General features: G+C 41.2%; 1 protein-coding gene across 1 annotated transcript; it reads right to left on the bottom strand.

Annotated features, from left to right (window-relative positions):
- Positions 1-17,656: 17,656 nt before the first annotated feature.
- LOC136852242 (uncharacterized) lies at positions 17,657-109,653 on the bottom strand. The gene is made up of 8 exons (XM_067126692.1): positions 109,314-109,653; positions 101,424-101,642; positions 65,039-65,119; positions 62,523-62,645; positions 61,504-61,671; positions 60,640-60,785; positions 49,583-49,721; positions 17,657-17,866 (listed from the first exon to the last, which is right to left on the bottom strand). Exons 2-8 carry the CDS (start codon positions 101,640-101,642, stop codon positions 17,657-17,659), a joined length of 1,086 nt encoding a protein of 361 aa, XP_066982793.1. The 5' UTR covers positions 109,314-109,653.
- Positions 109,654-138,865: the final 29,212 nt, after the last annotated feature.

Raw genomic sequence — 138,865 nt, 5'->3', positions numbered from 1 at the left:
TCTTCCGGTCTATGTTGAAGAGCTTCCGGGCTGCTAACTAGTCTCATATCTCAGGCGGGGGATAAATGGGGTCAAAACAAAAAGAAATTGATTGTTTACCATTGAATGTGAAGTGTAGTGGAAAGCGAGATGTAGATGTTTAATGTCTTTCCTTCACAAAAAAAGTTGCCATTTACCCCTAATTTAGCACATAATGTTACCAAATGATGTTCCTACAATTTGCGTAAGAGTAAAGTGTATTTAGTGTATTTTTGCCTACCAGTACCTTATTTCTATAACAAAGACTAAAATGGTTACTGTATATGGTGCTCTTAACACCATACAGCATATAAATATTTTGAAAGGAATCTTGTATTTAATAAACCTTGTGTAATACACAGTGCATGTAAGGGTGATGTATCTACTAACCTCCCTCTATTTTGCATAAAATCAATTCAATTGGTGTTAAGGCATAGAAGTTACTTTGCTATTTTGCGGCTCACTCAAACCAAATCCTAGTGCAGATTCATGAAATTGTTGAGGATACCAACCCTGATTTAAGTATGCATCTTAAATACATACAAATATGATTCCAGCTTTTAAAATTATCTATGCAGGTATTAAAAAACCAACAAAACTATAAAACAAGCAAAAACTGTACTGCATGCATACAGCTAAAACAAAATAAACGGTGTCCAACTCTTACACTTTCCTGCATGATTCACTTATATCCTTGATATCTTCACATACTGTACTGCATTTCTTAACTGTACAATGCATTTATTATTCTAATTCATCTGTATTGAATTTTTCTTCTGTCTTAGCTTTGTTTTCCTTTGTCTTTTCATCTTATACTGTAGAGTATATTCAGCATTTAACACAAAGTGTGCATTAAAAAGTTACATATTATACGGTCTACTGTAATGTCAGTTCTACTGGATAGTAAGTGTTATGTACAATAAAATTTACATTCGCCTATGAATACAACATTTGAGAGTAACGGTTTGTGGTTACATTTAAAAAATCATACATTTGTCTGAAAAATTAACAGTTATTGAGTGAAAAAACACAACATGAACTACTTTAAGCAATGAACATTACTATTTCCTAGATGAACATTTCTAAGAAATATCACAAATTTTTAATCAATTTGTATTTTTCCCAACATACAAACCTAAGGCCTTTACATTGGGAAAATTTTCCTGCACAGCTGGAACAGTGGTCATGAAAAAATTCTTCATAATACGATCAAGGTATGGCAGAGTAATACATAGCGTCATCCAACGGGGCCAATGAGTGGGAGGAGTCTCACCTTGCTTGCCCAAGGGGTGGCTGAGTTGGGCTATTAATGTAAGGCCTCAGGTTTGTATGTTAGAAAAAATACAAATTGATTACAAATTTGTGATTTGTTTCCACATGAATACAAACCTTTGGCCTTTACGTTGGGAGACTTCCTTATTGGTGGGAGGAAAAGTACGTAATGACCGATTGTAGGTCCGGCTCACCTGGGCTCACTTCCTGACCATTGTTGGAGTATAGGAAGGGGTTGAAAGCCTCTGACTAAGAGGAGAAAACATTTTCCTAGTAGCCAGACTTCTGGGCTTTTGCCATGAGGAGAATAAGATTCCACAAATGCCAAGAAGAACGGGAGGATCTGTATCTACTGTAAAACCCACAATAGGTTAACTACTTTGATCAATGAAGAGAATACAGTACTGTACTCTGTTTAAAGAGGGCAGAATGGTGTCGTTTCTATTTATGAGATCAGCTCATTGTATGAAAAGTAATGAAAGAAAGATGTCCACCTCACCTGTACCTAGAGAGATCCATGCTGAAGATTGTCCTCTTCGCTGCTTGCTGGGAGCAGAGAAGGAAAAGGAGAAGGGAATAAAACCATTCACCATAATCACCATTTCTTCCACACCAACATCCAGACTAGATATAAAATGCTCACAAAGGAGCACTGGCAAGTTAGACAGCTTGCTGGGGAGCCACCACCGGACCCAAGGAAAAAGTGTCCAAGAACCTATGAGTGGCGTCCTTCAGGTAAAAAGAGGTAGGGGTAGTCTGATGATTCCACATACCAGCCCTCAAATTGCTTTGAAACAATAAATTCTTCTTAAAAGCAATAAAGAGCCAAGATCCCTGACATCATGCGCCCTAGGTCGTAACAGGCTGTCAACTGCATTAGAAGAAGCAGCTTATGCACTTCTGATAACCTCCAGTAGCCAAAAGATGGTATTCTTGGACACTTCCTTCTTGTTCTGGCCAGTACTAACAAAAAGCCTTTGACACCCAGGTCTGAGGTACCGAGTCCTTTTTAGATAGTAGCATAGTGCCCGAACTGGACATGAGAGCATTTCACTAGGATCATCACCAACAAAATCTGCAAGGGACAGAATCGAGAAGGACTCAGATCTGTCATCAGGGACCGATGGATTCTGAGTCTTAGCCACAAATTCCAGGGCAAATTCAAAAACACTTAAACCCAGGCCCCTTGAGTGTTTTACCTCAGAAGCAGCCTTGAAGCTAGAACTGTTAATCAGTTCAGTGGTCTGGTTAAACTAAGGTATACTTAACTTTTCCCCAACTCACTTGGCAAATGCTAAGCCAGTAAAAAATACCATCTTGAGGGTTAAAGCCCTATCCGAAGAACCCCGTAAAGGCTCAAACTGGGCGTGAGTAAGGTTGCTAAGAACTAGCGTCAAATCCCAGTTAGGAGGTTTGAGTTCCCTAGAGGGACAAGATTGCTCAAAACTTCGTAAGAGCATAGAGATCTCCCATGAGGAAGAAAGATCCACTCCTTTCAGACGAAGAACCTGTCTTAAATCAGTTTTTCCCTACATAGGAAAATAAGAAAGTCAGCTATATGCTGAATAGAAGTTATGACTGGAGAGAAATCCTGTTGACAACACCAATCACAATATACTGCCCACTTCCCCTGGTGCACAGCTGTTGACGATTTACAAGTAGGTCCTCGACTTACGGTGGGGGATCTGTTCCAGTGCTGCACTGTAAGTTGATTTCTTCACTAAGTCGTGTTTTGCCGTCTTCGGCACTTTAACGGCGCCATAACTTGATGTTGCATCAAGTTACAGCGGTGTAAGCACCATTAACTTGAAGCCTATTCTTGCCAGCGCTAAAAAGCGCTGTAAGATCAAATCCGTCATAAGTCGGTGTAGTCATACATCAGTGACGCATGTATCCAGACATCTCTGACGCTGCCCTGTGAGAAAAGCCCCTCGCTTGCAGGAGATACTGGATAGCCTCCAACTGTGAGGAGAAAGGGACTTGATGGACTGACGATATCTTTCAACGTAAGGCTGGCAGAGTAGAATGTGCCATGGGGGAATCTCTCTTAGAGCCTCTATCAGCAGAGTTAGAAGGTCCAGGTATCACTCAGCGTGTGGCCAAAAGGGAGCTACCAAAGTCATCCTAAGGTTCTGGGAAGATACTACCCTACTGATTACCTAGCAAATACATATGTCCAGGTTGTCCCATAGATGCTGAAGGGCGTCTTCCGCTGCTACCCAAGGATCCGGAACTACTGACAAGAATATTTCCAGTTTCCTGTTGAAACAGGTAGTGAACAGATCCACCATTGGTGTTCCTCAAAAGGAGAAACAGCCTTTCCGCCACTTCCTGGTGCCAATGACCGCTCTGTCCCCAAGACTTGACTTTGACAACTCAATTTGTCTGCCACTATATTGAGCCCAAGACTTGACTCTGACAACTCAATTTGTCTGCCACTATATTGAGCCCAAGACTTGAATCTGACAACTCAATTTGTCTGCCACTACATTCCTTTTGCCTGGAATGTACCTAGCTGACAGAACTACCGAGTGGTTTATAGTCCACTAATGTAACTGGACTGTCAATTTGTGAAAATGGTGAGAGACTAGCCCCACCTGCTTGTTTATGTAAGCCACTACTGTGGTGCTGTCGGACATCACGACCATGGAATGACCTGCCACCTGATCCTGAAACTCCTGAAGGGCTAAAAAGGCCGCTTTCAGCTCCAGGACGCTGATGTGAAGGTGTTTTTCTTTCGGGTTCCAAACTCCAGGAGTCAAAAGATTCTCTATATGAGCCCTGAGGTAGTCTAAGCTTAGTTTGTATGAATTAGTTTTTCCTTTTTTTATTATGTTTTTGTTTGTAAATGCTTGAAGGGTTTAAGTTCATGTTGTTTTTTCTTTTTTTACTTGCAGTTTGCTTGAGTGAGATACGATTGAGTGAGTGGGCTTTGCTCCCCTCCACCTCTTATAGTAAAATCTTCTCACACTGGCTTCGACAGTGAAGACTCATGGGTGAGTACGCAATCAGGTAGGTGGTGAGACTGAACCATTTTCAAGTTGTACTCGTATGTGGGTGAAGTTTTTACTTAAGACAGTGACTGTCCCAAATGGGATCAGGATTAGAAAAGTGCTTAATTATCTTATGTTGATTTTGTCATGAGTATGATCTCAGATTCTCGTTTGGATGAGAGAAGGGCTTTTGTGTAGAAAACGACTGCATGAAGAAATTCCAAAATAATTTCCGCCCTCAACTTGGATGTCATAGATAAAATAAACTCCATGGTGATCCCCAAATTGTGTGTTGATTTTTGTGATTGTCTTAGATTATTCCGAGATGAAGTGCTGAGACGATAAGGAACTATTTTTGGGACATATGCCAGAGTTGAGGTTTTGTTGATAATATTTTGACTGTCGGTAGTATTAACTTAGGCTAAGTTAGGTATACTTTTGTTTGAAGGTCTCAGGCCACTGTAATATATTAAAGTAATAAATTAGGTTAAGGAAAGTCAGTGTTTCATTTAATAACCTTCAAATTTGTTCTTAATATCCTGCTCCAATGGTGTAAGAGAAGAAAAGCCCCAACATAATTTTTTGTGCCCAATATGGGGCCTTTGATAGTAAAGTAAAAGTGGGACACATAATTGGAGATGGCAGAGGGAGCAGGTTTGGAAGGTGCTGGGTCAAGTGAAGGGGAGCAAAGTTGGAAGGAAAGGTGGGATAGGCTGATATGCATGATGCACAACATACAGGATAGGCTAGAGGAAGTCCAGGTAAGGGAAAGTAAATTGGTTGCAACCCTGGTAAGGGAAAGTAAATTGGTGGCAGAATAGAGGTGATAGATGAGAAAGCCCAGGTAAGATGCTGAGGCAAGAGATGCAAAGGAGAAACTTCCTACGAATGGAAAGGAGTTGTCAAGTAAGAGTAGGGGAGTGCCCGACATGGATGATGGCAGTATGAGTAAGGTGAATGAAAGTGATGAAGAAGAGAAAAGTAAGAGAAAAGAGGGAAAGACGAAGAGAACATGAAAGGGAAGAGGTGTGAGGAAAGAGGAGTTGAGTTCCCAGATTTGAAAGGGAAGCTTGGACTTGGAAGTCGAGAATGACTGGAAAAGTAGTAGTAGTAGAAGGAGTAGTAGCAGCAGTAGTAGTAGTAGTAGTGAAGGTCTGAGTGAGGCAGAGGAGGCAGAGGAGAAAGAGGCCAAAATGGTGTTCCTGAGGGAGGTTCCCCGGATTGAGAAATTTAACATCGGGAAGGGAAGAGACATGTGAGCTTTTTAATGAGTATGAGAAGTATTGTAGGCAAAAATATGGGGAGAATGATAGTGTGCGGATGAAGCAGCTGGCAGAGTTCTTGGATGGGCGGTTAAAGATGTGCTATAGCAGTATGTGTGAAGGTGAGCTAGGGTATGAGTCCGTGAGGGCTAGAGTAATTGTGCAAATGAAGAGAATAAAAGGAAGTGTTGTATACAAGAAGGTTGATGGGTTCGAGGGGACAAAGATGAAAGCTGGAGAGGAAGTCGGTTTGTATGCCCATAGGTTAGAAGCTTTGGCCAGAAGGAAGTATGGAGATGAAGGAACTGAGGAAAATAAACACGTCATGCAGAAGTTCTTGGCCACCATTCTAGAAAAGATTTGGGTAATTTTGAATGAGAAGAAAGAAGACTGAAAGTGGTGGTCAGGGAAGAGCTTAAATTGGGAGGATGTTTTAGAGATCCTAGAAGACCTGAGAGTAGATGATGATGAACCAAAGGAGATGTATGTTGGGTCTGAGGTGGTAAATGGAAGGACATATAAGGATGCTTTGGTGAGTGAGGAGATAAGTGTGATGCAAGCCTGGTTGGAGGAGTGTGGGAGAGACCGGGTGGAAAGAGGAAGAAAGAATGTGTAAGTGAATGTGGGGAATAACGGGAAAAGGAGCTGGAGCAGAAGCTGAGGGAGGTTTGGGAGTGGAAGTGTGGGTAGAGCAAATGGGAATATGAGGGGAAGGCAGGTGGGAATGAGTAGTAGTGATAAGAAGTGTTACAGGTGTAGAAGGACTGGGCATGTGAAAGAGGATTGCAGATGGGCCAATGGCAAGTGTTTTGGCTGTGTAAAGATACGGCATATGTTGAAGGACTGCCTGCAAGTGAAAGAGTTGAAGTGTTTCGGCGGCGGAAAGGTAGGACATCGAGTAAGAGCTTGCCAGAGTGGAAGGAGAATAGGAGTAAGTGAAAGTTGTTGTGGAAACTGTGGAATGAGTGGGCATTTTGCTAGGACATGTAAGAACCCTCTGAGTACGCGTGAAGGATATGGAATGGAGGGTCACGTGAAGGAATTCTGCCATACCAAACCCCAATTCCAGGGAAACTAAGTGTGAAGGGGGTTTACCGTGGTGAGCCCTCTGGTATGGAAGGGATAGATGTGTTGTGTGTGAGAGAAGGGTCTGTAAGTGGGAATGTCTGTTTTGGGGAAGGAGTAAAGCATTGTTTATGTGTTGGAGCAGGATGTGGCAGAGTGTTGTTGAAGGCGTTGAGTGATACTGGTTGTAGCGGAATGTGGCTTTCAGAAAGGCGTATGAAAAAATAAAAGAAAATGTAGCACGGAGGGAGGAATGTGCTGATATGTAACAAGGATAGGAGGATTGGAAGTAAAGGTGCGCACGAGGTTTGTCAAGTTGGTTACGGTTACCGGAATAAGGTTGGAGGAGGGCGATTTTTACGTTGTGGATAGAGTTAATGAGAGGTATGATATGTTGCTGGGGTATGCATTTTTGAAGAAAAACAAGATAAAAGTGTACCCGGAACAAGAAACGATAGAGAAATGAATGGGGAGTGAAACGAGTGTGAAGTTGTATGTGGAGGAGGACGGACAAGTAAGTTTGAAGATGGTTTCTGGAGTGGAGGTGTATGCAATGGAGGATGTGCAATTGCCAAGAGATGTGGGGAGTGTGTGGAGTGTGAAAGTAAGGTGGAGAACCAATGTTGGAGTTGGTGCAGAAAGGGTGGGTGAAATGTTCTTGTTGGATGGAAGCTCTGTGTGTTGAGAGATAAGGTAGGTCGCACATGTGTTTGGTGAAATTGTGGATGTAAAGGACACAAAGGTGTGTATACAGGTGTGTGGTGATGTGAAAAAGAGGTGGAGAGGCATACATCTGGGTGACAGATTGGAAAGCTTAAGAAGTGTGGTCGATGTGAGTAATGATAAACATGTTAGCAGATATGATGTGATGGCTGAAGGGGAAAAGTCAGAAGAGCAGAGTAAAGAAAATCTTACAGAAAAGGTGAGATTGAATGAGAAGTTGAGTGAGAAATAGAAAGAGCAGGTGTATGAGCTGTTGTGGGAAAGAAAGGGTGTACTGAGTCAAGGTGATGAGGACTCTGGGATGGCTGGATTGCCGAGTTCTGTATTTGGCTGACAGATGACACACTGATTTATCAGACACCCCGACATTTCCTGGCTCCATTAACGTGAGAGAATGAAGAGCAGTGTGAAGAATTAAAAAAGATAGGTGTGATTGAAGCCAGTAAGAGTGCTTGGAATAGTCCAATTGTGCTGGTAAGAAAGCCTGATGGGAGACTGCGAATGTGCATTGATTATCTGAGAATAAATGAAGTGACAGAGAAAGAAAGATTCCCTATGCGTACAGTATGCATGGGATGAACTTGTTTAGCAAGATGAATCTAGTAAGGGGTTATTATCAGATGCCAGTGGCAGAGGACTGTAGGCCGATAGCTGCTTTCTTGACAATGAAAAAAACAGTATCAGTTCTGCAATCTCAGTTTTGGATTGGCTAATGTCCCGGCTGCATTTCAGAGAGAGAAGAATGTGGTGCCAAACGGTTTTCCCCACGAGAATGTGTTGGTGTTTCTTGACAACATTTTGGTGATGAGTAAGACTGTAGAAGAGCACAAGAGATTGGTGCAAGCAGTTTTGAAGAAGTTAAGAGGAAGTGGGGGTATAAGTCAAAATGACTAAGTGTGAATAGTTCATGGAAGAGGGGGGAGGGGTTTGGGCCATAAGGTGAGTGAGTCTGGTGTACAAAAGGTGGAGAAGTTTGTGGAGAAAGTGAAAATTTCCCTCGATCCAGGACCGTGCAAGAGTTGCATGGATTTTTGGGATTGATCAAGTTTGGAAGAAAGTTTGTGGAAGATTGTTTAAGGATTGCAAAGCCATTGTCAGAATGGACAGGCTGTAAGAAGAGTACAGTTGTGACATGGGATGAAAGGATGGTGAAAGCGTTTGAGATTGAAAGAGGAAATGGTGAAGGATGTGGAGTTGGCTTACCCTGACTATACTACAGATGCCAGTAAGTTAGAAGTGTATACAGATGCAAGTGGAGTGTTGATGGGTGGATGTTTGATGCCGAAGCAAGTGGTGAATGGAACTGAAAGGGATAGAGTGATAGCGTATGTAAGTAAGGCGTTTAGTTCAGCAGTGCGAAAGCGTTCGACTGTTCAGAGAGAGATGGCTACGCTGCAATTTTGTGTGAAAGCATTACGACCATTTCTGTATGGTGTGAGGTTTGTGGTGCGTACAGACCATCAACCTCTAGTGTATCTGCAGAGAATGAAAGGAGTGGATGCTAGAGTTGCGCAAACGGTACAGGATTTGAGTGACTGATTTTGTAGTGGAATATATCCCAGGTAAAAGAAATATTGTTGCAGACATGATGTTTAAACTACCTGGGGAAGGAAAAGAAGAGAAAATGAAAGACATAAGACCAGAGCAACTGCTGAGAGGATTGATAGTAGCATGTGCGAGTAAGGAGGGTGGTGACTCGATGTTTGAAAGTATGTGGTATGGACTGAATGATTTGGTAGATGAAGGTCTGAAGGCGCAGGTGCCTGGAAGTGTGAATGAACTGAGGGTGGAGGTGATTGATGAAATTTGCAAGAGGCCTGGAAGTTTGGGGGTACCAAATGTGGAATGGTTCGGAAGAGTCTGAGAGGTATGATGTGTCCTGGAGTAGCCCCATTTCAGGAGGTTTAGATGGCAAGGAATAAGAAGTATAAGGCAATTGTGTCCATACAAAAAGTGGGGTGAGAAACCTATAGTATATCGACATAGGGAGTCAGAGAGAGTGAGCATGAGTTGCATCTGCTGTGTCTGAGTGGGGTACACTATAAATGGGTTGTAGAAAAAAAGAGCTATGAAAGGAAATATGAGAAGGAGGAAAATGCTGAAGAGAAAACGTCAGACTTGCTGGAAGTGGAAAATGATAGTAAGGAGGCGAGTGAAGGATGTTTGGTTGGTGGTAGAGAAAAAGGACAGTGTACGCACAAGAGGGGGAATGCAATGATTGTGGGAGTAGATATCAGTGGAGGACAGTACAGTGCTGTGGTTTGATTGACAGGGGAGTTCAAATATCGTTGGTGAACGTGCCTGATTAGGGATGTTGAGAGAGCGAACTGGAACGTTTAAAGGAGAGCGGTGAATATGTCAATAAGAGGTATAGCAGGAAGGTCGGTTGGATGGGAGGAAGTAAGGCTGAAGGTAAAGTTGGGAGAGTTTGAGGTGGAAGCTTGTTTTGTAGTAATGGGAGATGAGCAGAAGCCATATTGTTTCCTGTTTAGGATAGATGTCTTGAGGAAGGATGGATTGGTAGTGGATGTTGGGAAAGGAGTTCTGTTGAAAGATGAGGTTGTAATAGGGAAAGTTCAAAGTGAGGCAGTAAATATGGCCAGGTTTGTGGGAATGACTGATAAGAGTCTGAGTGAGGAGGAGGAATAGTGGAGTTGGACAAGAGTGAGAATGAACCGCTAACAACAGAAGATGCTGACAAGATACAGCAGAAGTGTTTGATATTGAGTGAGTTTAAGAGGTGTATTAGAGAGGAAGTACCTGGAAGAAGATGGCCTTTGTTGTTGAGTAAATGGATAAGGTTTGCTGAGAGATTTGTTTTGTGTGAATGAGTGGTGTATTTTTCAAGATAGGGGGATGGGAGAGTTGATGTACGTTCCAGTGTTCTTGATGAGTGGAGCAGTACGGATGTGCATGTTAGTCCATGAGAAGTATGGATATATGGGGAAGTTTAAGTTGATTGAGTGTATGAAAGAGTGGATGTTTTCCCCATATCTGAGAAAGATTTGTATGGATGTGGCAGTTACATGTAAAGAATGTCAGAAGGGAAAGTATCAGAGAGTGTATGCCAGCCCACCTGTGTTGAAGTTGAGCATGAAAGAACCGTCTGAGTTAGTGGCAATTGATTGTGTACCTTTGCCGGTAACTGCGAGAGGAAACGTAGGAGTGGTTTTTATGGTAGATCATAAGAGTAAGTTTGTAAGTTGTGCAGCTGTGAAGAATGACAAGTGAGAACACTGCATGAGTGGTCAGTATGGTCTTGTTGCCCGCTTGTGTGAAGAAGCCAGTAAGAATGTTGAGTGATAATGGGCCGGATTTTGTTGGTAGACCATATGAACAAATGTTGAGAGAGTGGGGTATCAAGCATGTATTAACAACTCCATACATACTGAGTGCGAATGGGTTGTCAGAACGAATCATAAGGACTCTGAGTTTGATGTTACAAATGCTGACTAATAGAGAGAATGAATGAGACTTGTTGTTTGGAAGAGTGGAAGCGATGTATAATGGGTCAGTACATAAAAGTACTGGTATGCCTTCAAGCGAATATGTGATGAATTGTGAAAGGTATGTGAGAGCGAGGTTGGATTTGAATGAAGAAGAGCGGGATGTGTGGAGACAGGCAAATGAGAGGTTTGAGAGCTTCCGAGTAGGTGATAAGGTGTTAAAGGAAGTGGTTGAGAAAGGAAGATTGACAGCGAATAAGATGCATGAGAAATATGAAGGTCCATATGCAGTGAAAACAGTGTGGTCAAATGGATCGAGTTATGTGTTAGAGGATAAGAATGAAGAAGGAAATGTGAAGGTAATAAGAGCACACTATAATCAGTTGAGATGGAGAGAACCACCAAAATACATAGTGGCGCATCCCATTAGGAAGTTGTTAAGGGACAAAAAAGAAAAAGGAGAGCGAAGAAATAGACGATATAAATTGGGGAGATAAACAGCTAGTGTTGGTGGAACATAAGAGAAGGTCTAAAAGGAGGAGTAGAAAGAGTAAGGGAATGATCACTAGGTTATCTGGAGAGAGTAAACATGATGGGTGGTTTGATTTTGAGGGGTTTGAGAAGCCAGTAAGCATGAGTGAAAATACCCTTGTGGTGTTGTTTGGTGGTAGTGAGAATGAGGGTGTAATTGATTTTGAAGGATCTGAGTGGGATGTGGAAGGAGTGAACTTGGTGAGTACAAGGAATATGGATGAGGATACACAAGAGTTGGGTGGATTGGAAGCAACTCTGAGTTGTGAGGAAGACGGTACATATAGGGTGTGCAAGCTCCCTTTGAGTGAAAGTGTTGAAAGAGTGAGTTTGGGGGTGAGTGTGAATGAGAAGGAGTTAGGAGTATTGGGTAATGTATGCGGGGAAGTTTTGGATGGCTTGAAACGGAGCGTGGAAAAATAAATGAGAGTATGGAAGAGATGATAGCAGCCATGTCAGGTGTAAGTGTAAGTCTCCAGAGTCTGAATGAGCTTGGTGTAAGTAGTTCGGAACCAAGGCTAGGTGAGTCTAGTGTGGTTGGAGTAGATGTGAGTGAAGAAGTGGTGGTGAATGAGAGGATAGACCCAAAGTCAAGGTTCTGTTCTGGAATATGAATGGGCAGTGAGAAAGGGATTTAAAAAAAAACAGGAAATAAGACTTCCTTTATTTTAGTAAGGGGAAATGTAGTAGTCCAAGCTTAGTTTGTATGAATTAATTTTTTTTTTATTATGATTTTATTTGTAAATGCTTGAAGGGTTTAAGTTCACGTTTCTTCTTTTTTTTACTTGGTTTGTTTGAGTGAGATATGATTGAGTGGGTGGGATTTGCTCCCCTTAACCTCCTACAGTAAAATCTTCTCACACTGGCTTCGACAGTGAAGACTTGTGGGTGAATAAGCAATTGAGCAGTTGGTGAGACCGAACCATTTTCAAGTTGTATGTGGGTGAAGTTTTTACTTAAGACAGTGACTGTCCCAAATGGGATCGGGGTTAGAGAAGTGCCTAATTATCTTATGTTGATTTTATCATGAGTAAGATCTCAGACTCTCGTTTGGATGAGAGAAGGGCTTTTGTGTAGTAAAAGACTGCATGAAGAAATTCCACAGCAATTTCTGCCTTCAACTTGGACGTCACAGCTAAAATAAACTCTGTGGTGATCCCCAAATTGTGTGTTGACTTTTGTAATTGTCTTAGATTATTCTGAGATGAAGTGCTGAGAAAGATAAGGAACTAATTTTGGGACATATGCCAGAGTTGGAGATTTATTGATAATATTTTGACTATTGGTAGTATTAAGTTAGGCTACGTTAGGTATAGGCTAAGTTAAGTATAGTTTTGTTTGAAGGTCTCAGACCACTGTAATACTTCAAATTTGTTCCCAATATTATGGAGGAATGAGGTTATTGCATTTGACGACGTCTTGTGAGAGAGAGAGAGAGAGAGAGAGAGAGAGAGAGAGAGAGAGAGAGAGAGAGAGAGAGAGAGAACAACGGCGTACGTAATTGTTGAATGATGTCGTTAGAGAGTGTGGTTTTCTTTTGTTTACGTTTTGATTGTCTGTGTGGTTTCGTGTTTCGTTCTTTTGGGAGTCTTGACAGAGATATTGTGCGGCAAGGACGGTTTTTTTCCGGTAGTTGATCGGAGTTCTGGTTGCGTTTTTTTTTCAGTTTGTGTGATTTGGTATTTGGAGGCTTTGTGGTTGGAGTGTTTGTACTTGGGCGTGTTTTGGGTTTTGTGCTGTGTTGGTTGCGTGATAGGTGTCGTGTGATAGCCTGGTTGTTTTTTTTTTCTGCCGTGTTCCGAGTGAGTTGAGTTTGAGTCTTCGTGGTTGAGTCTTTTTGAGTCTTGTTTTGGGTCGTGTTTGTGTACTGGTTGGGTTGTTGTTTTCTTGGTTGTGGACTGTTGTTGTGTGGTGAGCGTTGGCGTTATCGGCGGTTGTGGTGACTCCGTGACCTTCTGCTTGGCAAAACTTCCCGTCCAGAATTCGTAGGCCTAGCCTAGTACGAGGTGAGTGTATGTGTTGTTTTTTGTTAGTGTGAGTGTGTGGTTGTGAAATCCCGCCACATTATTTGGCGCCCAACGTGGGGCTGTTGTGTAATTACTGTTAGGATTGTTTTGTGGTGGGTAGAGTGAGAGTAAGAGGTCAGGATGAGTGAGACAGAGAAACTGAGAGAGGAACTCCGGGTGGCTAGGGAACTCCAGGGTAGGCTGGAGGAGGAGAATGGGAGGCTGAGGAGTGAGAATGAGGAGTTGAGGAGTCAGTTGGAGGAGATGGGGGGAATGCTAAGGAGTGCAAAAGAAGAAATGAAAGAGGAGATGAAAGAGGGGGTGAAAGAGTCTGAAGATAGAATGGATAAGAAGTTAGAGTCTGCAGTAAGCAGGATGCAGGAAACGATGAAGGGAATGCTTAAGGAGTTCTTTGGAGAAGGAGCTGTAGGAGGAGGTTCCCTGGGTCTTGGGATGGGCTAGAAGGGTTGCAGAAGGTAGAGAAGAGTGGAGATGAGAGTGATGGAAGTGATTTAGGTGCAGTAAAGAAGGAAAAGAAGGAGAGATGCTGGCTAAAAGGTAAACGGGAGGACAAGGTTAAGAAAGGGGGTGAGGAAAAGAGGAAAAAGGAAAGGGGCTTAGGAAGGATGAGAAGAAAGTTGATATTGGGAAATTGGAAAAGAGTAAGGAACAAGATGAAAGTGAGTTGGATAGTGAAGATTGGATAAGGGTAGTTGAGAAGAAGGGTAAGAAAAGCGCAGTTGGGAGGATGGATGTTAGTGTGGAAGTGGATTCACTGTATTCGGAAGAGTGTAAGAAAGGTCAGAGTGAAACTAACGGCAGCGACAGTGAGAGTGAGAAAGAAGTACGGAAGGCTATGTATGTGAGAGAAGTGCCACGGTGTGAGAAGTATGAAGAGTATGGAAGTAGGGATATAAGGGATTTTTTCAGGGAGTATGAAGGTTATTGCATGGCTAAATATGGAGAGAATAAGAGGGTATGGGCACGAGAGTTGGGGGGTTTCTTAACAGGGTTTTTGCTGAGTATGTATGGGGTGGTAATGAGTGTAGGTCATGTGTCCTATGAAAGTATTAAAAGTAGGATTATAGAACAGGCAAGGACAAAAAATAGTGTTAAGTATAAGAGGAAACATGATTTCGATGAGGCAAGAATGAATGATGGTGAATCTTTGGATATGTACGTCTGTCAGTTGGAAACATTAGCCAGAAGGAAATTTGGTGATGAGGGAATAAATGAGTGCAAAGAGTTAGTACGAAAGTTGTTGGCGACGGTACCCGAGGGTGTGTATGTTCATAAATAAGAAGCGCAAGGAAAAGATGAAGTGGACGAATGAAAGGTTGAGGTGGAATGAAATTTTGGGTCTGGTTGAAGACCATGAGGTGACAGATGTGCGAAAGAGAGTAGGAGTGTTAGCGTTAGGGCAGAGGGACCAGAATTTAAAAGCTATAGGGAAGCAGTTTTGGCAGGACCGAGGTGGATGGCAGAGCAAGTAGTTGATAGAAGTGTAAATGTAAATAATGCAAATATCAAGGGGCCACAGAGAGATAGAAGTAGTAATATTGGAAGGGTAGGGTTAGTTAGTTATGATCTAGGGCAGAAATGTTATAGGTGTGGGAAGGTGGGGCATAAGAAAAATGAATGTCGGTGGGCATTGGGAGCTTGTTTTGGGTGTCGAGAAACGGGGCATTTGGTGAGTGAATGTAAGAAGGTTAGAGGTATCAAGTGTTATAGGTGTGGGCAGATAGGACATATAGCCAGTGGCTGTCGGGGTACCCATGGGGGCATAATTTGTGGTAACTGTGGGCAAAATGGGCATTATGCCAGGATGTGTAAGGAAGTGAGAGCAAAGTGTACCGAATGTGGGGTGGAAGGTCATGTGGCGAGTGTGTGTAGGCGAATGAGAGTGGGGCAGAGTACCAGTTCGGGAAACTAATTAGTGAGGGGGTTCAGTTGGGTGGATCCTCCAGAATGCAGACGGTGAGGGTAATGCTTGTACGTGAAGGGTTAATGCATGAGAAAGGGTTTGGGGGTAAAACGCACGAGTGTATGAGCGTGCATGTGATTTGTAAGGGTGTGTGTTCGGGAGAATGCAATGAGTGATTGGTTGAGGACGAATAAATGCGAGCTGAGTTTCGGTGAGCAAATGGGTCTGGAGGACCGCCAGTTGGTGTTGGTTGAGTATGGAAGAAAGTGGAGGAAGTGAGTGAACGGAAGAAGCATAAGTTGTGTGATAAGGGTGTGCTTGCGGGGGTGAGAATGATTGATAGGGCATGCAATACTGAGGATAGCATGAATGATACATACAGTGTGTGTGGGTTTGAGTTGACTGGGGTGAGTGAAATTTCGATGGGAAAGGAACCTACTAGTAGGCAGGTGATTGGTAGTATGGATGAGTCTTTGCAAGAGCTGGACAGAACTATGAATGAGTTGAATGGGTTAGTGGCAGAATTGGAGGGTGTGGATGAAGTGGTGGGTGAGACAGGTCAGGATAGTGATGAGGAGGGTGGTGTGCGTCTGGAATGGGGTGGACTGGAGGGGTTGAGTGAAAATGGTGCTGAGAAGGGAGTAGAGACAGAGAGAATGCATGAGGGCCCTCGAACAAGATCCAGGGGGTCTGTTCCGGAGCATCCGTGGGTCCTGCCTAAGGCTATATAAAATCTGGGTAGTGTGTGTGTGAGAAGACGTCGTCAAATCTAGTGGGGGAGTAATATGGAGGAATGAGGTTATTGCATTTGACGACGTCTTGTGTGTGAGAGAGAGAGAGAGAGAGAGAGAGAGAGAGAGAGAGAGAGAGAGAGAGAGAGAGAGAGAGAGAGAGAGAGAGAGGTCATGATGTTTCATCTTACAGACAGCTATGGAGAGCGAGCCTGTAGCCACCTTGGACGGAATACGGCCGTGCTAAGACAAACTAAGACTCCCCTCCACTGCAACAGGAGGAGGACAGTGGGAAACCACACACAGACCACAAATCTCCTTAGGAGGGAAAAGTGCAGTCCCTCTTCCTCCAACGTCTTTTCGGGACAACACAAATCGAGGAAGACAATGAGTCTTCAAAATTTGGAGAGGGAGATCTAAGGGACTTCCTTTTAGGTACTGTAGAAATGGAGTGGTCAATCCTTTCAAGGACTGCAACCCTCTCCAGTAAGGCCTGAAGAGCAGAAGCAGTAGACAACGAAGGACCGGTCGCATGAGGTGGGACAGAGTGGCCATACCCAGAGCATCATATGAAGAGGGGAAACAATGATTTAGACATACAGCCAGAAACCACGGCTGATACACAGGAAGATGTCACAGAAATAGCTGCGGAAGTCACTCGTGAAGACGACATCGATACAACAGATGAAACGTTCCCAGAAGTAGAAGAGGCGAGGTGGGACAACTTCAGATGAGAAAGAAGTCCCCCCCAACCTTGGTTCTCTGGGGAGGCCGAAGGTCGACCAATAATCATAGAGAGTGGCGCCATCAATGTCTGAACCTGGAAATAAATCACAAACTGAATCTCGTCCCCCAACCAAGGGGGGAGCGGCATCCTCACCCACAGGGAGAGAAATGACTATAGGATCTCCTGAACCCTCTTCAGAAACAGTAGACGAACGTTAAGGGGTAAATTCTTCCAAAGAAGAATTAGCAGGAAGACAGCTTGGGGAGGGAGAACAGGAAGAAGAAGGAATGGCGTCATCTTCCGCCTTCAAAGGACCGAAACCCTCCCATGGCTGAGCATCGCCCTTCCTCTTGTACCTCTTCTTCGATTTGAAGCGTTTCCATTGCTCAGGAGACCAATCACTTTCAGAACAGGGGCTTACACTGTAAACTTGAAGTCTACACATGTTACAAGTCACATGAGGATCAGTTTCAGAAGCAGCAAGGTAGCAAAAGCAAGGGTTGTTAGCAATACCTGGGCACTTCCTTTGCTTCTTAGGATGATGATATAGCAAACATACACAAAAAAGCACCAAACACACCATTCAAACAAACAAAATGGCAGCAAGTGAAAAAACGGGCTTTGATGAGAGTTTAGCAGCGCACAACCGCTCAAGAAAGTGGTTAAGAGAAGATTGGCTACATCACGAGATTCTTAGGGGCAAGTGAGATGAGACTCCACCCACTTGTTGGCCCCATTGGATGACGCTATGTATTGCTCTGCCATACCTTAATTTTTATTACGCAGAATTTTTCATAACCGGTATTTCAGCTGCGAAGAATTTTCCCAATGTAAAGGCTGAAGGTTTGTATTTGTATGGGAAAAAATTACACATTTACAGCTGATCAAAATCTTTCATAATTAGCAATAAAACAATACAAAAATGCATATACATACAATAAAACTCAAGCACACAAGACTAAAAAACAACTACACACCTTGTAAGTTTAAAACGGCTGGCATATCTGCGAATCCGGCTCACAAAGCTAGTCCGAAGGCTTTTGTTACCAACCAGGACCTCTATTGCCTCTGTTACAGAGGTACAATCACCCAGCGAGCGGAGTACTGGCAGGTGTTTCAGAAGAAAAGCAACCCCATACTGAGTTATGCCAGTTCCAAGGATATCGACCTGGGAGAATATAAACTCATTAAAAACTAATACTTTGAAATGCTAATACAGCAGAATTCTTAATACTAAAAAACAAATTATACTTTGTTTCAATTCATCTGTCCCAAAAAAATGAACATTCACTGTCATATGGTCATGGCAACACTGAGGGATGCACAGTCATACCCCGAACTTTTGCGAGGTTAGGTTCCAGAGCCCCTCACACAAGGCGAATTTTCACGTAAGTTTGGCACAGTCTCTAAAAATGCTAATAAATGCTTATTTCTAAAGTTTAAACACTAAATATGACCCTAATCATGCTCCCAAAATTATTAAGCTAACTTTTAAATGAAATTAAAGTTACTGTAATTTCATTTAAAAGTTAGCTTAATGCATTACCCTTAAAAAAAGAAAGAAATTGTTGACATAAAAATAGAGTTGGAAGAGAATTTGTCTCTCTCTTCCCTTCTGACCGATCTATTTTTAGAAGTCTTCTCAACCTCTTTTTAATAACTTCTTTATTCTACGTCTCTCTCTCTTTGTTCTGAAATGCTTTTTCATGAACAAACAGTGTTTTTTTGTTTGGACTAATACAACTCTTAATTATTATGTTTCTATGTTTTAGAACATATTTACCACTCTAGCGCATTTACACTTCGCAGACAGTACAGGTAAAATTAGACCAATTTAAAATATCTACTGTACAGGCAAAGACGTACAGAGAAATAATAAGTTGTAAAAATGTGTGAGGGCTAACTATGAACGAGAGAGAGAGAGAGAGAGAGAGAGAGAGAGAGAGAGAGAGAGAGAGAGAGAGAGAGAGAGAGAGAGAGAGATAAGGGTTGTCCTTACTTAAGAGAGTGAAATTATTTATCAACTATTACCGAGATAGAGAGAATAACACGAGAGAGAGAGAGAGAGAGAGAGAGAGAGAGAGAGAGAGAGAGAGAAATAAGGGTTGTCCTTACTTAAGAGAGTGAAATTATTTATCAACTATTACCAAGACAGAGAGAGAGAGAGAGAGAGAGAGAGAGAGAGAGAGAGAGAGAGAGAGAGAGAGAGAGAGAGAGAGAGAGAGAGAGAGAGAGAGAGAGATTGTCCTTACTTCAAATATCAAGTTAAATTATTTATGAATTATTATGGAGACAGAGAATCCTCTCCTCATTACACCAATCTATTTTTAGAAGTCTTTCAACCTAGTTTTTAAAAACTTCTTTATTCTGTCTCTTTCTCTTTCTCTTTGTTCTGAAATGCTCTGTCTCTCTGTTTTAGAACAGTGCATTTACAGTTTGTAGACGGTACAGGTAAATAAGTTAAGTATACCTTAGTTTTACCAGACCACTGAGCTGATTAACAGCTCTCCTAGGGCTGGCCCGAAGGATTAGACTTATTTTACGTGGCTAAGAACCAATTGGTTACTTAGCAACGGGACCTATAGCTTATTGTGGAATCCGAACCACATTATAGTGAGAAATGAATTTCTATCACCAGAAATAAATTCCTCTAACTCTTCATCAGCTGGCCGAGGGAATTGAACTCCGGCCCATCGAGTGACAGTCTGAAGCCCAACTGACTCAGCCAACAAAGGGCTGACAGTACAGGTAAAATTAGATCAATTTAAAATTATCTACTGTACAGTTAGACATACAGAGAAACAGTAATACATAGGCTGCGCTAACTATGAACGAGAGAGAGAGAGAGAGAGAGAGAAACGCAAGAAACCTCTGACTTGACCTGGTAATCGGCAACACTCCCCCTTCTTGTCATGTTAAATCGACATGTCTGACAGCTTTGCCTTCGAGCTTCTTACAAAAGATGAGGGAAAGATATTTATTTGCTTAAAGTGTGTATCACATACAAATTTTGTAATTACAGTTATATTATTATTATTATCATTATTATCATTATTAATATTTGAAAATTAGTACTGATTATTGGGTAAAAATTTATTTATCATACAAAACAAACTTATACATGTACCATAAAAATTCTCTCATCTCAGTAAAAGAGAGAGAGAGAGAGAGAGAGAGAGAAATTATTACTCTTATTATCTAATGTTATTTAATTTATATATACATAAAAGCTGGAAAACTTATAAATTACATAAAAAATTAAACATAAACACTTTTGCAGGGCTGCTCAGTATTTGCAAATGCTCATGTGTCTGTGAAAAACTCGTGTATGACAATCAGTTAGGTTCCAATGAAAAGTTTGCGTGTCAGTGAATTCACGCAACTCGAATCGTGCAAGTTCGGGGTATTATTGTACTGCCCCAAGACAGAGGAAGAAAGAAAAATGGTAGAGGAAGGACAAAAGAGAGAGAATAACAAATGAATGCTTTTGAGAGAGAGAGAGAGAGAGAGAGAGAGAGAGAGAGAGAGAGAGAGAGAGAGAGAGAGAGAGAGAGAGAGAGAGAGATAACAGTGATCCCACTGTCTTACAGCATCATATTACAGGACTAAGCCTAAACTATTTTTCAAAAAAATTGATTAATTGACAAAATTCAGTACTTTTAATACAAAAATTTTAACATTAAATAATATATTGTACCCTTTCATAAATTAGGGTGAGCTTTTCCTTATCACTTATTATCTATCCTTTGTTACTGTTACCCAGTTCGAGGTAAAATCAGCACAAGATAAGACAACACATCTCTAAATGTGCCTCGAATAATTATTTTTTAAATTTTCCTTCTTTGGATTAACAAATACTTTTCAATGATGTTAAGCTTTTGCTGTATTTAGTAACAGGGACGGGGAGTGTATTCTTGTATGTAGGCCTATGCTGATTTTACCTCACACCAGCTTTGCCCACTCATAATGTCTACATGTTAACAAAATAATACTGTAGACTGATACTCAAAGTCAAGAGTAACAATGTTTATAAAGTTTTCTGGGTTTGTAGCCAATAAATTGCTGAATGCATGAAAAGGTACGAATGTACTTAAAAAAATTGCTGAATGCATGAAAAGGTACGAATGTACTTAAAAAAATTGTTAAAAATAAGGTGCTTCTTTCAGCATCACTGGGAAAACATTTTGAAAGGTTCACTTCATAAGGTTTATATAGGATAATTGCATTAATAATATATCCTTTTTCCTTTTAAATCAATCTTTTTACAGTATTATATATAGTGCTCCCCCATTTTTATGCAGGAATAGGTTCCAGAACCTACAATAGAAATGCAAAATCTGCAGAAATTCAAAAATGCTTATAACTGGCTTATAACTGCCAAATACCTTGTATCCCTTAAACTAAAATGCTTGTAACTGCCTATTTTAACATTTCACTGCTTAATTTGATAGTTCAAACAAAAATATACCTTAAATTATCATACTAAACCAATTTAATATTATTTCAAACATAAATACACCCCAAATCATCATCCCAAAACACCCAAGTAACCTCACATTACAGTACTCTCCTACTACTGTTACTCTTAAGTAGGCTATATACACCCCTAAAACACTTATAACTGCCTATTTTAACAGTTCATTGCCAAACTTGACAGTTCAAACAAAAGTATACCTCAGACTATCATTCCAGACCACCCTAATATCATTTCAAAGTCATGCTGGAAAATTAAGTTTAAGCCTACAACTGTTACTCTTACGTATCTCCCATCATTCAGACACTCATGTTTTCTTTGGCCTACGTAACTTTGCGCATCGGCCTGCTCATATTGCATGAAATGCACTGGGCGTATATTTTATATATTTTCCTGTGTTGTAAGATGATTTTGAAATTATATTTACTGTATAGGTATGATTTTAGGATAGCACTACTGTATAGAGCATATCTAAAATAAGTGGGTAGTTTAGATCGACTGGACACGCACAAACCCTCAAACAGAATGCTAAGTCTGTTAATCATGTCATGTTAGTGTTTTCATGATTACATACAAATACATTTATGATAAAAAAAATGGTTTACTACAGTAAGTTGTTATTAATCTTTGAAAGGATATTATTAATATCAAAGTCATTTTAAACATTTTACCGAGAGAATTTTTCAGTATCACTCATAGCAATTTTATTTAACCACCATATGGGCAACATATAATAATAATAATAATAATAATAATAATAATAATATTAATAATAATAATAATAATAATAATAATAATAATAATAATAAAAGGATTTTGACAAAGGAAAAATCTATTTCTGGAGAGGGGCCCGTGTCACCCGGTGAAATAGTCCATTCAGCACTTATTTCTAGGTAATTCCGTTGTTAGATACCAGATAAAGCTAAATGAAATGCTGGAGTTACTACCCCCAGAGCGAGCTCCACTAGATGGAGTGTGTATGGAAAAGGGTGAACTACAAAAACACGGAACCTTATCCTATAGAGATTCCCAATGTCAAAAGTCCCAACAGAGAGAGGTGCCGATACAAGCCCATGCACTACTCGCGGACTGTATACAAGGCAACACTAGCCGCATTCCATGTTAGCACCCACCTCACTAGAATGAAGTTTATCAAGGGAGGGAGAGAATGAAAAACAGGGGTGGGTCACACGGGTGACACGGGCCCTCTCCAGAAATAGATTTTTCCTTTGTCAAAATCCTTTTCTGGATCGAGTCCCGTGTCATCCGGTGAAATAGTAACAGAGAAATAAACATCATTCTTATGCTATTAAAGACTTAAATAGAAACGTTGAAAACTAAAGACTTAAATAGAAACGTTGAAAACTAGGAGAATGCTACCCTGAACATTAGTAAGGTCCTCTAAGTTCATGTAATGAAAATAATGTAAGTGGTCACCGTCTAAGATCATGAGCTTAGAATAGCACCTGAATAGGCTTGTATTAAGAAAATACTTCCTGCCTAATAGCAGACCCAATGACAGTGCCCCATCTTTTTTTAAAGGAGAGGACCTGACAAAATTGCGAGGTCCTGTCTAAAAAAGCCTGCAAGGAGAAAACTGGACACAGAAACAGACCTTGTAAAAGGGGAGTACTTTCCAAGGTGACCACCCAAAATGAGGACCTTCAATTGTAGATAGAAAGTTAGGGTGAGGAATTCACAACACTACCCCTGATGAGGGGAAACCAAACTGATTGGTTCCGCCAGACAGGGCAGACAGTACAGGAAAACTAACACTAGAAGCTAAGCTGATTAAAAATTTTTGGGACTTCCTTAACAAGGAAAGGTAAGAACAAGATGATTGTTGGTTACGAAGCTAACTCCGATACATTACTCAAAGACCAGGAAACCGAATGTGGACGGAGTACTGTTCTTAGACGAACACAGACCTTAGGGATGAAAGTTAAGGGCCTGTGAGTCTGGTTCCAACAAAACACTTTCCTCGAGGCCAATGCGGCCGCATCAGTACTGTAGCTTCGAAAACTATGTGAAGAGTGCTAGTTACTTAACTGCAGAACCATACTGCAGTAGAGTAGGATCCCTTAACTGATTTCAGGAAAACAGTAATAACAGGACCAATATCAGTTTCCTCCTAAACTGTAAGATTCACAAAGACCACAAAGCCAGGACATCAGAGTTTGGGGGCTGACGAGGCTGAGTTTATACCAGACGGGACAGCTTGATAGTTTGTGGCTGAATTGGGTTGCAAACAGACCTACTTCCAGGCCCAGGAAAAGGTCACAAGACTACCTGAATGACGCTCCGTCTAAGGACTATTCAGACACCAGGGGGGAGGCCCTGGATAGGGAAAAAGCAGTGACCTTTTGGACCCCTACGAGAAGGGTGGTAGACAGAGGCACCTGCGTCTGTTGGTTATGGAAAAGAATGAACCATAACCTGAACAAAGCAATTCGAGTCCAAAACCACTTGTTTATGCAGCGCACTATTGCTGTTTTGTTCAGAACCAGCCTAAAAGGAAACCTCTTGGGGGGAAGAAGTTTCCCAAGGACAGGAAGACTGTCACCGCCCTCCAAAGCGTTGATATGGAACTGCCAGAACGTGACCGACTAAGTACCATGTACTTCATTGGGCCAAAAAATATCCACCTCACCCGCCCAGAGAGGTGACGGTGTGGAATACTGAGGCCGGAGGGGAAAGCTGGAGAGGAACTGACTTCGGTAAGCACTTGACAGTTGTGCAAGGGCGGAGGCCACTATTCAAGCAGGAGGAATCAGGAGACACGTCCCTGACTCCACCATACCCAGTCATAAACTCCAGCTTTGACTTCAGAAGGAGAACCGTCACTGAAGCAAACTGGAGAAAACCCAGGACCTTTTCTAGGGCACGGGAGAGGTATGCTTGAGATGATGAAATGATAGGATGTCCTTGCTATCTCTTTCCACTTCCACTGGATTCATAACTACGGAAGGCTACCCTCCTGAATCAGGTGGGATTCCTTCCTGGTTACTTAGAAGCCCAAAGACTCTAGAAACCGATTAAAATGACCGGCGCCCTCAGGCAATTCCCGACGCTGGGTGCCCAAATGAGCCAGGCAACTAGATATGCAGCTAGCATAGCCTCCTAATACCGGAGCTGTTGAACTACGGTATTGTTCAAACTGGCAAAGACTCTGGAGCCGCATTGAGGAGGGCATGAACCTGAAGGGGCACGCCTGCTCCCGAGTCTGAATCCCAAGAAGGGATAGGACCTTTCTGCAACCAAGATGTGAAAGGAAGCGTCGGAAAGGTCTATAGAGGTGGTTACGGCTCCACGGCGCAGTAGGATCCGAACCCACAAGACTGTAAGCAACCGAGACTTGCCGCATGAATAAGGAAAACAAACGGGACACGCCCGGAAAAATTTTCCAGTGGAAGGGAACTTCCTTGGCAGACTGAAAAAGCCTGACAGGCCATTCACAAAGACCCCAGAACTCTGGCCGGAGGCTGATTGAACCTGATTGGGGACAACAGTCCAGCTCCACCCCGGGCCCTGATAACTATACTCTGGGCCCAGGAACTGAAGTTCCAGTGGCCCCGAAAATGATACAGCCTCCCACCCATATGAGAAATACTACAGGGAGGAGGCTTGATTGCCTCCCGTGAAGCGAATGCCTTCCCAATTTCTCAGAGAGGAGTAGGATGCTTCCCTGCTCCTATGATAACCCCGAGGGTCAGAGCCTCTGGCCAAATGTCTAGTGAAAATTCTTTCCTTAGGTTTTTGTATGAAGCAAAGAAAACTCCGGCGGAGGCACGTGGGGGAGGCAGAGACACACGGGGGTGTTACAAGGGGCTGATGTGTTGACTGAACCCGCACACATCGAGGTGGAGGCTGGGAGTGAGAGCTGACGGCTGTCTAGGGGCAGAGACCTGAAGAGCCTGCACCACCGCCTGAGCAGGGGGGCTCTTGAACTACATGAACTTCTTGTCGGACTTGGGACAGGTCCCGGCAAGATCAGACCGTTTCTGCTCGTAGGGTAGACACCCATGAGAACGGAGGCTCTGGGTAACAATAGTAGCCCCACACGGGCCGTAACAACGCCCACCTGGGGAAAAGATTAATTCTCCAGGTGAAACTGTTCATAAGATTTTCAGCTCAAGGCAGAACGGGCAAGCCTGACTTACACCCTGTTTCAGCTTCCAAAATTGACTCCGGAAGCTTAGGGAGCTGTACGCTGAATAAATTAGAAGCGTAGTCCGGGGTTAGAAGATTCACTGTGAATGTATCTGTGATATCTGTCTCCCGGAAATGCCTCAGCGATACATTTTCAAAACAAGCCTGTTGATAAGAGGGGCTACATTCGGAGCACAAGGGGTAAGAAACAGGGCTCTCAAAGAGAGCACAGTAAGACCCCACAGCTGGCGTGAACTTGGAATTCTCTGCCTGCCACTCCGTTAGAGTTCTCAGGAGACGATGTGTCCAGCCCTAGCTGAGGGCTCACTTATGGATCCTGCCAGACATATGCCATGCCTCGTTCTGACAGTCTGGTAAAACCCGGATAAGAGGATACCAGACCGGAAGGGAAGAAATGCCCTTCCACCAACCTCCGTGTGCCCACACCCCCGACAGGAGGGTGCCTTCATGCTGGGAAGCATAAAGGAAGGCACCAAGATTCCCCAGACTGGAGGAAAAGAGGTGGAGATGTCGGAACGATAGAATTCGGAACGGAGCAGGACTTAACAGGTGATCCATTGACAATGAGTCTTGAGATTAATCTCTTGGGATTTAAGCTCCTGGGAAAGGGAAGGCATGGACCATGAGGTAGATAGTTAGTTTAATAGGTTGACAATGACCCTCAAATCAAGCTCCTTATAAGGAGACCCGTAAAAGAGTTTTCAACAAAGGAAGGAGGGGGTAACCGCCTTGCTTTGCTTGGGCCGTGTCCCTTTCCAGAAGATGAGGCCAAACTCGTAGATGGCACCGGATTAGAGATCCGAGACGTCCTTGAGGGGGCCCCGGAGCGGGTCTTCTTGGTTTAAAAAAGGGTCTTTTTTTTTTTTTTTTTTTTTACTGACTTCACCTTAGGGACGGTAGACCAGGAACTGTCGAAAAGGGATGAGAAGGTAATGAATCCCCTAAAGGAAAAGTTTGCCTCACCTAATTCCGAGCTAAGCGGAAAAGGTTTGCCTCAATTATTCCCGCACCTACTTATCGCTCCGGGACGATGTTCACAGGTCCGAGAACGAGACAGAAGGCCGTAACGTCTTCAGAAAACTCTCCGTAAACAATTAACTTGAGGCGAAGAGTTACGAGACTTGCTTGGCCGGCCTCCAGGAGGGGGAAAAATTAGGACCCCAGACACCAGAGGAACAACTATTAATAAGTTATATAAGACGGAGTTTGGCGAAGGAAAAACCGATAGGTGTATATGAAACCTACCAATTTACCGAGAATCTCGCCCGGGAACGGAGTTTGGCGGAGGAAATCGATAGGCGTATATGAAACCTACCGACCCACCGAGAATCTCGCCGGAGAGAGCCCAAACACCGAAAGATTAACTATTAATAAGCCACAAGAGGCGGAGAACCGATAGGTTTATATGAAACCTACCGAATTAACGAGAATCCCGCCCGGAGACGGAGTTTGGCGGAGTGAAATCGATAGGCGCCCGTGAAACCTACCGATTTATCGAAAGAGCGACTATTAATAAGCCACATGAGGCGGAGCTTGACGGAGGTAAAACCGACAGGTATATATGAAACCTACGGATTCATCAGGTAGCCTGCTCAGGAGAGCATAGCGTACAACGCAACCTGCCGGGTGCCAAACGACTAATAATAAGCCAAAGGAGGCGGCGTTTTTGGCGATAAAACCGACTGGTGTAAATAAAACCCACGGATTCATCAAGTAGCCTGCTCGGAGAGAGCATAGCGTACTTTACAACCTTCCGAGTCAAGAATAAGTCACATGAGGCGGAGTTTGGCGGAGACGAAACCGACAGGTATATATAAAACCTACGGGTTCATCAAGAAGTCTGCTCGAGGAGAGCATAGCGTACTTCATAACCTTCCGTGCCAAACTATAAATCTAAAACAGATTGCGCACCGGAATGGGAGCTATAGACTCCGTGACCGCTGGTTTGTTGCAGGATAGCGGAGCATTCCTGCACTTGACAAAACCAGCCGAAAACGTATGAGAAAAGGGCATGCTGGAACGGATGCCGGAGCAGAGTACCGTAGCAGCCATAGCCTAGTCAGACCAGGAAAACCCCCGGAGAAAACCGGAGAGAAAACCGGGCTAACAGGACAAAACTCACAGACATAAAAACAGAGTCAACGGAACATTCCGAAGCGATCATGTTTGAACAAAATGTGGGAAGGTTATGAACTGTTCGGAAGTGGGCGCACTCCGAGCCAAGAGAGGAAAACCCCCGGAGGAGGATATCCTGAACGAAGTGATAGCGGTGGGGGGGGAATAAACGCTGACCGCTAAACACTAAAACCGCCGTAGCAGTAAGCAAGGAGAGCGCCCAACAAGATAACGAAACACCGAACAGGTAGTAGCAAAAAGGAGGGGAAACACCGAAAGTAAATAAAGCAGAAGACAGTTAGGTGGAGAACGCTAACTGGCCTCGTATGAGATCCCAACAGTGAGGTGCGAACATGTAGGAAGCACCACGAAGGGAAATAGTCGACGTAAAAGGAAGGGGGAAGGATAGGCCAGGAGGTTGGTAACCCAAAGCAGCGACCAGGGGTGGGACAGCACTCCCCGGGCGCCCAGAGATTCTCATAGATCCCCTCGCTATGTAAGCTGTGTTGCACGACAAGAGCGAGAGAAAAAGAGAGGAAGGGCAAAACCTCTACGGCCAGGAGAGCAATGAAAGATAAAAGGAGTGTGAACAGGAGTGGGGAGAGCACTCCTGGTCACCTCCAGGTCCAGGTGGAGTGCCAACTCAGACACACCGAGGGACAATCAATCAATGCAGAGGGAGGGGATGTAGGCTACAACATAAAATAAGGATAATTGCTCTCAAGCCTTGGAAAATTAACAAACTTGAAAACAAACCAAGGGGAGAGAGAGAGCAAAGGATAAAAGGGAGAGAAGGGGACTCTCGAAACCACAAAATAACATATATATAGGCTAGTCGGTAAAAGAAGTGTGAACAGGAGTGGGGAGAGCACTCCCGGTCACCATTGGTAAGCAACCCAAAGAAGGATTGAACTAGGATAGGCTATGCAGGTAAACCCTCGCTATTCCAGCTTAACTTATTAGGAACATTAGCCTAAGTGAAAAGCCGAAACAGGGAAAGGGTGGACGTAGGCAATATATCCAAGCCAAAACCAAACAAAGGGAAGCACCAGACATAAAACACACATGTACAGAACGAGATCACCGACATGAAACTCATACGTACAGATCGAGATCGTCCCCTCCTTAACGATTTTTTCCCCGAAGGGAAAAAGCGTTACAGCTAACCCCTAGGCTAACCTAACTGAGGCGATGTAAAGGAAGGAAGCCTAGGAGAGGGGTAAAGGCTAACCAATAACTCAAAAAAAAAAAAAAAAATCATAATAAAACAAAAATTGTCTATAAGGTACATGTAGGAGGATAGGCAGGCCCAACACAACATGGACGTGAAGGGACATGACCGACCTCCAGTTAAATGAAAGTATCCCAAAATTAACAAAATTCAAAACCATCCAAGCACAAGGTCAAAAATTAAATGTAACAATGAAAATCATGTTCCCATACACTTAGAGAAGTGAGTCTAAAACAAGGCAAAATAAAGCCAAAATAAGAAGCGAATAGGCCTGAGGGGGAACCACGTAGCCTAAACAGCAAGACAGCACTTGACCAGGAAGGGAACACAAAATTCACAAAATAAACAAAATTATAAAAACAAAGTAAAAACCGTAACAGTACCAATGAAAATAAGATCCCCAAAGGTTAAGAGAAGTGAGTGACAAAAATAAAGCATAATGAGGCCATGATAATAAGCGAATGGGCTCGAGGGGAAGCTCGTAGCCTAAACGCTCAACAACACTTAAAAGCCCGATAAAAGCGAATGGGCCCGAGGGGGTAGCTCGTAGCCTAAACGCTAAACATCACTCCCGTAATGAAGCCATGATAAAAGGCGAATGGGCCCGAGTGGGTAGGTAGCCTAAACGCTAAACATCACTCCCGTAATAAAAATCACTCGTAATGAAGCCATGATAAAAAGCGAATGGGCCCGAGGGGTAGCTCGTAGCCTAAACGCTAAACAGCACTTCTCGCAGTAAATGGGTACAGAACAAACAAAAATTAATCAAACCCACTAAAGTTAGGGATCATTAATGGTAAAATATCCCAAATAAAAAGGGATACAAATAAAAAACACAAAACAAACATGCCGACCCAAGACCAAGAGAGGTCAAGAGAGACGTGAGAGGAGATCGAGACAGGCGTTATAAATCCCTGTAATTATTAAACTAAAGGAAAATAAGAAGCCTCAATCGCCTAAAAACAACAAAACACTGGTACTCAAGTAATTGAAGAAGAACCTTGCGAGGATGCCATAAAAACCCAAAATAGAGCACAAAATAAGGATCACAACGAAATTACGTGTGAACGAAAAAAATGTGCTAAAATGGAATGCGGCTAGTGTTGCCTTGTATACAGTCCATGAGTAGTGCATGGGCTTGTATCGGCACTCTCTCGTTGGGACTTTTGACATTGGGAATCTCTATAGGATAAGGTTCCGTGTTTTTGTAGTTCACCCTTTTCCATACACGACTCCATCTAGTGGAACTCGCTCTGGGGGTAGTAACTCCAGCATTTCATTTAGCTTTCTCTGGTATCTAGCAACGGAATTACCTAGAAATAAGTGCTGAATGGACTATTTCACCGGGTGACACGGGACCCCGATCCAGAAATAATAATAATAATATACTGTAATTTAAACATTTATGCATTTCTTTAGTAAATTATGTGAAATTTTACACAAACAAATACATATTCCCAATCTTTTCCAAAGCTCTCAAGTGAGGGGGGGGAGGTTGGGCCTGTCATATATGTTAAATATCTGACCACAAGGGTCGCGGCCAGATATCTGACATATATGACAGGTCCAACCTCCCACTTCACGTCAGAGCTTTGGAAAAGATTGGGAATATGTGTTTGTTTAAAATTTCACATAATTTACTAAAGAAATGCATAAATTTTTTAATTACAGTATATTATTACAATAGCTCACCGAGAAACGGATTATAGTGTCCAAGCCTACCCCACTACAAGAGAAACTCCAATATATCGTTGTATATATAATTGATTGCATGTTTTTGCCATAAAGTAGAGGTACTGTATATTTATATCCTGTACCCTTAAACTACTGTAAAATGCATAGGCTATAACTGCTTATTTTAACAGTTCACTGCCTGCTTTAATTGTTCAAACAAAAACACACCTTAAATTATCATACCAAAACAATTTAATATCAGTTCAAACAGAAATACACCCCAAACCATCTTCCCAAATAAAATAAGATTTTATATCATACTTACCTGTTGTTTACATATAGCTGTAATTCTCGATCTCGACAGAAAATTCAAAACTGGCGGTCCCGCTAATATATGGTCAGGTGATACGACTACCCCGCCCTCTACCGGGGTACCTGGATCCATTTCCATCAACAACTAATCATATTTTCTATGTCCCCTTGTCCCTTGCGGGGAGGTGGGGGGGAATGTTTTATATGTAAACAACAGGTAAGTATGATATAAAATCTTATTTTATTATAAAAATGTCATTTTTATACATGAACTTACCTGTTGTTTACATATAGCTGATTGCCACATTGAGGCGGTGGGCATGGACAGCTGTAAGTGTTAAATGGAAAAAACCTGAGATCATCAGGCTAAGAAAAAACGTCTTAACTTTGGATCCTTACCTGCTAAGGAAGCTGTTTTCTCGGTTACTGCCTCTGTAACCTGCTATCCTTAGTGCAACTGCGGGGCCTAGTAGCTCAGACGCAGGTTGCTATATGGAGAAAGGTCTGTTGGCCCAGCCGTCTTCGACACAATCAACCAAAGCATATAATGCCCCTGCTCAGGGCGCAGTACTCAAAGCATCCACCATCATATCACCCAACCATAAAAAACTCACACCAACCTATTAAAATTAGACCTACTAGGCCATCTAACCTCTTAGGCTCTAGTAGTCGACCAAAAAGAAACTTCTGCACCCAAGGAAACTAAGGAGAGGATCTAGAGCCTCTGGTTTCCTTGCCCATCACCGTGTCAGACGCAATAAAGGGGCCCAACGTACTGCAGTCTTCATATGTGGTTTGGATCTGTCTCAGATAATGCGAGGCAAAAACAGACGAACATCTCCAATAAGTTGAACTTAGAATGTCCTTTAAAGCCATGTTCTTCTTGAAGGCTAAAGAAGTTGCAATAGCCCTAATTTCATGAGGCCTCACTTTAACTAAGGGGAAATCCACATCCCTTAATTCCTTGTGTGCCTCCTGAATCAGTTCTTTCAAAAGGAAAGCAATCCCATTTTTAGATAGAGGGTTCTTGGGGTTCTTAGTTGAGCACCATAAAAATCATGAGTTCCTCTTACACTTCTGGTCCTGTCCAGATAGAATTTCAATGCTCTGACCCAGACAGAAGTCTCTCCGTTTCTCTTCCACCCAGGAGGAGGATAGGCTAGCAATGGGAAATTCCCTTGGCCATGGATTAGGGTTTTTCGTTTCTTAGCTAGGAAACCCAAGGTGAAGGAAACTACAGCCTTATCCGCACAAAAACCAACTCTTTTGTCCAGAGCATGAATCTCACTTACTCTCTTTGCCGAGGCCAGTGCCAAGAGAAAGAGAGTTTTCTTAGTTAGATTCCTAACGGAGCAGGAACTCAAAGGCTCAAAAGATTTGGAGGTAAGCCACTTTAGCACCACATCCAAATTCCAATGCGGTACACGAAGAGATTTGCCTTTAGTGGTAGCAAAGGATTTAAGGAGTTCTGCAATATCTTTGTCTGAGGAAAGGTCTATACCTCTATTCCTGAAAACTGCCGCCAGCATACTCCTATACCCCTTAATCGTGCTGACAGCCAATTTCTTCTCCTTGTGCAGAAACAAAAGAAAATCCGCCACCTGGCTTAGAGTCGTAGAAGTGGAAGACACTCCAGACTCGGAGCACCACTCCCTGAAGCGCTTCCACTTCGCTTGATAGACCTTTGTAGACGAGGGCCTGGTTGATCTAGCCATTGCCTGCGCCACTCTTCTAGAGAAGCCTCTCCTCCTGTAGAGTCGCTCGAGAGTCTGAACCCTGTCAGATTTAGATCTGACGGGTTCCTGTGGAACTTTCTGCTGTGCAACTGGCACAGAAGGTCTGGTCTGAATGGCAACCTCCTTGGCCAATCCACTACTTTCTCCAGTAGCTCTGGAAACCATGATCTTCCTGGCCACCATGGAGCTATAGGATCATTGACACACCTTTGTGTGCTCGAAACTTTTTCAGGACTTCTCCCAGCATCCTGAAGGGAGGGAATGCATAAAGGAAGAGACCCGACCAGTCCAGGAGCATGGCATCCACCGCTAATGCTTCTGGGTCTGGAACAGGAGAGCAAAAGAGAGGTAGTCTGCGGTTTTCCCTCGTTGCGAACAGGTCTAGCATGGGAGTTCCCCAAACCTTCCACAGGCCTTGGCAGACTTTCTGGTGGAGGGTCCATTCCGTCGGAATGACCTGGAGTGACCTGCTGAGGATATCCGCTCTTACGTTGAGAGCTCCCGGGATGAAGCGAGTTACTAGCTCTATGTTCTTGGTTGCCGCCCACAAAAGCAGGTCTTTTGCGATCTCGAACAGAGAGAAGAAGGAGTGAGTGCCTCCTTGTTTCTTCTTCACGCCAGAGCTGTGGAGTTGTCCGAGTGCACTACTATCTTTTGTTTTCCACCAGAAGCACGAAATGTTCCAAGGCTAGATGTATTGCCTTCAACTCTTTCGCATTTATGTGCCAGTCCCGTTGGGATGAAGACCAATTGCCTGACACTTGAAGATCCCCAATGTTGCTCCCCAACCCTCGTCTGAAGCGCCGGAGAACAACATCAGGTCTGGGTTCCTCTGTCTCAGTGACAAACCTCGATCTAGTTTGCTCCTGTCGTTCCACCATGACAGGTCTTGCTTTACTTGAGTGGATAGAGGAAAAACAAACGAATCCGTGTCTTTCTTCCTGTTCCAGATCTGCTGTAGGAAGAACTGAAGAGGTCTCATGTGTAGCCTCCCCAGACTGACGAACATCTCTAGCGATGAGAGGGTGCCTAAAAGGCTCATCCATTCCTTGGCAGAACAAGTCTTGGCTGCCATCAGGTATCTCACTTTCAGCAGGCATTTCTCGATCCTTTGAGACGTCGGAAAAACCTGAAAAAGAACTGAGTTCATCCGAACTCCCAAATAAGTCAAGTCTTGAGATGGAGAGAGTTGTGACTTTGGAAGATTTACTATGAGTCCCAATTCGTCGGTAAGAGAAAGGGTCCTTTGTAGGTCCTTCATGCATTGGCCTTTTTGACGGAGACCGGATCAGCCAGTCGTCGAGGTAAAGGGAAATGTGAATTCCCTCTAAGTGAAGCCATTTCGCAATTGGAGCCATCGTCCTTGTGAAAACTTGTGGGGCTGTTGATAGGCCGAAGCAAAGAGCCCTGAATTGAAAAGCCCTGCCTCTGAACACAAACCGTAGGAATTTCCTTGATCTCGGATGGATAGGTACATGAAAGTATGCGTCCTGGAGATCGAGGGACACCATCCAGTCTCCTTCCTTCAGGGAATTGATAACCGACTGTGTGGTTTCCATCTTGAATGGTGTTTGAAGCACAAATTTGTTCAGGGCGCTTACGTCGAGGACTGGTCTCCATCCTCCTGACGATTTTGGAACCAGAAACAGACGGTTGTAGAACCCCGGAGATGAAGGTTCGAGGACTGCTTCTATGGCTCCCTTTTGAAGGAGGGAAGTAACTTCCTCCTCCAACACCACAAGTTTCTCTGAGTCCCTGGATGATACGTTGAAGTCTACTGGCGAAGACTTTAAAGGAGGACTCTCTGAGAAGGGAATGGTGTAGCCTTCTCTCAGAACGTTGATCACCCAGGGTTCTGCTCCCTTGGCCTCCCAAACTTGCCAGAACGACTTTAGTCTGGCTCCGACCGTTGCATGAAGGACCTTGAACTCATCGGTTGGTACCCCTAGCTTTCTGGGGATGAGAAGAGAATTTTCCTCTTCCCTAGCACGGGAAAAGGGCCGAGAAGGAGTACCCCGAGAAGGCCTAGAGGATACAGGGAAAGAAGGCTTGGGTACTACTGGAGAAGTCGAAAACCTGGGTCTTTTCGAAGAATGAGCCAGTAGGTCTTGAGTAGACTTCCGTGAGAGAGCCTCCGAAATTTCCCTAACTAACGTGGCGGGAAAAAGGGATTCCTTAAGCAAAGGAGCAAAAAGAAGAGCAGATTTCTGGTTCCTGGAGACTCCTCTCGCGACAAACGAAATCCAATGTGCTCTCTTCTTCAAAATGCCGGTAGCAGTCACTGAGGCAATTTCTGACGTTCCGTCCGTGATGGCCTTGTCCAGGCAGGCCAAAATAGCATCAAGATCTGTAGCAGTCTTGGGGGGAAGATCACAGACTTTCACTATCCTGCTCAAGGCTCCTATAGACCAGTCAATAAAAGAAAAGATCTCCAAGATCCTATAGGAACTCTTCACCAGATGGTCAATTTCCGAAGACGAGAAGCCGACTTTGGACGAAGAAAAAGCTGAGCGACGGGCAGAATCCACAAGGCTGGAGAAATCCCCTTGAGAGGAGGCAGAGTCTCCCAAGGAAAAGACTTCCAGTCTCATACCACGAACGAGACTTAAAAGACAGTTGAGAGGGGGAAAACAGAAAGATGTTTTACCCTGAGATCTTTTCTTGCTCAACCATCCTTCTTGCCTTCGGAGAGCTCTTTTCACGAAACAGACAGGACCAGCTTCAGAAATCTAGAGGAAGGAGGTTTAAAATCCTTGGCAAACTGCGTAGTTGGAGACGAAGGGGAAGCTGGAGCAAAGTCTTCTTGAAAATGTTCTTCAAAAAGTTGTAAGAGATGCTTAAAGTTGGACGTAGGAGCAGACGGAACATCATCTACTTCCGAAACATCGGAAACTGGGGAGAGAATCTCTGAAGCAGTTGGAGCACGCGGATAGAAACGTCTCGGGAGCCAAACTTGCGTTATCCTCTTGAGTATCGCGAACGTCACCGTCAGGCGCAAGAGAGCCCGACCGCGTCAAGCGTATCCGAAACATGAGCTTGAGAGGAGTCAGGAGCCTTAGAAGATCCGAGAGCCAAGAGGAGGCGCCAAAAACCACGGTAGCGCTAGAAGCGCAAACATTGTGCGCCTTGGAAACGTGTGTGGAGAGGCGCCAAGCGCCAAAGTAGCGTCGTGAGTGCGGCCGGTGCGGGCGGAAGTGGCGCCAGGAGCGCGATCGAAGCGGAGCCAGGCGCGCGAAGCGGAAGCGAGCCAGGCGGCGAGCGGAAGCGGCGCCAGGTGCGTGAGCGGGAGCAGAGACCGGAGCCTCAGTTGCAGAAGGAACCTGAAGTGCTGGAGCTTTAAAACCTTCGAAAAGTCTCAAAATCTTGTCCAATTTGTCCTCTTGCGAAAGGGGGGCAGGAACCGGAGGCATAAAAGCCGACTTGGGATCCAACGGGAAGGAAGCCGCTACTTGCATGCTAACAGGAGGATCCGGCGCCGCTACGATCCGTAGAACGTACATCCGGACTGCCTGAAGAAGAAGAGATCTCTGGGCTATCCCAAAAGCTACAAGACGGAAGAGGAGAACGTGCCGAAAGTTTCTTGATAGGAACTTGACTTGGAGAGGAAGCTCTGCGTCTCTTCAGCGGCCTACTAGACTCTGACTGCTTCCAACTCCTCCTCGACGAAACAGAAGCACAAGAAGACACTTCCGCATCGCTTTTACTATAGCGAGCTGCAACAGCCTGGGACGCAACAGGACTGTTAGAGGGAGCAACTGCTCGTGAGCAGACCCCACTCGCCTCCCTTCGGCTTTCGGCATGTCTTCTCCCTGAGCCCTGGGAGCCGGACAGAGGCCTCGACCTAGGAGAGCGAGGGGACGAACAGTCACCTCCTCCACAACACTATCACTGCAACACTTCGATGTCTAGACATCGCACTCACATCCTGGCCAATCTTCTCTATCGCAGAGAAAAGAGCCGAAATCTTACCATCAAATTCTGCCCGAAGGTCTGACACGGTAGTGGGTTGAAACAACAGGTTCGGGGCAGGAATAGGAACAGGAGGGGTAACAGGAACAGAACAAGAGGCAATACTCCTCTGGGGCAGAAATAGGAACAGGAGGGGTAACAGGAACAGAACAAGAGGCAATACTACTCCTACTCTGGGAGGAACTTCTGGCGAAGCCTTACGTGCCCTATCTTTACTTAATTTTGCCTGATATTTAGCCAACTTTTGCCAATCAAGCACAGACAAAGACGAACATTCATCACATCTATCCAGATTCGTGCACAATTTCCCTCTACAGTTAGAGCAAGAAGAGTGAGGGTCTATGTTAGACCGAGACATTCGAGTTTTACAACCCCCCCCGCAATATCTAATTTGAGATCCTGAATCAGACATAACTAGAAAAAATCTCAACCAAAGCCAAAAAACAAGCCAGAACCGTCAACAAAAGTGGGTACTTCACCAAAGAAGAAACGAAAAAGCACCGATGAATTTCCTGAAGAGGAGCAGACGACTAGTCGCCGGCCCCGACAGAGAAAAATATGATTAGTTGTTGATGGAAATGGATCCAGGTACCCGGTAGAGGGCGGGGTAGTCGTATCACCTGACCATATATTAGCGGGACCGCCAGTTTTGAATTTTCTGTCGAGATCGAGAATTACAGCTATATGTAAACAACAGGTAAGTTCATGTATCTGACCTTAGTTCATCTGACTACATTATCATTGTTGCCTCCGAATTCTAAGGACTAAAAGGAATTCCTCTATCTGGTTAACCTAAGAATCTCCTCACTAAGTGAATACCACCTCAGCTAAATGAATGCACCCAGGATAATAGACTTCACCGCTACATGTGGACTAAGAGAATAACCCTCCCAACCTTCGCACTAAGCGAATACCACCTCAGCTACATGAACGCACCCTAGATAGTAGACTTATCCGCTACTCGCTATGAAGCGAATCGAACATCTCTTAAGTAAAGGAAGTAAACACTGAAACGGACTTCCAAGTAGCTGCCTCCAGAATAAAAGGCACTGAATAATTCCTTAGAAAGGAAGATGAAATGGACATACTCTGAATACTGTGCGGTTGGGGAAATACAAAGATGAAGACGATGAAGAAGAAGCCTGGGAATCACCTCTCTCTGAAAGTAACTAATCGCATTCTTTGACAGCGGACGGGAAAGATTCCACAGGAAGACAAGAAGTGTACGCAGAAGCCAACGGAGTTTCTCAACCTTTGATAAACAGACTTTAATGCTCGCACCGGACATAAAGATATCTCTGCTGGATCGCCAGTAACAAATACTTGCAGATAAAGAACTTTAAACGAACAAGGTAGAGTTTTAACCTCCAACACTGTCTTTGCCGGAAATTCCGGAAGACAGACAAATACGTATCATTTCTCGCATAGGAACCTAACCTAGAAACTACCTGAAGCTCGGCCAACCCTCTAGCTGAGGCTTAAGCCGTAAGAAAGAGCAACTTCTTAGTCAGTGTCTTAATATTATAGCTTCAATGGGTTCAAAGGCAGGGGAACGCAAGAAAAATATTGAAGTACTTAGGACAAGTCCCAAGGAGGGACTCAAGTCTTAAAAGAACGTAATAAATCATCGATTATCTCACTACTAGAGATTTCAGGAAGGTGGAAACTAATTGTACCTCTAATCGTTGAGCGGTAGTCAGCAATAGCCAAATACAAAAGACCCTTGACTTTCCGAAGGAATAAAAGAAAATCAGCTATTTTAGCTATGGAAGGTCTAGAGATGGAATGATCTTCCTTACAACACTTACTTTTATACCTTGTCCAGCTGAACCTGGTAAGGCTTACAGGTTGAATTTCTCAAGCTGAAAGAAAGCTGTCTAACAACTGCTTTAGGGAGTCCTGACTGTCTAGCTGCTCTCTCTACAGTCGCCCTGCAACTATGTGCAGCACGTGAGGGTTTGGATGATAATGGTGAGAGTGCGGTTGTCTGAGAAGAACTTTCGCATGGGCAGGGACAACGGAACTTCCATAAGGAGCTCTAAGAGTTCTGGAAACCAAGCACGTTAGGGCAAGCAGGGAGCTATTAGAGTCATAGACATCTTGACACTCTCCCGCAATTTCCTTATTACCTGATGAATGAGACCGGATGGAGGAAAGGCATACACCCGCATGTGATTCCAATTTGTAACATCACATCAGTGCCTATTGACATGGGGACCACCATTGGTGAGAAATAAACCAGAAGACAATGGTTTAATCACGTCGCGAATAAGTCCACAGTTGCTGGCCACTTCTGGAGAACCTGACATATTACTTCCAGAGCCAAAGTCCACTCTCCCCCCTCCATATACCTGACGGGAGCGACTTAGCGAATCGGCCAGTACGTTGAGACTCCCTGATATAAATTGGGGAAGAAGAGACACTTTTTGTTCTTCACACCCTCTTCGGACTCTATGTGATGTAGTATTCAGTTCTACTGAGCCTGTTAGCCCTTTGTTGGCCGAGTTGGTTGAGCTTCAGACCGTCATTCGATGGGTCGGAGTTCGATTCCCGCCGCCGGCTGATGAAGAGTTAGAGAATTTATTTCTGGTGATAGAAATTCATTTCTCGCTATAATGTGGTTGAGATTCCACAATAAGCTGAGGTCCCGTTGCTAAGTAACCAATTGGTTCTTAGCCACGTAAAATAAGTGTAATCCTTGGGCCAGCCCTAGGAGGCTGTTAATCAGCTCAGTGGTCTGTAAAACTAAGCTATACTTACTTTTACTTTACTGAGCCTGTTCTCCCCTGACCCCCCACCCCCAAGTTCTTCAGATGTGACACGGCAATTATGCTGTCGCTAAACAAAGCCACTGCTCTGTTGCGCACTAGGACTGAAAACAACTGAGGGCTTCCTTTACAGCCTTGATTTCCCGAAGATTTACCGACTCCTCTTGTTCCCGAACCCCGCCCCAGAGGCCTTAGGCCTGGGTTTCCTCCAAGGTTGTTCCCCAACCTTGATGTGAGGCATCTGTGTACAGATGAACGTCGGGAAGAGGGGAGTCGATAGACCTTCCCGGTGTCAGATGTACTTCTTCTGACCACCACAGATGATCCAACGGGCAAGAATTGCTCCCGACTATAACTGCATTCTCGTTGCGAAAGTCCCAGCGATTCCTGAGACATACCTGAAGAGAGCGCATACGGAGACGAGACCCTGGAACTAAAAGAGAGAGAGAGACATTCTCCCTAAGAGACCTCTCCAAACTGGTACCGGCCATTCCCTGCTGGACAGGAACCCTTCTACCTGCTGAAGGACGACTGGATCCTCTCCAGGGTTGGGAAAACCCTCAAAGGAAGAGAGAGAATCCTCCTAACTGAATAGGTTACAAATTCCATAAGAATTCCCTTGCTCTTACTAGCTCCTCTAGAGAGGAGGCAAGGATCAACCAATCGTCTAGATACCTCAACACACTGTACCCTCGATGATCCATAATTGCCGACACGGAGACATGAGTTAGAAGCAACCATGTTCATCATACTGGCTACGTCATCATCCTTAAACAAAGAATTAGCTAAGGCTAGGGTGTTCTAAGCAATCCAGATACTGAGAGAGGGAAGGTGACCAAAATAGAAATTTTGACTTTTCTGCTCCAAACATCGTAGACGAAGCCAAAGCATTCGCCTGGTGAGCCAGACCCCTTAAGATAAATTTATTAGGCTGCAAACAGCTACGGATCCGAAGAGACATAGCCATCACTCTTTTAGAACCCCATTACAGTAAACATGACAGCATCCAGAGAGAGTGCGCAAGAGCCTGAGTCTGACTGCGCTACACATCCTCCAAGCACCTGCTTCTCTAAGAGAAGTCCCTATGAGCTGAGACAACGCCGGTGACTTAGACAGGATTGCCTCAACCGATTCATTGAATGGCAACCTGGCACCTGCCGAAGGGTTGCCTCGAACTGCGTAAATCATCTTACGCGGAGAAAGGAGAGAAGAGTCCTGTCTATTAGAAGCCACCGCCGACGCTAAACGACCATCCGCCTCCTCCAAAGCCCGTCTAACCCGATTGAACCAAACCAGCCAACACGAAAAAGAGGCAGGAGCTGGCTTAGTGGCATAAAAAAAAAAACTAAAAAAAAAAAAGAATGAATTGATGAAATTGGGAGGTTCAGAGCTCTTGCTTGAGGGCAGGAAGAAGTAACATACTCAAGCATGCGTCCATAATCGTTACTACTGGCGAGAGGACATTCTAAGTCCGCCAGAATCTCCTGCATCTCCGGATAAGAATCCTGTTCCGTAATGTCCGAACGGTCTAAGACCGACAAAGGAGGAAGAACTGAACGAAGCCTGGACAATGATGAACAGTCCGCAAGTGGACCACCCTAACCAGAATGCTGAGCACCCACACCTAATCGGGTACCCGGAGCTGAATCCACATAGTTGAATCAGCTGGGAAGAAGAGAAGGCTGAACCGATAAAACCCCAGAGCCGATTCCCCATTATCACCATAAAACCCCAGAGCCGATTCCCCATTATTACCAAGAGGAAGACAAGTGAGAGTAGCCAAACCCACATTGCTAAACCTTGGGGAAGGATGCAAAAACGAAACCGCTTACGTAGGGATGGAAGGAGATGAAGAAAAAGGAGGGAGAATGAAAGAGGTAGAAGCTACCCTCAGAGTTACCGCTGCAGAACGCTCAAAAAAGGTACCACAAGCCCTGCCAAAACCGCGGAGCGCAAACCCGAACTGGAAGTGACAGGCAAACCCTGTGAAATACCTGATACTACCGGAACAACCGCTTAAAGCAGAAGAAAGGAGTTGCGCATACCCGAAGGGATGGAACATGAAATGTCTGCAGCCAAATTCTGCCGAATCTGATTTTCATCTGTCCGGAAGCTCCTCCTACCGGAGAAGACTGTACTGAGGAAGGAAAGGCGGGAGGCAGAGGAATAGCAGACGCATAAAAAAAAAGTTGCCTGAGAGGAGGAAAGCCAAAGTCGAAGGAGGGAAAACGGAAGATGCGGAAGCTGCAAGAAAGACCGGAGCAGAAGAAGCAGAGACCGAAGAGGAGACTGAAAAAGGAGCAACAGAGAATGTGGGAGCAGGAGATGAAGCAACAGATAACCCAGAAGAAAACTTAGCACGAAAGGGCACAAGGTACACCGAATCCGCCCTCCTTTGATAATTCTAAAACACATCCCACACGAATTCTAGACACTACTGTGTCACATACTCTCTAATGTTAGAAAAACCATTCAAAAATAACCTCTCACTATAGGTCTGTACCCGTCGAAAGACCCAGCAAATCTGCCTTATATTCCGCCACATCCAGTTTCAGGTCCCTCAAACTACTTTTAGAAGCCAAAAGGACACCCCAGAATCCATCTTATTAGATGGAATAGAAAACACAGAGAAGGGGGGAAACTACAGTAGAAGATTCAGAAACAGTCGGAAGTGAGTTAGGAGCTAGGGCAGAAGGATTCTGCACCACCAGAACTGAAACATTGACTTGAGACAGAGCCAGACCAAAAAGGAGCGATGAAGGCGAAACTCTTGCCAGAGCACAAAAATCACTTGAACCCAAAACCGGAACTCGTCCGGGAGAACAACTTTGCACCCTTAGTACCTTCTCCTCATTGCCTAACCCAGACCTATCCTCTTTATCACACCTAGATCTTGATCCTGACTAACATTATGGACATTAAATTTATCAATACTACAAGGGGGTTGGGGGGGATCCTTCACTGCCTGCTCCACGCTGAGGGGGCCAGCAGACCCTACCCACTCGGAGGCTTGCGGTTCTGCCATTACCCTCAACACCCATTAGGGCTGGTTCTGGAACAGGCAGGGGAGCTGAAAAGGAAGAAGGATTGGACATCCTAACACTACTACTATCCCTATCTGAGAAATGTTGAAGAAGACTAGCTATTAAATTTTCCATACTACTTGCAATCCTATCCTCTATTTGTTTGACTACCTCTGAACTCGCTAAATCCATCAACTGATCTGTAGCAGCCTGAGACACTTAGGCAATGAGAATCTGACCGAAGTCTGCCGCCCTTACTAGCCAAAGACTTGTGATGACAAATGTAATCCTCCATCTCTTGTGCCTTCCAATCAGAACATTCATCGCAATGACTCTGCACATCACACTTAACCTTCCTACATACCTGACAGAATGTCTATTGTGTCTCAAGGTACTCATCCGTCACTAGCAGGGAGAAGAGGTGATGAGCTCCAGCATCCACAGTCATAGGGTCAGCCAAGGTCAATGTTGAAGCCAAAGGCACGGTAGTAGAAGGCATTGAAAGAGTCTATGATGACCAATCAAGACCGGGGACCAGCAAGTCCAATTCTAAAAGACGTTCCACATCGAAGATATTCATAAAAACCAGGAGAAAAAACCGGTATATACAATCCAGGTCTTCACCAGAAGTCCAAAGTACAAAGAGAAGCCAGGCAATAAGATTAAAACCTCGCACTGCAGAAGGAAACAACCTTCCAGCAGCGCAAACAAAAAGCAACTGATGAAAGTGGGAGTGTCGGCGCACACCTGTGTCATCGTTGCCAACCGTTTGTTATGGTAGCTCAAATGACAAGATTTTATCTGCAGCATTGGTAACACTGGCTGTTAAAATTTCCCAATAGAGGGATGGGTAATTGAGAGTTGTTCGGGCTAGTGGGATTAAGGCCGAATTCAGGTGTTCAGGGAGTGTACTGCAATATCCACAATTAGTGAAATTTCCCCTGCAGACAAGTGAACGATACATTCTACAAAAATTCGCAACAAAATGATACATGAAACATGAAATACATGAAAACGGGGGCCACTGTATTTCGACAAATTCATGGTTTCCATAAAATACAGCCCGACTCTGTTAATAGCCAGTTCTCTAATTTTCTCCTGCCAGAATTTTAAAGAGCTACTGTAGCATTATCCTCACCTCCCCGGGCACTATACGTCTAACCCGTTTTATTCTCATGAAGTGACTTCTACTTCATTTCATACAACAAGAAATATATGGAAAGTTAGTATGTACTGGGATAAGCATGATAGAAAGACAATATCAAGTACACAAACTTTGGACTAGTTAGGAATTTTGTGAGTTCTGACCAAGCCAGTTTATTTTTTACAGTTTTATTCACAATTTAGTGACTTTTAACAATCAACAGAAACATTTTGGAAAAAAAAAATATGTAACCACAACATGACAAATTTAAATTAATTTGTATTTTTCATAGCTAACAAACCTGCGGTCTTAACACTAGGATAAATCTGGCGCCAGCTGGAAACCAGTAAAAATAAAAACAAGAATTGTTTATGCAAGGAATTGGTGGCATCTGGCATCAGTCCCAGAGGTGAGATGGGAAGTGGGCAGCAACCTTATTTCAACCCTGTGAGTCTCAGTTTTCTTCCAGCCCACGGTTAACTGAAAGAGGGGTGGCTAGAGGCAAGCAGTAAATGTTAAGACTGCAGGTTTGTTAGCTATGAAAAATACGAATTAATTTAAATTTGTCATTTGTTCATATGCAGAACAAACCTGGGTCTTAACATTACGATAGACTCACTCTTGGTGGGAGGTAAGAGAATCCTGAACCAACTGGAGGTTTGGCACACCCGGTCATATTTCCTGAATAAGAGAATTCAAAGGAGGGAGACCTGAGCCTCTGATCTGTTAGATATATGGGTATTCAACAGTCAGACTACTACGCTAAGTCCAATGTAGAAATTCATTGCATTAGAGGAAGTTAAAGCGCTATATCTGTTCAGATAACAAACTAAGGTAGCCACCTATATGTGTTTGTTATCATTCTCCTCTCTCCTTGCTAGGGAAAGGAAGGGTTTGCTACTGCAAGGTATATTCATGTAGAATAAAAAAAAATCTAACACTAAGGGTACAGATACAGGCCCGTTCCAGCGTATGATGGAACCATCTTCTTACCACCCATAGGTAGAGACGAAAGGAAAAAGAGGGAAGGAAAAAGAAACCAGTCATCTCAATCATCCTCACTTTCGTACCATCATCTTAGGCAAAATACAAAACTGTCCGGCTAGGGGCACTGGATGAGCTACACAACTTGTTGAGCAGCCACCACATGACCCAAGGAAAAAGTATCCAAGGACCTGTGGGCAATGTCCCTCAAGGACAGGGCAGTGAACATGGTTTGACGGAGCCAAGAACCAGCATTCAAAATTCTATGAACAGATAAGTTCTTCTTGAATGCCAAGGAGGAGCTAAGTCCTCTAATGTCATGTGTTCTTGCACGCACAGTATTGGCAGTAGTAAATGATGATGACGAAGCCAAAAAGAAATAGTATTCATGGACACTTCTGTTTTGATCTGGCTTGTGCTAACAAAAAGTCTTCGGCATCCTGGTCTGAGAATGTTGAGTCCTTTTTAGATAGCAACACAGTGCTCTGGCAGGGCAAAGGAGCAATTCTCCTGGATCATCATTAACAAACTCCCCAAGGGAAGGGAAGGAAAAGGAAGTAAACCTGTCATCAGGAACTGAGGGGTTCTGAGTCTTAGCCACGAATTCCAGGAAAAATTCGAACACTACTGACTTCCAACCCCTGGTATGTTTAACATTAAAAGCTAGGCCATGGAGTTCGCCCACTCACTTTGAAGAAGCCAAGGATAAAAGGAAAACCATCTTAAGGGTCAAGTTCCTGTCCGATGACAGACGCAGTGGTTTGTATGGGGCTTGAGTGAGACTACTTAGCACCAAACTCAGATTCCAGTTCTCTAGGAGAACAAGACTGTTCAAAATTTATGAGCAGCATAGAGATTTCCCAAGATGAAGTTAGGTCCACAGCTTTCAAACAAAGAACCAATCCTAAGGCAGCCTTGTAGTCCTTATCAGCAGAAACACAAAGATGTTTTTCTCTTGAGGAACATCAGAAAATTAGCTATGCGCTGAACAGAGGTTCCGAGTGGAGAGAAATCCCATTGATGACACCCATCACAGTAGGCGTCCTATTTCCCAACACAAGGTTGAAGAAGACCTTCTGAGGTAACCAGACATCTGTGTCGCTGATCTGCGAGAAAAGCCTTTCGCTCGCAGGAGATACTGGATAGTCTCCAACCGTGAAGAGATAAGGATGTTACCGATTGACGGTATTGCTCTACATGAGGTTGACAGAAGAGATTGTGACAAGGGGGTATTTCTCTCAGGACTGCTGGGAGGAGAGTTAGTAGGTCCGGAAACCATTCTGCTTGAGGCCATGAAGGAGGTACAAGGGTCATCCTAAGATTCTGGGACATGACGGATCAGGCAAAACAGGGGGAAAGGTGTAGACGTCCAGGTAGTCCCAAGGATGTTGAAGGGCACCCTCTGCCAAGGCGAAGAGACCTGGGACTACTGAACAATAGACCTCTAACTTCCAACTGAACCTTGTCACGAAGAGATCTATCACTGGTCTCCCTCACAGATGAAAAAACCTGTCTGCCACCTCCTGATGCAGAGAACACTCCATCCCTAGAACCTGTCCCCAATGGCTTAGCTTGTCAGCCACTACATTCCTCTTGCCTGGAATATACCTGGCCATGAGGTCCACTGAGTTGTTGATAGCCTACTGGTGTAACTGAACTGTTATCAAGTGAAGTTGGCATGACACTAGGCTCCCCCCATCTCATTGTTCACATAAGCTACCACTGTGGTGTTGTCCAACATCAGAACAACGGGGTACCCCATCACCCTTTCTTGAAACTCCTGAAGTGCTAGGAAGGCTGCTTTCAACTCTAGCACATTGATGTGAAGTTTCCGGTCCTAAGGACTCCACACACCTGAAGCCAGATCTTCTGGATGTGCTCCCCAACCTTCGGAAGAAGCTTCCGAGAACAGGAGCAGCTCCGGAAGGGGCGAATGAAGAGGCACCCATACTGTCAGGTTTTCGTTGTCCAACCACCACAGAAGGTCGCTTCTTACCTCTGTCAACAGATGAACCTGTAGCTGAAGAGTCCCTTGCTGGAGACCAAATTTCCTTCAGCCTCCATTGCAGGGAACGAAGATGAAGACGGCCATGAGGAACCAGCTTCTCTAGCAATGTGAAAAGTCCTAGGATCACTTGACACTGCTGAGCCAGTTGGTTCCGTTTGAATAGGAAGGAGCGAGCCACTGTCCTGAACTTCTCTATCCTCTGGTCCAGTGGGAAGACTCTCGATGAAGCAGTGTCTATGATCATTCCTAGGTAAAGGATTCATTGACTGGGTTGAAGATTGGACTTTTCCAAATTTATCACGATGTCTAAGCCACAACATAATAGTAGAAGACAGTCCGTCTCGAATTATCTTTTCCTGAGAACTCGCCAAGACCAGCCAGTCGTCAAGATATCTTAGGAGGCGAATTCCATGAGCATGAGCCCATGTCAACACTAAGGTGAAAACTCTTGTCAATAGCTGGGGAGCTGTTGTCAGACCAAAGTATACGACTTTTGAACTGGAACACCAGTTCTCGGAGACTGAAGCAAAGGAACTTCCGGGAAGAGGGATGAATAGGGATCTGGAAGTAAGCGTCCTCCAAATCTGTGGTCAGCATGTAGTCGATGTCTCTGACGGCTGCTAAGACTGAGCGAGGAGTCTCCATCTTGAACCCTGTCTGTCTGATAAAGAGGTTCAGTTCAATGTTGATACGTCACCAGCCTCCAATCGCCAACTGCTTTGGGGACTGAAGACTCAGCTGTAGAACCCTAGGGAAGGATGCTTTACTTGCTCTACAGCTCCCTTCTCCATTATCTTCTTCACTTCTTCTTGGACAGCTAGTTGTTTCGGAGAGCCCTGGGCATAAGTGAGGTGAGGGAGAGGACACTTGGAGAGAGAAGGAGCGAAGTCGAAAGGTAGTAGATAACCTACCTGAAGGACGTCTACCAACCACGGCTCCACTCCGTAATTCTGCCACGTAGCCCAATGGCTCGCCAGGCATCCACCCACTGGTGGTACAGAGTGGGGAGGGGCACCCACTCTGTCGTCTACCTCCCCTAACTCTGTCCCTATTTCCCCTTCCTGGTCTGGAAGAGCATGACTGAAAGGGACATTCTTGGGATGGCTTCTGTTGAAGCAGGTTGAGAAGTCTTGTTCATAGAAGATGGTCTTATAGGCTTCTTGGGAGGAGGCTGCAGATTCTGCCTTGGAATATTTAGACAAGATGCAGCTGCTGCTTTACTCACTGCTTGTTGAATGAGACGATCATTACTATTGGCTCGATGACTCTTGCCAGCTGCATCCAACTGATCCCTGGGGAAAAGCAGCTGGGAGTCCAGAATATCGCCATTCCTCAAGGATAACAAGGAACCCACATCAACAGACTGAGCCACTTTGGAGAGGGTTATGTCTCTCCTCATCAGCAGTATATTAGCTCACTAATTAGCACTCAGATGGGTAACGTAGAAAAAAGCCTTAGCACCAGATTGCAACATAAGAAATAGCCTTAGCACCAGATTGCAACAATCTGATGTAAACTGAAGTATTGACTTTATTCCTGACGACGGGGAAGAAGAAATCTTGGCAACAGCAGAAGACCATAAATCCAGCCAAGAAACAGTTTGGAAGGCAGAAGAGGCAGTCAACCCCAAAGAAGCAGCTTCTTGTAAAGAAAAAGAAGAACCTTCTGCTCTGATCTGATCCAAGGTCAAACCCAGCTTCAGACAAACAACCTAGGAGTTGACCTGTCTACTCAGAAGAGGCATGAGAGGTGTTGCACAATATTCCTATGGCGAGGTTGAGGAGGAGGGAGAAACTTGAACAATCTGCCGGAACAAAGGGAGTTATCCTGTCCCGAAATCAAGGAAGTTACATGATTCAGGACAGACTCAGCATGACTGGAACAAGGCAGCTCAAAAGATGTCTTCCAGTCCTTCTTTGGTCCAGCAAGGCTTCTATTCCTGTTGGTACAATAGCAGGAGTCACAGTCTTTTTAGAAAGATTATTGAACTCATGAATGAGAACAATAACATCTTCATAAGAAGAAAGAAACTCCTGATCCTCCAAACCCTCTGCCTCCTGGACACGAGGATCCCTGTCTGCCTCCTCTGAAGGATTCACAGGGTTTAGTACCTGGGCATAAGACCTGTCATATCCTAATACCTTTGTGGGATTTGAAGTTTTGATGTAGAGGGAAGAGAGAGGTCTTGATCACTGGTTCGAGACACAGAAGACCCTTTCTCGTATGACGGATATGGGAAGGTGAACGACAGCTGCAGATGCGGGAAGGCAAACAATGGCCGCGGATGCAGAAAGGCAAACGATGGCCGTGGATGTGGGAAGGCAAGCGATGGCCACGGATGCGGGAAGACGAATGACGGCCGTGGTCCTTTCTTGAAGATCGCAATGTCAGACACTGGTAGTATGAACAAGATGAATACTTTTACAGAAACCTAAGCAATGACTCATGTCTGTAGTACCGTTTCCTATGATATGGAGTGTCATAAAATGCCTAGAACAATCGCTATTAAAAAAAATACTATGCAATGAAGTCATTTGGCATATTTACAATAGTTTAATACATTTTACAGGACACTTGCATAGCATATACCGTTTATTAAAAACATAAACTTTTATATCAGACAAGTGTAAACTGCCACATTAGAATTAAAACAATAGCAGTTCAGTTTCTGAACTTTCAGCCAAAGCTCTGAACCTGAGTGTCAGATTAGATAATTTCCCATGGCCCCTCCTTCTCTAGTTGTTCATATACGTTTACCAGTATTTCCTACTGGTACTTAGCTCTTAAATCATTATGGCCTGGATATATCAGTAGTAACTCAAAAAGGACATATTTATCATCATTAAAGTTATTTCTGTACTTTTTTTGTTTTATCCCATGTCTTCCACACAAATAAGTTCTCTGGTAAGAATTCAAAGTCTATTTGGTAATATTCAAATAAGATGAAACTAAGCCAATTAACAGTTGATACCATGAGCAGTGTTGCCATGTCAAATTCTTAATCATCCCAATGACAGACCAGCTGACACTGACTATAGTTCCTAAGCTTGACAAAAGGACAGTTAGTCCACAATCAGAAAAAAAAATTCAAACATGTACAAAACAAGGTTTTGAAATCAATTAGTGCAAAAAACTCACTGAAAATCTGCCCTTGTAAAGAGAAACCTGACATACTGTACAAGTATTAAGGATGATGATAGTGGTGCTGATCTTGGTAATAAAATTCAAAATCACAAAATCTACATAAGATTATAAAACATAAAGACTTCAAATTACCTCAGATAATGTAGAACAGCAGGGATTGAGATGGAATGAACGCACTCTTAGTTCATGAAGGTGTCTCCCTTTCCGTAGCAAATGATTGTCAGGGAATCTCAAGCAAAGAGCTTTCAACCCTTCATCAGTGACACAATAACTGTTAAAACCAGAATGTATAAATTAGCTTTGCCATGCTAAAATAAAATTAAGATGCAAAATTGAATACTTACATCAATCAAATATACCTACATGAAAACAAAATGCTTGATGCATGTGTACAGTAATAATAACTTAAGTGGTACATTAAGAAATAAATAAAATAAACATTTATAAAAACCTACAAAAACTATGAAGCCATCAGAGAACAGGTTTTGACGTATGAAAAACCTATTTTTGGTAGTCGCTTGTTTCGTCCTTAAGGAGTTACCCTTCCATGGTCTACCAGACCTCCATGGTGACCAAACTAATGTCAAAGAATTCTCTTATAGCTGGTCTCACGGCCCAGTATTGTGTCGTAGTGATAAACACTGTAACACCTGATGGAGTATGTAATGGACTCAAAGATAAGGGAGCACTTTCCCAAATCTTTAGGCTGTATACCCAGGTTCTTCGATTGTCACAACTTGCTTGGAAGAAGAATTAATTAACCCTTAAACGCCTAATGGACGTACCATACGTCGACGAAAATTGTCTGTTGGATGTCAAGTGGACATACCATATGTCGACTAAAAATGCTTTTTTTAAATATTCGCGGAAAAATAATTATAGGCCTAGTTTGCGGAAGGTTTCAAATCATGCGCCTTGAGGGATGCTGGGAGTTCACGGATCAAGCTGTTGTTTTGTTTATAAGCGTCACCCAGACGCGCATGGGCGAATTCCCTCCTTCTCGTACCAGACAGCATCAGCGTCGGACCGTGCGAGAGCGATTTTTCAACGCATCCGTGTTTTGCAGAACTTTGGCGAGTGTTTGCGTATTTGTGCTGCAACAGGACGTTTGCAGAGATGTCTCAAAGCCGTCAGGACCGTGAAAGGCGCATACTGCCTGTCGGTAATGAGCGTGTGAGACGAGTTTTAGACTGGGATGCTGGAGAAGGACCCAGCAGCCAATGTGACCCAGCTTCTCAGCGCCGTGTTGTTCGCCCACGTGTGACCGAAGGCGACCAAGGACCACATCCCGTGCCTTTTATGACCCCTAGGAAGCATCGGGGTGTCCTGAGGGCATCGTAAATTTTTGAAAAAAACTTTTTCCTTTGCTGAAAATCCTGGCATTTCTTGAGTCACCTTGTCGTAATTTTTTCGCCGTTTTATATTATTCGTTACATAAAGTGTTATACATCCAAATGTGTGCAATTTCATGTAGAATACAACAAAAAATAAATCATTCTTTTAGCTTTTAACAGTTTTGAAATATTTTCATTTAAATCACGATAACTGACAAAATTTTAACATTCGGTCAATTTTGACTCAACCGAAATGCTCGAAAAACGCAATCATAAGCCAAAATTCTTACATTCTAGTAATAATCAATCATTTACCTTTATTCTGCAACAAACGGAAAGTCTCCAGCACAATATTTCGATTTATGGTGAATTTTTGAAAAAACTTTTCCTTCGCTCATAAAAAATCCTAGCATTTCTTGAGTCACATTGTCGTAATTTTTTCGCCATTTTATATTATTCGTTACATAAAGTGTTATACATCAAAATGTGCGCATTTTCATGTAGAATACAACAAAAAATAAATCATGCTTTTAGCTTTTACCATTTTTGAAATATTTTCATATAAAAAACGATAAATAGAAAAAAATCAACCTTCGTTCAACTTTAACTCGATCGAAATGCTCGAAAAACGCAATTGTAAGCCAAAATTCTTACATTCTAGTAACAATCAATCCTTTACCTTCATTTTGCAACAAACGGAAAGTCTCTGGCACAATATTTCGATTTATGGTGAATTTTTGAAAAAAACTTTTTCCTTCCATCCGCGCGCGCGAACTCCGCTAAAAATCCTAGCATTTCTTGAGTTACCTTGTCGTAATTTTTTTGCCATTTTATATTATTCATTACATAAAGTGTTATACATCAAAATGTGTGCAATTTCATGTAGAATACAACAAAAAATAAATCATGCTTTTAGCTTTTACCATTTTTGAAATATTTTCATATAAATAACGATAAATAGAAAAAATCAACCTTCGGTCAACTTTAACTCGAACAAAATGGTAAAAAAATGCAATTGTAAGCTAAAAAACTTACAGTCTAGTAATATTCAATCAATTTCCTTCATTTTGAAACAATTGGAAAGTCTCTAGCACAATATTTCGATTTATGGTGAATTTTTTAAAAAACTTTTTAAATCACGTTATTTAATTCATGCATCATTTTGTGATAATATTTTCTCTGTGTTGCTTTAATCGTTTTACAATCTGTTATATACCAAAATCATTGCAATTTAGTGTGCAATACAACTAAAAAAAATTAACTCATTAGCTTTAACAGTTTTGCTTACAGCGCGATTTGTATACAATTATATACGAGTTTTTTTTTTTACTGTCATATATTCCAATATTTATATACGATAATGATTTTTTTTTTTATTTCTGATGGTTGCATACTAAACTTCAGGCAATGAGAAAAAAAGGAGCCAAAAATGAACTCTTAATCTTAAAAACTAAGCATGCTGTGATTTTTTGAAAAAAACTTTTTTTCCACTTTGGCGCTAGCTCCCGAACGCCGACGGCATACGGGAGACGTTTTTGTTAATAGGGCTTCAGCGTTTAAGGGTTAATGCTAATGCATAGTCCACCATAGTGTCAACAACAGACCCACGCGGAGACCAAGGAGCATTACTTTCTGTTGGTCAATGCAGGATGATCCCTTGCCCAAATCCCATGCCTTTTCATCAGGGAAGTGGGAGGGTTTTGAGGACTCAACAGCGACTACCAAAAATAGGTTTTTCCTACATCAAAACCTGTTTTCTGATAGCTTAGTCACCTGTTTTGTCTTCAAGGAGCTTTACAAAATAATTGACAGGTGACGAAAAGGCTTAGGCTCTCAATTTTTAATCCCAAAACCCCAAAGAAAAAATATTTCTGGCTTGAAGTCAGGCCACAAATTTCAAGCCCCATTCTTTATTCCAAATATTTTTCAGGTTTTGGTACCAAAGAACAAGAAAGTATACACGAACTTATGCTTCGGGATGTAGTTCTACAGTGGCTTACCTAAGCAAACTAGTTTTGGTTGCAGTGCTGTTGCCCTTCTCCCAGCAATAGTTAGCATACTCACCATCAATAAGACCCCTGGTTTTCTGCTGTAGTGCCAAGGGGTTAGGACTAACCATACCACCTACTAATACACAGTGTAGTCGAATTTGTTCGAGCTTATGACAGTAATTTTTTTTTAAAATACTGTCTCTGATGATCACTCTGAACATTTGGAGTCTTCTTCGAAAGAGACATTTCTGAAGAAGGCCAACGACGTACTTACTTTTCTAATATCATGTGACCTAGAAAAGGAGTATGGATTTGCCTTTTTAATGAGAGGCACTACAATCACTCTCAGACCTTGAAGGGGGAGCGGTTTGTTTATGCTAGGGTGTAGGAGAATCGGACCCTCTGGGATGCTTGCCCTGACTTCTACGTAAACCTCAGTGCTTGAACTGGGCATAATGTCTTTTCTGCTAAATTGAGTTTTCTTATAAAAATAGGGGATTTCCTTCTTAAAAGATTCTCATTCTTGGCTAAGAATGATGGACCAGGGAACAATAATAATTGATGGTCAGCTGTGTATGGGATGTATTGTCCCCGTCTAAGAGAGCCCAGTTCATTAGTACGAGCTCCTGAAGCTAACACAATCAAGATCACCTTTTGCAGCATGTGAGTTGTGGTTGTACTGGGTCTGCTGAATTGAGGGGTTGATAGAAGTCTAAGCACCTTGTTCAGGGACCAAGTAGTTGGAAGCTTTTCAGGAACGGGTCTTTGCAGTGCAAAAGACCGGAAAAGGGACGTGACAATTTCTATATTAGTGTCAATCCTGAATCCATAAAGCAAGGGTTCCGATGTCCGTAGTTTTTGAACTAGCTACCTAGCAATACTGGGTGAGTAATTTTCATGGTAGGCAATATTTAAAAAATCCACTTGTGAGAGTCTCAGCTTAGAAATGAGGATTTGTAGATGACTTTCTCCCTTACTGTCTGGCATAGAACAGTAGACGGTAGTGCAACTGATTTCTTCGCCCGTTGCTGGAGTACAGGCAGTCCCCGGTTATCGGCAGGCTCAGTTATTGGCAATCTGGTTTTGCGGCACTTCTCTAGCGACATAAATCAGTGATTTTCGGCGCAGAAAATCTATCCCCCGGTTATCGGTGATTTTTACTTATCATCACACTGTCAGAAGCTAACACAATCAAGAAGATTGCCTTTTGCAGCATGTGAATTGTGGTTGTACTGGGTCTGCTGAATTGAGGGTTGATAGAAGTCTAAGCACCTTGTTCAGGGACCAAGTAACTGGAAGCTTTTCAGGAACGGGTCTTTGTAGTGCAAAAGACCGGAAAAGGGACGTGACAATTTCTATATTAGCGTCAATCCTGAATCCATACAGCAAGGGTTCCGTTAATGCTATTTGTATGCTGTGATTGTTGTAACAGAAAGGCGTTTGTCTTCAAAAAGGTATTTAAGAGATTTTAAGTATCTCCATAGAAATTTCAACTGGCCTCTCAGTATGGATATAATCTAACCATATCTTCCATGCAGACTGACACTGTTAGATTGACGATGTCCGTAGTTTTTGCACTAGCTACCTAGCAATAGTGGGTGAGTAATTTTCATGGCAGACAATATTTAAAAAATCCACTTGTGAGAGTCTCAGCTTAGAAATGAGGATTTGTAGATGACTTTCTGCCTTACTGTCTGGAATAGAACATTGTTGGAGTAGAGCCAGTCCCCAGTTATTGGCGGGCTCGGTTATTGGCAATCTTGGCTTTGCGGCGCTTCTCTATGCAACGAAAGTCAGTGATTTTTGGCGCAGAAAATCTATCCCCCTGTTATTGGCACTTTTCGCTTATCGTCACACTGTCGGAATGGAACCCCCACCGATAACCGGGGACTGCCTGTAATAGGAACCAGTGCTTAGAGTAAATCCCCCTTATTCGTGGGGGATGCGTTCCAGACACCCCCACGAATAGTTAAAATCCGCAAATACTTGCTACCCTCTCAAAAAATGCTTATAACTGCCTATCTTGAAAGTTCAAATATCAAATGTATACTTAAAGTATCACCCTACATCAAATATACCTTATTATACTATTACTGTATTAATTTTTGAAATTATATTATTCATTAATATAACTTCAAAGTCATCTTAAACATTAGTACCCTTAAAAATATATACAGGTTGACCATCACTAATCCGGCAATCAGTAGTCCGGAACAATCAGTAATCCGGCACAAATTTTGGCTAGAGTAATTTCTAATGTTTCCGCACTAATTTTCAAATTTCCCGGGTGGCTGCGCTAACTCGCTCGCCAGCCGCTTCAATTGGGTGGCGCAGTGTGCTTGCATCAACAAACTAGTAGCCTAGCCTACATTATACTGAACTCTATTCACATATCAACAGTATTATACAAACATCAAAATAACGAATGTGCATCTTTTTCATGGATCTTTTAAAAAGTAATGCTTTACTACATTGTTTCTAATTGCGTATATTCTCATATTGCTTTTGTATTATAAATTGCGATCAATGTTTTGTTTTGGGAATCGATATCGCGGTGTTTATTTCGCCGCATTTAACTAAGTTCAAAGCGCTTTTCTTGCTTCTAGTTAGCGTAAATGAATATGGATACTTTATTTATTTGTGACAAGGATGTTTTTCGTTATACGAAGTTTTTTTAAGTCGAAATATAAATACGTCTCGTTATGAAATTAATTTAGCTATTTTTTTCGTTAATATATGATGTTTGCGGGAATCGCGGCTGGCCGTTTTGGGGGCATGTTAGTTTTGTGTAAAAAAAATTAAGATTCCGTTCGCTATTTTCTCCTGATTTCATCATAATACGAGCTTTACGTATTTATCTTTTATCGGCGTGAAAACAGTAGTAATTTGTATTCTTTCATGCCCAGTAGTTTTGATTTAAATACATTCTCTCCAGCTTTATTTACGGTCGAGTTTCATCCATGTTGCCGATGCACGATAATTTATAGTCATTAGCAGCTTGAACAGTGTTTTCTCAGCTTCAGCTACAACTTGCAGCTTAAAGTTACTGTAGCAGTATATTTCCCTGTCGATCTTTTCTCCAAAGCGAATAAGGGTATACAGTAGTGTAAAAAATATATCAGTCCTATTGTACAATACTTAACGTCATTTGTAACAACTACAGTAATTGTGTATTACCGTACGATGGTTGAAATACGAGCTAAAGTTATTATCCGATACGATTATTAGCAAAACAACAGTTTCCCGTTCGGTTGTTTATGGCTGTACGCATTTACGCAAGAGTATAACGTTACTAACAATACTTTTATCATTCTCTTTTACTTTTTTAACTAGCAGATGGAATAAAGAGATGGAGGAAAAGAAGTTTTTCTATTGTAAGTTGGTCTCTCTCGCTGCCCGATTGTACATGCTGCCTGCGCGAAATCTAAAAATATTTCCTAAATATTTTCGTACCGGTATTAATTGCTAACCCCATCGTAAACTCGAAACATCATAAGTCGAATTATCGTAACTCGAGCACTACCTGTATTTGATAATTGTCTTTTCTTTATTAACCCACTTGTACTGATTTATGGGATATTTTAATTCTAAGATGAGGTGCTTAGCTACTGGGTTTCGTGTATTCTAGCCTAAGAAATGGCTAATCTGGCACCCTCCAGGTCCCAATGATGCCGGATTAGTGATGGTCAACCTGTACATACATACTTCTAAGCCTTCCAGCCAAAGCAGAGAGAAAGAGAGTTACCACTTCGACTTATAATCAACAAGGATGGCTGGGGGAAGAGAGAGAGAGAGAGAGAGAGAGAGAGAGAGAGAGAGAGAGAGAGAGAGAGAGAGAGAGAGAGAGAGAGAGAGATTTATCTCTTTAATCTCTCTGACAACAAAAAAATTTATATACTGTATATGTTTTCTGTCTTCCAAAGATGTAATACCTTTACTACACATTTTTAAATCACTATGAACACACACACAAACAGTATCTTTTCCTGAGAGAGAGAGAGAGAGAGAGAGAGAGAGAGAGAGAGAGAGAGAGAGAGAGAGAGAGAGAGGAATAACTCCTTACATATCAAATGACTGAAATCCTTGAGCTTCTGAGGGCAACACCCCTTCCCCTCCAGCCAATACGTCAAACTGTCAAGTAAACTGACATTTACCCTCCTCACTCCTTTCTCAAGTCAAAAATAAAAAGACTGGGAATCACTATTTGTTTGTTTAAAATGTTAAAAAATTTACTACACAAATGCATGGAAATTATTATTATTATATTATTTAACCTTATTAACCTTAATATGTGAAAATTAGTACTTATTAGGTAAATCACTTATCTATCATACAAAAGAAACATACGTACATATTATGTCGGAAAAATTCTCTCATCTAAAGAGAGAGAGAGAGAGAGAGAGAGAGAGAGAGAGAGAGAAAGAGAGAGAGAGAATTAATATTTTTATTTAATGTTATTATTTAATCTTATTAAACTTAACATTCATATTTGAAAATTAGTATGTGCTGTAAATCATTACTTTATCATAATAAAATGTACCCTCTAATATGATTACACAGTACTATCATCCTGAAACACTTATACTGTATATCATTTTAATATAACTTCAATAGTACTTTTATATAATTTTAATATTTCAATAGTATCAATTCTGAGCATCTACCTTTGCTTTAATGAGGTCGGGTCTGTCCTGAACGGAGGGGAGAAAACCAGTTTCTCTTTCTCTTTGAGTTACATATTATTTAATTTTAGAGTATTATTATTATTATTAATCTTAATAATATTTGAAAATTAGTAAATCATTTTTTCATCATACAAAAATGTATTTAGTCATGAAAATAACATCAAAATACACTTAGTGCATATTTCCCAACAAAAAAGTCCGCAAATTGCAAAATTTTTCACGAATAATTTATAGATACGTCCCCCACAAAATCCTGCGAATTGTGAGAATGCGAATACAGGGGGTTTACTGTATTTGGCAAATTTGGGGCTATTAAGTAAGCTGTTCTTATGAAGGTTAGAAGCTTGCTCAAAACCTTCAAAGTCTGTGACAATGGAGGAAAAGGGTATATTGTCCTCCATTTGTTCCAATCTTGTAGGAAGGCATCTCTTGCTGTTTGGAGGCTCATACACTGGGAGTTTGTGATTCTCGTATGTATCGAACAGAGCCACTTCCGGTTGTGGTAGCATATTGGCTATTGTTTGAAAAGAATGTTGTCCAACACCCACTCTGTTGAGACTGTCGTTTTCCTTGGTAGAGAGTCTGCTATTACGTTGAGAGACCCTGTGAGGTGAATTGCAGACAAGTAACACTTCCTTGCTTGCGTCATCCGAAGGTTGGCTAGCATTATCATACTGAGAGGAGGTGAACGTGATCCCGATCTCTTGATACAGGGCATTGCAGTCATGTTGTTAAAACCAATGAAATGTGTCTCTCTTCTAGAGGTCTGAGTTTTTTTAAAGAAAAAAAAGACTGCCATCAGCTCCAGGAAACTGATATGACAATTCCTCAGAGTAGCTGACCACCTCCCTGCCACATGACGATCCTCTCAATGTCCTCTCAACCTGTCAACAAGGCATTTGTGTGTATGGTCACTTGTACAGACGGAGGAGTCACGGTTACCTGTTTCGCCAAAGACTCCTTCCGAGTCCAAGGCCACAGTGTCTCCCCAATTTTTTTAATCTTTTGATGAGGCCAGTCTCGCATCTTTTTTCTTGCATGCAATAGCCAGAAGTTGTTCACATTTTACTAATGTGTAGCCTTATAGCTAGGCTACCCATTTATTTTGCTGAGATATTGTTATCTGATCCTAGGATCCTTGGTCTAAGCTAGGCCACTTAAGGATATGTAATCCTAGGTTATAGGCTACAGACAACATCCACTATTAATCTAGTTTAAGTTATTCTCACTTACTGCCTAGATTATTGTAGACATCGTATAGTCCGAAAGGATTTTCTATACTAATGATAAGTTGCAGAACATTTCTTTTAGTTAAAACATTTAGTTAGAATGACAAATTCTTTAAAACAATTTGCGATTTACGAAACTAGCAATCAACGATGAGTAAGCACTGACCACTGTTGGCAAGAAATGTTGGGTTCTGGCTTTCACACACAAATCAATTATCAATTCCAAAAGTTTAAAACTAAAACTTTAACAGGAACTTAATATTAAACACTTGTCTTGCTATTTTTGATGTTTCCAAGATCCTCCCTAATGAAATCGGAGTAAAAATTCGAATTTGTTTGGAGCGCTGGTAAAAATAAACCTTACTGCACTGACCAACGATGAGTAATGGTTCTTGGTCTCAACACAGGTCTGTTGCTGATACTAAGCAGGTTTCGACAATGGAAGAACCTGGGTATACAGCCTCACTGTAAAGACAGTGTTTGTCACTACGTCGCAATACCGGGCCATGAGACCAGCTATAAGAGGATTCTTTGACATTAGTTTGTCAACATGGAGCTCTGGTAGACCATGGAAGGGTAACTCCTTAAGGACGAAACAAGTGACTACGCTATAAAAAAACAAACTGAGTTTGTTTTGAAGAAGTCTTTAACCTTTAAAAATGAGAAATCTTTCATATGCAACCATCCAGGATAAGTATGGACCTTTCAATAATGCCTAATAATTTTTTAAAGTAGCAAACACAAAAATAAGAAAGAATGGATCTATATCATTGATCCTGAAGATGGACATTTTAGCAAGAGTACCTACTACAAAAACAAAAGACTAAATTTAATTGCTTTCTGTACAAAAAATAACTCTGTGCATAGAAGTACAACTTTTGTATACTTGAACAGCTTATCACCCATACTTTTTATGTCACATGAACAGGAGCCTGAATTATGATAATGACATAACACAACACCTACCACTCGCAAAAATACTTTTAGAATTAGAAAAATGGTAAAATTCCCCTCCTGTATCACAGTATTTTTTCAAGAGCAGCTAAAATACCACAAACTTCTGTTGTCAAGTTTAAGGCCACATAAAACCTCTTCAGTTAAAGATTCAACTAAAAATCCAATGCAATGCCTTTATTGGATTTGGAACCATTAGGAAGAATAAATTTTGAATCACCAAGCTCTATACGAGTCTCTTTAAAAATTTATCAGATTCCTCCAATATTATGTCCTTCTTAACTCCTATGAAGTTGCAGAGACACTTCTAGCAACTTCAATGGAGAGTAACAGGAGACTTAAAAGGCACAACTACTTTTTTGGGTATACTGTACTAAAGTTATTCATAAGCTGCTTTACTCTGAATTCAAATGGCTGAGGAAACTTTTGGGTGATCCTAACAGACTAAAAAAAGACTTTTTCTCAGGTGTTTCTGATGTAAGGAACTGGGAGGAAAAGGATAAATGATCCACATCCCTCTCAACTGACAACACATTGCCCAACATTACAATTGGTCTCAACAAATAAACATCAAAATACAGTATGTTTTTATGAGTAATGTCTTACAGTAGATAAAAAATCATAAAAGGGTTTTTATGTCCTGAATGGCAAAGAACCCCAGATTAAACTTGAAGACCAAAGAGGATGAAAGAGCATGACCTGAGCCTTGATCTGGGGCTTTCTGTGAGACACTCATACAAGCCTGAGAGATACCCCAACAAAGCCCGTATAAAAGCAAATTATTTGAGACTGCAATACCCTAGGACTAGTATAAAGGAAAAAGCAACGGGGAGAATGTCTGAAGTCTTGAATCTGATGAAAACAGATCCTGATGGTTCTCACAGCACACAGGAAACTATCCTTGACAAGTGAGTGACTCTTTCCCAGAACAATTACCACTATAACATTACTGATAAACTGATTAAAAAACTATGCACAGATACAAAGTATAATTACCTGTAACACATCCGGAATTCTTTAAGTCTTGGAGCACTCTGTCCCACAGCAGCAAGTATTTCATTGTTTGCACCATACATTAGGTGCAAAGTGGATAACTGTGACAATGGTGCCAGTGCTGACAGTACAGAACATGGAGAGGGAACCTTGAAAACACCAAAACATCAGTAATAAGAATAATGAATACAGTTCCACCTTGCATTAACACTAAAAGCGCAAATTTAAAATAAACATTTTGACCAGTACCAGGGTCTGCTACAGTTCTCACCATTAATATTTATAACATTACTTTTGGACCTTATAATTTATTTTCACCCCAAAAGTGTGTATTAACACACTACGCAGACCTTTCTAACTTCTAATTCTCTCAATTACACAATCATTTTAGGAAAACCAATGAAAGAACAATGGTAAACACAAGTTTATTATATATCATAAAAACCCCTTAGTTGAAAATACCCTTTTTATTATTATATATATACTGTGTTTAAATAAAAATGGGGGAATGAGATAACTTCTTTTACTATACCGTAAAATCTTAGTTCAAATAAGTACATACCATATTTCCTCAATACTTATACAAACTGATATTGTTTTATTAATGTACCAGAAAAATCAGGACATATTGGTTAACTTCTATTTTACTAACAAACCATCATGATTTTTCTCATACATGGTCTTGGTAAACCTTTTACATTTGTTTCCATACAAAGTGTTGTTCCTAAATTACAAATGTATAAAATGTGAGGCAGTCTGGAGACCATATTCTCCAATGCTACTAGAATATCCTGCATTTTATAAGACACCCAAAAGTACATAAGACTGGAACCCAACAAAAATTGGTTTAATAAAGTAAACGAATACCTTAACTGGCTTGGAGCTGGCAGTGTTCTTTGGGGCCTCTTCCTGAAAGTCTTTCAAAGGAGGGTAGTCTCTGAAGAACATATGCCGGCTAAGAGGGGGAGCAGACATGACAGTGATTCCAGACCCTTCAGGTTCATCGCTAGGGGCCTCGTCACTATATGGTTCAATCTAAAATACAGGAGGGATACAAATACTGTAATTATCTTTTAGAGTTTAGTGGCAGTACTTTCAAGTGTTAGAAATCCTGAAGGTATACTTTAATATCGTATTGCCCGCCACAGTTAAAGAAGTTGTCACCAGAAACAGCAAAGAGTAATGGATATGTGAGTAAGTTTTAAAAAAATGTAAAAAAAACTTTATGCCCTACCCGCTAACAAAATTAGCCATGATTTCCATATGGCAACTTTAACTGAACAAAGAACCATACGTCTTACTTAAAGAAAAGCCCAGTTAACAAATGATAATGATTTATAACACTTCACCCCCCAAAGGTGCCTAAAATTGCAATTCATCTTCTACATTATAATTATTTTTTAAATGGTTTAACCAGATTATTGGAATACATTCCTAATTCTCACAGAGCTGGCCCAAAGGCTTCTTCTTAACGAATAAACTATACTTTATTTAATACTGTATATTTCATTTCCTTAATGTAATTTTTGGATAGACTGAAAATGTTAAAGACGATAAAAGGACTTTCTCTGATAGTTGATATATAATGCTGGTTGAAAAAGAGAAGGTCACTAAAGTTATGTATGATTATGTGTGTTGTTATGCTTTCAGAGAATGGACCATGTTGGTAATTCAAAAGATACCTTGGGTCAGACAAGTGTGGCCAATTTAAAGACAGGATAATTCACTTTCCAAAGAACACAAGACTACCATTAGGAGACAATATTTATCTTCCTTATTTATATCTTCAATGGTATATGAACCAATTACTGTATTAACTATGCAACTTCTTTATTTCATTTACATGCAAACAGGGTTGTAAATCTGGCACTACTCATGGATGTTACCTGGTGAAGTGTGGCTTTTAGGGATGTAAGGTTTGGACAACATTCCCCAACCACCTGGAGCAGTCGTCTGGGTAGAGCTTGCTCCCCACAATCAATGGTCATAACACTATCATCTAAAACAACCTGCAAGTTTGGCAACAAAGTAAGAAAGACATCAGCTGATTAAGTTACAGTTATATAATATAAAAAGTCATCTTTTCCACATAAATTAGAAATTTATCTTACAACAAAAAATTTTACCACTTATCCTACAAACAAACAAAACACAGTAATATTATGAATACTTTATCAAGTTTATAAACAATGGTGCTGCTATTCATGAAAATTTTCCTGAATTATTTTTTTATGAACTCATTCCCACTTTTTAGAAGGAATTTAACAGCATTTAGTTCTACACAAAACAATGATGAGACCGCGCCTAGATGCAAAACGACTTTGATAAATATTACAGTAAACACCCCGCGAATAGCTAAAACTCGTAAATACTTACAGCCCTTCTAAAAACACTTAGAACTGCCAATTTTGATAGTTCAAACACACAAAACAAAATAAAAATGATTATAGAGGTATTATCCTACTTACGATGGGTAAGGTTCCAAAAACAAAAACCATCGTTTGTTGGAAAAAACATAAGAAATACCAAATTGTATCTTGAACATAGCCTAGCCTATACTAGGGTATTAGGAACCATGTATACATAGATGGTAGCCTAGCCTACACTATAAAATATACTCTTTACATACGCGGTATAATAATTATCAATATCAGCTAATTCTGGAAGGTCATGCAAAGTGGCTTATGATAATTCAATACAAAGAGAAACTGAATAACAAACAAGAATTAGCTTAACCTATAACATGGTATGTTGTATACATACACGGTAGCGTAGCCTACATTATACTATACTCTATATTTACATGTCGTATTATACTAACGTCAACATAATGAATATGCATCTTTTCCATGGATCTTTTAAAATGTTATACATTAATTCACTGTATCCAATAATATTGTAAATATTCTTATATTGCTTTTGTATTATAAATTGCGATCATAGCAATCAATGTTTTGGTTTGGAAATGTTTACACAGTGTTTGTTTCGCAGCATTTAACTCAGTTCTGAGCGCTTTTCTTGCTTCTAGTTAGCGTAAATGAATCTCTAGAGTCTAGATAATTTATTTATAAGGAAAAAGGTTATTTTTTGTTATACGAAGTGTTTTTAAGTCAAAATATAACTAAATTACGTCTCGTTGTGAAATTAATTTTTCTATTATTCTTGTCAATAGATGACGAATGACGATGGCCATTTGGGGCCATTTGTTTTGAGTAAAAAAAAATTCAAGATTCTGTTCGCTATCTTCACTTGATTTCATCATAACACAAGCTTTACGCATTTATCATTTATCGGTGTAAAAATAGCAGTACTGAGTTCGTTCATGCCCAGCAGTTTTTATTAAAATACTTTCTCTCCCATTTTAATTACGATCGAGTTTCATCCATGCTGCTGATGCACGATAATTTACAGTATACTGTAGTCATTAGCAACTTGAACATTGTTTTCTAGTTTCAGCTACAACTTGCAGCTTAAATTTAGCAGTATATTTCCTTGACAATCTTTTATCCATACCAAATAAGGGTATAATGTAAAAATATATCAGTCCTATTCTACTTAATGTCATTTGCGCCATAACCTACAGTAATTGTTCATTACCGTACGATGGTTGAAATACCAGGTAAACGGCTGTTGTTATCCAATTTGGTTATAAGCAAAACAACAGTTTCTTGGTTGGTTGTTTATGGTTGTATGCATTTACACAAGAATATAATGTTACTAACAATACTTTTATCATTCTCTTTTATTTTTTTTAACTAGAAGAAGGGATAAAGAGATGGAGGAAAAGTTGTCTACTGTAATTTAGTCTCTCTCATTTCCTGATTATGCTGCTGCCTGCGCCCGCGTGAAATTTACAAATATTTTATAAATAATATTGTTGAATCGGTATTAACTGCTTACCCCATTGCAAAATCAAATCATCGTAAGGTGAATTATCATAACTCGAGCATTACCCGAGTATTTTAATAGTTTTACCACAAAAAGTGCATTTAGTCATGAAAATATGAAAATACAGTATTTAGTGAATATTTCTCTGTGAAAATACTGCGAATGGGCGAATTTTCCGCAAATAATGGGCAGATATGTTCCAAAGAGAAATCAGTGAATACGTGAGTCCGAGAATCGTGAGACCGCGAATATGGGGGGTTTACTGTAATAACAAAAACAATTTTATAAATATATACAGTCACTTAAGGTTCATTAAATATTCATGTTACAATCAACAACATTAAGTAATTTTTAAGTCCTACAGAGAGTAAAATTACTAAAAAGAAACTGAAGCACACACAGTATACCAATTTGCAGAAATACTCGACCTTTCTTAACCCATACACATTCCTAAATCCTGCAAAGATGAACATTATGTACACCCGAGTGCCAATACAAATGAGACTTAACTTACACGGAGTATGTCAAGTTTGGCATTGGCCCATCTGTCAGGTTCTGGACTGGCGAAGAGACGCTTAACCATGCGATCTCGAACCTGCAATGGAATTTACCTTAAAAAACTAACCAAGCATTGGCATTTAAAATTATTCCATATATGTTCCATATGAACAAATTGTAAAATTCAAAATAATCTTAGCTGTTCTATAATAAGGCAGTGAGTACGAGGCAGAGTCAAGATGTATTCTAATTTATTGATACAAAATCTCTGACAGGTCAAGAACTCTTGCGAGCAGAAAAGTTCAATTTGACAACAGAAGAAAATGGAAGGACATCTACTTTATATACAGTTAGATGTGTTTTCTTACACCTGAAGAATGGTCAACAATTCTATATACAAATTAGGAAGAGGTTTCAAATACATATGGTTAGTAAGCCTGCAATGCCTTACATACATTAGTAATTACAGTTCTGATAAGGACATTAAGTATCTTCTGAAAAATGCATAAAAGATAGCTTGAATCAGGAGCGCTGGATCGTGTTTTCTGTGAGTCTTGGTGTGTCATGTAGATATTTGTTTTGAAGTGAGGATGGCCTGAGGGTCCTGGCAACAAATCTGGACCTCAGAGTTCCATAGATACATGACTGTATTTGAATTATAAAACTCAAAATGTCATATATTACCCAGTGTTCAGTAGGACACACAAAACAAAATCTTTTGTCATTCTCACAAATGAGTGACACTACATGAATGGAAATTATGCAAAAATGCATACATTAACTTTAATGTAAACTATGTCAAAAATTATGGCACATTTATATATTTTTACATACCATGAATCAAGATAGTATGCCTATGTGACACAGTTAAGTACGAGATACCCTTCTGGAATCTAACAGATATACTTTCTTCCTTTGGCTAAGGCAGGTCATCAACTACACAATTTTTTGCCCGCACTCTGAAGTGCCAGATGTCTTTTGCTCTCTTGAGAGATGTTTTTCAAAGATATGCAGTTTTTATAACATAATAGTACTATGCTATCATGCAAATTCAAGTCCTACCTTGAATGTCAGGTAAGAACCAATCATCCTCTTCACTCTTCATGTAATCTTGATGCTAGGTAGTGAGAAAGAGGGGCTGAGAGACTGGAACTCAGATTATGAATGATGGGGTTATATGAAAAACATGATATTTTCATATTAAAATAAAGTTTTTATATACTTAACAAGTAATTACATAGCTATAAGTTTCAACTTGTCGGCAGCTGAACTTTGAAATTTGCGGTAGCGCTACTTTTGTTTTGGTTAGGTGACTAACCCCGCCCACTTTTGGGGTAAGAGAGGAACCAGCTCTGCAAAGAGCTCAATAAGATTATGACTTCCTGTCCATGTGAGGGAAGGAGGGAGGGCTTTGATCATGTAATAACTTGGTAAGAATATATAAAACTTTATTCTGAGTCCAGTCCCGTGTCAGCCGGTGAAATTCCATTACAGCACGAATTTCTAGGTATAACAATGCTAGATATACCAGAGAAAAAGAGCTTTCAGGAAAGCTGGGGTTACTACCCCAGTCGAGCGTCTTCTAGGAAGACGTCGGTATAATGAAGGGTGAGTGAAATACCACTACCACGGAAATATACCGAAAGATCTCTCCTTATCAAAACCCCGTAAAAGAGCGGTGAGCCGTTACAGCTCCCACACTCTACACCCGCCAGGACGGCGACACCAGCGCCACCTACTTCATTCCATTTTCTAGCACGTGATAAATTCGTTTCTTTTGTGTGCTCGTCCCTTTTTGGATTGTTTTCATCATCTACAATGGCATCGAGCACCTTTTCCATCTCTAAGTTAAGTACCATCTTCTTGTGGGGTTTTGATCTAATTTATTGGCTGTTTTGGTCTCGTGTTTTCATAAATATTGAGATCTTCTTATGGCGCCACGGCGTCCCCGTCGTCAGCCATGTCGAAAATTGAGGCGACTCCTTCTGTTCTTTCGGTTGGAGTTGTCTCCTCGTCGTTATAGAAAGGTTTTAACCCCTTGAATTCCTTCCTGGTGGTTCCTTGCGGTGGCTCCCCTCCCTTTTTAGTTTTTGTTTTGCATTTTTTTGGCCTATCGGCCTTTCTTAGGTGATGCCCGTCCAAGTACCCGCCCCAGGTTGGGTTCATTTTCATTTTGGTCTCAGTAGGCTATTATTTTATACTTGAAGATGGTGCTCTTCTTTTATTTTTAGTATATTTATTTATTTTTGTTTATTGTTTTTTTGGTTGTGTGGTTTACCTCTGGTGGGCCTCTCCCGAGGTAGGCTACGCTCCCTATGAGCTTAATTTGATTTTGATTGTTTATGTGTGATGGTATTTTTGTAGTGTAAGCTCCATCCCCTTGCCCTGGGTGGAGATCAGGTTGAGGGAGTTTTGTTGCTGTTTCCTCCGGGTCGTTTTACGGTGGTTAGAGTGAGCCCTTAGTTCTCTTCCTCCATTTGGGGAATCGAGTTCTTTGGATGTGTTTCCTCTAGGCTAGTCGCCTCCTTACCCCCCCCTTCTCGGTCCCGGTTGGCTCTCGGCACAAAATTTCTCTCCGTGCTGATTCCTCCTCCCCTTTTACACTCCTTACTCTTTCCTAACCTATACTAGGTTAGGCCCATATTAGGCTTCGCCTAGCAGGAGTTGGGCTTCGGGTTGTGTAGCTCCCTGGAGTAGGCTACCCTTCCAAGTTCATTTGGAGGGAAGGATGCAGTTGAGCGGGTGTCATGTTCTCCCTGTCTCCTGTCCCCTTCCGGGTAGCCTACTCCTCTCCACTACCCCCCCTCAGCCTTGCGACTCGTGCGGGTGACGCTAGATGGCGTTTTCTCCGAGTTCAGGGACTCCTCCTATTGGTAGAGGGATTCGCTCCCTCCCATACCGTCCCCAGCTTCGCTGTGGTGGGGTGGGTGGTTTGTTTGCTCGAGCGTGTTGAATCACTTTCTCATACCTCTCATCTCCCCATCGGGCTCTGAGTTAGGGTGAAATGTGTGGCTCCGCCCGTATGTTATGAACATAGAACACTTTACCCGTTTTGTTTCTCCGGCGGGAGGTAAGGGTGGGAAGTTTCTATATCACGTAATGCCAGCGGACCCCTCCGGTCTCCGGAGTATTACCATCACTTGTTATTTTTATTATTATTATTATTATTTTGTTTTTAATCTTAGATAAATCTGTTTATCCATATATCGTGAATCGGTCCTACACCGGGGGCTCCGCCGTTATTTTCTGGCAGCCCTTATGGTTAGTTCCTGGTTTCTCGTTCCTTCATTCCCGGAGTCCTCCGGGTCTGAATCCTTACCTTCCACTCTGTGCATTTAAAGCTTATTGGCCCAGTTTATAATAAGGGAGTTCTTCTCCGCGGAGTATTCGGTTGTAGTTGAGTTTCCCGGCCTTGCCGGCTTTAGATTGCTTAGAGTGTGAGGTTCATGTACTTTTATTTTTACAGACTGTTCGCTGTGAGGAGCCGGGGTGTACCGCCTCCCTTCAACAACCCTACGGGCACGTAGTATGCCGGACCCACGCTGGTTGTGCGGTCCGGCTTGACGACCTGGTTGTTTGGCACCCCGATGGTTGTGAGGTTTGCTTTGCTCTCTGTTCAACCATCCAGGATGAGTCGGTAAGTGACAGTCTTCTTTCCCCCGGTTCATGCTCCTCATGTTGTATATTGTTTATATTCCCGGTCTGACTTTTCGTTCCTAACTAACTGCTGGTTTCCTTGCAGGCGGACGAAGCTTCCAAGAAGTCTGCCTTGGAATCCCTCCGGGCCTGGGTGGCTGGGTTCGGCAGGAATGTTCCGTCCGGGAAGCCCTACGTCCTCGACGCCAGGTTGAGGGACTTGCTTTACCCCGGCGCACGGGTGGCGGCTGCAGTGCCTGAAGAACTTGCCACCCCAATCATCCAACAAATCCGGGATGCGACCCAGCCACCTCAAGTGGATATCATGTACGCCGAAGTCTCGGAGGATGTTGCCGCCTTAAATCTCGACCTGGAACCAATGAATACGGAGCAGGACCAGGTGGTAAGTGGTGAGGTAAGTGAGGATGTTGGGGCGGGCCCCCCTTTGTTTGACTCCCCTGCTTCATCAGTTTCTTCTTTTGCAGGATTTGTGAAGTCTTCCTCCTTGGGTGATAGAGCTCCGTCTGCTATCCCCAAGTTGAAGACTTCATGGAAGGCGAAGGGATACAAGTCCTCGACTTCCAAGAAGGCATCGCCCTTCCCCCCGTCGAAGGCTAAGGTTTCAGGACCGGTAGCCTCCGGGAGCAAATCTAGTTCCTCCGGCAAAGGCGCGAGTAAGAGGGCTGCAAAACCAAGCCCTCCTCGCCAACCTTCTTTTGATGCACAAGCCCTTGCCACTGAACTTTACAAAAAGTTCACGGAGGACCTAGATTCTAGGTTTGAAAAAATCTCTGATAAGTTTGCCAATTATGACAACATACTGGCAGGTTTGGCTCGCCAACCTCCGGCAGAACCACAGTATTCTATCCCCGACACTGCGGACCTCCCGCCGTTCGATGTCGGTAACCCTTGGCGGTTCGCACTCCGGGCCATCCAACATGATGGCAAACTTACAGTGGAGGGTCTGGGCACGAGACGGTTGGAGGAATTGGAGTTCTTCCCCCCCGATCTCTTGCCCCCTTATCCAGGCTTCGTAAGGCTCACAGAAGAAGCCTGGATTCGGTCAGACAAGGTTCCTAGGGAGACTGTCATCATCCCTAGGGACCAGGCTCAGTCGGCTCTCCTGCGCACTCTGACGGAGTGGCAGGCAGTAAACACGAAATTGACCCCTTTCAAGGGCCATTTTACGATGTTCACCCTGGGAGAAGACCTTCCCACTCCTTGCATGGACAAAGTTGCTCTGGCTACGGCCCGAGCATGCTTTGAAGGTAATCCCTTACCACAATTAAGGGAAACAGATCCTACTTCCTGGTATTCCCAGGAAGTAATGAGTTCTGGGTGGGCGCCCGTCCACTTTCACCGTCGGGAAGCTGGACCCCTCTGCGCTTCCACGCAGTTTAGTGAACAGCTCCTAAGCTGCCGGAATCTTTATTGAAGGCGGAGTTTGAGGCCCGGACTAAGTTAGCCCGGTCCTTGAGCTCCGGCTGTCTTACAGAGGCTACTGCCGTCTCCGGCTCAGACGAACCCTTTTTCCAGGTTCTAGCTAAGTCCTTCCTGGCGGCTTCCAGTCGGACTTGCATGAGTTCATCATGGCCAGACTGGAGTGCAGGAAATTCATTTTGCTGACGCTACTATCCGCCACGAGCCTAACAAGCTCGTTAAAAGCTCGATCTGGGGACCTAACCTCTTCCCTGAAGACGAGGTTACATCCGTCATGTCTGAGGCTACACGGGCCAATCAGAGTCTGTGCTCTCGCTGGGGAATTCCCACTTATAAGCGCAAGACCCCAGAATCGGCCGGCCCCCAGACGAGAGGAGGCAAACGCTTCAGGAGGCATAAGAGGCCCCCCATCAGTAGTTCAAGCCGTCCCGGTCTCGGCAGTGGCCCAACCATCTACCTCTAAGGCCCACCCCCAACAGTACGTGTTGGTCCAACCAGCGGCGCCCTCTTATGTGTCCTCACCAGCATACAACCCTACATATGAGGGCCGTGGGTTTTTTCACGGCCTCAATAGGGTTGCAAGGGGAGGAAGGGCAAGGTCCCCACAGAGGAAGGTCTAACACCACCCCAAGAGGAAGACCTGGACGTGGTAGGGAATAAACCCGCTCCCTCCCACTGAGAGAACACAGGTAGGCGGTCGCCTGTATTGGTTCAGGGACCAATGGACCTTCAGCCCTTGGGCACACAGCATTGTGTCCAAGGGACTGGGGTGGAGCTGGATCAAGAACCCTCCCCCTCTAACCAGATTTTACCAGCCACCCACATCAATCCTACAGGATTACGTAACAGAATTGCTCAACAAACGAGCAATAAAGAAAGCAAGGCACCTAAAGTTTCAAGGCAGGCTATTCACTGTTCCCAAAAAAGACTCCGATCAGCAAAGAGTGATCCTGGATCTGTCGCGTCTAAATCTCTACATAAAATGCGACATGTTTCGCATGCTTACGGTAGCTCAGGTACGGACTCTACTTCCGCGTGGGGCCGTCACCACCTCTATCGATCTTTCAGACGCTTATTATCACATCCCGATTGCGCGGAACTTCTCTCAGTTCCTCGGTTTCAGACTCGGGAATCAAGCCTACTCCTTCAGGGTCATGCCCTTCGGTCTGAACATTGCACCCAGGGTATTCACCAAGCTGGCGGACACGGTAGTACAGCAGCTCCGGTCCCAAGGAATTTCCCTAGCAGCGTACCTGGACGATTGGATAATCTGAGCACCAACTGTTCCGGAGTGTCAGAAGCCACGTCCATAGTCATCAATTTCCTAGAGTCACTGGGTTTCAGCTGAACAGAGAAGTCCCGCCTGACTCCGGAGTCCCGGTTTCAGTGGCTGGGTCTCCAGTGGGATCTGTCCTCCCACACGTTATCTCTCCCGCCTCCCAAGAGGAAAGAGATAGCATCTCTCACCAAGAGGTTTCTCAAAAATCCATCGGCATCCCGTCGGTCCCAAGAAAGAGTCCTCGGGTCCCTTCAATTTGCCTCAGTGACAGACCTGCTCTTGAAAGCCAAATTAAAAGACATAAACAGAGTGTGGCGGAGTCGAGCAAATGCCAAGCTCAGGGACAAGGTCTCCTCTATCCTCGAATCTTAAAGACAAGACTGCGGCCTTGGACCACAGTCAAGGGCCTGTCCAAAACAGTTCCGCTTCAATTTCCCCCTCCGGCACTAGTTATCCACACAGACGCTTCTCTAAGCGGCTGGGGGGGATATTCACCAAAACAGAAAGTACAAGGAACGTGGTCCACAATGTTTCAGCAGTTCCATATAAATACCCTGGAAGCTATGGCGGTCTTTCTAACTCTGAAGAAAATCTGCCCTCCCAACCGGATTCATATCAGGTTGGTGTTAGACAGCGCAGTGGTAGTTCATTGCATCAACAGGGGCGGCTCCAAATCAGGTCGAGTAAACCAAGTAATGGTAGCTATCTTCTCCCTGGCGAACAAGCACGGTTGGCACCTGTCAGCCACCCACCTAGCAGGAGTCCGGAACGTGGTGGCGGATTCCCTGTCCAGGACTACCCCGTTGGAGACGGAGTGGTCCCTGGATGCGGAATCTTTCAAATGGATTTGCCGCCGGGTTCCGGGCCTCCAAGTGGATCTGTTCGCAACGGAGAGCAACTTCAAGCTCCCCTGTTACGTGGCCCCCAACCTGGACCCTCAGGCGTTCGCCACAGACGCAATGACAGTAGATTGGAACAATTGGGAGAAGATTTATCTGTTCCCTCCAATAAATTTACTACTGAAAGTATTACACAAACTCAGGACATTCAAAGGTCAACCAGCCCTAATAGCCCCCTACTGGCCGAAGAGCAATTGGTTCCCTCTCCTTCAGGAACTGGGATTACGGAGTCTTCGGATTCCCAAGCCCATTCTGACCCAGACAGTACAAACCAAGACTGTGTCAGCTTCCTCAAGGATTCAGAATGCCCTAGTTTTATGGACTTTATAAAGTTCGCAGCCCAAAAAGGAGCGAACATTGACCCTGTCAACACTCTTGTTTTTAGAATCAGATAAAAGAGATTCTACTCTTAGACAGTATGACTCAGCAGTCAAAAAATTAGCCTCCTTCCTGAAAGCATCTGAAGCCAAAATCATCATGACGACTAATTTAGGAGTTTCCTTCTTTAGGTCACTGTTTGAGAAAGGCCTGGCTCCGCCACTATTACCACAGTCAAGTCGGCATTGAAGAAAGTATTTCTTTACTGACTTTAAAATCGACCTTACAGATTCCTATTTTCATCCATCCCCAGAGCATGCGCTCGTCTGAGACCAGTATCACGTCCACATTCGGTTACTTGGTTTCTCAATGACGTCCTTAAGTTAGCATCAGAGTTGGATAACTCCCATTGCTCTTATCAGGATCTGTTAAGGAAGACTTTATTTTTGATTAGCTTGGCTTCAGGTGCTAGAATCTCAGAGCTGTCGGCTCTCACTAGAGGTGATAGTTTTGTTAACTTCCTCCCATCTGGAGAAGTCCTCCTTTCCCCTGACCCTAGATTTTTAGCTAAGAACGAAGACCCACAGGACAGGTGGTCTTCTTGGAAGGTGGTGCCCCTTCCTCAAGATCAATCTTTATGTCCAGTTTATACACTTAAATCTTACCTCTTAAGAACTCCACAGAGTAAGTCGGGTCCTCTTTTCATCAGGGAGAAAGGTGGTACTCTTTCTCTGAACGCTATAAGGCAACAAATTCTGTATTTCATTAAACAAGCCAACCCAGACTCAGTTCCTAAAGTTCATGATATTCGAGCAGTTGCTACTTCTATTAATTACTTTCATAATATGGACTTTTCAGAGTTATCAAAATATACGGGTTGGAAATCACCTCTAGTGTTTAAACGCCACTATTTAAAATCACTCGAAGCCCTGAAATATTCTACAATAGCAGTGGGAAGTGTCATCTCCCCACCTTAAATAATCATTTCCTTATCCTTTCCTTTTCCCCCCCGCCCGCCTACCTCATTTACTTCTCTGCTTATTCTCCTGGTTGTTTATGCCTCACTGCCTAGCCCTCATATTGATGTATCTTGTATCTACTGATGGAAAAGTGTAATCTGACTAGCCATAATTGTTTTCGCTTATGGGGTACTGGACAGTTTTATTTGGCTCCACGTACCCCAGATGTTTTGTGTGTGTTAATTTTCATTAGTCTTGTCTCTTACGTGTTTAGCCTAAGTTTACATGTATAGTATTAAGGTTGTATTTGCTTGTTCTGTGCACATTTCATGTTTCACTACCTTTAAGTAATTTTAAGATTTTTGAGGTTTTTTCCCCATCATACCAGGGACCTCCCCTTGTTTTGTAGTGCTAAGTTTTTTGATGTGCCTTAGATTTAAAATACCTTACTTTTAAGTATTCTTGCTTCATGAAAGAGATTGCTTGATTAAAGTTATTTTCGTTACAATTTTGCTTTTTCTTCAGATTACCCCCCTTTTTTCCCAGTAGTAGCAGTCTTGGCATGATTCTCTATCACTATTTCACCGGCTGACACGGGACTGGACTCAGAAAAGGGATTTTGACAGAGGAAAAATCTATTTCTGAGGAAGGTCCCATGTCACTGGTGACCCTCCCTAACTGACCTAGTACTCCCCCTACTTGCACATGCCAAGTCTGGGGTTAGTGCTAGCATGGAATGAAGTAGGTGGCGCTGGTGTCGCCGTCCTGGCGGGTGTAGAGTGTGGGAGCTGTAACGGCTCACCGCTCTTTTACGGGGTTTTGATAAGGAGAGATCTTTCGAGTATATTTCCGTGGTAGTGGTATTTCACTCACCCTTCATTATACCGACGTCTTCCTAGAAGGCGCTCGACTGGGGTAGTAACCCCAGCTTTCCTGAAAGCTCTTTTTCTCTGGTATATCTAGCATTGTTATACCTAGAAATTCGTGCTGTAATGGAATTTCACCGGGTGACACGGGACCTTCCTCAGAAATAGATTTTTCCTCTGTCAAAATCCCTTTTTTATTATAAAAATGTCACTTTTATATAAGCAATTTACCAAGTACAGTAATTACATAGCTGAATCCCACACTGAAGGAGGTGGGATGCATGGACCTATCTACTCTAATACATTAATAAATGTAATGAAATGAGAACAGAAAAAATTTGCTAGCATTGGTAAAATGCCTGCTGCTTCCTTACCTGGTGAGAGCTGCTGCAGGAAAATACCGACTCTAGTTGGCGCTCATCTCAACCTGCAGCAGCGTGGCGGTATAACCAAGGAGTGCCTGCTACTTCAGTGGGATTCCTTGCAGTGAAGGAGTTTTCTGATTGCAAGTAAAGACTTAAAATGTTGCCCCTACCCTGGGGTCAGTACCATACAAAAAACAACCAGAGTAAACAATGTAGTCACCTAAACCATAAATCAAAAAACCACTACCCAACCATTAAAAGACAAATTGGTGCACATTCCATGTGCATAGTACCCCCAGACTCGCCTATGACTCGACACCCCTATTTCACGGTGAAGATAAAAAGGATGGAAGGGATACATACTACACTCCCTCTCCCAACACCATGCCAGCAACCAAAAATGGACCCAAGGTACTGCAATTTTCATATATTATATATTTCAACTTCGCAAAAGTAATGGGATGTAAAAAATTGTTGTCTGGATAATCAAGAAAAGAGACACATTATTTTTTAAAGCCAGGGACATGGCTACTGCCCTAATTTCGTGCGCTTTCACTTTCACTAATGGTAAGACATCCTCCTTGATCTGTGAGTGAGCCTCTACGATTAGGTCTTTAAGAAAAAACGTCAGGGAATTTTTTAAGAGCGGACGTGAAAGATTCTTTACTGACCACCAAAGGTTTCTCAATCCACCACGAATCCTTTCAGCTCTTTGTGAATAGTATTTCAGTCCCCTTACAGGGCAAAGAGTCCTCTCTACCTCTTCAGGACCTTAAGATACTATATCGGACTCTTTATAGGAAAAGAACGAGGCCAGGAATTGGAAGGGGTCTCATTTTTTGCTAAAAAAAAACCAAGGGCAAATGAACAAACTGTACTACCCTGAGAGAATCCAATTCTCTTATCTATTGCGCGTAGCTCGCTAACACGGTTAGCAGTAGCTATGGTACCAGAAACAAAGTTTTCCTTGTGAGATCCTCAAAGAGATAGAACATAGAGATTCAAAACAGGGTTCCCACAGCCAGTTAAGGGCCATGTCCAGGTTCCAAGCTACCAATTTTTCCCCTTTTGTTTGGTTGTGTCAAACAACTCAATGAGACCAGACAAATCTTTATTGAGGAGAGATCTCCTCCTCTGTGTCTAAAAACTGAGCTCAACATTGCTCTGTAGTCCTTAATGGTTGAGGAAGACCATCCTCTAGATGATCTTAAATAAAACAGGAAGTCTCCAATCTCTGCTAGATGTCTTAGAAGAGATGTTATGCCTTTTGCACCAGGATCAGATGAATGTCCACTTGGCTTCATATACCTTGCTTGAGGATTGGCATCTGCATCGAGCAATAGCGCCTTCAACTGACTTGGAAAATCCTTTTGCTCGCACTAATTTCCTCACAGTCTGAATGTGGTCAGGGCCATAGTGGACAGTCTTTGGTGGAACCGTCTGAAATGTGGCTGTGTGAGTAAATTGGGTTTATGGGGCAACAGCCTCGGAAAGTCCATCAGAAGCCCCAGCATGTCCGGGAACCACTCCTGGGCTGGCCAAAATGCTATGCGAGTCATAGTCACATTTAGTGATTCCAGAACTTGTTGATGACTTCCCTCACCATCCTGAATGGAGGAAAGGCATAAAGGTCTTTGTCCGACCAATCTACGAGCACTGCATCCACTGCCCATGCTTGCAGATCTGGGGTTGGTGAGCAATACAGAGGTAGATGATGGTTCTTGGTGGTCGCAAACAGATCAAGAACTGGCTTTCCCCACAGTTTCCAAAGTTCTAGACACACTAGGGGGTCTAGAGTCTACTCTGCGGGAAGAACTTGCTTTTGGCTGCTCAGTTCGTTCACTAACACATTTAACCTTCCCTGAACAAATCTGGCTAGGATCTTTGTCCGGTTTTGACCCGCCCATATGAGAAGGGTTCTTGCTGCTTCACAAAGGGTAAATGAATGTGGCCCCCCCCACCCTCTCTTGACATTAGACAGTGCCGTGGTATTGTCTGAATGGACCCTCAGTGTCTTTCCGAACACTTCTACTGCAAATGCTTGCAATCCCCAGTGAAATGCTTTCAGCTCCTTTATGTTTATATGCCATTTCTTCTGTTCTAGAGTCCAAATCCCAGAGACCTCCCTGTCTCCACGGAAAGCTTCCCAACCTTGGTCTGAAGTGTCTGAATAAAACCCTAGGTCAGGGCTCAGAGGAAGGAGTGACTTCCCTTGAGAGACTTTGTCTCTTGAGTTCCATCAAAGCAGGTCCTCTTTGATTTCCCAAGTTATTGGGAAAACGAAAGTGTCCGGATACTTCTTTCTGTCCCAACTGACTCTACATAAAACTGTAAGTTCCTCATGTGCAACCTTCCCAGAGTTAAGAATTGGTCAATGGACGAGAGGGTCCCTAGTAAGCTCATCCAACTGTTCGCAGAGCAGGAATGAAGGGAGAGAAATTTGTCCACCTTCTGAGGGCAAGATTCTATCCTTTGGGGGGAGGGAAAAACCCAAAGTCAGAGAGTTTATCCTCATCCCCAAATATGCTATCTCCTGAGAAGGAATCAGTTGGGACTTCTGAAAGTTTGAAAGTTTATTAAAAGGCCCAATTCCTGGGCAAAAACACGGGTCTTTTGAAGGTCCTACGTACATTTCGATTCAGAACGAAGGAGCCAATCGTCTGGGTAGAGTGAAATGTTGACCCCCATCAGATGTAACCACTTCGCTGTGGGAGCTAAGAATTGCGTGAATATCTGGGGAGCTGTGGACAGGCTGAAGCAAAGGGCTCGGAACTGATACACCCTGTTCTGGAAAATGAACCTTTAGAACTTCCTCGAGTCCTGATGAACTGGGACATGGAAGTATGCATCCCTCATGTCTAATGAAATCATCCAATCCCCTTGGCAAATGGATGCTATGACGGACTGGCTCATTTCCACTTTGAACCTGGTTTTCTGGACACACAAATTCACGGCACTTACATCCAGAACTAGCCTCCAGCCTCCTGAGGCCTTGGGGACTACAAAAAACCGATTGTAGAACCCCGGAGAAAAGGCTGTCAATATGATGGGCGTGCTGGTTAAAGGAGGCTTCAGTATGAATGGGATGGAGTATCCCTCCCTCAAGACTTCTACAATCCAGGTTTCTGCTCCTTTTGCTTCCCAACATTTCCAGAAGTGGAGGAGCCTTGCTCCTATCGGAGTACGGAGGACAAGGTTCTTAATTACGCAAGGGGGGTTTTGTGGAGGACTTCTTGATTGCCCGAGAGGTGAATCGGGCGTTTGCGTGAGGTCTGGTAAAGCCGCTTTGTCTGCCTCTACCATGAAAGGGCTGAGGTTGAATGGGGGAAACTGTCCTCGAACTAAAAGGAGTCTCTCTAGGGTGTCTTGCAGATTGAGTGAGGAGGTCCTGAGTAGATTTTTTCTGAAGGTCAGATGCAATCTGTAGAACTGTTGCCTGTGGGAACAGGTGTTGCCGATCAAGTGGAGAAAAGAGGAGAGAGGATTTTTGAGAAAGGTTTTCTCCTTTTCTGGTGTGGGAACACCAAAGCTCCCTTTTCATTAATATTCCCATCGTAAAAAGGAAAGCCAACTACAGAGAGCCATCCCTTATGCCCTAGTTGCGACAGGAGATAACTCCCAGAAAGTCCGAGGTGTAGTCCTCCGGTGCTTGAGGACAATCCTAACCTTGTGAGCAAGGGCTCCTACTGACCAATCGAAGAAGCTAAGCACTTCTAAGACCTTATGGGGGTGTTTGATCAAGTGGTCCAGTTCTGACATCGAGAAAAAGATCTTAGCTGAATTGAAAGCAGACCTCTGGGAAGAGTCTATTAAACCGGGGAAGTTCCCCTGGGAGGAGGCAGAAGCTCCCAGGGATGGGGCCTCTCCAGCTGCATAGGACAAGTATCTTCTCTGTGAGAGCCTAGACAGAGGGCAACTAAAGGAGGCTCTCCCCCATCTCTCTTCCCCGAGAGCCAACTTTCCACTTCATGTAAGGCTTTCTTAGCTGAGGAGCACAGCACTATCTTAGGGAGTCTCATAGAGTTTACTGTCTGATTGTCTATTAAATATGTCGAAGTAGGGGAAACCAAAGCTGCAGGCAAGAAAAAATTTGGAAACGTTGGCAACAAAAACCTTAGCAACGAGGCATTTGCAGTAGGAGGGGTGACTGGGTCCACTTCCTTTTCCACATCTGAAGAAATGGGAGACAATTCCACAAGAGGTTGAGGAGTCGAAGGGGTTTTCTTGATTAAACCAAAGATGTTGTCCAATTAGCACTAAACAGAAAGAAAAGAATAATCCACTACTGCGGGAGCCTGTTGTGCCGAGGCCAGAGACTGAGGATGAGGGGGCAGCTGAGCAGTGGATAGATTCAATACCCCAACGACATGAGTACGAGGGAGCTTTAAAGTAGAGACAGGGAGCGCTGGCACCCCAGGAAGCTCGGCAGTCAAAACGAGCTTAGGAGCTAACTGGCTCTCATGCAGTAAAGGGCTCAGGAAGGACTGAATGTTCTGCTATAAAACGTTCAGGTGCCAAAAGGAGCTCTGGCGCCAACAGGCGCTCTGGCACCAAAGGCCGCTTCCCAGAAGTTGCTAAAGATTTGAGAATCGCTGAGTGCTCTGGCGCTAACGGGAGCTCGGGAGCCCGAGGGAGCTCAGCAGCAACTAGGGGTTCATGAGCGGGGCACTCAGGCGCTAATGGACACTCAGACACTTTCTTATACACAGAAGAACGCTCCGGAGTGAAGGATGGGCGCTCAGCCGACGACAAGTTCCTGGCCAAAGAAGAGCGCTTACAAGAGGGGGCGAGGCGCTTAACTGTCAATTACCATCCCTCCAACTCTGGGTGATCCTGGTAGAAGAGTTCAGGACTGTCCCAAAAACTGCAAGACGGTAGCTGATCGTGAGAAGGTTCTCTGAATCTTTTAACAAGCACTGAAGGGGAATGGGACACTTCCGCTGCAAGTCTTTTTAAAGGACGAGATTCGTCTTTGAAGCGCCATTGGCGCCTGGTACTGGATTCACCAGAACTAGACAGACTAGATGAAAGACGACTCATTTCCATCAAGACACTTTTCCAGTGGCGCTCTGTTGTAACCTAGGAAGCGACAACAGGTCCGACCAAGGGGGTGACTGCCTGTGGGCAGACCCCGCTGACCTCCTTTGGGCTGCCAGTTTGACTCCTCCTAGGTTTAGGGGAGTTTGCCAGGGACCTTTGCCTAGGAGAATTGGTGGGACAGACAGCCGCCTCCTCCAATGACACTTCACCAATACTTTTAACTTCGAACTTATCCATAAGGACTCACTGAGGTACCTACTGTTCCGTAATATTCACTAATAACCCAAATTTTTGTGCAACTCTCGACTCAAGGATGGCAATGGGGTTGGGATTGGGAGCACGGGAAACGGGGTGAGGAGAGGGTGGAAAAGACTGAGAACTGGGATTAGGTGGAATAAAGGGTACAGATTCAGAAACATTATCAGCATCAGACTTAGCAAAAACCTGACTAGCTAATGTCTTTTTACTACTAACTCTAGAAGCCGCTTTCCTCTTTTTGTCTGTCTAACTTTACCAAATGACTATTCAAAGTCTTCCACATTTCAACATCTCAGTGTTCACATTCATTATTACAAGTCAAGTCTGGAGAACAAATCTGACCCCTACAAGTCATGCAGAGTGTGGGGGTCATAACAGGCTTTAGTTAACCTAAAACTCTGAGAACTAGAACTGGACATCGCCGACAAGTCAAGTGTCAACAAAGCCTAAAGTGTTTAATATCAGTAATGAACAGTCAAAAATTGGTAAATTCGATCTGTAGAGAACCCGACGTTGTCTGATTGTGCCGAAAAGGCTACCAAAAATGAGAATACTTCACCAATTATTGCAATATACGATAACTGAGAAGCAAAAGAATTCCAAAAATCGCTGCTGCTAATCACTGTTATACAGCCATCAGAAACATATTGAGCCCTTTGCTGAGCTGGTTCCTCTCTTATCCCGAAAGTGGATGGGGTTAGTCACCTAGCCAAAACAAAAGTAGCACTACCGCAAATTCAAAATTCTAGCTACCAATGAGTTGAAACTTATAGATATACTGTATAATTACTTGGTAAGTTGCTTATATAAAATATATCTTTTATAAAACTCAGTCTGTTCTATTGCAACCCCATCAATCAAATTATCCCAAACTGCTGAGTGTCCATGATTTTTGCTTGTAGTTTTAGGTTCTAGGAGAGTACTTGGGGAATCAGTAAGCCAGAGACCAAGACTCAGTTAACATAAAGGACTGCACAGGAGTGGACAACTCAAAACAAGGAACTTGTACAGGTAAGTTCTAAAAACTGAATACAGTAAACGTCTACATATTTATGAGACATACAGTAGATGCTAGAAGCATGGAGAGGCTAAGTCTCTTCCACTGCATAAATGAAAAGATAAAGATAAAGTTAAGAAGAAAAAGACAATGACAACTTCCCAGAATCTGCTCACATAAAAACTTGGTCCTTTGTGACTACTGGTCCCAACCAGTAACAAACATCTCCAGATCAAATTCAGCAAAAGTAGACTGGATCTTTTGGATGCCTGTACATTCACTTTTCTTGCCCTTGTTCAAGTGTTTTTTTTATCTGGTCTTTACTGTTTAGAGGGTGTTTATGAATTTTTAGTTTTTATTGTGAACTGTGATAATTAGGTAGCACTTGTGCTTTTGTATTTGCAGGAATTTTTAGTTGTGCTATTTTCAACATGACTCAGTGTACTTGAGTGTGGGTAGTGGTGCTTGTTTACAACTACTTTTACATCCTCACTGGATAAGGATTTGCAGCTAACATCTTGCTATCTCAGAAGCCTGCTGCTTAGGCACCCCTCAACCTATGACCAGGTCTTGGAAGATGTTGACAGATAATATGGCATTCCTGAAGAAGCTGGCTCCTTATTAGTTACCTCCAAATTTGTCCTGTACAACTACATTGGCTTTGTCCTTTGGGGGTCAATGCACAGCTACAGTCACCCCTGCAAGCCCTTTACCATGAAAATGATATTTTTATGATAAAATAAAGTTTTGTACATACTTACCCGGCAGATATATACTTAGCTATAGTCTCCGACGTTCCCGACAGAATTTCAAAACTCGCGGCACACGCACAAGTAGGTCAGGTGATCTACCATACCCGCCGCTGGGTGGCGTGAATAGGAACCATTCCCGTTTTCTAATCAGATTTTCTCTTCCACCTGTCTCCTGAGGGGAGGCTGGGCGGGCCATTAATCGTATATATCTGCCGGGTAAGTATGTATAAAACTTTACTTTATCATAAAAATATCATTTTTGTACATGCAACTTACCCGTCAGATATATACTTAGCTGATTGGCACCCTTGGAGGAGGGCAAGAGACAGCAAATAACTAAAAAACGGGAAACAACATATGTTGTAGGATAAACAAAAAAGCATGGTTCTTACCTGATTGGGCAGAAGACTTCATGGATACTGTCTATGAGTCTGCTTGCCTCAGGAGCTTCAGCGAGGATGTGACCTATGACTGACAGCCCTTCTGGATCGTGCCAATGGGGGATGACCCACTAACATGGCAGAGCCTATAGCGGATCGTGTCAATGGGGGCTGACCCACTTACATGACAGAGCCTACACCTGAATCGTATCAATGGGGCTATCCCTCTTATATGACAGAGCTAGGTGTCCATAAAAGATACAAGGAACATGACAACCAATCCCGACCACCTGACCAAGCCTAACCTTGTTAGTGATAAGAATTGAAAGGGGGGGCTTAACTCCACCACCCTCTTCCAACCAACCATAAAAACACACATCACCAAGCATTAAAAACAACTGAATTAACTAAACTAAATAGGATTGGATTCAGCTCCCTGTCCCAGCACCGAATCCGAATTTACGTATGCTCCTAGAGAGAAGCACTTATCATACGTTACTCTAATATCTCGTAAGTAATGAGATGCGAACGTTGAGTTACACCTCCAATAAGTTACCTCTATAATAGACTGGAGAGACAACGTCTTGTGAAAAGCCAAGAATGTTGCAATGGCTCTCACTTCGTGTGCTTTCACTCTAAGGAGCTTGAAGTGCTCATCCTCACACGAGATATGCGCTTCCCTGATGATGTCCTTAATAAAAAAGGAAAGCGCATTCTTTGAGATCGCTCGTGAAGGATCCCTGACAGAGCACCAAAGACTTTCGACCGATCCTCCCAGTAATTTTTTCCTTTCTAAGTAGAATTTAAGGCTCCTGACAGGGCATAGAGTCCTCTCCAACTCATGTCCCGTCACTGAAGAAAGACCTTTTAATTCAAAGGTTCTTGGCCACGGTTTAGAAGGATTTTCATTCTTCGCCAGGAAGAATGGTTTGAAGGAGCATATGGCAGAATCTTCCTTAAAACCAACTCTACCGTCTAAGGCTTGTATTTCACTTATTCTCTTTGCTGAGGCGAGGGCAAAGAGAAAAAGTGACTTCCTGGTGAGATCCCTGAAGGAAGCTTGATGAGGAGGTTCAATTTCTTAGACATTAGGAATTTCAAGACTATGTCTAAATTCCAACTGGGAGGTTTAGAAGTCATGATTTTTGACGTTTCAAAAGACCTTATAAGATCATGAAGGTCTTTATTTTCAGAGATATTCAGATCTCTGTGTCTGAAAACTGATGATAACATACTCCTGTAACCTTTAATTGTAGATACAGCGAGGTTGCATTGTTCCCTCAGGAAGATAAGGAAATCAGCAATGTTTGTCACAGAGGTACTGGAAGAGGATATCTTATAGGTCCTGCACCATCTTCTAAAGACCTCCCACTTCGACTGGTAGGCGCAAGGTTGAGGATCTCCTGGCTCTTGCAATAGCCTTCGCAGCTTTGTGCGAAAAACCTTTCGCTCTGACCAGACCTTCGATAGTCTGAAGGCAGTTAGACTGAGAGCGGGGAGATTCTTGTGGAATCTGTTGAAGTGGGGCTGTTTGAGATCGTTCCTGTGTGGGAGCGATCTGGGAAAATCTACTATCCATTCCAGTACCTCTGTGAACCAATCTTGAGCTGGCCAAAACGGAGCTACCAGGGTCAGTTTGGCGCCTTCTGAAGACAGCGCAAACTTCCTTACCACTTCTCCCAAGATCTTGAATGGGGGAAAAGCATACCCGTCTAATCCTGTCCATTCTAGGAGAAGACCGTCTATTGCAACTGCTCTCGGGTCCGATATCGGAGAGTAGTAGTTTTCCAGTCTTGCATTCCAGTGGGTTGCAAATAGGTCGATATTCGGCCTTCCCCACAGGTTCCACAGCTTTCCGCAGACTTCTCAATGGAGAGTCCACTCTGTGGGAAGGACCTGATCCTTCCTGCTGAGAAGGTCGGCCCTCACATTCCTTTCTCCCTGTACAAATCTGGTGAGGAGTCTGATCTTCCTCTCCTTCGCCCATAACAGCAACGTTTTTGCTGTTTCGTAAAGGGAGAAGGAATGTGTTCCTCCTGTTTCCTTATATAAGCCAGGGCAGTAGTGTTGTCGAGTTTACTTGGACTACTTGACCCCTGAGACTAGGAACTCGAACTTGATGAGAGCCAAATGTACCGCTGTCAGCTCTTTCTTGTTGATGTGCCAGTTCACCTGGTCTCCTTCCCAGGTGCCTGACACTTCTCTCGACCCTAGTGTTGCCCCCATCCCGACCGGGCGTCTGAGAACAACACTAGGGTAGGGCTCGGTAACTGAAGAGACAGTCCTTTGCTTAATTTTCGAGGGTCTAACCACCAGCTGAGATCCTCTTTTACCTCGTCCGAAATTAGGAAGGAAGTTGCTAAGTCCTGAGACTTCTGGTCCCATCTCTCCTTTAGGTAGAACTGAAGCGGTCTTAGATGAAGTCTTCCCAAGAGACGAACTGTTCCAGCGAGGAAATGGTCCCCAGCAGACTCATCCATTCCTCGCCGAACAATGTTCTCTCCTTAGGAAGACTGTCAGTTTTTTCTATGCAGCGATCTATTCTCTCCTGGGATGGAAAGGCTAGAAAATCCCGAGAATCCATCAGAATCCCCAGGTAAACAATGCTCTGCTGCGGAACAACCTGGGATTTCTGTAGAGTTACTAATAGTCCAAGGGACTGGGTCAGTTTTAGGGTGATCGACAAGTACTCCAGACAACTTTCCTTCGATTGCGCTCGGATCAGCCAATCGTCGAGATACATTGATATCCTCACTCCCTCTAAGTGTAGCCAGCGTGCCACATTCCTTAAAATGCCCGTGAACACTTGGGGGGCCGTCGAAAGTCCAAAGCACAGGGACCTGAACTGAAAAACTTTTCCCTGAATCACGAACCTCAGGAATTTTCTTGACGAGGGATGAATGGGAATGTGGAAGTAAGCATCCTGAAGGTCCAGGGAGACCATCCAATCCCCTGGACGAAGAGCTGAAAGAACTGAAGAGGTAGTTTCCATCTTGAACTTCGTCTTGATCACGAAGAAATTCAGGGTGCTTACATCCAGAACCGGTCTCCAACCCCCCGAGGATTTCGGAACCAGAAGAAGCCGATTGTAAAACCCTGGGGAATGGAGCTCTTGAACCGGTTCTATGGCTTCCTTTTCTTGCATTTGCTCCACTGCTAGAAGAAGAGCCTGGTTCTTGACGGGATCCCTGTAGCTGGCGGATAACTCCTGGGAGTTGATGTTAAGGAGGACTTTCCCTGAAGGGGATAAGGTAGCCTCTTCTTAGAATGGAGAGGGACCAGTCGTCCGCCCCTCTCTGTGCCCAGACTTGGCGCGAATTGTAACAGTCTGGCACCCACTGTCGTCTGGAGTACTTCGTTCCTCACTTAGTCCTTTTGATCGGAGAGAGGAAGACCTTCCTCTTCTCTCGGGTCTTTGCTTCTGAAGGAGGATCTAGAAGAAGGACCACCTCGAAAGGGCTCTTGAAAGGGGCCTTCTCCTTCTTGGCGAAAGGAACAGCAGGTCTGATCCTCTTCGATGACTGGGCCAAAAGATCCTGTGTGGCCTTTTCTGATATGGCAGAAATCTCCTTCACCAAATTTTGAGGAAAAGGTGGGGAGAAAGAGGAGCAAACAGAGAGAGGATCTCTGAAGAGGAGACACGGACTTGGTGAGGAAAGAGCTGAATACTGACCTCTTCTTGAGTATACCAGCTCCGAATAAGGCAGCGACTTCCGCGGAACCGTCCCTCACGGCTTTGTCCAAACAAGACAAAACACTCACAAAGTCATCCATACACAGGAATTCGGGGTCTCGAGTCCTGTTGGCCAAAGCTCCAAGAGACCAATCCATAAAGTTGAGAACTTCCACAACTCTATAAAGACCCTTGAGGAGATGGTCCATTTCGCTCATTCCCCAAGAAGCCTTGGCGAGATGAAAGAGAAAGTCTCCTGGAGGAGTCTACCAGATTAGAAAAATCTGCGTCTGCTGATGTGGGGAGCCCCAACCCCATAGGCTCCTTGGTCTCATACCACATTCCTGACTTTCCCAAAAGTTTCAAAGGAGGAAAAGAGAAAACCGTCTTGCTTGCTTCCTTCTTAGATTGCATCCATTCTCCGACTCCTTTAAAGGCTTTCCTCATCGAGATCGTAGGGCGCATCTTGACGAACGAAGAGGGTCTTGCTGACTTGGTGCTGTCCCATAAAGATCCCGGAGAAGGAGGGGCAGCATGACAAAGAGAATCTCCAAACTCCTGAATCAGAACCGAAGCCAACCGTTTGTAATCTGAAACTCCAGCGTCCTTAGGAGATTCCTCCTCTGATACTTCCTCCAATGCAGCAGGCAGAGAGGAAGGCTTAAAAGAAGAGGAGCGCCTATCAGGAGAAGCGAGCCTGGATGGAGAAGCACTCCTGTCCAACAAAGAGCGCCTGCCAGGAGAATGGCGCCTGACACCGGATGGGCGCCTGACAGGAGAGGGGTCCTGTCCACTGATGAGAGCCTTCCAGGGAGAGGGCCCTAAAGCGAGGACGCTTGGCAGGAGGCGGTGTCTGCTGGAAGGAGGAGCTTGGAAGGCGACGGCGCCTGTCTGTCCAAAGGAGAAGTACTGCAGGCGAAGTGCGCCTGGAAGGAGAGGCGCTTCCCTCCGATGATGAGCGCCTGGAAGAAGTGCGCCTGCTGGGAGAGGGCGCCTGCTCGTGAAGAGCGTCTTCGAGAAGAAGAAAACTTGCTACTAGAAGGAAGCTTGGCAGGAGAAGAGCGCTGCGAGTCGAAGAAGAGAGCTTCCTGGAACTCTTAATAGGAAGAAAGTCATCCTTCCTAAGAGACGAGGTATCCTTTGCAAGAGATCCAACAAGTGCGATAACTGCTCCTGGAGGCCGATCAAAATCTTCTTCGTCGAATCCTTAACTCCTGCTGGAGAGGAGGAGGGGGAACTCGAGCTCTCTTCCTGACTATAGGAGAATCCTCGGGAAGCGCTCAGGGCTCGAGTCCAAAAGCTCTACTCTAGGAGCCTTCCAGGATCTCTTCAGAGGCGCGACTCCTCAGCCGAATTCCAACCGCGCCTCGGAGAAGACGCGTCAGGCGACGAGAAACACTTCTTCAGGATGCCTTTCCTATGGCGATCCAAGGCAGCCTGGGGCGCCAACTACAGGATCTGCCGAAGGGACGCCTGATCGTTGGGGATGCTCTACATCCTCCCTGCGGCTTTCGACATTCCTCCTCCACTGGTCCTGGGAGTTTGGAAGAGGTCTAGGCCTAGGAGCAATGCGGAGCCGATCAGACGCCCCCTCCATTGCACTGGGGACACTGCACATATCACTATCACTCTTACCTTCCTTCATCGCACGCAGTTGCGATTTCATCCGAAGAAGTTCCGCCTTCATCGCAGCCATTTCAGAGGACGAATCCACAGGTTCGATGAAGGGAGAAGGGGCTGAAACCAAAGGATTAGGAGAGTCTACTGTGTTAATCTCTACTTCGTGCTCAGCAGAGCGAGACCTACTCGAACTTCTGGAGGAAGCCTTCCTAACTCTATCCTTTTTGAGCTTCTTCAAATAAGAAGTCAAAACCTTCCATTCTTGATCAGACAACTTCTCACACTCCTTGCACCTATTGTCCGAAGAACAATCATTCCCCTACACCTCATACATACAGTGTGAGGGTCTACAGCTTTCGGCAACCTCACCTTACACTCTTGCCTAGCACACACACGGAACACAGGTGAAACATTAACATCAGACATCTTAATGAACAATCCAAAAGCAAATCAAAAAACAGTCCACAATAGCGAATGCCAAACCAAAGATCCAATACGTCACCAAAATCAGGCCAAAACAGATCCTCAGCAAGCGAGAAACGAAAATCAAAGCAAGAGGAACCAACAACAGATGTTGCCGGAACCAGTGACAGAGAAAATCTGATTAGAAAACGGGAATGGTTCCTATTCACGCCACCCAGCGGCGGGTATGGTAGATCACCTGACCTACCTGTGCGTGTGCCGCGAGTTTTGAAATTCTGTCGGGAACGTCGGAGACTATAGCTAAGTATATATCTGACGGGTAAGTTGCATGTACAAAAAGTGGGTGCAGCTCTGTGCCTGGTGTGACAAATTGGGTTCCCATCCGATCACAGCCTCTGTTCTCATTCTGGCCTACTTCTTCATTAACTCATTTACTTATGGAACAGTAATCTCTCTCTTTCTCTCTGTCTTCCTCCAGCATGGGTTATGCAAGCAAATGTTAAGAACTTTTCAGACTAGTTTTGTCATTTTTTCCAGTTGACTGCACATTATTACAAATATTAAACAGTTTAACCAGAAAACTGAGCTACTTCATAACACTCTCACAGGGCTGACCTGAAAGATTTGTCTTTATTAATGAAAAGGTTAAGATTTTACTAAATTACAGCTCTTTCAAAATTTTATAATTGGGTTAACAAAAAATAATGGAGATTCTGACAAAATATCATTACCTGATTTGTTTCCAAAGCTTGACATTCATTATCAATGATATTTTGGACAGTCACACAAAAAATGGTGAACTGTTAGAGTTACAGTACAGTATGTACATAGAGGGATTGGAGCAAGTGCACTATTCATCAAATATCCAAGGGTCAAACGAATGACAAGTTCTAGGACAAGTCAAAATTTCTTGTATGTGTCTGTCCTACTAGAATATAATACAGAATTTATGCCAAAGGCCAAGCGCTGGGACCTATGAGGTCATTCAGGGCTGAAACAGAAATTGGCAGTAGAAAGGTTTGAAAGGTGTAACAGGAGGAAAACCTCGCAGTTGCATTATGAAACAAATGTTAAGAGAAATTGGATAGCAAGATGGAAGAGAATATGAATGGAGGTACAGTAAAAGGAATGAAAGGAGTTGTAGCTAGGGACCAAAGGAACGCAGCAATGAACCTTAAGGGGCGCGCCGATCGCTGAATTTCGAGGAATTATCGATATTGTTTTTTACAGTTTTGGACTGGTATGCTGTATGTCTAAATAAACATGTCCTGAAATATTATTGCAAAAAAAGTTTTTTAAGTGTTTTTTTTTTTTACATTTTTGTTCACCGCATTTACCGGCATTTGAGCGGCATTGAGTGAAAAATTTTCGCAAACATTCTGTATGACTTTTTAGGTGGAAGTGAGAAATGTACTTTACTTTCCTACTAAAACACACATTATCTACGTTAAAAACTGGCTCTATCTCTCAAAAAACATAATATCTGAGTAAATATGTATCTATATATCTCGATATTGCCCTGTGAGCTACATTGTGCGACAAATTGTCGTACAATGTCTGTATGACTTGCCAATTCTGGATAGTAGAAAGTGAGAAATTTACTTCAGTATCCTACTAAAACTACCCATTTTCTATGATAAGAGCTTGTTTGCTCTCTAAAAAAAATATCAAAAAAGTAAATATATGTATGTATCTCGATTTTTTTAACTCGTTATCACAGGTGTACCATGCCAACTAGTACACAAATAATATTTTATGCTTCTTTACATATTTTTACTGGGTATTTTTGGAAATATGAAATTATATATGTAAGTAACAGTTCCAAACAATAAACCATCTCATTTGTGTGTAGTAACTGGTTCTGGTTCAAGCGATATCCCAGTGCTCTGTGACGCATTTCCTTTTTGGATTTTCTTACTGTGTAGTGCATTCACACAATTCCACTGCCATAAGCAAGAAAAGTACGACTCTTATGAAGGAGAAATTTGAACGATTGCGTCTCGTAAGTTTGATACAAGAGAGGGACAAAGCAAACGGGAATAGTCTCGCCTGCTGGGATAGCAACAACACCACAACGCCCATAACTAAGTAAGAGATTTGTTTTCCTGTATTAGTGATATTCTAATTAGTGAATACTATTTTTCATAATATTAATAATTATATATAAAAAAACAAAGCTTGATTTTATTGCAGTGAGTTGTCTGTCTCGTGACTTATGTAGGCTTGGTTGCTCAGTGCTTGCTTACTTTATCCTCTCAGTTGTTTGTTTATTAGCCTCTCCAATATCTGAACGGAAAACATGTACAGTGGTAGCGTATATACTGTATGTTATTCAGAAAATTTATATTCATAGCATATACAGTACTCTTATAGGTTATGAAGAAAACTTTAGGGTGAGTGTAAAACGATGGGAACAAACCTTTCCTAAAATACCATGTTCTGGCCTAACCTCAATAGGGCATTTATTTTTATAAAATTATGAGAAAAAAATTTGCACTGATAGCATATAACCTACTGTTTTTTAAGGTAGCATATACTATTTTTTATAGGTTATGGAGAAAACATTTTAGTGATAGCATATATTAGTGGATTTTTGTTAGGAAAAAACTTTTGCAATGATATATATATATATATATATATATATATATATATATATATATATATATATATATATATATATATATATATATATATATATATATATATATCTCTATATCTCTATATATCTATATCTATATATCTATATCTATATCTATATATATATATATATATATATATATATATATATATATATATATATATATATATATACATATACAATCATGAAGCTACAAATGTTGCTTAATATCAAATTCACGTTACCTCGGGAATATCTCCGATGGAGAATTATCACTGAAGGAGAATTTATATAACTGATAAATGAATTGGTACCGTCGGGACATGCCCTCGACACAGACCTATTCAGTGACTCCAGTTGACGTTACCACCGTGCCATCAAGAGAGGTATAAGTCATTACCGAGTCTGCTGTACTGTTTTTTCTCGTCGTGAGCGGGGAAATTGTAATTAGCCTTGGCAATGACCCACCTCCACCATGATAGTTCGTCGGTACATTTGGAACATGCAGCTCTTATTATGAAATTTTTTATCACACCGTGATTTATATACAATCATGAAGCTACAAAGACAAGCAATATCAAATTCACGCTACCTCAGGAATATCTCCGATGGAGAATTATCACGAAGGAAATTTATATAAGTGATAAATGAATTGGTACCATCCGGACACGAACCCTCGACACGGACCTATTCAGTGACTCCAGTTGACGTTACCACCGCGCCATCAAGAGAGGTATAAGTCATCACCCGAGTCTACTGTACTGTTTTTTCCCGTCGTGGCGGGAAATTGTACTTAACCTCGGCAATGACCCACCGCCCGCCATGATAGTTCATTGATGTACGTTTGGAACACGCAGCTCTTTTTTATGAATAGGTCCGTGAGGAGGTTGGTCCTTCGGACCAATTCATTTATCACTTATATAAATTCCCCTTCGGTGATAATTCTCCATCAGAGAAGTGAACCCTCGTTTATCGCGATAGATAGGTTCCAGAACTGGCCGCGATAGCTGAAAATCCGCGAAGAAGGGACACCATATTTACAGTATTTATTTAACATGTATTCAGACTTTTAAAACCCTCCCTTTACATAGTACTGTTAACAAACCACCCTTTACAGTAATGTACAGATATCTACAATACGTACATACAGTACACAGGCACAAATAATAAGCAATAAAACAGTAAGTGAACATAAAAAAATAGAAAGATTGTTATGGTGCGTACTGTACAATTGTACAGTATATTACTCACCACGATAGAGTTGGAAGTTACAATAAAGCCCTCCTCGTATGTACTGTTAACAAACCACCCTTTAATGTACAGAACACTTAATGCATGTACAGTACCCTAATCTAAAACAGGCACTAATATTAAAATGTTATAATATTAAAGTGTATAAAGAAATAAAGATTGTTACTGTACCTACCATGAAAGAAGTTGAAGAAAAACTTGAATGATGATGGCGATGAATTTGCTGCACAGTAGAAATGATGATGATGAAGCTGATGATGTCTTCTACTGTGCAGCCAATGATTGTATTTTACGTCTCTTCAGACTGAGGTGTCTTTTCCTGGGACACCTCTTCAACTTCTTCCTGGGACACTTCTTCAATTTCTTCCAAAGGCATAGTAGCAGGAGGAACTGGCTCTTTTTTGCGAGGCTGGAAGAACATTGTGATCGGAAGTTGCTGCCGCTGCTTCTTTTCGATCGAAGAGCATCCTGTAGAGTCATGTCTTCATCGATTTTGTTGCAGAACTGCAGAGAACGAACCATATCCTCGCCCCATTCTTGTGACAATTCTTTCAGCTCCTTCGCTAGGTTGCAGAGCTTGGCAAGCCGTTCTAATGTTAAGCCTGTTTCTTGACAACTTCTTGGGTCTCTTCCTGTGGTTCATTTTCTTCCTCACTGGCTGATTTTGTCAGGTCTTGAGGTCTGCATCAGTTAGTGGCTGGGAATGGCAGTCCAACAACTCGTCAACGTCTTCCATCGTCATGTCGCCAAACCCGTCACCTCCAATTATCGCAGCCAACTGCACAGATTTCCGACTGCAGAGTGTTGAATCTCGGCAGGCGTAAATCCTCGTCGTCGTAAACAATCTCGGACCACAACTTCCTCCAGCTCGCGCATTAACGGTAGCAGGTTTCATTTCTTGCAGTGCCTTCTGGATGTTCTGAAGGCACGTGGCAGTGTGTACTGCCGCCAGTACGCCTTCAAATTGAATGTTTCATCCTCATCTTCTTGGCGGCATCCACACACGCAACGAGGTCCGCCAAAGGTATTCTTCGTGTAGAGGGCCTTGAACGCCCTGATAACCCCCTGGTCCATCGGTTGAATTAAGGACATTGTGTTGGGTGGCAGGAACTCAACCTGAATGCCCTCATGCGAAAGATCAGTCAGCGTGTCCACCAGCGTTATCCAACAGGAGAAGGAGCTTAAATGGCAAGCCCTTCTCTAAGAGATATTTACTGACTTGTGGGATAAAACACTGGTGGAACCAGTTGGAGGTCAGCATCTTCGTAATCCATGCTTTTGGATTATGCATCAATACGGGAAGGAGATTCTTATTTTTATTTTTCAAAGCACGAGGTTTTTCGACTTATAAATAAGCCCTGGCTTTAACAAAAATCCTGCAGCATTGCCACACATCACGAGGGTAACACGATCTTTGAATGCTTTAAAGCCAGAGGCTTTGGCTTCTTCTTTGAACAGGAAAGTTCGCGATGGCATTCTCTTCCAAAACAAACCCGTCTCGTCCATATTAAAGACTTGCTCGGGCTTGTATCCACCTTCAGCGATAATATTCTTGAACGTCTCATTCGGCGTAAGTTTCAGCAGCGACCGTGTCAGCCTGAAGCAGCCTCGCCATGCAGGAAACGCTTTTCAGGCGAGCGTTTCTGAAAAGCGAACCATCCTTTGCTGGCGGTAAAACGTCGTGTCTGAGGCTGGGAATCAGTGGATGTCCCTGCTTGAGGTTCATCTACATCATCTTCGTCGTCTTCCTCTTCTTCTTCAGCGTGGTCGCCATCATCTTGAGGTTCCTTTGCGCGAAATTCTCATACAACCTCGAAGCCTTGGTTAGGATGGTGTTCGTATCCAAGGCTATTTTCTTCTTCCGCAGTCGGCAATCCAGATTGACAAAGCACCTTCCATACTGGACGATCGTTTTATTACGAGCGTAACAGTTCGCTTTGCTGACTTGCTAAAGGTGATGGCAGCCGTCTTCCTAATCTTCGCCTCATCCTTCTTAATGTAGCAAACGGTGGATTCGTTCACTCCAAAATGGCGGGCCACGGCTGCGTTACTTCTCCCTTCCTTCAACATATCGAGAAGTGTCACCTTCTCAGCAATCGTCATCATTTTCCGTTGGCGTTTAAGCTCAGTACCAGCCTTAGCAGAAGCAGAACGCTTGGGAGCCATTGTAGGGGTTAAACAAAGTTAAAAAAAGTTCAACTTCAAACACACACTGTCACGCACAGCACTGGTAATGTAAACAGCATCTATCTACCGAGAGAGCAGGAAACGAAGTGGCAGCGAGAAGATGCTGCGGGTCAGAGACAAGGGAAGCTGCTATGGTCGGAGAAATTTGGTCAAAACACCAATCACAGGCGAGATTACAAAACTTGGGAGCTGATTCGTCATCTATCACCAATGGAACCAATCACAGCCCATCTTACATGCTAGTTTCAAATTCAAATATACTTTACGCTATTTTATGCTTTTTTGTTGTAGTAGTATAGGTTTATTCGAGATGTGATTTTTGCAACAAACAATATTATTGGATGCAGTACAAAAGATTCATGGAAAAGATGCACATTCATTACATTTGTATTTTATAATTAGTATATATGTAGCCATCAGCAGCCTTACACCATTCAAATATGACAATGTCAGACTGCATCTGATTAGCGTTTCATGTTCAGTTTAATTTTACTAGTACTATAATGAATTATCGTATGATCACATTCTCTTTTGTTTAATTTCATTTTTGTACTGAATTATATGTCATAATGCAATGAACCAACAGTACTAGCAGATATTAATAATTATTAATGGAATTAATGAAATATTTGGGTCTTCATATATTGCGACTATTTTTGAAATTTCCGGAAAATCCGCTATATATTTTCTCTTATAATATACATACGTAATGGAAAAAATCCGCGAAGTCGTGAATCCGCGATAGTCGAACCACGAAGTAGCGAGGGTTCACTGTATTCCCGAGGTAGCGTGAATTTCATATTAAGCGACATTTGTAGCTTCATCATAGTATATAAATCACGGTACGATAAAAAATTTCATAATAAGAGCTCAGTATTCCAAACATACCAACGAACTATCATGGCGGAGGTGGGTCACTGCCAAGGCTAAGTACAATTTCCCCGCTCACGACGGGAAAAAACAGTACAGCAGACTCGGTAATGACTTATACCTCTCTTGATGGCATGGTGGTAACGTCAACTGAAGTCGCTGAATAGGTCCGTGTCGAGGGTTCATATCCCGATGGTACCTATTCATTTATCACTTATATAAATTCCCCTTCGGTGATAATTCTTCATCGGAGATATTTCAAGTAAGCGTGAATTTGATATTAAGCAACATTTGTAGCTTCATCATTGTATATAAATCACGAGTTGTGATAAAAATTTCATAATAAGAGCTGCGTGTTCCAAGCGTAAAAACGAACTATCATGGTGGAGGTGGGTCATTGCGAGGCTAAGTACAATTTCCCGCTCACGACAGGAAAAAACAGTACAGCAGACTCGGTAATGACTTATACCTCTCTTGATGGCGTGGTGTAACGTCAACTGGAGTCGCTGAATAGGTTGAAAAAGGTTTCAACCCCGATGGTACCCATTCATTTATCACTTAAATAAATTCCCCTTCGATGATAATTCTCCATCGGAGATATTCCCGAGGTAGCGTGAATTTGATATGAACCCTTAAAAGCCGACTGGACATATCGTAAGTCGACTAAAATTGTCTGTTGGGTGACAAGTGGACGTACCGTACGTCGACTACAAAAAATTTCAACCTTCAGTCAACTTTGACTCAACTGAAATGGTCGAAAAATGCAATTGTAAGCTAAAATTCTAACATTCTAGTAATATTCAATCATTTACCTTCATTTTGCAACAAATTGGAAGTCTCTAGCACAATATTTCGATTTATGGTGAATTTTTTAAAAAAACTTTTTCCTTACGTCCACGCGGTAACTCGGCCAAAAATTTCAGAAATTCTTTCGTCATTTTGTTGTAATTTTTGCACCGTTTTATATTAGCCGTTACATAAAGTTTTATATATGAAAATGTGCAAAATTTCATGTAAAATACAACAAAAAAACAACCCATGGTTGTAGCTTTTATCAGTTTGGAAATATTTTCATATAAATCACGATAAGTGCCAAAATTTCAACCTTCGGTCTACTTTGACTCGACCGAAATGGTAAAAAAACGCAATTGTAAGCTAAAACTCTTACATTCTAGTAATATTCAATCATTTACCTTCATTTTGCAACAAATTGGAAGTCTCTAGCACAATATTTCGATTTATGGTGAGTTTTTGAAACAAACTTTTTCCTTATGTTCGCGCGCGGTAACTCGGCCGAACATCTCAGAAATTTTTTTGTCACTTTGTCGTAATGTTTGCACCGTTTTATATTTGTTGTTACATAAAGTTTTATATATGAAAATGTGCACAATTTCATGTAGAATACAACAAAAAATAACTCATGGTTGTAGCTTTTATGAGTTTTGAAATATTTTCATATAAATCACGATAAATAGAAAAAAATTCAACCTTCGGTCAAATTTAACTCTACCGAAATGGTCGAAAACTGCAATTGTAAGCTAAAACACTTACAGTCTAGTAATATTCAATCAATTACCTTCATTTTGCAACAAACGGGAAGTTTAGCACAATGTTTCGATTTATGGTGAATTTTTGAAAAAAAATTTTATTACGTCCGCGCGTTACGAATTCATGCATCTTGTGATAATATTTTCTCTGTGTTGCTTTGATCGTTTTACAATTTGTTATATACCAAAATCATCGCAATTTAGTGTACAATACAAAGAAAAAATAACTCATTAGCTTTAACCGTTTTGCTCACAGCGCAATTTGTATACAATTATATATGACTTTTTTTTTGCGCTGTCATATATTTCAATATTTATATATGATAATGAAATTTTTTTTCATTTCTGATGGTTCCATACTAAACTTCAGGCAATGGCAAAAAAAGGAGCCAAAATTGAACTCTTAATCTTAAAAACTAAGCGTGCTGTGATTTTTTTAAAAAAACATTTTTTCCGCTTTGGCGCTAACTCCCGAACGCCGCCGGCATACGGCAGACACTTTGGTAAATAGAGGCTCGGCGTTTAAGGGTTAAGCGACATTTGTAGCTTCATGATTGTACATAAATCACGGTGTGATAAAAAATTTCATAATAAGAGCTGCATGTTCCAAACGTATACCAATGAACTATCATGGTGGAGGTGGGTCATTGCCGTGGCTAAGTACAATTTCCCCGCTCATGACGGGAAAAAACAGTACAGCAGACTCGGTAATGACTTATACCTCTCTTGATGGCATGGTGGTAACGTCAACTGGAGTCACTGAACAGGTCCGTGTCGAGGGTTCGTGTCCCGACGGTACCAATTCATTTATCACTTATATAAATTCCCCTTCGGTGATAATTCTCCATCGGAGATATTCCCGAGGTAGCATGAATTTGATATCAAGCGACATTTGTAGCTTCATCATTGTATATAAATCACGGTGTGATAAAAAATTTCATAAGTGTTGTGTGTTCCAAACGTACCAACAAACTATCATGGCGGAGGTGGGTCATTGCCGAGGCTAAGTATAATTTCCCCGCTCACAATGGGAAAAAACAATATCGCAGACTCGGTAATGACTTATACCTCTCCTGATGGCATGGTGGTAACGTCAACTGGAGTCACTGAATAGGTCCGTGTCGAGGGTTCGTGTCCCGACGGTACCAATTCATTTATCACTTATGTAAATTCCCCTTCGGTGATAATTCTCCATCGGAGATATTCCTGAGGTAGCGTGAATTTGATATTAAGCGACATTTGTAGCTTCATGATTGTATATAAATCATGGTGTGGTAAAAAATTTCACAATAAGAGCTGCGTGTTCCAAACGTACCAACGAACTATCATGGTGAAGGTGGGTCATTGCTGAGGCTAAGTACAATTTCCCCGCTCACGACGGGAAAAAACAGTACAGCAGACTCGGTAATGACTTATACCTCTCTTGATGGCGCGGTGGTAACGTCAAATGGGGTCGCTGAATAGGTCCGTGTCAAGGGTTCGTGTCCCGACGGTACCAATTCATTTATCACTTATGTAAATTCCCCTTCGTTGATAATTCTCCGTCGGAGATATTCCCGAGGTAGTGTGAATTTGATATTAAGCGACATTTGTAGCTTCATGATTGTATATAAATCACGGTGTGATAAAAAATTTCATATATAATATATGTGTGTATGTATATATATATATATATATTATATAAATATATAAATGTGTATAGTCCCCGGTTTACGACAGGTCTGGCTTACGACGTTCTGAGGTTCAACGCTTTTCAAATATATTCATCAGAAACTGTTTCCCTGTTTACGACGCATTTTCCGGGGTTACAACACGTCGTACACTGATCCGATGAAAGAAATACGGCTCCAAAACAGCGGAATAATAAAAATTTGGAGCTTTTTTTATGAAAAACTCAATAAAAATGCAGTTTACATTGTTTTCAATATACCCAAACCATTAAAATTAAGGTTTTCTTAGGATTATTGACGATTTTTGATGATTTTTTAGTTTACGACGTGGCGTAGAAAAGGAAGCCCCGTCGTAAACTGGGGACTGCCTGTATATGTATATATATATATATATATGCATGTTTAATATATACGTAAATATCTTTTACTGTAATACAACAGTATATGATAAAAAAGGCCCATAAAACACTATTTGAACATTGCAACCATATATATCGAGCACTTCCTTCTGTGCCCCTGTTCATTGGTAAAATATGGGGAGATGATACATTGCAAGTGTATATATACTGCCACGCCTACATATGCTTTAAATATAAAAACTTGTAACACATCATGTGTACATATTTTAACAGGGAACATGGGCACAGAAGGAAGTGCTCAAAATATGTTGCAGCATTCAAATAGTGTTTTATGGGTCTTTTGTTTATATATTATATTTATATGTATATGTACACTATATGCATATGTATGTGTGTGTGTGTGTGTATATATATATATATATATATATATATATATATATATATATATATATATATATATATATATATATATATATATATATATATATATATATATATATATCTTCTTCGTTTTTAACATGCTTATAATATAATATATATATATATATATATATATATATATATATATATATATATATATGTGCATATATATATATATATATATATATATATATATATATATATATATATATATATGTGCATATATATATATATATATATATATATATATATATATATATATATATATATAATGTGTGAATGTGTATATATATGAATGTGTATATATATATATATATATATATATATATATATATAAATGTAAATTTTAGGTAACATATAAATCAAGAGAGAGCACATTTCTATTCATTTGTTTATATTGAAAATTTCAGGACATATTTCTTATATGACAAAATAGTTTTTGTGCAAAAATCAACCTTCTAACTGTCATAGTTTCATAGTTATTACAAAAAAACAATAATTTTTTTTCTTTTGCCTTTTCTCAAAACTTAGTTTTTTCAAAAATAAAAGCTTATAACTCCAAGAAGACTGAACCAAATTTTAGAGTGAAAATTTTTTTTGCATATTATTTTTGAAAAGTTTTGAAATCTTTTTCCAAAGCAAAAAAAAAAAATTAACTTAAAAGTAAAATTTCTAAATTTCCCATATAGGTAATTTTCATTATTAGTTGAAGATTAAGTGGTAAAAATCTGAAGCAAATCCCTTCATTCATAAGGAAGCTATAAGCACTTACCTTGTAATGGGGCCTTATGGAGTCAGCGCTCCCCTTAAGTAATGCCTACAGAGCACCACGTGAGGTGCAATGAGAGCACTAACCCCCTACAGGGGTTTGCCCTATTGATGCAATGAATTCCATATTCCAATACTGGGCTTGATTTGTTTGAACCTGATGCTAGCATACTGATGATAATGGGTTTTAGAAGTGGTATATAAACACTAATAGGAATTTCTACATGTTATCTTGTCATACTGTAGTAATTGAAGCTTTGGCTGCTTTATTGACTTCATTTCCTCTCATGGCAACGCAGGCAGGAATCCCACGCATTGCACAGACCAACATTAATCCTCCAAGTTGGAACTTGACCTTAGAGCTGACATCCTCACAAGATTACCTGATGAACCCTAGTTGCTGACTCCTTGTTGGATATAACCCTCAAGACAGTGTTCTTTACTCTATTGTCTCCTCTCTTATTAAGGCAGCTTTCATCTGTCTTGAAATTCATTGCCAAAAAACAGTCAAGTAAATATGGATCATTCTTAAGACTTTCTTGCCATGCCTTGCCTTACTCTCCTCCTGACGACAATCTTCTTTGCCCAGTGAGTCATCGAAATGTACCTCCAAAGGAGAGTATCTTTTCTCCTATCTTCTACTTGTCTGTTCATTCACACATCTACAAAATTTTCCAGTTTAAAACTTTCTATCTTTTACTGACTTTGGCAGGTTACCTCACAAGCTTATTTGGAGGTCTCACAAAAGGGCATATCACAAATCAAAACCAATTTTCATCAGTTCAGGCTCTCAGCCCTTCATTGGCTGAGTCGGTTGAGCTTCAGACTGTCACTCGATGGGCCGGACTTCAATTCCCACGGCCGGCTGATGAAGAGTTAGAAGAATTTATTTCTGGTGATAGAAATTCATTTCTCGCTATAATGTGGTTCAGATTCCACAATAAGCTGTAGGTCCCGTTGCTAAGTAACCAATTGGTTCTTAGCCACGTAAAATAAGTCTAATCCTTTGGGCCAGCCCTAGGAGAGCTGTTAATCAGCTCAGTGGTCTGGTAAAACTAAGGTATACTTAACTTAGTTCAGGCTCTCTCCTCTTCCTTGGCAATCAAGTGCAACCTGAAGCTTTTACTAATCCTTTGAGATGGCATTTGGCATTATCAAAACATTCACTTGATTCTACTTTTACGATAACACAAATAAATATCTTGATGTTAACATGTTAGGACTGACTGTCACGGAGGACCATGTTTTCCTGATTGGGAGTGGTACTGGTTATTCATAATCATCTTCATGATCATGGTTCTGGCACACCTGAAGGCTTTTGCTATCCCTGAGTACTCATCTTTATGCTTTATGTTCTTGGTGAGTGCATTCAGTTTCAGAATTGCCCTAACATTTAATCATTTATTTAATGAGCTAAGACAGCATTAAATTTTCCCACTACCCACTGCCTTACTCAAATTAGTTTAAACTTGCAGGTGGCTAGACATTAAATTCAGCTTATATCAAGTCCTTTAATTCACGATTCAAAATTCCCAATTTCTCACCTATTTGACTGAATCTACAGTACAACTTTCTCCTGAAGGTTCACATCTTATTTTTGTGTTCATTTACCTTTAATTTCTTTTATACATTCCATCCCAATTAATTTTTACCTCAACTCAATGTAGATTAATATGCTGTAAGCATCTGCTTTGTTTAATTCTGTATTCCCCAAGAGCATCAAGTCCTCCAAGCCAAGAACGAAGGGGTATTCATAAACACAAAACTTTAAAAATAAAATACAGTAGGCTATCTAATATAAACTTACCTGGTCATTCAAAAGACCTGGGAGAGTCGCAAGACGAGCAGACACCATTCTTCTGAGTTCATCTGGGGAGGATATATTAAGTGACGACAACACAATTGAATGTCGAAGGTCTGTGCACAGCAGATGAGCAAGGTGTAGATCAGCTACAACTGACGATAAGACCACAACCAAACTGAGTTCTTCTAATGATTCTATATGGTGCCTTTTTCTTGGAGACATCTATGGAAGATAAAAATTCTTAAGATTGTAGAACAGGCTATGAAAAATTCACACTTAAAATATCATTTCTCCTTTCTAATCAAACTATTAGAAATGCAAGGCTTGGGAGGCTAATTCCTCTAAGTACCTACAATACACCATAAGAGTGGGCAAATAGAATTAAGAAAAATGATTGACAGAGCTCTGCTTCAAAAAAGTTTTGCAAGACATATAAGCTGAAATTCTCCAATATCACACCCATCAGGATTTGTTCATAAAAAAAGTCTATATTCCTAAGTTTCCATTTGTTACTGGTTGGAAATGAAAGGCTCATAAAATTTTCTACCCACCAAGACTCGATCATATTAGGTAGACATCAGGCAACGGTGTACAACAGGTGTTTACAAATGCAAGAGACAATACTATCTTCAAGAGCAAATTTAATAAGCCGAATGTTACAACCCTGTCAGGGTTTCTGATGTTTTACTTTTATTGGATTTATCATGCCACAAAATTTATTACAAAAGTTTAGCCAGATAGCTAAGTTAAAATTTGAAAGAATCCTGGAACCGACAAAAAGAGATTTACTATACAGTAAAACTAGTCCAAAAATTGAAGCAGAAAGCTGTAGACACTCAACATGTTACAGAGTGAGGAGCATTGAAAAGACAGAGAGCATCACTGCTGGAAGTCATAAACTTGACTGCTGTTTTCACATACGATGTACCAGCTACTTCGGTCCACAAAGACAACAACTGACTCATTACAATATATATAACTAATTGCAGGGATGTCTGAAAATTGTTAAAGGGGACTGCTTTGCTTGATCTGGTCATAACAAATACAGTCTCAATTTAATGCCTTACTTACTAATCTAGTCCCAAGCAGCTGAAGACCCCGCATCCTTAGTTAGGTTAGTTTAGGTTATTTCGTTTAGGTTATTTCTGGTTGGGTTAGGCTGGAACCCCATAAATTCTAATTTAATTTAAAATGCTTCAGGTTAGGTTAGGTCCATGGGGAAGGAGGGGGGGGGGTTGTTATTGTAGGTCCCTCTCAGCCAGGTAAGGGCTCAGTGCTCTATGTTATGTTAGGTCACAACCCTATTATTCATTTTAATTTATAGTGCCCTAGGTTAGGTTGGGTGGGGGGGTCCAGAAGGCTTTGGACCCAATGCCCTGGTTTACGTTAGGTTAAATTCATCCTTGTATTAAATTCATTTTATCTTTTCCCCGACACCCAAAAAAGCCTGGTTTCCCATTGTGGTCCCCCATAATTTTAGGGTATAAGGGGAGGGGCCTTCAGTATTTCTAAAACTATTAATTTGCTTCCAAAATTAATGTCAGGTATATTAAATGCACACATTAATATATATTATATATATATATATATATATATATATATATATATTATATATATATATATATTATATATATATATATATATATATATATATATATATATATATATATATATATATATATATATATATATATATATATATATATATATATATATATATGAAAATGACATTTTCAACTCCACAATGTGATTAAGGTTTTAGTAAAAATCTACCTCTTGGAATTTAATTCTATAGTCTCACAACCATGATGAAAATTTTCTCTGCAACTGTGCAAGGAAGTTCTCAAGATATTTTTCAAGGAATATCATGTAATGGGAAAACTGACCCTGTCTGGTAACGAATTCAAAATTCTCGCTGTACCTCACCGCTCTCAAAACAAAGTGGCCTGTCTTAGTATTTCATCTTTTTCAGGAAAGCAGTTTAAAGTTTTTGCTCAAATGTTTTCATTTACTAACATATTAGTAATAAAGGTATTTAGATGCTGTTAACATAAACAGATACATCAGAAATTGAATTCTTTCATACATATACTCAAATTTTAGTTAAATACAATTTTAGGGAGTTTGGGTGGCCTTAAAGTTCATACGCCTGTTTGTCTTGTGACAAAAAGTGTTTACACTGGAAGGTTGTAGTTATGCCACAGATACACCTGTTTGTCTTGTACCTTAAATTTTCTTCATACTTGAAAATGGTGTGGTTGCACCACTGATACGCCTGTTTGTCTTTGTAATCAATGATCCCTTAGAATTGGTCAATTATAAACTTCCCGCAGGTTATAACGGAGTTATGCCTGATGTTGTCTATTGGGCTTGTCAAACTTAGAATCAAGTCATAAGTACATCGTGCCAAGCTGCATGTTAAGGCCGTAAGATGATATAAAATCTAAAATGAAAAAAAAATGCTAATTAACTCAACAGTGTTTAGTAAAACAAAACTTGTCACCATTAATGTGTGACCAGGGAAATTAATAGAAGCGAACCAAATTTAAATCTTTGATGAATCCATAACAACCATTAGTCATTCTGTTACTAGGATAATTCAGTAAAATTTAAAAAAAATAATATTAACTCTAGGCAGAAAAAGTTTATTATATAATTTGAAAAAACAAAACAATCATGCTTCTAACCACATATTAAAAATTTAGCTGAAAATAACTAAGGCTTTGTATTCCTTTGAGACTAGTGGATAAAGAACACGTCTTCATGTAGCCTGTTAGTATTTTCATACTCAGCAGAATAAAAGTCGGCTGATTAGACCTACCTTGCTTCAAACTAACACATAAGTCCTCTTTGGAGGAAACATTAAAAAATGAATCTTTCGAATCCAGTGCCATAACAGAAATAATATTGTGTAATACAAAATTACATTTTTTGAATTGTCACTTAATTTTAAAAAAATAAACTCGCCTATTCCCTTATGACTGGTTTTGATAAATCAGATTCACAGCCTTCTATTGTATAGATAATGAACAGTATCTGTTGACCTTCCTTAAATTATAAAAATGTGACTTCACTTTAGAGAAGACGATGAAAAAGAAAATCACCCCTTCCAAACGTCACTTTATCTCAATGTGACAAAAATTTGAAAAAATTCACATATTCCAATGCTCTAATCACTGGAAAAGCACCTTCACATAATGACAGTAAATCTTCATATTTGCCTTTGGCAATTTTGGGCGCTTGTGAATATAACTTATGAAGCTCATTGGTTATACCAAATTCTAATGCTGCACTGTGCATGTCGTTGCCTCAGAGCTAGGGACATGTACTCCTCTTGCAACTGGCTGCTTTTGAAGAAGATTCTGTAGGTCCCTGTTTTCTTAACCATTATCTCTTTCATTTTCGTCCAGTCCACTGGCCCTCCTTGATTGTCAGATCTAACAGAGAGGATTCGAAGTTCTTTTGACAGTAGCTTAAAATCTAGGAAGTCATGACTCTGGGGTGTGTGTACGATATAAGGTTTCTTCCTTCTCGCCAGTTTGAAAACTGGGACAAGTTGTGAGGGGATGTACAAATCTCCAGCATTGTCTAATGCTGTTTTGATTGCACTATGTGCTGAGTCTCCCTCATTCTGGCCATGATAAGGCTCAAAATAAATTAATGAGATCTTTTCAATTGAAACCTCCAATATGCTGATATAGTGCAATAACACTGTTGCAATGATTGAGTTCTTGTTTTGTCCAGGACATCCATCTGCAAACAAAGTCACCTCTTTATCCCAGCAGTGTTTATATGGTCTAAATAAATTTTTAGGCGTGTTCCACTTTCTGAAGAACCTCTTTTACCCAGGGCTTCATGCCAAATGAAGCAATGGCACTCTCTAGTTTTCAATTCATACACCGTCAGATTATAGTTTGCTAACCTCCTTTTATAGAACATCTGATTGTCATTAGTTTGTGGTAGATAAATAACCTGTTGAAGATCAAATGCTGCCACTACTATACTGTTATCAGTTTCTGTTTTTGCCTTGTCTTTCCTTAGTCGCACAGCTTCTTTTCTTTCTCTCTTTTGTGTTGCAGAATTAATTCTTCAAGTTCTTTCTTTTTTTCTGCATCTCCTTTCCCGTAATTTTCACTTATCTTGCACATGTATTTTTTTAGGGTTGTGAAATATTTTGTGTTTTCAGGATGTTATAATACGCTGAATAAGATGCAAAAACCCCTTTTGAGGCATTCTCTTCTTTGAACATTTCATACATTATCTGTTTATTGAGATTAGGATGCTGATACTCTCTCTTGGAATCTTGGCGAATATAATGAGACTCTGTTCTGGGAAATCTATTGATGGGCTCTAGAATTGCCTCTCTTCTTTGCTTATCTTCTTCTAGAAATTTTTTTGGCCTCCCTCCTCTCCTCTCCTTCTCAACAGTGCCTGCTGACTGCCTTTACTTAAGAGCTGTCCGCAGTGTTTTTTCTGAAATGTTGAGGGCATTCAGAAACATGGTTTTACAAACTGGAATAGGCTGACTGTCATTACTTGGTAAGTGGTACAAAAATGAAATTGATCTCCTTGATGCATGGTTTTCCACTATTCTCTGTTTCACTTCTGTTGGTTGCACAAATCAAACAAAGTATTCTCTCTGCAGCTGAAGACTGCTAGTCCCATAGAAACCCTTAACTATAGTCTCTCTTTGCTCTTCTGAAAAAGAGAAACATTCTTTACCCATTATGGTACATCCAGTGCCATTGCATCTAGGTTTTAAATAAATCCTAGCAGAAACAGTTCTTCCTGTCTTGGGACTGATATATGCTTCACCTTTGGCTCTGCATTCATGTGCCTTTTTTCTCTTATTTTCACTTCTTTTTGCCAAACGAGCAAGTGCCCCTTTCTCTCTCTTTGGTCCTTCCACCTTAAAGTCTTCAGGCTGCATAGGGATGGCAAATTGCTTCTTGATCCTCACTGGTTTAACTCGATGGATGATCTTATGATCATTTTCACATGGCCCATTTTTTACAACATGATTGTAGCACAACAGCTGATTGCATATTATGTAGCAAGAACTAAAGACTTCACCTTGACAATCTGACACTTCGCAGCCTTTGACATGAGAGTCTGGTACATAAGGAGGATCATTATCACTGTCGTAGATGGGGGATTTACTATCCTCACCAATTTCATCATCACTGGGAGAAATTTTGGGATCACGGTTTTCAGCCTGTTGTTCCTGTATTTCCCTATTCAGAACTCCTGTATCAGCATCCTCTTTCAAAAAGCTAATGGGAGATTGGGTGTCATCAGTATAGCAAGCACATTCTACATTGTCCGTCTCTTGCAGTTTTCTTTTTTTCTTCCCTTTTGTAATATAACAACGAAAAGTTTTCTGTCCTTAATAATCTATAGAAAAAAATGGAACACATGCTTAACTAAATTAAAAATATATCATTAAACCCCAGAATGAAGACAAACAGGCGTATCATAGCATACGCCTATCAGACTTTATGACATTGATTACCCTGTATCATGGCAAATGGGCGTAACTCGAAGAACGCCTGTATATCTTGTGTGTAGTAATAATTCTTTGAGTTAAGCTGACACTCACAGGTTTATTACCTCCAAAACTAAGCCCCGTGGAGATACGCCGATTAGAGGGATCGATAGATCTCACCACAAGGATTTTCACGGTAGTAATGTCTCAAAATTGCCAAAAATTGAGATACTCCCCTTTGTTTTGAGAGCGGCGACCTGTAAAGCATCTACCAATTAAATTGAGGGCCCAGAGAGTGACAGATTCATAAGAAAACCAAAATTATTCAAGTGGCCTTAAAATAAACAAAGGCAGTCAGGACTGAGGTTTACTGTCGTGTCATACATAGGTTATCATATATAACTGCATTTCTCATTACTGAAAAATACCTTCTCCGCTAAAGTTTTCAAAAAATTTGGTTCATATTATTTGCATCGCCAAAGCACAGTAGCTTATCTTATATATAGAGCAAAATAAATTTTTAAATTTTACATGTAGTGCAAAATAAATTATAATCATTACTCCTGCTTTTCAGTATCAGTAGTAAAGACATGAAAGAGGAGCATTTGGACTCAGAGAGCTGAAATAAACAAATGACCTAAGGTCTTGTTCATCATTTAATCATTCACAATCCCAGATGCTCATGCATATAACAATGTAATGGCAGCAATTGTATAGATAACTCATATATATAAAATAAATTATAAACTTCCATTGTGGACATCTTTGTTTATTTCTAATTGTTTTTCATAGTACACACATTTATATATATATATATATATATATATATATATATATATATATATATATATATATATATATATATATATATATATATATATATATATATATATATATATATATATATATGTATATAAATATAGTTTGATGATACCCTTGCCACAGGCAAAATATCTGGTCAGTACCATCAATAACTCTGAAGTGTGAGGTTTTTTGAATGAATTCTGACATTATGTGAGTATGGAAATATCAAAGTTTACCGAATTCCAAAGCAATGACATGGTAACCGCTTGAACTCCCGTCAGGTCTAGCCCTTCAGCCATCTAAGCTTGGCCAATCCACTTCTTCTATGATTCCCTGGGTCTTTCTAAAGGTCTAGTTCCCTTACAAGCTGTTCTTAACCCCTTCTCATCATATGTCCAATTATTTAAATAGACTACACATCTATAATCTTGGTAGGCCTGTGATTTTCCAGCTGCTGTATCCTATCGTTTCTTTCACTGTAGGCCAATTCTGGCCATGTATCGTAACATTCAAAAGGCTTGAGATACAAGAAGCTGCACCTTTTCAAAACTTTTAGGCTATATTTAGTGACCATGTGTCCTCGAAACAGAGTAGTAGCCTAGCCTACAGGATAAGCTAGCCTAAGTCATCTGCTTGCCTAATGCAACAGACTAGACCCAGGCCTACTTTTAACCAAACTGCCAATAGATAATCTAGCCAACTCATCCTATTCCATCCCTGCTGTAGGTTAACTAGTCTACCATAGCCTAACCTTGGCTATAGGCCTACTCCTTTTCTCATTAGCTAATCTATGTAGCTTAATAGCATAGAAGCAGACTAGGCTTCTGCTACAGTACGGTACCTCTTCAGAAATCAGCCATCTGCCACAACACGGAGGTTGTTATCCTGGTTCAAGAAATCATTATAGGCCCATTCCTCTGCTCCTCTTAGTGTTGTCCTAGTTCACGAATTCCTTATAGCCTAAGCCTATTCCTCTTTTCTCTTCTTGGTTTATGAAATCCAGACATGAAAATGGCCATGAATGTTATTAGAATTTTTGTTCAACAACCAATTACCTGAGCTACTGCTGGTAAAGGTGTTAAGACCTCTGCTTGCCATGCCTGATCAAGGAAAAAGATTGTCAAAGGCCCCAGCCTCAATTACAATCTAGTATATTGGAGGAATATTATGGAACACAATAAGGTCTTGACTAGTTCACTTTCTTCAAGCAGGCTTTCAAGTGCTCTCTCCCTAATAATAAGGATCTAGAAGGAGATCAAAAAGTAAATTTCCCACGACTGAGATTGAACTACAATAGGGTATAGGCTAGGCCTATTTGAGGAAAATCATGGTAGAATAAGCAGGCCTCAACTAGTTTAACTTCTTACAATACTCTTGGAAATGTTCTCTTCCTAACAGAAGGAACCAAGACAGCGATTAATAATGCAATTTCTTTTATTTTAGCATCAATTAAAATGTCCAACACGCTTACGAGGAAATCTGTGGGATGACTCCATGATCGCTTGTGTTTGCGACGATTCAAGTTTCCCTAAACCAAAATTCTCGATTTAACCATAATTAACAGTGTAAAATAAAAGCTACATTGTCATATTACAGTGTCCTACCTTAGAGATGTGTAGGAAGTGTCACAGGTATTTAACACAAGGGTAAAAAGTAGATAAAAATGAGACGTTCTTGGGTTACCCTGTCTACCTTCCACAATGTTTACATCTAGAGAGGGAAACACCGACATCCAGATGTATCTTCATGGCTTTAATTTGGCATGCAAGCAGAATTTCAAAATACAACATCATAAAATTACATCTTTGTATGTTTTTTAAAATATAGGAAATACTCATGGATCACCTCTGGTAGATTATGTAATTTCTTTCAAAATTAAGAAAACAAAATTATCACCACAGACATGCTGAGAACGAAAACGTATTCGAACATTAAGTACGGACCGTGTTTGGAAGACGTGCATTTTTATATTGATTAATTGTAATTACTTTCAAATTATACCATAATGAACAAAACTCTTTTCTCGCTAAGTGGGAGTTATTTTCCCTTCACCTTAAGATAATAATCGTCATATGCTTTTTTTGATTTGAGCTAAGAGATGAGCGACATACAGTGGGTTGTAATTATTATTTAGATTAATTCTGTGACACACAACTAAGCCCAGTACATTTTATATCGATAACCTTTAAATGACATTGAAAATTCGAAGACAACCGTGTAATATAAATATATTTACAAGAAGAATTCACTTCGTCATGTATTTCTGCACGTTATCTACGTCTGTAATTAATCGCACCGCCTGGTTGCCGTTGTCAATTAAAAGAAAGGGAAAAACAAGAACGGAGTTTCTTCCATCGTCGCCGGTAAATGTAAATTTACACGCGCAAATACTTTATCTTAAAGAAGCCCTCGATTAACTAGTTACCAATTCCAGAAAATAACCTGACATGGCAATTTTTATTTTAAAACGCAGCAATAACGACATTTACGAATGCAGTCAGTTTCTGATGACCATCGAACTCCATTTGCATACAGTTGATCGTAACTGGAGCTGATGACGCCGTAAGCGATGGCAACTTTCAAAGGAGTGTGTCGATACGCTTGGTGTCTACTAAATAAATAAATGGAAAATGTGACGAGAATAATATACAAATTCATTTCAGTAGTGTAATATTTCCGAGTATGTCACTTTTTTCTCATTTGTGGTCTCTTTCCTAATTCTTTCATGTAGCTAATATCTATACATGCAGTATTATCTCAACTTGTTTTCAGTAAAACTTTACCTATTGCACCACCCCAATTCTTTCACTTGATAATTAACTTTGAGCCGCAGGACGAGGTACATTTGTGATTATCACCTACATGTCTTGAGCCCCTGTGGGCGTTTTCGAAGATGATCCACATGTGCTGATCCACGTCGCTTTCTTCTTGAAACTTGTGTCGCATGTATTCCAAGCAACAGGCATCTGTTATGAGACTTTCCTGTAGCTCCCCCGACAATACGGAAGCGCAGAAACCCTTTCCCATATGATGCAGGAGCAACAGCAATGCGTGGTTCCCAAAGGTAATGCTTGGTTCCCCAGTGGCATCAAGTAGATGCCTTGGTACTTGACAGTCTAACCTCAGTTCTAGCTAACTTGTACGCATCTCGACTGCTATTTGTCACCCTCCAAAATGGGTGATGCCAGAGTGACCTGGGCACCAACACGTCACTACAAATTGATATCAATATTAATCTACACTACAGTTATTCAAGTAAATTGTATATTTCCAATATCTCTGAAAAATATATCACTCTTAATTAATTTGCTTTTAGCTAGAATTAGAGATTTAATTTAAACACTGTAATTAATTGCATTAGTAAGATTCCAAAAAGCTTTCAACAAAGTTGATCTGACAGGTTTTGTGACCTTTCGCCGTGTCTTGGCGCTCCGATCATCCGTAGATTAAGGTGTATTTTGCAATTTAAAAATAAAGAATCTTTATTAACGTGTCTAGAGTTTATCTCTTCTGTTAACACAGAATTTTCAGCATTCAGTTCTTGCTTTTGGGAAAAAATTTAAAAATTAAGCCATTTTCTAAATACCAAATATTCCTTCAAATAAAAAGATTACCGAGCTACTACTTATGAATGAATGGAGGCTGCAGATAGTAGCGTTGGTAGGTCACTTGAACTGACCAAATTTTTGCTTGTTTTTTTTGTGTGTTTGCTGGTGCGGAAGGTGAATTATTATTATTATTATTATTATTATTATTCAGAAGACAGACCCTGTTCAGATGGAACAAACCCACCAGGGCCACTGACTTGAAATTCAAGCTTCCAAAGAATATGGTGATGATTAGGAAGCAAGAGAAAGTAAAGGGAAATACAGAAAGAAGAGATCTCATTTATTAAAAAGAAAAAAAAATACTAATTAATAAACAGGTAAAAATGTATTAAAGTGCAAGGATAATAGCATTAGGGTAGTGATGCATTGCATCTTCGCTTGAACTTTTGAAGCTCTTGTTGGACAGATTAGGTAGGGAGAATAGAAAATAGAGAGAGAGAGAGAGAGAGAGAGAAGAGAGAGAGAGAGAGAGAGAGAGAGAGAGAACAATGATAACGCCTGGGTTGTTTTCGCTTGAGAAGCTAAGAAGTGATGACTGATACAAACCATCTTCCACGAACTCAAAACAGTGAGCGAGTATATCGCGCCCAGGGCCATAAAACCGATCATAAAATTTGGAAACTGTGGCCTCATGATTTAGCTTATTTAGTGATGATTCAGCACCGCCAAAAAGCTAACGCCAGCCATCTCTATAACCTCGCCTTCACGAGGCGTTTTCATGGAAACTCCAGGAAATTGGGGGCTGGAAAAAGTGATGTACTTCAACACCCTCCAATCAAACATTCTAGGGACGGGTCTTTTACACCCACTGCAGATAGTAGCGTTGGTAGGTCACTTGAACTGACCAAATTTTGCTTGTTTTTTTTTTGTGTGTTTGCTGGTGCAGAAGGTGAATTATTATTATTATTATTATTATTACTATTATTATTATTATTATTATTATTATTATTATTATTATTATTATTATTCAGAAGACGAACCCTGTTCATATGGAACAAACCCACCGGGGCCACTGACTTGAAATTCAAGCTTCCAAAGAATATGGTGATGATTAGGAAGCAAGAGAAAGTAAAGGGAAATACAGAAAGAAGAGATCTCATTTATTAAAAAGAAAAAAAAAAATACAAATTAATAAACAGGTAAAAATGTATTAAAGTGCAAGGATAATAGCATTAGGGTAGTGATGCATTGCATCTTCGCTTGAACTTTTGAAGCTCTTGTTGGGACAGATTAGGAGAGGAGAAGAGAAGAAGAGAGAGAGAGAGAGAGAGACGTAGAGAATAGAGAGAGAGAACAATGATAACGCCTGGGTTGTTTCGCTGCCAAGAAGCTAAGTGATGACTGATACAAACCATCTTCCACGAACTCAAAACAGTGAGCGAGTATATCGCGCCCAGGGCCATAAAACCGATCATAAAATTTGGAAACTGTGGCCTCATGATTTAGCTTACTTAGTGATGATTCAGCACCGCCAAAAAGCTAACGCCAGCCATCTCTATAACCTCGCCTTCAAGAGGCGTTTTCATGGAAACTCCAGGAAATTGGGGGCTGGAAAAAGTGATGTACTTCAACACCCTCCAATCAAACATTCTAGGGACGGGTCTTTTACACCCACTGCAGATAGTAGCGTTGGTAGGTCACTTGAACTGACCAAAATTTTGCTTGTTTTTTTTTTGTGTGTTTGCTGGTGCAGAAGGTAAATTATTATTATTATTATTATTATTATTATTATTATTATTATTATTATTAAATTATTGTGTATTATTATTCAGAAGACTGAACCCTGTTCATATGGAACAATCCACCAGGGGCCACTGACTTGAAATTCAAGCTTCCAAAGAATATGGTGATGATTAGGAAGCAAGAAAGTAAAGGGAAATACAGAAAGAAGAGATCTCATTTATTAAAAAAAAAAAAAAAATACAAATTAATAAACAGGTAAAAATGTATTAAAGTGCAAGGATAATAGCATTAGGGTAGTGATGCATTGCATCGAGAATGAAATTTTGAAGCTCTTGTTGGACAGATTAGGTAGGGAGAATCGGCGAAGTTTCGCAGGTGAGAAAAATCAGAGAGAAAAGAGATAACATTGATTGGAGAGAGAGAGAGAGAGAGAGGATCCAGAATGAGAGAAAGAGAACAATGATAACGCATGGGTTGTTTTCGCTTGAGAAGCTAAGTGATGACTGATACAAACCATCTTCCACGAACTCAAAACAGTGAGAGAGTATATCGCGCCCAGGGCCATAAAACCGATCATAAAATTTGGAAACTGTGGCCTCAAATTTAGCTTACTTAGTGATGATTCAGCACCGCTTAAAAAAGCTAACGCCAGCCATCTCTATAACCTCGCCTTCAAGAGGCATTTTCATGGAAACTCCAGGAAATTGGGGGCTGGACAAAGTGATGTACTTCAACACCCTCCAATCAAACATTCTAGGGACGGGTCTTTTACACCCACTCCTAAGATCATTTCCAATCAAGTCCTCTAAGGAGAGATTTGAACAACACCCACCAAAGTCCTTCCCAATCAACTGTCTGAGGGGAGGTCTTGCAAATAAATCCTTCCAATAGGAAACTGGAGGGGAGGTGGAGATTGCAGATAACAAGAAACCCAGGGGTTCGAGAGACAGGAGAGCAGCAGAGCAGACGAGATTCGATTTAACATCCACCAGGGAGAGTTATATCTCCCCTTGCTTTTGTGCTCCCCAAACAGACTGAATTGAACTGTTTAGTAAGAGTGATTTCGTTTGCCTAGCTGCAACTTTAAATTGTACTTAAGTTTGTAGTTAGCTTTCGTCATTAAAATAAGGAAACTACAGATCTCGTCTCTATTAAGCCTTTCTGAGAGATGCCAGAACTCTAAAATAATTTCCCTTCAACAATAACAGGTTCAAGAAAGCAGTGAAGGTGGAATCTACAGGTACTTAAAAGTTTAAAGGTGAGTAAGAAAAATAAAAATATTTTTAAAAGGACGACATAACATAAATTGGTGGCAGCGTTTAACGGATCCAGAAGGCAAGACGAAACAAACGAACATTAACGAAATTATCAGTGCAATTACTTAAGTTACAGTGAAACGAAAATCTACAAAACGAACTTAGATTTTACGACGGCGAGCAAAACTTATATGAAGAAATAAAATCCTGCAATATAGCTTCGAACGATAGTGAACAAAAACAGTATTGGTGCATCACGAAGAAGCATAACACTTAGAAGAACAGTTAACGACAACCAATTGAGCCAAATCCCAACAACCATAACAAGCAGAGTGTTTAATAAACTATCATTATGGGTGTGACCGAAAAACAATGCAGAGAATTTTTAACAAAACTCCGGAGGCATAAAAAAACAACAGCTTGACGACTTCGTAATAGTAACAACCTGTAAGTTATTGAAAAATGAAATTTACTGTACTTTCTCTTTAAATGGGTGACTAAGTGAAGATTTTTTTTAAACATCTTTTTATAAGATTGAAAATTAAGAAAACTCTCTCTAGCGAATAAATTTTTTTTTTGCATAATTACCATTATTACTCTCTCTATGATAATTATTTGTTTAGTAAATAATTTAGATAGGGAATTAGTTATTTTTTTCTTCACTCGTTTGGTGATGAATATTTGAGAAGTTATATATAAATATGAGTACTCATTGTGATGAAATTTTTTTTGTTTTTGATGATATGATGGCCAGTTTTACATAAGTTTTTTTTGTGTATTGAATGATACTTTGAAGGATTTAATTTATTTGTACACTTGAACTCAGTTGAGAAGTTAATTTTTTTTACTGTGATAAATTGAGTTTCTTTTATTTTTTGGTACAGTATAACATTTTTTATATAGATATAATTAATGTACTCAGATTAATTTTTTATATAACATGCAAAGGGTCTTTGACGAATTACTGAGCACGGTTAGACATTCACAATACGATTTAAGACCGTCGATACTTAGACGTAGCTGAATTTCAAGACTAAATTCCCACTCAGCTGTAGTGCAAGGAAATACTAACAATAATAACACAACTAACCAGAACCAAAATAGTGTTAATCATTCAAATACTACTAACAGTAATAATAATAGTAACAATACTAATAATACTCTCACCTTACATTATCGCAATATGAATCAAGCAGCGGTAATAACAACAGCCACATGCTTCAGTGGACAGGTGGATGATTCAAATCCTGACGAAAGTCGACTCGAATCCTGTACAGTAAACCAATGGCTTACAGACGCAGATAGTCGCATAATTTCAGGGGGAATAACAGATGAAAGAGCTAAAATAAATGAAGCCTTGCTGCTCGTCAGCTCAGAAAATGGAGACGCTCATAAAACTCTGAATTCCACAAGTTTGAGCAAACTTAATAACTATGCAGAATTCAATAAAATTTGTTTATCACTCCGGGAACCAATAAATAAGACTGACAGTTTATACAGCATAACTAGATTCCTTAACCCGCAATATAAAACAATTGCTAATTTGTACGCAAGCGTGGAGAATGCAATAGAGAAAATAACAGAAGACTTAAAGAAAACAGGCATTACCACAGGAGATAAGACTCAGTTTGGAGATAGTGCCAGTAACTTAGTTGAGCTAAGACATGTTTTAAATTACTTGTCATTTGGAACAATATATAATGCTCTTGGAGAAGGGGAAAAGAAGGCTTTCAGAAAAATAAAACTTGGTCCCAAGAAAAACAGCCTTCAAACATTGAAAACAATGAAAGAAGAAATACAAAAGAAAGAGATAAATTTCTCCAAGGAATTTGTAGGAACAACAGAAGCACAAAATGAAAGGAAAGGCAGAAATAATAATCCTACTTTTAAAATGAATAATAAGTTCTATGATAATTCCAGACAAGTAGGGAATAGACCAAATACCTTCCAAGGAAAATATGCCCAAAATACTAAAAGAAAATGGAATCCAGATCAGAAAGGAAGATATAATCAAACAAAGAGTGGGCCTCCCAAACCTTATAAATATGGTCAAAACTCAAACACAAATAATTCAACCCAAGTGAACTATTCCGCTCAAGGAGCGAGACCAAAAACAGCCTGTGAAAACTGCGGGTATACAAATCATTTTACAAACGAGTGTAGAAAACCTAGAATCTGCACGGTTTGTAAGAAAATAGGACATTTAACAAAGAATTGCTGGTTTAGAACACACGAAGGAAAGAAAGAAATAGTTAATTTAAGTAGTAATCGCTCAACATCAAATAAGTCTTCAAGTCAATGACAAATTATCCCTACACATAATACCACAAGAAAGTCCCTTCAAGAAGATAATCTAAAAGTAGAAGAATTAGCAAAAAGAGGAAGTGAAGGTTCATCCGCATTGTCCTATTTGCAGAGTAAAGAAGTTGTATTTTCCATGGGCGAAGAAGAAACAATCAGAAAAGATTTACCTATCATTAAAGTTCCAATAAATAACAAAGTATGCACTGTGCTTATGGATTCAGGTAGTACTGTAAGCATAACTGATAAACATACATTAACAAATTACTTAGGCGTTAAAGAAACGCTAATTCAGGGTCAAAGCAAAATAATAAAAGGAGTAGCGGGTAAACAAATTAAAAGTTTAGGAAATGTGAACTTAGAAATAGACCTTTCGTCACATAAAACTGTTGAAAGTTTTATAGTTCTAGAAGACAGATTTTTTCCCGCACAAGTGTTGTTCTCATTTAATTTAATAAAGAGATGTGGAATCATCCTGGACTGCAGAGAAGGAAGAATTAACCTGAAACAAGATAATAAAAGGAGCGTATGCTTTACGCTTGAAGAAGAAAAGTTTCACCCAAATCTGATCAATTTGTCTGAGATGACTTCAACAAGTGAGAAAGACATACATAAAATAAATTACCATCAAGAGAACAATCAAAATAAAATGGAAAAGAATAGAAAAGAGGAATTCCCACAATTACAGACTAGAAACCCAAGAAGATGTGCACATCCAGAAATTATATCCTCCAAAGAAAGAAATGACCCAGAAATAAATAATGGTGATCACCAAGGTTCTGAATATGACGAAAAACAAGGCGCCTATACTGATAAATATACAGAGATAAATACAGATAGTTATAGCAATGTAGTAATAAGTTGTGATAATGAAAGGAATTTACTAAATGAAGTATTGTTATTAAACAAAATAAATAAAGTAGATATAAATGATGTAATAGCAGTAACTGAAGAAATTAGTGAAGATGCAGAACATTGTTACTTTGCAGAGATAGAAGATGAAGAAATATGTTGCGTAAGCACTGCTGATGATAATAAAGTACAATTCATACTAAATAGACAAATAATTTTGCATCCAAAGTGTTTAACAAAAATACATTTAAGGGCAAAAGAAGAGATAGAAGTTAAAGACGTTCTATTGTTAAATGAAGAGTTGCCAGAATTTGTCAGAATGGATAATTCCTTAGTCCACATGAAGGGTAATACTTGTGAAGTTTATGTCCAAAACTACTCAGATAACAAACTAACACTATATGCAGGCATTGTCTTTTGCAAAGGAATACCTATTAACAATCCGTTACTAACACTGGAAGAAAAAGCATTTTTCTCTGTAACTGGTCAAAGGTCTGAATTAAGCAAAGAGGTGAATAAAACAGATTTTCCAGAAAACAAGAATAAATTAATTCAGGTATTAGAAAAATACAGAGATGTAATAAATTAGCTATAGAAGGAGATAAATTAGGCAGAACAAATGTCCTAAAACATAAAATTTTGTTAGATGATGGAACAAAACCATTCTTTATTCCTAATTACAGATTACCAATAAGCCAAAGACCCATAGTTGATAACCTGATAGAAGAGATGAAGAAAGATGGGGTCGTCATTCCTTCCAAATCTCCATATAACTCTCCATTTCTGCTTGTTCCAAAGAAAGATGGAAATTGGAGACTTGTGATAGGTTATAGAAAGTTAAATTCCAACACCATCCCAGATAGAATGCCAATGCCAGTAATTCAAGATATGTTAGCTCAATTAGGAGGTGCAAAAAGTATTTTCATCTTTAGATTTACTGAGTGGATACTGGCAAGTACTCTTCGACGAAGAGTCGAAACCATACACAGCCTTCAGCACACATAAAGAACACTTACAATTTGAAGTCATGCCATTTGGACCCACTTCGGCTCCTTTAACGTTTGTTAGATTAATGCTACAAATACTAGGAGATATAGAAAATGTTGCAGTTTACTTAGATGATGTTATAATTTTTAGTAAAGATTTAGAAAGTCACCTCAAAACTTTAGAAATAGTCCTAGAAAGATTAAGAACAGCAGGACTAAAATCAAATTAAAGAAATGTAAATTCTTAATGAAATCCTTGGAATACTTAGGTCATGTAATTAGTGAAGATGGAATGCGCATGCAAGCAGGCAAAATAAAGGCAATAGCTGAATATCCAGCTCCTACAAATTTGAAAGCATTGAGACGATTCCTAGGAATGGTAGGTTACTATAGACCTTCATTAAGGGTTTTACGATACAACAATAGCCAAACCATTAACAGAATTAACAAAGAAGGATGTCAAATATGAATGGAATAAAGAACAAGAGACAGCCTTCCAAACGCTAAAGAAAGTAAAATGACAAGGAATCCTGTACTAGTTATCCAGATTTCTCCAAAGACTTTTACTTAGCCTGTGATGCCTCAAGTACAGGGCTAGGGGCTGTATTGATTGCAAAAGACAAACCAGAATGAGGGCAGTATATTATGCCAGTAGAGTCTTAAATGCAGCAGAAAGAAATTATAGCACAACAGAAAGAGAATGTTTAGCATTATACTGGGGATTAAAGAAATTTAGACACATAATTCTAGGTCATGAAAGTCAATGTACTTACTGATCACAAACCCATTTGTGATTTGTTTAAGAAGAGAACTTTTACAAATAACATGAAGTTCAATAGATGGTTCATTAGTGTGTTAGAATTTGCTCCAGAATTCAGATATATCCCAGGGAAATTTAATACACTAGCAGATGCATTATCCAGATCCCAAGAAGAAACAGAGAAATGCATTACCACTAATACTTTTTGTTTTAGCTGTCAAGTAGTAGACTTAGATTTAGAAAGAGTACAAATACAACAAGGAAAGGATACAGAAATCAGACAGATAATAGGACAGTTAATGACAGATGAATCTTCAAAACCTGATTTTGTTTTAATCAATGGTTTATTGTATAAAAGACCAACAGAGAAGAATGGTTTTTCTCGTCTATACATCCCAAAAACACTAATCAGAGAAGTTTTAGAACTAACCCACTCATATAAGTTAGCAGGACATCCTGGAATTAAAAAGACAAGTAGAATCATAACCAGAAATTATTTTTGGCCACATTGTAGTGAAGATGCCAAGAACTTTGTACAAAATTGTGAAGTTTGTAATAGAAACAAGGGTAACGTTAATCCAAAGGCTCCACTTGAAAAATATCCACCAGAATTCCATGGATTTTTTGGTCCATTTCCTACCACTGTTAGAGGGAACAAACAAATACTAGTCTTTTTAGACTATCTAACAAGATATGTAGAGATTGTACCAGTAAGAAATAGAGATGCAATTACAGTAGCAGAAGCTCTTAAATCTAGAATTATCACGAGACATTCATGTCCGCAAGTTCTCCTGATAACGTGGCTGAATTTAACAGTGAGCTTTTAAGAAAATTATGTGAATTTAACGAGATAAATAAATGTCAAGTAACAGCATATAAACCAAGTTCAAATGGAGCAGTAGAAAGAACAAATCGTAAAATAAAGGATATCCTGAAAACTTTAGTTAAACCTAATACAGAAGACTGGGATTTAGCTTTGGAAGGTGTACAGTTTACTATAAACAATACTGTAAATGAAACAATAGGAGAATCACCACACTACTTATTATATGGATACCAAAAAAGACTCCCTAATACCTTACTAGATGATGCCACACACCCTGACAGACTTATAATTATGATGACTATATTGCATGGAAAACTAGACGTACGTATGAAACGATCAAACAGACGAGGACTAGACTTTAAGAATATCAAAAATTCAAGCAAAGTACTATGACAAAATACGACTAAACCAGACATTATAGTAGTTGTTCAGGTATATGTTCAAAATCATATTCCAGAAGGTCCTAATGTAAAAGTTTCTCCAAAATTTCATGGTCCTTATAGAATATTAGAAGTGTTAAAATTAAATAAGCTTAAAGATCATAATGAGAATGATCTAAAAGAAAGGGTTGTTCATTGGAATCATGTAAAGGTAATAAAAACAGACGCTTGGTTCAATAAACAAATAAAAGAACTATTGAAAGAAGATAAGGAAGAACATATAAAAAAAGATATGAGTTAAGAAAACGATAAATTTATGTAAAGTGTTGAACTGAAAATGTCATATGTAAACTGTATTTATGAAAATTAAAATACCTCATGTATATAGAATATCTGATAAGGCTTATTCTTACAATACAAACAAATGGCTCATCTTAATAATATAATACTCAAATGTGTGTCATCCGAAGTGGTCATCTGAAAGGGTGCGCTACTAGAGAAAAGGGGATCTGTTGAAATTAATACGAGATTTAGGAATTGTAAGTATTGATATTTCCTCAGTGCTTATCAATGAAATGACTTTGAAAGATGTTCAAAAAGAACTCAAGTAATAATACAGAGAAAGTGATAATAACAGTGCCTTACCATTGTTGAAAAGATTAGATAATGACATAGGAAAATATCCTAAATACAAGATCCAAAAGATCCTCTTACCTTTTATAGAGAACAGCACTTAATCAACTGTTTGGAGTAGCAACTGAATCTAATGTAGAAAAAGAAAGGCCTGAATTGTTTCAATTAGAACAGTGGGCAGCAACAAGAGGTACAGTGATAAATAAAGTTATAACTTCTCAAAACTTAAATGCCAAAGAGATAGAAAAGCTAAAGGTATTCATTAATACAGTAAACAAAAATATCACCAAAGGAACTAAATATGATAGAAAACCAACAATTTCTGAACAATTTTGTAATGGATAGTAAATTATCTTGCAAGAACATAGAGACATGTTAAATGCCATTTTGTTAGCTTATAAGGGAATGTTACTCAACATTAATCACTCCTAAAGAATTAGAAGATATAATTAATTTTTTTTGGTAGAGGGGCATTATACCCCTATGGTAAGTGATGTTATGACTTATTATGGTTTAATAACCACCAAGGTGGTTAAGAATAAAATTGTTTTAGTGTTACCATTTAATCAAAAAGATGCAGATGTACTGATGTCCATACATCCTTTCCCCATGTTGATAAAGGAAAATGTAATCATTTCAAATGCCAACAACATCCATTTTGCATTAGAAGAACATGGGTTAATGATGTTATTTATTGCATAATGGGTTAATGATGTCATTTATTGCATAATTTTAAAGACAGGGAATACATATGCAATCTTTATAACCTTTACGAAACTATTAATGCCTATCCTTGTGTTCAAGAAATAGTTGAAAATAAAAATCAAGAGGCCAAGTTATGTACGGGTTTATCCAAACACAGTTTTGTTTCCATCCTAATAGAACAGTCAATTTTTGTGTTTTCACTAAATACTGTAACAGCCATAATCAACTGCCATAATCTAAGTACTGAAATTAATTTCAGTAATGTTCATGCTTTTGATAAGTCTTGCAAGTTAGTTATCCCAAACCAATTGTATTATGAACCTTCATGTTTTTACTGAAGTAGTTAAGTTTCATAAAAATATCCCATACATGAACTATTCTAAGAATATCAAGGAGTTTAAATTGTCTCAATTAGAATTAAAACAACTAAATGAGTTACCATTGGTAGATGAGTTTTTCTATTACAAAGAAAAGGTTTCACAAATTTTAACTCTGTTCAATTTGATCATAATATTGATTGTGATTGTGGTGTTTGTAATTTTAATAAAACGTGTAGTGATTTCAAATATTGAGAAGATTATAACAGAAATAAAAGGCCAAGGAAGAAGAATAATGTTCTTATAGACATGATTTATTACTAATTTCTTTATATGTTATTGATTTCATTATGTATTCACTGTTGCAATTAACCATTTTACAATGTGATAATCATTGTATATATATTTTAACTGAACTTTTGTATAATGTATTTTTGACATATATTATTTTGACTTTATTTTTAACATTGAGTCATTCATTTGTATTTTTTTTTTTTTGGATGTTTACTTTATGGGCAATCATATAAATAATTTGTTTCATGTGTGAGTTTACACTTACCCATTTAAAATATAGTTTTCTTATCACACTGAGGGCAGTGTGAGATAGTGTGACTGAGTGATATGTAGTGATTAAAGAAAAATTAAATAGAGAGAAGAGAGAGAGAAAGTATAAGAGAGAGAGAGAAAGAATAAGAATAGAGAAAGACAGAAAGAAAAAGAAGAGAGAAGAGAGAGAGAGAAAAACAATGATAAGCCTGGGTTGTTTTCGCTTGAAGCTAGAAATATCAAGTAAGTGATGACTGATATAAACCATCTTCCACGAACTCAAAACAGTGAGTGAGTATATCGCGCCCAGGGCCATAAAACCAATCATAAAATTTGGAAACTGTGGCCCTGCATGATTTAGCTTACTCAGTGATGATTCAGCACTCATCAAAAGCTAACATTCCAGCCATCTCTATAACCCCACCTTCAATAGGAGGTGTTTTCATGAAATTCCATGAAACTGGGGCTGGACAAAGTGATGTAGCTTCACCACCCTCCAATCAAACATTCTAGGGACGAGTCTTTTACACCCCTCCTAAGATCATTTCCAATCAAATCCTTAAGGAGAGATTTGAACAACACCCACAAAGTCCTTCCCAATCAACTGTTTGAGGGGGGCCTTACAGATAAAATCTTCCAATAGGAAACTGCAAGGAGGTGGAGATTGCAGATAACAAGAAGAACCAGGGGTTCGAGAGACAGGAGAGCAGAAGAAGATCGAGATTCAGTAGTTAACATCCACCTGAAGGAGCAGTTATATCTCCCCTTGCTTCCGTGCTCCCAAACAGACATAAATTGAACTGTTTACCAAGAGTGATTTCAAGATTGTAATTGTAACTTTAAATTGTATTTGTTTGTAGTTAACTTTCATCATTGAATAAAGAAACTACCCATTTCGTCTCCATTATGCCTTTCTGAGAGATACCAGTACATTTCAAAATAACTTTCCCTTCAAAATAAGGTTCAAAAATCAGTGAAGGTGGAATCTACAGAAGAGAAGTTTGGACAAATAATTTTTTGTCTTAGAAGAAATGACGACAGGTAAGAAGGGAACTGTTCCACAGTCCAGCAAGTTATGAAAATAAATGACCTCTGAAACTACATTCGAAACAAGCACATTTATTCAGATTGGTGCACTGTTCAGACTGAATCTGGTTGCTCTCTGAATGAAAAGGGGATCAGGATCAATTGTGAATGTGAAAGATCTCTAAAAAAAACTTATGAAAAAGTGACAAACCAGACAATCCATTGATGGTTCAACTTTCATAACTGCTAATAATTAGGAAACAGAAACCTAAAACCAGTTTCTGTGGATAAATCTTGTTTGCTGAGACATCAAAACAGAGAAGTATTCAGTAAATAAAGTACAAATTACATAAATTTGAATGATTTTTAACTGTTATAAATATATGAAATTGTACAATACCTAACATTACAATGCGGCATTTGCTGAAGTTTTCGTTAGACGTTTCTCAAAAAGTAAGATTTGAGTCAAAAGAACATTATTTCTTTATGACACAATCAAAAGTCCCATCCACCTGAAGGGGATTTAATCTCCCGAAATCTTTAAAATCAAAGAATTTCGTTTTAGTAAGAAACTATCAGCCTCATGCTGTTACCGACTACAGTACCATGGAGGAAATCTAGTCCATGTCCCGACTGAGGCCAAGACATAATTTCTTTAGAAACTTAACTACACCTACAAGTGTTGCATCATCAAAATATTTTAATCTTGTTTACAGGCCAATTCTAATACCTTGTAAAAACACAAAAATAACAATGGGTCTCTTTTACCCTGTGGAACTCCTGACACAAAGGTCTTGGTTCACTTAAAGCATCATCAACTGCAACTCGCTGCTTGCCTACCAGATATGGAAATTTGGGGATCCTAAAACATACCCATCAACTCAAAGATTGCTAAAGATAAGTTTCAGATTGAGCTGTGAAGGGCAGGAATCAGGTTATTGCGATTGTTCACTCTGGACAGGTTGTTTGAGTCATTGCCTGTTTAAAGTTTTTCTTGTATTAGAAAACTTGAATTGTTACCATCGAAGTGGGTCACATCTAGTACAAGAAAGCAGTACATTCATCGTTGTGTGAGAAAATTCACTGTACAGTTTGCAGGCGACGTTGGCAAGTATTTGCCGCCCTAAAGGAACAGCCACATGTTGGTCACGGCAGTGATCCTAACAGACCTTCCCTGTCTGCTGAGTAGAACAGCATAGTTATTCCTCTTCCTCACAAAAGTTTACATTTTCTGATTTATTTACCCTTGCCTACAGAATGAGTCTTTTCCTAAATTATTGTTAAAATGGTATTAGGGTAACTGTGTATTATTCTTTAGAATTGAGATTCCATGGGAAGAATATGAGATAGTAAAGAACAAGTGCATTCATCTGCTAAAGGGGAAATTTTAAATAATTTTTTCCTGAAGATCTCACTTGTAAATTTAAATAAATTATACTGACCTATTGATAGTTTAACTTTTTGGTTTAGCAACAAAGACTCCTCTCCCTTTGTTTGTAATCAAGAAATTAGGTCATTACATTCTTGAATTGCTGAGAAATTTGAAAATATCAAACCTGGTGATTTGAAGTAACGAGATGGGAATCATTCTTTGGAGATTTAATGGTGTAAATAATGGTTGCAGATTGTCCAATCCAGAAGAAGACTAATATTAGAAAATTCAAATCTGATCCGATGCCATGTCTGAAATTGATATAAACGAAAAATTTCCATGCCTTACTAAAATATAGTTGAGAGTAACAAATAGAAATATTTCTGAGTGAAGGCTTTTACATCTGAGAAAGAGCCATTGTGTGTAATTAATTTTGAAAAGTGCATTTGATTATCAGAACTTGGGCTCACAGAGAACTGTGTTGAATTTCTTATCCATGTCTAAATTGCTGGGCTCTGTAATCCTTAAAACACGTGGTTACTTTTAAGTGGTTTTTGGTTATGGGTGATATTCTTCATTAACTCGACTTCTTCTACATTCCTTTTACATTATTTTTACCTTGTTTTAATACACATCTTATCGAATTTTATTGTCCAAACAACTACAGTTCTAGTTTTACAATTCGCCATGTATTTTGGGTTTGTTTATATTCTTTCAGCCTTAACGACACTCTTAGCCTTCGCTGATGCCAGGCGGTAAATTTAAAACCAAACAGATTATTAAAGACACAAAACTGAGAATCATATATTTATATTAATATTTTAACAGTTACTTAACTGGGAAGGTTTAAAGCAAGGTCTAGACCTTGTTTTAAAGCTTTACTGGATAGTCAGTCGTCATATAGGCAAAGATATTCCACAGAGACTGCTGTATGCTCTATTATCAGTATCTATTGGAAATGATAGATGAAGGTAAATATGGTCTGGTTTTGCTTGATCTTAGTACACCTTTTGATACAGCTGTACACTAACTCCTTCTATATGAAATACGATGCATTGGAACTGTAGATGAAGCCTCTAAGTATTTGGGAGACTCCTTGCATGACAGAAAGCATTATCTACAGATTAGAAGTCTTTATTCATCTCATGAAAAATTAAAAAGAGGAGTCGCCCAGGGAAGAGTGCTAAGTCTAGTTCTATTCTTTATGTACACGACTGATTTATCAAGTGTACTTACTACTGAGACATGGGGTGAAGTTCAAATAATTTGTCAGTTGTCCTGAAGATTTGTATCAGCATCTCTCACTCTCTCTCTTGTCTTTTATACAATTTTAGTTTTTCAAATGACATTTTATCACATTTCCTAACATAATAATAATATAATTATCGAAGACAAATTATGCTTTCATTTTTTAAAATTGAACAAAATCAAAATCAATTTTTTTTATTCATTTTAAATCATAGTATGAAGTCTCGAAATGGAATTCTTTTGATGTCAAAAAGAGAATTTGTGCTAATGAACTGGAATGAGCAGTCCTGTAAGGACTTGATTGTGTGAAAACACTAATATAAAGTTTTTTCGAAATGGACTTCACTTTTGATGTTAAAGAATCAAGGTTGATATTAATAAATTACAATCACAACAGTCCCATAAGGACTTCAACAAGCTTTTACACAAATATAATGTCCAAATGGACATGGGTTAATGAGAAGGTTGACTTGAATAGCCTTAAATAATGAATTTGGCAGAGAATTATCAATTTGGCAGAATTAAAATAACTGCTTAGGGTAGAATTGGATACAGCTTAAACAAAGATTTTTATATCACATAAAATCACAGTCTGAATCAGTGATTATGCTGGCGGTTTCAAAAATTATAAAATTGTATTGCTTGTAAATAGAATAGTTACTTTAATTATAAAATTAAATACAGGGAGAAACAAAAGCTGACTTCTCGGCCAAGACCAAAAAAATATCAATAAAGTTCGACACTTAAAGAAGATTATTTCAATTGCACGATATTAAAACTTTGGAGAATATGACGAGTACACAAAAAAAAAAATTTAGTTTGCCATGCAATGAGACCAAATTTTGTCCCAATCCATCACATGCTTAACTAAAATTAAAAGAAATATTTACGTTATTATTAGAGACCTGTTTTGTTTACTTTAGCAATCCTTAATGAGACTGAAGAGTTCAAACAGTTTTATGACAAGACTCATTGAAGAGAAACAGTTATGATGTACAGCAAACAAATATAACGCAGTCTCGGCTTAGCTGAAACGATTGAGCAAAACTTTAGATAGCAAATTTTAATGAGACGACCGTGAAATTTGTTTGAAGATTTTCATCTCTTTTTTTGTTGGGAAAGAATGGATGGATGTTTTATTTTTCTCATGGTTTGTTTTACAAAAAGATTGAATGGAATTGGCAATGTGCGATACCTTTTATGGCAAAAATTTAAACAAATGCAAGTAATAGGGCACGATTTTGTCCGCATGGCCTTAACTCTTGTTTTAAACGGATTGTATGACAGATTTATTCAATAAGGAAGAATAACATCTTTGCCATAGCAAATCAATTTCTCTATGTACATTAAGAGAGAGAGTACATTCTAAGAGAGAGAGAGATTAGAGAGAGAGAGATAGAGATCAGAGAGAGAGATTCTTGGATGTTCCTATCTCCAGCGATACGAAAATTGCTGGTTGGGTCAGCCCACGTGTTTTTTTTAAAAAAGGCTTTACTAACTCGGTTTCGAACTTTTATAAATTGTCCTTATCAATTTTAAAATAAGGGCACTATTTTTATTAACTCTTCATTGAGTGTCGCTAACCTCTACCTTCCTAGTTTTAAAACATGAGCTAATATTCGATAGCACAAAAATCTTTCTATAACTGGGATGCAATTTTTAACAATTCCAAACTCTATTTCAGCCACGATTTTGTTCTACCTAACAAATAAACTATAATAAATTTCTTACTGTGGAAATGGATCACTTGGCTGTTATAGGGAATTTATGCTAACGGAAGAAGGTTCGTTTCTTGTCTTGTATTCAGCTTTTAACGAGGCGATCATTTTAGAAGCTGATAACTGCACGTTCAAATGAAAAAGGACTCAATCTGTGACAAGTTTCAGATTACCAAAGATCTCTTATAATATGGTCGCCAGTGTTGTAATTTTAAAGCTGGGGTCTTGCTAGATAAATGGGGTATACTAAAGGAAGATGCGACCTAGATGTAATTACCACAAAAATCTGGATTCTGGCCTTGACGACAGTAAAATTACAAACAAATCATTTAAATGAAGGCCACTTCAAGAGGGGAGTGATTTGATAAACTCTGGGGCTTAACCTAATTTTATATTTACAAAAGAAAACACATCAGAAGAATGCTCATTTTAATTCGGGGTAATTATTAAGAGCAAATGACGGGGAATTTCCTGAAGGGAATGCAATGGGCTACCCACTTTAGAAGGCTTTGATAATGAAGTAGTGAGGGACACTACGCACACAAGATGATACGCAGATCCACAGCTGAATACTCTTAATCTGCGATCGAAACATTTTTCTTGTTCAAATTTTCATCTCTAAAGAAGTCCCTACTAAGAACCCCTTTGTGAAGTCATATATTAATTGCATTAATTTTTGTCTAGTGAAATAACATAACTGACAGTTACTCAACCTGTAAGAGGTGCAAAAAAACGAGCAGGTAAAAGAGAACTGCTACTTTATTCAAGATCCAGGCAGTTTATATAGTGGCAGACTGGCGCCATGCCGCGAGAGACAATGAGATCGTGAGTGACCTGAGGTCGATAATAATTAACAATAATGTACAGCGAGCGAGTACACTTTACAACATGAAAACAGACAGAATTCAAATATGGATATAATCTTGATGCCTGTGAACGAAGAAATACAAGATACACAATTGACAACAGGTGAACAAATATATACATAGTTAAAATGATTGAATTCGTGTGACCTGGCACGTTAGGCGTGACCAATTGTACTGGCGAAGAAAACGGGGCACCACCATAGAAACCTTGCTCAGCAGAGACTTAGTGAATGACGTGTTCAATGGAGACTTCGCAGACGGCTCTGTAGGTGCCTTTACAAATACGTTAACAAGACGATAGGGATGAATCTGACCAGTCTGCATATCTTAAACGCTGAATAAAACTATTGCGTGAGGACAATTGGGGAGCACCCTGTGCGTGAGGCTGCCTGACTGCGGGTGAGGGCAGGCAAAACAAATAAGGCTGTCCGCTGCTTCCGGGGCCCTTGCGGCGGGATGACCGGGCAGGAGTGCGCTGTGGTGACGTCTGTGTCCTCCTCCAGGAGGGCGGGCTTGACCCGGTCTATTGATACCCAATCATTCCTCCCGGAAAGTGCCAGCAGGAACACCTTGTTGTTCCGCTCCAGCACATGGAAGGGGATCTTAGGGTTTGGTCAGTAGGGTGGACGGCGTCATAATGATCGAAGACGTGAGTGGTGGATGCCAGCCCCAGGGGTGTGAAAGTGGCTGACCTGTCGGTATCTGTCCGCTTGCAGGGGCGAACTTGCAGGACCACATCGCGGAGCCTCTGCAGCGATGGGTTGTGGCGATCTTCTGTCACAATAAATGCCCGGGACCACGAGGGGACATGGCCATAGGGTTTTCTCAGCTGCGGTTGGCGCTGCTGGCCCTGGGGTGGTCCAGAAGCCGAGGAAGACCCATGGCAGCTGATATTTCCAGTCCTCGGGCAGCGGGCCATGAGAGACGCCTTCAGGGACCTGTGAAACCGCCGACCAAGCCATTGGCCACTGGGTTGTAAGCCGTGGTGGTGTGATGCATTGTCCCCAGCAGCCGAGCCAGGGCGGACCATAACTCGGACAGTAAAGCGGGGCCCTGTCGGTTGTGATGTGGTCCAGGATGTTTGTGTTTGACCCAACTGGAGAGCAAGGGCCTTCAGCATTTTTGGCGGTGGCTTTTGCATTGGTGTGGATTTCAGGCCATTCGTTGAGCGATCTACCACCGTCAGGAGATATCTGGTCCCGCCTGATGGGGAAGGGGCCCGAAGAGTCGATGTGAATGTTGCAGTGTCGCGCTCTGGCAAAAAGGAACTTGAACATCCCCAGACTGTGTGTGACGTCCCACCTTGCTGGTTAAAACTGCAGGCACTGTTTCGCCCAGGTCCTGGTGTCTTTCTGCACAGGTGCCAGACGAACTTCCTGACAGCAGCTGGGCCGTTGACCTGCCAGAGGGATGAGAGGCCATGAATGATGTTGAATACCTGGCGGTGCGGGAGGCTGGAACTAAAGGCGGGGCTGGCCAGTACTGATGTTGCAGAGGAGACCTTAACAAAACTGAATAAACATCCCTCCACTTCAGGGATAAAAAGGTCTGTAGGCTGGGGTTTCTGGATCGCGACCTGTTCCCTGGCGCAGGTAATTTATATTTACCCCGAGCTGCACCGCGTTCAGCTCAACTCTGGAGAGGGCGTCCGCCACAGGATTTTTCTTGCCGGGAGGTACCTAACAGAGCAGGTGTGTGTGCGATGGCTGAGAGGTGTCGCTGCTGCCTGGAAGACCAGTTGCCCTGCTTAGTGAAGGCATGAACCATTTGGCTGGTGGCCCGTGAAGATTGTGAATGGGGGTGTCCTCCAGGAGGAACTTGAAGTGCCGGACTGCTCGGTGGATCACGCAGAGTTCCCTGTTGAAGGTGCTGTAGGGGTTGAACTTCTTGCTGAAGAAGGCGATGGGCTGGGGAACGCCATTGATGACCTGCTCCAGGACAGCACCACAGGCGACTTTGCTGGCGTCCGTCGTCAGTTGGAGGGGGGGTGCTGGGATCCTGGTGTGCCAAGGCGGTTGCCTCGGCGAGGGCAGCCTTCGTCAGGGAGAAGGCCTGCTGCTGGCTGAGTCCCCACAACAAGGACTTTGGTTGACCTTTCAGAACTTCCGTCACGGGGGCCGTGGTGTGCGTGATCCCGGGGATGAACCGCCTGTAGTAGTTCACCATCCCGAGGAACTCCTGGATGGCCTTGACGGAGGTGGGGGTGGGGAACCTGGTGACGGCTGCGACCTTGGATGTCAGTGGGTGGACACCTGCCAGGGATATCTCGTGGCCCAGGAAGTCAGCTTTCTGGACGCCGAAGGTGCACTTGTCGAAACGCACTCTGAGGCCATTCTCCTGCAGGTGCTGCAGGACTGCCCGGATGTGTTTCTGGTGCTCACTCTGGGACCTGGAAAATATGAGGATATCATCTACGTAGCAGACGCAGAACTTCAGGTCACCCAGGATGCTGTCCATGAGCCGCTGGAAAGTCGCGCCGGCATTCCTCAGGCCAAAGGTGGAAAAGGCGAACACGTAGGACACGAAAGGCGTGATGATGGCAGTCTTTGGTATATCCTCTGGTGCGACCGGTACCTGAAAATAGGATTTTAAAAGATCCAATTTAGTGAATATTTTGGCCCCGTGAAAGGAGGCCACGAGATCCTGCATGTTCAGCAGGGGGTAGTGGTTGGGCTCTGTTGCTATGTTAAGAAGCCTGTAGTCACCGCAGGGCGTCCAGGAGCCATCCGGTTTCTGCACCATGTGGAGGGGGAAGGCCCACGGACTGGAGGCCTTCTTGCAGATTCCCATCCGCTCCATTTCAGCGAATGCAGTTTTGGCCTCCTGAAGGCGCCGTGGGGAAAGCCTCCGGAACTTTGCATGTGTAGGGACCCCTTCATTTTTATATGATGGTATATGCCATGTTTGGCTGGGGCCCCGGGGACTTGGCGGAGCTCGGGCCTGAACACGTCCGGGAACTCCATCAGCAGCTGTGCATACTGGTGGGGGGCGGCGGAGCAGATGGTGGGTGCCTTGGGTCCCGTTGCCGATGGGAGGGACCTGCAGGAGTCGGTGTCGAGGAGGCGCTTCCTCCCGACGTCGACTGCTAGCCCGAAGTGGGCAAGGAAGTCAGCACCCAGGAGCGGGGTCCCTACGTCCGCGACGACCAAGTCCCAGGAATAACTCCAGCCAAGGATGGAGATCAACAGTGGCCTGGTGCCGTAGGAGAGGATGGGGGATCTGTTGGCGGCCGTCAGGGAGGCAGCCGGATCCGGTTCACACTTGAGGTCCTCCTTGGATGCCGGGAAGATCGATCTAATGGCCCCTGTGTCGACCAGCATCATCCTGCCGGAGACGGTGTCGCAAACGTAGAAGCCTAATGATTCTGGGCCCCTGGGTTTTTCGGCTGCCATGGCGGTCTGTCCTGCTGGCAGCCGCCTCCCCCGTTTTTTGAATGGGCGAATGAACAGGGCGGTAGGCAGTTCCGGGCATCTTTGCCAAACCGCTTGCGGTAGCAGCACAGGCCTGGGGAACTCCACTTGTTGTGGGGTGGTGGGCGCCTCCTGGTGACGACGTTGACTTCCTGCTCCGCACCTTCTTCCTGCTGGATGGAGTTCACTGGTAGTGTGGGCGCTGTTAGCTACTTCGTTGCCTTCACGCAGTCCGTCAGGTGTTGCGCCGTTTGGATGAGGACGTCGAGGGGCATGGTGTAGGGTTGAGGAATCTGGGTGCGGACCTCCGGGAGGAGCTGGCGAAGGAAGATCTCCCGCGACAGGCTTACTTCCTGCTGCTTTCTGCTGCCGTCGAAGTCTGGGAGTGAGAGCAGGTCTTCGATCATGCCCCATGACTCCAACGCGCTTAAATCTTGCCACGGGTTGATGGCAAGGTCGATGGCGCGGGCGGCCCACTCGGCGATTGGTAGGGAGCACGTCTCGAGGAGGGCCTTCTTCAGGAGGTGGTATGTGAGGGGGCGTGCGGCAGACACGCTGGACGAGTTTCCTATAGATTTCCTCCGGGAGGGCGTTAAGGACTGTGTCAGCCTGCAGCACTTCGTCAGTAAGGTCCGCTATCCTGAACTGGCTCTCGACCCTATACAGCCACGTCGTTGGGTTCCCCTGCGTGAACGGCGGCAGCTTTATGGACAGGGCGGCTCGTGACTGTGCTGCCGGGCCGGGGAGTGTGCGGGGCATGGGCATGGGTGTGGAGGAGCGTGAGAGCCTCGGTGCGGGGGCGGGCGCGGGTGAGATGGGAGGAAGGTAGACATCCGAATCTGCGAGGTTCGCAGTTAATTGTACGAGAAAGGGGATGTCCGCGTCCATGCTTGCTCTTTACCCTCTTAACTGGAAGTGCAGTGTGTGTCCGTTAACGATGCTGGTGATTTTGCTGACAAGAGTCAGCACGCCCAAACGCTGGTTACAGCGCCGTCATTAGTCCGCTAAGGACGTGAGTAAGTTCCTGGAGCCAAGACTGAGTCGCTGTATGGGTCCGCTAATGGCTCCAGGACTACTCCGGGGGTCACCACTGTAAGAGGTGCAAAAAAACGAGCAGGTAAAAGAGAACTGCTACTTTATTCAAGATCCAGGCAGTTTATATAGTGGCAGACTGGCGCCGTGCCGCGAGAGACAATGAGATCGTGAGTGACCTGAGGTCGATAATAATTAACAATAATATACAGCGAGTGAGTACACTTTACAACATGGAAACAGACAGAATTCAAATATGGATATAATCTTGATGCCTGTGAATGAAGAAATACAAGATACACAATTGACAACAGGTGAACAAATATATACATAGTTTAAATGATTGAATTTGTGTGACCTGGCACGTTAGGCGTGACCAATTGTACTGGCGAAGAAAACGGGACGCCACCATAGAAAACTTGCTCAGCGGAGACTTAGCGAATGATGCGTTCAGTGGAGACTTCGCAGACGGCTCTGTAGGTGCCTTTACAAACTGAAACCAGCACTGTAATGAAGGAATCGAGGAATTGCATAGAAGATGCTTAGACTGAACTCAATTCCAGTGACTTGAACATCGTATGATCACGTTACACTTCTTGTAAATGCTTTGCAAATTAAGCAGCACAAAATATAAAGCAATACAGGTCTCACTGCAGGTATATCACACTATGAAAAGAAAGGAACTTAGTTGGCGGCAAATAGGGAACATGGCTGGTGAAAAACCTTAATCCTGGTACGTTATCTTTCTTTAGGAGCTGAAGTTCTCTTCTTATGAGGGTAGGTGAGAGGGTAAAGCAAGTGAATTAGTTCACAACAAAAGTTACTTTTTTTTTACTGCCAGCCACGTGTTGAAAATAGGCAGTTTAATGGAGCAAGGGACGGAGTTCTGCTCTCCGTGGCCGCCAATACAATTCTAAGAGTGAGCTTCTCTCTCCCAGACCCTTTGTAGCTCCGGAAGTACATCTCTCTCTTCCTAGATGGCATTGTGATCACTCTGCCAGCACTGAAACGCAGGCAGCATGGCGGCGATTTCAAGATGGCGGCACACAGTGTTCAGCCCACTAGCTGACCTGCCTCGGGCAACAATTAGCTCTGATTGGGTCCGCACCTGGAGTTAAGGAATTTTTGACAGCACTTAGGACAAGAAAGAGATTAAAGTGGTTTCCCCCAAAGGCAGTGGTAAGAGAGGTTTTAGAGGTGAATTCGCCTACAGTGAATCATACTAAATTGAATTTCTTGATTGTTTAGTCCATTTTTCATTATGTTATTGCATGTAAGATGGTGTATGAGGGAATATTCTTGATAATATATATATATATATATATATATATATATATATATATATATATATATATATATATATATATATATATATATATATATATATATATATATATATATATATATATATATATATATATATATATATATATATATATATATATATATATATATATATATATATATAAATTTCTGACTCACATCAGACTGAACCCAGGTCTTTCAATCGAAAGGCAAGGGTGCTCCCCACTAGGCCATACAAGTCATAAAAGAAGTTGGAACCTGGGGGCAACTGCACCCAAGGAATTACCTGGGCAAGCTAACTACTTGCATACCAACGTGTTTTCCCCAACTTCCCGACTCAGCAATGACCCAATTGACAGCATTTCAGCAATGACCCAATTGACAGCATTTCAATCGAATTATCCCCTCTGAGTGAATAAGACAATAATAATCAACACACAATCACGTGTGGAACAAAGATAAATTTCTGACTCACATCAGGATTGAACCCAGGTCTTTCAATTGAAAGGCAAGGGCACTGCCAACTAGGCCATACAAGTCATAAAAGAAGCTTGAACCTGAGGGCAACTGCACCCAAGGAATTACCTGGGCAAGCTAACTGGTTGCATACCAATGTGTTTTCCCCAACCTCCCAACTTATCAGGGATAATTCGAATGGAATGCTGTTAATTGGGCCATTGTTGAGTCGGGAAGTTGGGGAAAACACATTGGTGTGCAAGCAGTTAGCTTACCCAGGTAATTCAACGGGTGCAGTTGCCCTCAGGTTCAAACTTCTTTTATGACTTGTATGACCAACTGGGCAGCTCCCTTGCCTTTCGATTGAAAGACCTGGGTTCGATCCTGATGTGAGTCAGAAATTTTTTTCTGTTCCACGCGTGACTGTATGTTGATTATTTCTATCTTATTCACTCCGAAGGGATATTTCGAATGAAATGCTGTCAACTGGGTCATTGCTGAGTCGGGAAGTTGGGGAGAACACGTTGGTATGCAAGCAGTTAGCTACCCAGGTAATTCCTTGGGTGCAGTTGCCCTCAGGTTCCAACTTCTTTTATGACTTGTATGGCCTAGTGGGCAGTGCCCTTGCCTTTCGATTGGAAGACCTTGATTCGATCCTGATGTGATTCAGAAATTTATTTCTGATCCACACATGATTGTGTGTTGATTATTTCTATATATATATATATATATATATATATATATATATATATATATATATATATATATATATATATATTTATTTATATATCTCTATAAATATTGCCGTTGGACCTCTCTTCCTTGCCTCTTTGTAGAATAGTAAATTAATTTTCTTTTAAAGCTAGGAACACAATGTAGATTTCTCGCATTAGAAAGAGGAGAGCGGGAAGAAGAAGGGGTTGTTTTCAAACTAAGCTCGCCAACTGACCAAAGGGTGGGAATTTTAAACTCATAGGCTTCATAGAGGGGGTATGGTTTTGCTAGCCCAGACCTTAGATATACTGTCCTTAAAACCCATTTTTCCTTGACCTATGTACTGGTGAGTCTTTGTCATTTTCCAGATGATACCTGCGACCGTTGCCTAAAGTTTGCTTGGGGGAGGAGCCTTGAAGTTGATGCGACCCAAGTCAACCCGACATCGGTGACTCTCGGCTCAGCTAACATAGCAAACAGATGTGTTCAATGCTTTCTCTAAGCACTCTTTGTTTTTCCCCCGTGTCTCCATCACGTGGGACGATTGTTATTCCTAGCGGACCAAGGAAGCTTAATGCAACTGATCATTGCATTATTTAACCCAGCAGTAAGCTGGATTGTGACTATTACTCCCAGTTTTCTTCCTCTTCGACTGAATCTCTCATTTTTCCTGTTCCCTATGTCACTTTCCCTCCCTGGACCAACGACCTTACCTGTCCTAACCTACCAGAACTATGGCGACCAAATGCTACCAAGCCTTCATGAACCTGGCAAAGGAGGTGGGTCTCACAAGAAAGGACCTCGCCGATTGGCTCAAGGAACAGCTGGATGACTTGGCCAAGGAGGCAGAAGAAAGAGCAAAACAGAGGAAGTATGACAAGGGACAACAGCAGTACGAGCTAGCTCTCAAGGAAAAGGAGACTGAGCTGGAGAAAGCTTGAAAGGAAAGTGCCAAAGCTCTAGCTACCCAACAAGCCTCCAACCCTCCACCTGCTGCACCAAATGCTCCAATATCAAGTATTAATTCCCTAGTTCCCAAGTGGACTGAGGAAGAGCCAGAGGCATGGTTGGAGGAAATAGAGACCCTCTTTGATAACTACAACACCACCGAGATGGAGAGTGCCTTAGTGTTTGCCAAGCACATGGAAGGTAACACCAAAACAGCCCACTGCTTGCTGGAGAAGAATCAAAGAGGCAACATGGTAGAAGTTCGTAGGGTCAAAAAGTCTATAAGATAACCCAGGAGAAATGGAGACAGCAGTTTCGAGGTCCCACCAAGGAAGTCGGCTGGTCCTGGGCTGAATAAGCCTGTCACAAGATCCAAGCCGGTATCCACTTGTTCGACTCTCTGTCACACACCTTGTCTGTGGACCTCTTCAATCAGACCATGCTGGAGGGTCTCTCCCAGTGTGTCTCTGGGCCTCTTGCTGTGTATCTCAACGACAAGCAGCCCACAACATTTATGGAAGCCTGTCGTATGGCCAATACCTGGGAGACCTACAATCAGTCTCACAGCATGTCTCAGCGGAGCATAGTGCCGCCTGGCTATCTCTTGGGGGTTGACTCACCCGAAGAACAGACTATCTGGTAAGCCCACATGTACCAATTGCACGAAAGTGGGACACCCCAAATCCTAGCGCTGCTACAAGCTTGGCACTAACAAGCAGCCTCCCCCCAATAACCAGAACTTCCATAGGTAACCGAGGCCCCACAAAGGGCATTTGTCTATCCTGTGGCGCTTCCAGCCACTATAGTACTGGGTATCGGGCCTGCCTAAATCATATCCCATCCACCAAGTTTGTCAGCTTGGTAAGCAACACATTTTCCACAGCTTATCTCTGTTTTCACTTGCTTTGGAATGGACTGTTAATTCTAAGACATTATGGTCTGAAGTACTCGTATTATATGCTATTATAATTCACCTCATTCACAAATACTAGGTCTAAAATATTATCCTTTCTTGTTGGCAAGTGATTTATTTGCTGGATGTTATGTTCTAGTAGCATACCTAATAGTTTTTCAAACTGCCTCTTATCTTCTGCACTACTATTACTCTCTTTTTTATATGTATAAATACAACCACAACCTCCTATTCGTTCTTTCCAATCTACAATGTTCACTAATTTTTCATATTCAAATTCTACCGCTATTAATTCACATTCTGTGTTACTATATTTCTCACAGATTTTTCCTTGATTTACGTCTCTCCCATATATCGCGGTTCTCCCTTGATTCCTATTTTTTCTATCTGATCTATACGTTTGGAAACTCTTTATCTGATCATCATTACCAGTCTCTTGGGAGTACCAGGTTTCACTCATATTCATTATATCTATTTTTTCAGTTTGGGTTAGTTCTTCTAAGAACTCTATTTTTCTTTCTGAGTTATTCGAAACTAAACCCTGTGCATTCATCACTATGATGGTTTGCGTGTTATCCCCATTATCTAATATGGGTAATAATAAGGATTTTCCCATGCCTCTTTCCTGTTCTGATATGTTGTTCTTTTCTTCATTTCCATAACTTTGGACATTAAAAAATCCAACTTTTCCAATATAGTTGATCTTCCATCTTCATATTTATTCATCTTGTGTTTGTACCTGTATCTATCTCCATATGTGCACCATCCCTTTGCATTGTAGACACATTGCTTCGTTGCACTGTATCTGGGTGCTGATGCCTCATATCGTGATGCTGACATTTCATAACGCGGTGCTGGCTTGCTTTTTTCCTTTGTCTCATACTCTTTATTCCTTTCTTTATTTGTTTCATCTTTACTTTGATTTTTGATATGTATTTGATTTTGATTTTCGTTCTTCATGGCTACAGTATGCATATACCTGCACTTTTTGTTAAATCTGCATCCTTTTCCTTGTCTCAAGTTTCTGCATATTTTTGGATGTAGATTGCTGCATTCAACCTCATAGCCATCTAGATATGTACATTTGCCATAAATCTCATAGTTGCGACATATCTTGGGATGTTTGTAGTGACATCTTTCACCGAATCTGCAGTTCCCTCTTTTCAAAAGAGTGCAGACTGTCTTTCGTTTCTTTTTTTTTTTTCTTGCTCTTTCCCATCAGTGTGTATATCCGGGTACAACCTCTTTGGGACTTTATTTGGGTTGTCATTTCATAGTATATTTCTTCATATGTA

Source organism: Macrobrachium rosenbergii, chromosome 25 (genome assembly GCF_040412425.1).
Source record: "Macrobrachium rosenbergii isolate ZJJX-2024 chromosome 25, ASM4041242v1, whole genome shotgun sequence".
Classification (NCBI taxonomy): Eukaryota; Metazoa; Arthropoda; class Malacostraca; order Decapoda; family Palaemonidae; genus Macrobrachium; species Macrobrachium rosenbergii.
The sequence above is the reverse complement of the archived record's forward strand: the minus strand, read 5'-3'. Positions and strand labels throughout refer to the sequence as shown.

Excerpts from the sequence above, each read along its gene's own strand:
- LOC136852242 (XM_067126692.1), bottom strand. The coding sequence starts at position 101,642 with ATGTCTCCAAGAAAAAGGCACCATATAGAATCATTAGAAGAACTCAGT. Across the intron at positions 61,672-62,522 it reads TAAAAGCCACACTTCACCAG|ATTGAACCATATAGTGACGA; the intron begins GTAACATCCATG and ends CCTGTATTTTAG. Across the intron at positions 49,722-60,639 it reads GAATTCCGGATGTGTTACAG|TTATTGTGTCACTGATGAAG; the intron begins GTAATTATACTT and ends TGGTTTTAACAG.